Source organism: Schistocerca piceifrons, chromosome 2 (assembly GCF_021461385.2).
Source record: "Schistocerca piceifrons isolate TAMUIC-IGC-003096 chromosome 2, iqSchPice1.1, whole genome shotgun sequence".
NCBI classification, from domain to species: domain Eukaryota; kingdom Metazoa; phylum Arthropoda; class Insecta; order Orthoptera; family Acrididae; genus Schistocerca; species Schistocerca piceifrons.
The window spans coordinates 175,542,532-175,686,710 of NC_060139.1; positions in this window are offsets into that span (position 1 = coordinate 175,542,532).

Consider the following 144,179-nt stretch of genomic DNA (forward strand, 5'->3'; position numbering starts at 1 on the left):
TGTGGCGACCAGCCTGTATGTGGTTTTTAGGCGGTTTTCAACATCCTGCTAGGTGAATACCTGGCTGGTCCCCACGTCCCGACTCAGTTTCACGACTCGCAGACATTTGAAAGACATTCACACTATTTCACGATTTACACGAGACACAGACAGCTGCGGTAAACTAATTCCGTCCCAGCGGGTATGGGGTGGCGGCAGGAAGGGCATCCGGCCACCCCTTAAAATTCACCATGCCAAATCCGTACTTAACCCTGCCAACCCTGCGTACGGTGCGGGATAAAGGCAGTAGCACAAGAAGAAGAAGTCTTTTTCAGAGTTTCTTGATAACGTAATATTAACAGAAAACAGATCATTACAAAACCATCCAAAATGAGACTACACCATGAAAAGAAACAAGTCTCCCTCCGGACAGGCCTTGAGGCTCAACAATACCGACCGGCCGCCGTGCCATCCTCAACCCTTAGGCGTCACCAGATGAGGGTATGGTGGAGGTGCATGTGGTCAGCACACCGCTCTCCCAGCCGTTGTCAGTTTTCGTGACGAGTGCCGCTACTTCTCAGTCAAATAGGTCTTCAGTTGGCCTCACTAGGGGTGAGTACACCCCACAGCACTCGGCAGACCCGGACGGTGACTCATCCAAATGTTAGCCAAGCCCACTTAGCTTTTGTGATCTGATGGGAACCAGAGTTACCACTGCAGCAAGGCCGTTGGTGCACCGTCGAAACAGTTCTAAAGTGCACGACAGTCTGCACCAGGAGTCTGGAAACTTCTTAACGATCGTTGGTTGTGATAGTGGGAATTAGAAATGTTTGGCTGCAGAATACTATCAAAACTGTAATTAATATCTATCCTTATAAAGTTCTGTTGTGAATGAGTTAAGTTTACATAGCAATCTGCACGATTTCAGCTATATCGATGGTCTGAGAGTGACATCGAAAAATTAGGGTCCTAAATTTTTCACTTGGTTCATTATCTCCGAATATATAAACTCACAGAACAAAAGCTATTATGTATACGAAAATTTTCATATGTACACTGAAAAGCCGTTGCGTATTGTTGCGACTGGTATTCGATGCGAACTTTAAGAACCAATTTTAATTTGGCCACCCTATGCTAAATGCTACGTTGCACGACGAAAACTGCGGAATATACCAGAGCGTAACTGGGTTATAGCAATTTTAGTTTCTTATGAAAAGTGTTAGACGCGTCATTGCCCAAGGAAAACAGTTTTCCCATTGTCGATGAAATATCCTCTACTAGGAATCAATACAAGAGGGTATTGGTACTTTACTTTCCGTGGTCGGTCAAGAAAGTTCAAATTCTCTTCCTCCAAAATTCAGCAGCTTTAATGACTTTGTCACTGCTCAGAAATAGATCTTCCGCTGTGAAAACTAACTTCATCGGTGGGCAGATGAGCAAATCTTCTGCGTTTTTTCACATACACTGGTCATCTTCAGAGTAGCTCCAATAAACTATGTTTACTTTGCGATTTGCGACTCTTGTTCTTAATCTATTCAGTACTCTCCCTGCACTATACTGTAGTTGCTGCCCTTGTGTGTTTTCCTTTTGAAATGCAGGTTTATATTTTGCGGAGAGTCCAACCACAAAGGTAGGCGGCGTGTTTCAGGCGGGCATTCTAGCGATACTGTCCTTTGGATAAAGCTCTTCCTTGACTCAGGACGAGTTGTAATCGTTTGGAGGTTATACAGTAAGTACCGTGAGTCGATTTACTGCTCTCTTCCTCTCTACTTCGTTGACTACTTTGCGTCTGGTATTTGGTCGCCGCAAGCGGGCAAATTTTATGGTCAGGTTTAGGTCTCAGGTGTTCGGCGACAATCCTGATATTCTCATTTAAATCGACGACTAGTTGTTAGGAGCGACTAGACGCCTTCGATACTGGGTAAACATCAGAGAGTTGTGATAAATACTGTTAAAATAACTGTTTCTAATATTAATGAGAAAGTACCAGAGGATGAGAGGAGCAGACAAGCGTCGGACAAAAATTTGGGAACGCCTAACGAAATTCATGCTTGAACGTTTATGCAGGTTCTGCTGTTGTATTTGACCAAGAACGGCACTCTTGCAATGTCCTCAGTACGTTACAAGTGTCCATCGTGGGAAGAACACTGTTCTGCGTAGTTGTGAATGCCTTACGTCGAAGCTAAGTGAATTCGAACGTGGGCAAATTGTTGGTGCTCGTAGGCAACGTACCAAAAGTGTTTGGTATTTCGTGAGGCACTATTTTGAAGATTTATAATATATTCAGAGAAAGCAGGAAAACATCATCCGCTTAGTCACAACGCTGATGAAACTGTTGAGTGATTGTGACAGACGGTCATTCGAGAAGAATGTAATGAAAAATAAGATTACATCTTCAAAAGTCACTGCAGAATGGAATGTCGCACTTACGAAGTCTGCCAGCACCAAAACAATACGAAGGGAGCTCCATAAGCAGGATACTGCACAGCGAGTTGGAGTTCCAAAACCACTCACCAGCGATGCTAATGCTCATAACAGTAAAACTTGGTATCGAAGGCATAAAATCTGGATTATGGAGCAATGGAAGAAAGTCTTGTTGCACACATTCTCCAACTTCTGGACGAGTTTACACCCCAAGAGTGAAAAATGGCGGGGTGTTCGTTGATGATTTGGGGGCCACAAGATTAACTGGGAAGGTCAGGTCACTGTCAAGGATTATGAGACCACTATGGCTGATCAGGTACATCGTTTTTCCTCCAATGTTGATACTGTGTTGTGAGGGCCACTTGTAATGTTATGTGTGCCTCACAGCTTTTTTTTTTCTTTAACTAATTTGTGCATGATTTTATTCTCAGAAGCTCAGTAATGTATGTAAATGTGATTAAAAAAGTACTTGAAGTGAAGTGAAGCGCAGCTGGACAGCAAGAAACTCCTTAGCGCGCAATCCCCGCAACGATAGTATTTGAGAATCTTTGAGTATGGACTCAAAAAAAAAAAAAAAAAGAAAAGACAATTGATTTTATTAAAAAAAAGACTGTTAATCTGTATCTTGTGGAAGGAGGACGTGTTGCTAGGCCGTCGCTCAGAACGTATTGTTACATTTAATGAAAATTGATATTTTAGTGATAAAATCGAGTGAAGTATGTGTAAGAGTTGCCAAACATTTATGTATACAAATTTTCTGGAAGTGAAGAATAGAAATACCTTGTTTTTGTAAAAGGAGGTGAACTTCATTGTCGTCGCCGTCTATTAATTGACAGAATTGTAAGTGTACGAAGTTCACTAAAATACAGGAAAAGAAATGCATTCTCTATAGTTTTCATTCAATAAGTAACAACCTTTCATAATTTCTTAATTACAGTAATTGGCTAATGTTCTTGTACAATAGTATGGTGCTGAACTCCACTGACCAACTTTGATGTAGCAGGAAGAGTAGTTTGAAGGAAGTTTGTGTGTCAAGCAATCTCCTTTTCTCACGAAGAGCAGATTGCGGTTTGATCTTACTTACTTACAACAGTGATCCCTTAGGTATGAAAAGCTATGAAAACTTGGACTCAAAGCTATCCGTAACAGGGCCAAGTACTAACAGAGTCGTATTTTAAACCTCAAAGAACAATAACTTCCTCCAAATTGCAATACGTCAACAACTGGTGCAGAAGCTGATCACTCAAGGAGGCAGCAACCAAAATTCAGGTACCAGTTTCGACTTAAAGTAAAAATATCAATCAAAAATCAATCTCTCTCTCTCCAAACACATATACAAATATTGATTTTATTATTATAAAAAAAGTCATTTAGCTCACATCGTCCTGGACTGGTTTCTGGAGCGCGAGAATGAAATGTCTCATCTTCTTCGCCCACCACGGCCACTAGATCGCAGTGTTATTGAACCTCTGTCGTGTACTTTGGAGAGAAGGGTGTGTGATCTTTCTTCACCTCCGTCATCGTTACCTGAACTTGCCGGTATTTTGCAGGAAAAATTGTATAAGATTCCCTTGGAAGCCACGTATGACCTACTTTTAGCCATTGCGAGACGACTGGAAGCTATTTTGGTCATCATAATATGTTGTATTTTTGGTGTTTCCTCATTTTCGTCCACCCCTGTACATAACCAAGGAAATACGAGAAAATATGTATTGGCTGTAGTATTAATGACACAGATTTTTGCTCGGAAGACTATCGCTACTGGGTGGAAAACGTTATTGAACCACGCGGTTTTTAATTATTTTGCAATACATTTTAAGGCAAAATATGGCGTTGTCTTTGGAAGTAATTCGATTAGGTTATCGTATTTACAAAAAAGAATGCCGTGTACCTTTTAAGGTGGATGACATCGGAAGTTCACTGAGGCTTCTTGCGGATGATGCTGTAGTATATCGAGAGGTTGTAACAATGGAAAATTCTACTGAAATGCAGGAGGACCTGCAGCGAATTGACGCATGGTGCAGGGAATGGCAATTGAATCTCAATGTAGACAAGTGTAATGTGCTGCGAATACATAGAAAGAAAGATCCCATATCATTTAGCTACAATATAGCAGGTCAGCAACTGAAAGCAGTTATTTCCATAAATTATCTGGGAGTAGGCATTAGGAGGGATTTAAAATGGAATGGCCGTATAAAATTAATCATCGGTAAAGCAGATGCCAGACAGAGATTCATTGGGAGAATCCTAATGAAATGCAGTCCGAAAACAAAGGAAGTAGGTTACAGTACACTTGTTCGCCCACTGCTTGAATACTGCTCACCGGTGTGGGATCCGTACCAGATAGGGTTGGTAGAAGAGATAGAGAAGATCCAACGGAGAGCAGCGCGCTTCGTTACAGGATCATTTAGTAATCCCGAGGGCGTTACGGAGATGATAGATAAATTCCAGTGGAAGACTCTGCAAGAGAGACGCTCAGTAGCTCGGTACGGGCTTTTGTTGAAGTTTCGAAAACATGCCTTCATCGAGGAGTCAAGCAGTATATTGCTCCCTCCTACGTATATCTGGCGAAGAAACCATAGGATAAAATCAGAGAGATTTGAGCCTACACAGAGGCAAACCGACAATCTTTCTTTCCACGAACAATACGAGACTGGAATAGAAGGGAGAACCGATAGAGGTATTCAAGGTACCCTCCGCCACACACCTTCAGGTGGCTTGGAGTATGGATATAGATGTAGATTTAAGGTACTTAAAAGCCCTATTAGTGTTCCACTCTTTTCTAGCGTTTATTCTGTCGTGCTGATTTGGCACATTAATTTTGACTTTGCGGCCGGACTCACTTTCTGTCGCCACAGATGTCGGTTAACACAAGGAAGAGAAGTAGCGTGGCCCACCAATGAATAGTGTAAACTGAGTTCTGTGAGTTGTATGCTATCTTTGCATCGCATTTTCTATGGCAGAGGCTGGAGACGATATAACACCGCAACTCTGTGGATGATCACACATTTTCCACGGGTTTTACTAAGTTTGTTTTATTAGTTGTGCTGAATATTATTCTTGTAAATATGTTGTCAAGTTGCAAATGCTATTTGTTATTTAAGAAAGAAAATACGCATGGGATGTTAACATTTTGTAAGTAGACACGCTGGCCTAGTCAGGGAAAAGCCATTGTCAAAGAGTATAATAAATTGTGAATGTATTATGGCTGGGCGTGCGAGCACGCCAAGAAAGATGGGAGTCGCGAGGAGATTGTTCTTGTCATTGATTATGTGTATTCGCCGGTGTGGCTATGCAAAAGTGCGGAGAAAAAGTCTGTTCCCGAAGTGCAGTGAAAACTGAAATGTTCCTTTTGGCGAATATTTAATGTGGGCGAGCTATATGTATGACATTTATTGGGCGCAGTACAAATGCACCAAGAGTAATTCACATAACATTGTTTTTGGCTGTGGTATGGCAAGAAGCTCAACCTGTGCCCTATTTTACAGCTAAATGAAGCCGCTCGACAAACCAACGGCATCATAAAGTGAAGTAAGATCTGGACGTTTTATAACTAGAAGCGTAACAGCCTCACCAGCGTAGTTGGAAATTTATTCCTTAAATAACATTGTTTTCGTGGATATTGTCACGTAAATAATTATCCTAAGTCGTTATCCAAGTAGTATCCATCCTATCCCTCTGTACGAACCGAGGTAACCAGAAAATGAACCGAAAATGAAGTGAACGTTAATTTATTAGATTATCAAAGCATATTTTTTTCTACTTTTGGACAATCACGTAATAATTAAATCTTTGGCTGTAGTATGAACAATGTCAGAAACGGAATGATGTAAAAACGAGTATTAATTGATTTGCTAAAAACAGAGTAACTTTCATAATAAAAAATTGGTACTAAAACTTTGCGTAACTTGGACACTGAATTTCACTGACAAAGCACAGATTCTAATTTATAGCTCATGGCATAACTTAAAACTTTTATTACAAAAAAAAATATCAGAGTAACTGCTAGGTAAATGACAGTCCTTACCAATGAGTAAATTCAAACAATCTTTCTGCTTGCTACATTTACGACAGTCAGTATTACGATGAGTTACGCAACAATAAGTTTCTGTACACAGCAAGTAAAGAATCGTACAGCAAGTAAAGAAGTACTAGAAAGTATGCGTTAGGTACTGTTCCTGCGTCATGACGCCAATAACTATTCTTACGTAAGATTACTTACGAGTATAAAGCTAATTTTCAATTTAATTATTCTTGTTTAGGTGAGGAACTGGAGACCGTTGGTTATTTTCATTAATGACTTACTTTGAAAACCTTTTTTTTCAAATTTTCCACTAACTACTGTTAATTAAAAATTATTTTACGTAATAAAAATATATAAAGCTAACTGATCTTTGTTTCTGATAGTCATTGCTAAAGTAATGAGCAGTGACGATTCGGTTATAACTCCATCTATTTCTCTCGGTTTTGTATTACTATTCGGAGTAGATGCCTTTTCCCCACAGATTAGCGACTTTAGGTGCACGGTCATATAGAAAAGCCTAATTAGCAGGAGAGGTAGGAGGGTAGCATTTGCCTAAACAAGACTGGATAACCGCCTTAACAAAACACTCAGTCTTTCGAGTGTAACAAACCAACAATCGTTAATTAACCTCGCACTTTCGATCAACGTTTGGCCCATCTCTTTGCAACGTCAGGTAATGCGATACACGTTAAGCAGGTTAAAAATGAAAAAAAAAGCAAGTAGATGATGTGATACAACGTATAGTTGTCTGATAACGAACTCACGACGAATGATAAGTTTACTTTATTAACAAAAAGTATTTCATGTCAATATGAAACATCTTTGTATATGGTGCTACATCACGAAGAGGCAGATGCAGGCTGAGCATAAAATCTCTCCACTACCACAAAAATTTATTTCTATGAAACTATGGTAGATTCAGCTGTGTGATTTGTCGGTAGCTCAACTGATGAACTTTTTTTATGGATTCACTTCCATTTATACTCCGTTTGTTTCTCTTAGAAAGTCTAGACGGTACTCAGTCTCTGTCCATGGATTTGCCAACGAGTCTTTCGTCACTGCCTCTATGACATCTCGCATTCTGTCATAAGAGTAAGCACACCCAGACTGGTTAACGGAACATTTTATCCTTAACGTAACGCATCAGAGAAAGCTAAGACGGGTTATGCCTGGACGGTGTGGTGGCCATGATGTTAGAATGTCTGTCGTTCCATCTGTCTGGAAATATTTAATGCAAGACACGGTGAACAAATAAACCCTCAGTGTGGCGGTGCTTCATCTTGTTGAAACACTACCCACGGCAAAAATTCCCGTAACTGCTGTGTCATAGAATATTTAGAAATGTTTCCATAAAAACTTCATCAGTTTCATTTGCAAAACTGTGTATGCATAAAAACCTTAGGGTTTAGCTGTAATTCGCAGAAAACTGGGTAGCATAGTTTCTTAGAAATAACATTTCTTATTCATGGGAAGACTTTATGCTCATCTTTCATTACGAGAGAAATAAATGACTTCGTGAATAACAACATTTCTAGGTTCTGTTCCTCTGAACTAATGTCCTCCTTTTGCCTTAATAGTGATACAGCTTCTGCTTCAAACGACTGATGAGAGCCGAGCGGTCTAAGGCGCTGCAGTCATGGATGTGCGGCTGATCCCGGCGGAGGTTCGAGTCCCTCTTGGGCATGGGTGTGTGTGTTTGACGTTAGGATAATTTAGGTTAAGTAGCGTGTAAGCTTAGGGACTGATGACCTTAGCAGTTAAGTCCGATGAGATTTCACACACGTTTTTTGACTGATGAGAGAGTTTTAGTACTACAACGAAAGGTGCACGTTATTCAACTCACAAACTCACACGGGAACCTCCCCATCGCACCCCCCTCAGATTTAGTTATAAGTTGGCACAGTGGATAGGCCTTGAAAAAGTGAACACAGATCAATCGAGAAAACAGGAAGACGTTGTGTGGAACTATGAAAAAAATTAGTAAAATATACAAACTGAGTAGTCCACGCGCAAGATAGGCAACATCAAGGAAGATGTGAAATAAGGAACGCCGTGGTCCCGTGGTTAGCGTGCTTAGCTGCAGAACAAGAGGTCCTTGGTTGAAATCTTCCCTCGGCTGAAAACTTTACTTTCTTTGTTTTCGCAAAGTTATGATCTGTCCGTTCGTTCATTGACGTCTCTGTTCACTGCAATAAGTTTAGTGTCCGTGTTTTGCGACCTCACCGCAAAACCGTGCGATTAGTAGACGAAAGGACGTGCCTCTCCAATGGGAACCGAAAACATTTGATCCCAAGGTCATAGGTCAACCGATTCCTCCACAGGAAAACACGTCTGATATATTCTATACGACACTGGTGACGGCACGTGCGTCACATGACAGGAATATGTTGTCGACCCACCTAACGTGTACATGGGTAAAAAGATTCTTCTACCTTGCCCGATTTAGGTTTTTCTTGTGGATGTGATAATCACTAGCAAAAAAGTGATGAAAACATAAGAGTTTGTCACATAAACTGAAAATAAGGAATTAAACTTTTCACTCGAGGGAAGACTTGAACCTAAGACCTCTCGTTCCGTAGCTGCTCTCGCTAACCACAGGACCACGGCGCTCCTAGACTCCCATTGTCCTTGATGTTGCCTATCTTCGCATGCACTACTCAGTTTGTATATTTTACTAATTTTTTTCATAGTTCCACACAACTTCTTCCTGTTTTCTCGATTAATCTGTGTTCAGTTTTTCAAGGCCTATCCACTGTGCCAACTTATAACTAAATCTGAGGGGGGTGCGATGGGGAGGTTCCCTTGTCATTGCAAAAAGATGATCATTAAAATATTCAGTGACAAATCCTCGTAACCGTTGGTCAATAGTGTTCGCGTAACACTGTAGCGCTTAAATAATAGCGCAGGCATTTTCCGTTTCTGAAATGGGACTGTGGTTTAATATGCTACGTATATGACATTCTTAATTAAACAATTAGAGACCCATTACTCTCCAAAATTGTTCTCGGTAAAGAAATCACTTCTGTTGTGTGTGCATCAAGTTGAGCACCTCATTTTTTTGTTAATCTGATGTGAAGTTCGTTACACTAGTAAGAAACTGTATCGTGCGGGCAGCGTATCACTCAACTCACTGGACGGTCAGACTAACGAGCGTTGTCAGGTACTGCACGCTACTAGATACGTCGTTTCTTCTGAATGGAGCTAACCGCCACCTGCGTTCCTCATTTATTTGTGAATGGAACGGGTCTCTGTAAAACACAATACTCACAGTTTCATGAATGTCACAGAAATTATGCAGGTATATTTGGCGATTATTTGAGAGAGTTATCGTAATGCCTCAAGTCCTTGGGCCAGAATGAGGTTAATAACAAAATATCGCTAAATTCCTAGTTCTAATAATTAGACATACTTTATTTAGAGCGAAATGAACTATACATCACATTGTTGAAAACTTGCGCATGGGTTCCGAAAGTATCTGACAAGGAAATGGTCCAATCTGACACGTCAATACCCATCCTGAAAGTTTTTACAGTGGAAGAATTGGACAGAAGAAATGCATTGTCAAAATTTTAGCCGTAAAGACTCACTGCGAGTATTTTTTAAAAATTGTTGAAGGTAATCGGTTTTGTAGCACGAAGAACCGTTTATGACAGCGGTTTGTACAGCCCCTCATTGCTTAACGCACGATCAGCCGTGAGAAGAGAGCATAGCGCCGCGTAATGGTAATATCCAGAATGATACAAGCGAAACTGAAGATCCATGGTGGATCAGTCCCGTCTCTTATTAACTTATGCGTTATGAATCTATCTATTGCTATCGATACTGTATCTTTAAATTTGAGCCATCCATAATTAGCTTGGAAGGAATGGAGACTCCATCTTAGGAAGGCATCAAGCGAATTTTTATCTGTTGCTTTAAACAGATATATTTTGCGTTTATTTTTAGTGGTTTCGGTTGATATGGTTTTGGGCCTCGCTACAATGACCCTGTGTTCCCTAATCCCTGTATCCGTCATGACGCTCTCTATTAGATCAGGATTATTTTTGGCCAAGAGGTCAAGTGTGTTTTCGCAACCATTTACAATTCGTGTGGGCTCATGAACTAATTGTTTAAAGTAATTCTCAGAGAAAGCATTTAGTACAATTTCGGAATATGTTTTCTGTCTACCACCGGCTTTGAACTTGTATTTTCGCCAAAAAATCGAGGGTAGACTGCAGTCTCCACCAATTATAACTGTATGAGTGGGTTACTTATTTGTAATGAGATTCAAGTTTTCTTTGAACCGTTCAGCTATTATATCATCTGAGTCGGGGAGTCGGTAGAAGGAGCCAATTTTTATTTTGGTACGGCTGCTGAATATAACCTCTACCCATGGTAATTCGCAGGAACTATCTATCTCAACTTCACTACAAGATAAACTACTACCAACAGACACAAACACACCACCACCTACTTTATTTAATCTATCCTTTCTGAACACGGTTTGCGACTCTGTAAAAATTTCGGCAGAATTTATCTCCATCTTTATCCAGCTTTCTGTTCCTATAACGATTTAAGCTTCAGTTCTTTCTATCAGCGCTTGAAGCTCTGGAACTTTTCCAACACAGCTACGACAATTTACAATACAATACCGACTGTTGCTTGGTCGATTCTCGTCGTTTCTTTGTCCTGTACCCTTTGTGACTGAAACCCTTCTTGTGTTTTCCCGAGACTGTGTAACCTAAAAAACCTCCCAGTCCACGTCACACAGCCCGTGCTACCCGTGTAGCCGCCTCCTGTGTGTAGTGTACACCTGACCTATTTAGCGGAACCCGAAACCCCACCACCCTATGGCATAAGTCGAAGAATCTGCAGCCTACACAGTCGTAGAACAGTCTGAGCCTCTGATTCAGACCCTCCACTCGGCTCTGTGCCAAAGGTCCGCAATCGGTCCTGTCGACGATGCTGCAGATAGTGAGCTCTGCCTTCATCTCGGTAGCAAGACTGGCAGTCTTCACCAACTCAGATAGCTGCCAGAAACCAGAGGGGATCTCTTGCGATCCCTAGCGACACACGTCATTAGTGCTGAAATGAGCCACCACCTGCAGTTGGCTGCACTCTGTACCCTTCATGGCATCCGGAAGGACCCTTTTCACATCGTGGATGACTCCCCCCGGTATGCACACGGAGTGCCTCGTGGCGCTGGTTTCTGAACTTCTGGTATCGGCTGCGTTATATAGCAAATTGTTAAACTCACAAATAAGCTTAAGGCGTGAGTCACGTATACCAATACGAGGTATTGGTAATTCATTGGGATTTTGTTGTAGCAGACAGATAGGCATCAGTTATATGATAAATATTTATATCGAAAGTTCCAAAAAACTAACTCATCTCATGTCTTGAAAGCGAAAACCACTAACACACCACACCTGACTTGTCAACCATAAGTTCCAAACTGAAGATACATGTCTACCACACTAAAGTTCGAAAAACACTAGATTTGGATATTTGGATGTTTGCCCCGTGTGCACCTTTGCCCCCGCCTACACCATATGTTAGAAAGGCTGGGGATAATTTCTCAAAGAGAAACTAAATACGAAATATTGAACCTCACGAAGAAAACCTTTCAAGTAATAATGTAAGCATAAATGGACGAATAATCTCAAGTGGTTTCGTGTAGTGGCTGAAAGTGTCTGTTATGTTACAGTATCAACTTTTATTATGTAGAATTCAGGCTATGACGAACAAATCATTTTTGACCCGAAGCAGTCGAATAAATTGACTGGTTGCAATCGATGTCGGGTTTCTGAAAAGAACGGCGAGCTGAACGGAATTGTATAGCTACGAATACAAATGTACAGCAAACTAGGTCGCTCTAACTTCTTGGCCACACGCAGGCAAACGTGGCGGAAAAAAGGACGCGTGTGTCTTTGGTGGTAGAGCTAATCGCAAACATGGCGGCCGCGGGGCGTGTGGGAAGTAATTTGTGTTTCAAAGGCGGACACGTGGCGGCGCCGGGCGCTCTGCGCTGTTGACAGAGGCAACAGCAGCCGCCTTCATTACCGTCGTGCCCCACCGCGCGCCTCCCTCCACCAGTACACCGACACCCTCAGCACACGCTGACGTCGCCCTCGTCAAGAAGTCCGCTTCCCTCGTTACGAATCACCGCTGCTTTATAGTAAATGTGTGTGGTGTCTACGTAGAACATCGCAATCTGTCCAGCGGCGTATCTAGGCAAAAGAAGCTGAGGCACGTGCCGTGGATAATATTTCTGTATGGGGTGCAGTTTAGCAAATGTCGACGACGAGGCGATATTCGAGATCAGCCAAGTTATTTATCGTTGTGAAAAATGGGTTGCATTGAAGGATGAATATGTAGAGAAAAATACAGTTTCGTGGCCGCTGATAGAGTTTTTTGAAATTATAATTAAAAAGTTATCATAGTTCCACGTATTTGATAACGCAACTGTGCAGCTACCTCCACCTACCGAAGGCGTTCGAAAGGTTTAATCTTCTATTTCATCTAGACATTTACACTGAGGAGACGAAAGTCATGGCATACCTCCTAATATCGTGTCGGACATCCCTTTGCAAGTAGTCTGCAGAAATATTGAGCCATGCTGCCTCTATAGCCGTTCATAGTAGCGAAACTGTTGCCGGTGTAGGATGTTGTGCAATTACAGCCCTCTCTACTATCGCCCATAAATTTTTGATGGGATTCATGTCGGGTGATTTGGGTGGCCAAATAATTCACTCGAACTGATCACAGAATGTTTTTCAAACCAATCGCGTATAATTGTAGCCTAGTAAAACGGCTCATTGCCATCCATAAAAATTTCACCCATAAATGGCTGTAAATGGTCTCCAGGTAGCCTAACATAGCGATTTGGAGTCAATAATCGATTCAGTTTGACCAGAGGTCCCAGCCCATTACATGTAAACACTGCGCACACCATTATGGAGAGACCACCAGCTGACACAGTGCCTTGTTAATAACCTGCTTCGTAGGGTCTGCGCCACCCTACAATCAGTTCTTACCAGCTAAAATCTGGATTCATCTGACTAGGCCACAGTTTCACAATCGGCTATGGGCCAACCGATAGGGTCGCATGCCGAGGAGAGACGTTACAGGCCATGTCGTGCTGTTAGCAAAGATTAGATTAGATTATATTAGTACTTGTGCCATAGATTATGAATACGACACTTCGTAATGATGTGGAACGTACCAGGTTAATAAATGGTGTCTATACAAGATATTACATTACACAACATATTGCATGACGATTTTGTGTGTGTGTGTGGGGGGGGGGGGGAGGGGGAGGGGGAGAATTACCCACTTACTATATCTAAAAATTCATCTAATGAGTAGAAGGAGTTGCCATTCACAACTTCTTTTAATTTCCTTTTAAACGCTCTATGGCTATCTGTCAGACTTTTGATGCTATTAGGTAAGTGACCAAAGACTTTTTGGCAGCATGATTTACCCCCTTCTGATCCAAAGTTAGATTTAACCTTGAGTTGTGAAGATCATCCTTTTTCCTCGTGTTGTAGCCACGTACACTGCTATTACTTTTGAATTCGTTCGGATTGTTAATAACAAATTTCATAAGTGAATATATATATTGTGAGGCTACAGTGAAGATCCATAGCTCTTTAAATAAGTATCTGCAGGATGATCTTGGATGAGCTCCAGTAATTATTCTGATTACACGCTTTTGTGAAATGAACACTCTTTCACTCTGCAGTCGGTCATCCGCTGCCATTTCCCATTAACTCCGATTTCGCCGCACTGTACTGACAGATACGTACGTCGTAGCCCCGCATTCATTTCTGTGGTTATTTCATACAGTTTTGCTTGTCTGTTAGCATTGACAACTCTTCTCAAACGCCGCTGCTCGATGCTCTCGGTCATTAAGTGAAGGCCGTCGGCCACTGCATTGTATTTTGATGATAGGTAATGCCTGAAATGTGGCATTTACGGCACACTCTTGACACTGTGGATATCGAAATATTGAGTTCCCTATCGGTTTCCGAAATAGTATGTCCATGCATGTAGATCCAAGCACCATTCCACGTTCCTTTTTTGCCTTATGTACGCTGTACTACCGGCATCTCTATATGTGCATGTCGCTGTCCCACGGTTTTTGTCACGTCAGTGTAATTCACGCAGCATATTTATGAGCCCTCTAAGGCTCTTATCAATTTATTTACTGAGTCGCCATCACAGTTTCCTTTCAGTTCCGCACCCACGTATTCCCACGTCAGTTTCTGGCATCATTGGGAAAAGGTCTGCGGTACCGTCGGACACCCCGCTGCAGGGACTGCTGTGCTCGTCCCGCATTCCTCGCGCAGACGACGGCAGACGGCGGGCGTGTGGTGTGTGTTAGCTCGCGCCTGGCGTGTGTAGCGGGCTGGCCTATCTGACGTCGCGACCCGAGCCTAGCCGCGTCCCAATCCGGCGGGTCTGCTGTGCTGTGCTGTGTGCTGCGGGCCGCGGGCTGAATGAAATCGCGCCTTATCTCCGGCTGTCACGGACAGCCGCCGCCGCCGCCCGGACACAAACACTCGCCAGCGGCGCATACCGCCGCAGAGGCGCTCCGCCCGCTGCATTCTCTGCACGCGACCTGCCAAGCCGTTTCGTTTAGTCTCGTCTCCTTTCCCGGAGTCCCCCTCTGTCAGATCTGCAGCTTTCTGTCACTGACAAGCATGTCCCGATATTAGTTACGCATAAGAAAATATTCCAATGAACCTCAGAACTGCGAAGAATACTTTGCCGTACGCGGCAGTACATTCCAGTAACTTCGGAAAGATAATTGGAAATAAGCAATACCAAACGATATGCTAATATACAGGGGCGAATAAAAATACGGAAACATCAAAAACACATTAACATGCTTAATACGATGTATGAAAATTGTTGGCATTCAAAATAGCTTCCAGTAGTTTCGTAATTGATGAGATGAAATGATTTTATGTGATGGCTCTCGATCTTCCACCATAAGCGAGTCCATCAACATGAGGTAGCAACTATCAGGTAGCCAAGGAGGTGGAAACGTGGGTTCTACTAAGCCAAGACTGCATGGTAGCTACAACAGGAAAACACAATTAATAGCAGGAGTACAAAATAAGAAAGTATTTGTTACTTAACTTCGTTGTAGTCCATGATCTGTTAGTTGAGAATTATAGAAGACGCGACTAGACTAAGCGTCTGTAGAATGACATAATTTACAAGTCAAATCTTGCAGTGACGAATTAATCTCTCGTCGTCTCTAATGTCGAAACTGGTAAATTTGAAGACTAACTTGGAACTGGCCACAAACACTTGAAGGCACCAATGACTGAGCTCCAGACGATGACTGACTAACATCGGCGCTGGCTGACCATTGAGTGCGGCTACGAACTGTAGACTAGCACAACTGCACTACACTCCTGCTACACATGAAGTGGCATAGCGGCGCCTCGCGGAGAGCATAAGTACTGCGACTGGCTGTGTACTCTTTGGCTAGCACAGCCGTTCGTCTGTCCCATATGTGGAGAGAATCGCATCCGGCGGATCGATCTCTCAGGTGGCGATGTGGTCGTATGACTGACGACATCACAGTATGGCATTTACTGGACGGGATATCCCCTTCAGGGTTCGGCTGCCGTATTGCAAGTCTTTTTAGGAGACCCCAGTTCGGCGACTTGAGTGTCAAAGATGATGGACGCACAACACCCAGACCCTGCCGGGAATCGAACTCAGATCCCCTTGCGTGGTAGGCAGTAACGCTACCGCTGCGCTATGTAGGCGGATTTCGTAATTGATAAATGCAGATGATGGAAGTGGTTAGCAGTTACGGACCCATCTCTCCAAAATAGACCATAAGGGCTCAATAATATTGAGATCTATTGAGTAATGTCAATTATGACGACACGACCGTAAGGACAAAACAACAACCAGTCCACGAGCGAATAAAATATCGAACCCGGGCCCCTTCGCTTGCCAATGCGCCACGGTGACCTACCGAGACGGATGGCTCGATGTTCGAAACACTATGAAACAAGACTCATTCGACTTGATGTTTTTTTTTACATTGTTCCATGGTCTTAGTTTATGGCTTCGGTTCACGTTCTCCAGTTATGGACATTTCATGACTGACGAGTGGTTTTGGAATTCCAGCTCGTGACGTAATTCCCTGCTTTTGGAGCTTCCTTCGTGTTGTTTCGATGCTGACATTCAATTCTGCAGTGATTTTGGTAGCTACCGTCCTCGTCGCAAAAAGTGGTTCAAATGGCTCTGAGCACTATGGGACTCAACATCTGAGGTCATCAGTTCCCCTAGAACTTGGAACTACTTAAACCTAAGGACATCACACATATCCATGCCCGAGGCAGGATTCGAACCCGCGACCGTAGCGGTCGCGCGGTTCCAGACTGCAGCGCCTAGAACCGCGCGACCACTCTGGCCGGCTTGTCGTCGCTGTCCTCTTCAGTGTTAGTGTGTCACGATCACTCAGCACGCGCTATTAATCAACACACATTTTCGTCCACGGTGGAACTTAGCGGATGACGTTTTTCCGGTTTCCCTGTATGCTGTATAAATCTTCTGTCTGTGCCTCTTGAAACACCACACACTTTGGCTACTTTGGTTACGGAGGCACCCACTACACTAGCACCGACGATTTTACCACGTTCGAATGCTCTGTGCTCCGACAATATGCACAGACAAATACACAGAACACTGTTCCGATCACGACTGACAACGTACTAAATATAGTTTTTCACCAAACAGCCGTATGTTTCAGAGGTTGTCATTTTATTTAAACGGCCAGTTTTGGCATATAATTAATGCCATCTACCAGCCCTTACGCACTCCAGGCACAAAGAATCAGATACATGAATAACAGGAGCTATCAATACCTACATTCCGTGAACTTTTTGTCGGGTGTCTACTTCGAAGACTTGACCGTTGGTAGTGCTGGCATACTCGTCCACCAGCTAGGGTACTCAAAGGTGTGTACCCGCTGGATTCCTCGCCGACTATCGTAAGACCATAAAGAGCAACGAAGGACCGTATGTGCGGAATTTCTTGAGCGTTACGAGGCTAATCGCGACAATTTTTGTCGAACACAGTAACAGACGATGAACCATAGGTTCATCTCTTCGAACCGGAAACAAAACGGCAGTCTATGAAGTGACGCCACACCACCTCTCTTTCGAAGAAAAATTCAAAGCCGCACCTTCAGTCGGTAAAGTTGTGCATCGATCTCTGGGACTCTGAAGGGGTTATTCTATTTAATGTCCTCCCATGGTGCAACGATCAGCTCTGAAGTGTACTGTGCTTTTTTCTTGCACTTGCAACCTAAGTCCTCAAGTATTTGCTGGATGTATTGAAATCTCCGTTTCCCTCTACGTTTTTTACCGTTAACAGCTCCCTCTACTACCATGGAAGCTATTCCCTGCTGTCTCCGCTGATGTCCTACCAACCTCTTCTTTCTTCTTGAGTATTTTCCATAAATTCATTACCTCGCTGGTTCTCCTAAGAATTTCCTCAGTCTTTACGTTACTAGGCCACCTAATTTTCATCTTCTGTAGCACCACCTCTGAAATGCTTCGACCCTTTTCTTACCCGGTACCCCACAGTCCATGTTTCACTGCTATACAATGCTTTGCTCCAAACGTATAATCTCAGAGGTTTCTTCCTTAAATTAAGACCGATGTCTTATAGACTTCTTTACTCAGGAATGTTACCCTCGCCTGTACTAGCATGATTTTCATTTCTTCTTTGCTTCTTCCCTCATGTGTTATTTTGCTTCCAAGGTAGCAAAGCTCCTTCACTTCATTTACCTATTGTCGCCAGCTTTTATGTTCGGCTTCAATTCGTATTCTGCACTCACTAAACTGCTCATTTCACTTAACAGCTCCTGTAATTCTTCTTCAGTTTCACTGAGCATAGCAATACCATCAGCGGGTATTACCATATGTGTCCTGCCCCCCAGAATTTTAATCCCAGTCTTGACTTTTTCTTATTTCAGTTATTGTTTCTTCGATATACAGATTGAACAGTGGTGGGAAAAGACTGCATCCTTATCTTGCCCTATTTTGAGTCCTAGTACTTCGTTCTTGGTCTTCCATTCTTATTATTCGCCCTTGGGTTTTGTACATAATGTATATTACCCTTAAAAATGTTTTTGGATGGGGTCCGGCTTTAGCAAAACACAGTTTTGTTTTATTTCCCAAACATGTTTCATAGCAGTTGCAGCATCATCAGTGGACTTTTGTTTTATGGCTTTTTACCACATGGTGTGGTTTCCCTGAGGTATTATGTTTTTATAGTGTCTGTTTTCTTTCACAGTTTCCTCAGGAAAACCACACCATTTGGTTAAAAGCCATAAAATAAACGCCCATTAATGATGCTGCATGAAACTTTTTTGGGATACGAAACAAAATTGGGGTAGCGGACCCTATTCAAAACTATATGTTTTGTCAAAGCAAACACGCCAAAAGAGTTTCAATCTCAAGATGATCACATTACTCTTCTTTTCTTACAGTTTCTACGTATGTTTCTCGGAATTTCGAACATCTTGCACAATTTTACATTGTCGAATACTTTTTCTAGTTCAACAAATTCTATGAATGTTTCTTGATTTTACGTAAATCTTGCTTCCATTATCAGACCCAACGTCATAAATGCCTTCTGTATGCCGCTACCTTTCGTAAATCAAAACTGATCGTCATCTTACAGATCCTCAACATTGATTTCTGTTGTCCTGTATATTATTCTTGTCAGCAGCTTTGGGTGCATGAGATGTTAAGCTGAAACTACGATACTCTCCACACTTATCTACTCTTGCGGTCTTCTGGACAGTGTGGATGATATCTTTCCAAAAGTCTGATGCGCAACATATACTGCTGACTTCAACCAAGTTCAATGGCAACTTATACTTCACACAAAGATACCGTAATTTCTGTCTGTTGGAGTATCTGGGATATGGCAGACAAACCACCTTCAACTGTTTCGTCTAATGACTTCAGAAGTTCCGAAGAAAGTCGAGGGCCTGGTATTGGCAAGTAAATACGAAATAGCAATGCCTGTGTTATAGAGCATATTCACACCCCTGGATAACTTGCTGGGTCCCCTCGCCTTGACAGATTCGTTACCTCGGCAGGAGATGTAAGTAGCATGCTTCTCAATACGAGCACCACAGCATTGCTCGACGATTGTCGCGTCTACGCCTTTTTCGGCCCTTAATGGAAAAACGTCCTTTGCTGCCGAGTGGTGATCTTTGTGGGGAAGCCGAGGAGGTTGGCGGAGCAGCAGGCCTGGTGGTCTTGTATCAGTGGCCGAACGGGAAGATTCGCCTTACGGAATAGGAACTGACTTCGCCAAGTGGCTACCGTGTGAAAACACCGAGAGTTCCATAGTGCTGTAAGGGAACAGGTGCGGCATAGTGAGGTGTCAGTGCTAACCTGCCACATTAGCTGTGCCTGCGCTTTCAACGCGACGTTAGTCATCATCTGTCCTGGAACACGTGTGTAGCGCTGTGGGCTGTGGATGTAGTGGAAGAAGATATTCTTAACGAAACCTTTGAGCATCTGTCAGATAGTAAATAAATTATCTGGAGGGAACATGTATGAGAAGAGATGTAGTTCATTCAACAACTCACTGAATGCAAGTGGAGCTTTCTGCATTGTTCACTATCTATGTGAATGCTAAATGAAAGACTATGAAATCGGCTGTACCTTCTTCTCGTCACTTAATCTTGCGACTGTGCTGAAGCTACTAGGGAAGAAGATTATACTATTTTGGGGCTGGCTCTGGTCAGCGATGTTTCGTGACATGCAATTTGGTTTTAGTTTTATGAGCTGTGTCTAAGGAACTCTGTGTACACGAGTTCTGATACTACCATTTAGCTGACCTGTCAGGGTGGTCCGTGGTTTGGTTCCCGACTGATTGTACCCTATAGTGCATGTATTGGCTTACAACAAAGCTTTCAGGTGATGATATGATGGATGACTACATTTTGGTTAAGACTGCCGTAGGGTAATTTGTCTAGTCCATTTCCAGGGGCTGTTCCGAGTTTAAAAATAATAAAGAAAGGTATATCACATTTTACGGCAGGTAACATATACATTGGGCTTCACTTGCAGGCGCAACCTTTATGTCAGTGTATGGCGTTTGTGAGTTATGCATTGGCCATTTGTAGGCTGTTATGTTACAATGAAAAACAGACCGCATTTGAATCGGGGCAAGATACGGAAATTACAATACTTGAACATAATATCCTCTGAAGAATAGGCAAGACAATTTTTCTTTTTTCTTTTTTAGCAGCACATTTAAGGTAAATTAATTTTTATCAGCAGGTGTGATAGACAGCCAACCAGTTTCAATAAATGATAGTTTTCACATAACCTTTACTATGGTTTCGGCGGATTTAAACCCGTCTTCCCCAGAAGGACAACAAACTTTACATTAGTAAAGCCCTTGATTCTGGGGGCCTTAGCTTTTACATATGGACCTACAGACAGTTGCCAACACTTGTCATGTGGAGGTAGCTTTACTTACTGATTGCTAATGTGAAGAAGACGGGCTTAGAACCGTCGAAGCCAGCGCCAGAGAGTATCAGCTGCTGATATAACGGCGAGGAAAGCTGTAGACCACGTACTAAGAAGCGTCTATTGAGCGAAAGCTGAAGAGTACAGGATACATCCAGAATACTACACACTACATACTGATGCTGTTCCTTCGAAATCAGGGACACATACACTTTTAGCGGAAAAAATTTCCCCATAAATTCCGGCAGGGATTGGGGGGGGGGGGGGGGGTTGAGTCTGACGCCAGGTCCAGTCACATCCCAGATGTATTCGAACAGATTCGGACCAGGAGAAGTGGGGTGCCAGCATACCAATTGGAAATCGCCAATGTGAACCTCGAACTTCTCCATCGCACTCCTGGCCTTGTCACATGGCGCATGATCTTGTAGAAAAATCCCATGCCGTCGGGAAACTTGGTCGTCATGAAGGGGTGTACTTGTCTGAAACCAGTGTAAGATACTCCATGGCCCTCGCGGTTCCTTGTACGAACTCCACTGGACCCACGGATGCTCACGTGAATGTTCCCCAAAGCATAATGGAGCCGCCAACAGCTTTTCACCGTCCCGCATTGTCAAGGAGCTGTTCCACTGGAAGACGACGGATCTGTGCCCTCCCATCGGCGTGATAAAGAAGGTATCGGGATTCATGAGACCACACAACGCTCTACCACTGCGCCAGGGTCCAGTGGCGATGGTCACGTGCCGATTTCAATTGTAGCTGTAGTTGTCGTGGTGTTAACATTGACACATGCATGGGTCGTCGACTGCGGAGACCCATCGTGGGGTATTCGGTGCACCGTGTGTTGAGATGCACTTGTACTCTTCCCAGCATTAAAGTCTGAGGTTACTACCGCCACAGTTCGCTGTCTGTCCTGTGATTACCAGTTTGCCCAGCTTACGACGTCCAACATCTGTAAAGAGGGGTGGTCGCCCAACCGCACTACGCCTGAACGTGGTTTCACCTTGGTTTCGCCACGTGTTGAAGGCACTCACCACAGCACCCCTCGAAGGCCCAACAAGTCGTGTAGTTTTCGAAATGCTCGTTCCCTACTCCGGGCCATCCCAATCTGCCCTGGTCAAACAGAGAAAGGTCGCGCACCATCCCCATTCTAAACACAGGCAGCAAGCGTGTGTCTAACTGAGAGATTCCACGCCAGGTGCTATCGTCTGGACGGGTTCTTATCGACAGTCGGCCGATGTTCATAATGTCCTGGCTGATCATTTTAATCCTCGTGTTTTTCGACGCGCCTAGAGATACCTGTCGGCATCCCTGTCCGACTCAATCAACCGATCTGCCCCTCGTTAGGCGTGTGTGGTGCATGATAGAACTGCATCTGGTCGGATCTGTATAATCACAACATTTCTTGACTAATTCCGACAACAGGTGGAAGTAGTGTGGTATATTATCTCCTACAGAAGACATATGTTAGTGGGGTCTCTTCTCCTGACAGCGGAACGGACGTTTACGGAGCTGTTATCTTGTTACTATTTGATCAACTTCCAGACACGTTACGCCGTAACTTTTCGAAGGCTCTTTCCGATGCTGCAGAAAAAAAAATATACAAAAGGTGTGCCCAAATGAATAGGTGATATGTGAAGAAATTTTAATAACAGCATTATAATTACAGTTCATGAGGAACAGTGCAATTGTACATAACTGCATTAACACTTGTACATCAATCTCAGAAATAGGATTCAATGCAGAACTGGGTTTCCCAAAGATCCAGTTTTCCACGGTGTCCTGCACTTCCTTGTCACGTGTTGACCTCTGATGGTTCAAATGGCTCTGAGCACTATGGGACTCAACATCTGAGGTCATCAGTCCCCTAGAACTCAGAACTACTTAAACCTAACTAACCTAAGGACATCACACACATCCATGCTCGAGGCAGGATTCGAACCTGCGACCGTAGCAGTCACGCGGTTCCGGACTGAGCGCCTAGAACCGCTAGACCACCGCGGCCGTCTGTTGACCTCTGACCTTTCAGAGACTTGTAAACGGTCGAAGGTACGTGAGTCACGTGGGAAGGATGGGAGTAGGTTCCAGAACCTCCCATCGAAATTTCTGAAGAAGCTCGAGGTTCTTCTACACCTCATGTGGCCTAGCGTTGTCCTGGAGAAGAAAGCTTACCGTTGATTGCCTGTTTCAGCCTCGGCAGTGAGATGCAGTAACTCAGCGTTTACTACAGCACACCATGGTAACTAGTCAGTCGTTCTTCGTCAAAACAGAGACGGGGCGGGCATGGGTGTGTGTGTGTGTGTGTGTGTGTGTGTGTGTGATGTCATTAGAATAGCTAAGTTTAAGTAGTTCAATGTTCTAGGGGACTGATTACCTCAGAAGTTAAGTCCCATAGCGCTCAGAGCCATTTGAACCATTTGAACAGAGACTGGGCATCACTTTACGGCTTTTCGGGAAAGAGCGGATTTTTGTATGGACGAGTCTGATTGTCGCTATTTCATCCTGAACCATTTGGAGGGAGGTCGCAGTCCTGACACCGTATTTCATCACATGCCACTATCTGGAAGTCCTTACTTTGCTGCGCGTATCTCAATAGATGGGTCAGGCAAACACCCATTCCCTTTTGTAATTCTCTGAAAGATACTGGGGCACCATCTGTGCACACAACAAAGCCTCCCGTGGATTATGGGACACACAAGTTCCTTAGCTTATCGACAATTCAAGAGCAATGTCACGAGTGTTCCGACAGTTCGTCGGTATGCACTGCTCCCCAGCGGAAATCGTGGCACTCATGGCGACGAAGTGCGCCTGCCCACGGCGTGGTATGTCCTCTATGTTTAGATTTCCGCCTCATAATGCTCACATAAATGGAGTATTGCACACCATAAGAGACACTGCTATTCCTTACATCTCCCGCTTTGAATCTGTGAAGCATGCACCCCCTCTGCGCGAAGAAATTGGACAATCACTCTATGTGCTGGTCGGGAGGAACCCATTATGCAGAAAACTGTGGAAACAACTCTTCAGAAATGAGAAAATTTCTGCGAAGGCATTAACTTCACTTGTGCAGCTGGGAATTCCACCGCGCCATATTTCGGCTATCTCTCTGGGATTACATACGACGCCACTACAGTGAAGTCCCCTATTCAGTTGGGCTCATCTTACGGTTCCATTAGAAGACGGTGTCAAAATTCTGTAGCTATTACCGTTTCAAGTTAAGCTATAACATCGAAAACCGTTCATCGATGTATTTACCCGTTCTAGAAAAATGTAAGTTAATCCAGATGAATAAAAAAACTACCCTATGATGTTCAGATACAGTAATAGTGCTGTACTGCTTGAGTCACATAAAGTAGCTAGGTGTAACGTTGAAAAGCAGTATGAAATGGGATGAGCTTACAAGATAGGTAAAAAGTGTAGCTCACCTACAGGGTATTTCAGAGTTCATGTTACACGCTTATCGAGTTTGTGTAGGGTACTTAGTAGATCAAATTTTACATGGAAACCGATGTCCGGAAATGTCATCCAACGACGCTAGAGAGTGTTAAATTACAGGTGACAGCGCTTGTGTATGTATGTATATAGAGCTTGATTCCCTGATGATGTCATAAACTTTCTAGGATAATGGAGACGCGTAAATGTATCAATTTGAAGTAAGGGTTTCTGTACAGGAAACGAACGAGTCGAAAGTTACAAGCGAAAATAGTAGTGATACCTCTGACATTGGAATACATATACCTGTACCGTTATTGCAAAGAATGTAGGGTATGCAACTTTGAGAGATGGTAGTATGGACCAAGACAAGAAAAAAATTGCAGTAAACACGGGCTGTAAAATTCGTACCTGAGGAGCTCTGAGCACTTGTTCATCTTCGCTACTTTGAAACACGTCTCCTATACTGAACAAGTGCTCATACCTTACGATAGATAATTCAACTTACATCATCCGCCCCGAGTGTAGATGATGTAAGGTGCACTGCCTACCAATATGTTAGAGGAAAACTTGTATCAATGTCCGGTGTGTTAAATCTATTTTGATATAGGGGGTACCTGTGGTCTTATTGCATGGCTTGAGATCAATGTAGGCGACAATTAAAATCATTTGCAGTCTATTGGCTTGGTTGGGTTGTTTGGGGAAAGAGATCAAACAGCGAGGTCATCGTTCTCATCGGATTAGGGAAGGATGGGGAAGGAAGTCGGCCGTGCCCTTTCAAAGAAACCATCCCGACATTTGCCTGGAGCGATTTAGGGAAGTCACTCTATTTGCTGTGTTATGTATGACAGTGTCAGGGGATCCCTTAGAAGGAAGTGAGTACCCATGTTCCAGAGTTTACAAATGAGGTACACAGCTAGCAGTTGCCATTTGTGAACGTTGTATTCAAACAAACACATGAAACGTGACATCTTGATGTTTGTGTTGCTGCAGACATCAGTGCCTCCGCATGTGTCATCCAAAGGCTGTGGACACGCCACAGGGAGACAAGTCAGTACACAAGACAAGTTGGACAAGGTCGCCGACGTATTACAATCCCACGTAAAGACTGAGAACTGCCCTCCTCAGCGCTGCATACGGATACCACCAGAGCACTACAAGCCTGTCTCAGAAGCGCCACTGCTGTGTCGGATCAGACGTTCGGGTTACTAGAACGGACCTTCCGACGCAGACGTCCTTTTCGAGTATCCCTCTTGACGTGACACCATCTTGCAGCTCCGGCTCGCCTTGAGTTCACCATTTCCCGCCTCAATAGGCAACTTCGTCCCTGGCGAAACGAGTCCAGACATTCTTTGACTCAAGGTGATGGTTGTGTTCGTGTAAGGACACACATGGTGACCGGAACTTGCCAAATGTTGTCCAAGAAATCGACAGGTTTCCAAGGTTTTGTAGTGTTGTCCGGCCGGGGTGGCCGAGCGGTTCTAAGCGCTACAGTCTGGAACCGAGTGACCGCTACGGTCGCAGGTTCGAATCCTGCCTCTGGCATGGATGTGTGTGATGTCGTTAGGTTTAAGTAGTTCTAAGTTCTAGGGGTCTGATGACCTCAGAAGTTAAGTCCCATAGTGCTCAGAGCCATTTTTTGTAGTGTTGTGGGGAGTCTTCAGTGTTAACAGCTGTACAGATCTTGTCGTTGTCCATGTTCGCTTTTCCGCCAGGCAGTACACTGAAATAATCCTGTTGGACCGTGCTGCGATTACTGCATATGGTTGCGGGCCTGAATTCCTTCTAATGCTAGGGCCTATGTGGGGGGACATCAGCAGGGATCTCTTGCAAAGCCTGGATATTTAAGTAATGGCGTAGCTGGTGGTGTGTCCTGACCTAAACCCCATCATGCATTTCTGGGATCTACTTGACAGATGTGTTTATGGTCGTCCTATTCCATCAGTCTCTTCATGAACTCTCACTGGCTCCCATTGAACAATGGGAACGGATGCCACAGGGTGACCTCCGTAGACTTAAACGAAGCATGCCGCGTGGGTTGTTTGGGGAAGGAGACCAGACAGTGAGGTCATCGGTCTAATCGGATTAGGGAAGGACGGGGAAGGAAGTCGGCCGTGCCCTTTCAAAGGAACCACCCCGGCATTTGCCTGGAGCAATTTATGGAAATCACGGAAAACCTAAATCAGGATGGTCGGACGCGGAATTGAAGCTCAGAAGTCCAATGAAAAACAACCAGCATGACGGGATGAGTGATTGTTTCAACTTTGATTCAGACACCTATCTGATATTTTAGTTCTTTTTATGTAAACGAGCGAGGATGTAATGAAGTTTTGTTGTGTATTTGGGAAAGGTAAAGCTGTAATTTGGTAACATAACGAGTTCTCAGTTATTAGTCAAATGAGTGTGGCAGACGCCGAAAGTAATGTTCCCCTAATTCTTTTGTGGTGTGTGTTTTCTGGACCAGTTTTATTTTGAGGTGGCCGTAGCTGCCTCACCCTTTGTAGCAAAGTTACTGCGAAGGAAATGATGACGCTTATTAGGACAGCAGTGAGAGGCGTCTGTTTTAGGTCCCACGAGGCACCCTGTCGTGGCACGGGGTGAGGGGTCGGCGGCACGTGTTGCTCGTGTGCGTGAGGCCGTGTGCGGCCCGCAAAACGGTTATTGGCCCCAGGGTGGGCGCCGGCCGTTACGCCGCCGACCTCGTGGGTCCCCCAGTTGACGCGTGGCACTGCAATGGGTGGCCAGCCGGGCACCGAATGGCTGCCATCTCCTCTGGCCGCGGTGCGGCGCGCTTTCAGCACGAACGCGAGCGACGTACTCACTGCCTAGTCACAGTTCCAAATAGCGCCTCACCACGAACAGCCTCGTAAACTCGCGTCCACTTAGCTTAGGGTGTAAAACCTATTGGGCCGTTCGCATCCATCAATCTACACTCTGTCACCGTAGTGGACATTCTACACTACAACTTCTCTGATAGTATTGTGTAAGCGCTAACTTTAAATATGGAAATACGACGCTATCCACAAAGTACATTACGTTTTGGAATTAAAAATAAATAAAGTATTGAAAATTTTTTTTATTATATACAGATGAAAGCCACACTTAAATACATAGTTGCCATTTAAATTAAGGCACATATCGAGCTTGGAAATTCCTTCGTCGTAAAATTCGGCCGCCTGCGCCTTCAACCACGTGGTTACCTATTCTTGAAGCTGTGCGTCGTCATCAAAACGCTGCATAGCCAACCGCTTCTTCATTGCTGGGAATAAGTGGAAGTCGCTCGGTGCTATGTCGGGACTGTACGGCGGATGAGGAAACAACTCCCACTTAAAAGATTTGAGAACTTCAGGAGTGGCATTAGCCGTGTGGGCCCTGGCGTTGTCGTGAATCAGTAATATCTTTGAGCCCTACTTTCCCCTGCGCTTGTTTTGTATTGCTCTTCTGAGGTTATGCAGAGTTTGGCAATACCTTTGAGAGTTTATTGTAGTGCCTCTTTCCAGGAAATCCACAAAAATCACACCTTTTCTGTCCCAAAAGACAGTCGCCATCACCTTCCTTGCCGACATTGTCTGCATGCATTTCTTGGGTTTTTGGGGGGAATTTGTGTGCCCCCACTGCATTGACTGCAATTTTGTGCCGCAGTTCACATGCTTAACCCATGTTTCGTCACCATTAACGACGCGATCGAGTAATGAGTCGCCATCTTTCTCGTAAGCGTCCAAAAACGTCAACGCTGCAGCCATTCGCTGATTTTTGTGAATCTCTGTCAAGATTTTTGGTATTCGTCTTGCACAAAACTTGTGGTAACCAAGCTTTTAGGTAATGATTTCGTGCAACAAACTTCGTGAAATTTGTGGAAAACTCATAGAGAGTTCCGTTATTGTGAAATTACGGTTTTCACGGACCGCGGCATCGACTTTTTCGACAAGTTCGGCAGTCACTATGCTGGGTCTTCCACTTCGCTCTTCGTCGTGAACGATAGTTCGGCCATTTTTAAATTTTATGACCCATTGACGCACTCCACCTTCAGTGATTATGTTGTCCCCATACACTTCACAAAGCTGCCGATAGATTTCTATCGGTGTACAGTTTTTTGCAGTCAGAAACTTTATTACAGCACGCACTTCACACTTCGCGGCATTTTCAATTAACGCTGACCATTTCAAACTGTCACAGTAACTCAACGGAGTACAGCACGAACCTCTCACTAGCACGGCAGGATGCCGACTGAGCGGCGGAATGCCATGACACCAAGATGGCCGCGCTAGCCCCGTCCCTAACGGACACAAACGAAAGCGTAATGTGCTTTGTGGATAGCCCTCGTACATTTTGTACGGGTTTCTCCAGGCAAATACAGTTTACACGTAGTGCCAGTTTTTGTTGTTGTGGCCCTTAGTTCAAATACCATTTTGCCACAGCTCTACACTCTGCCATCTACAGCATCTTCAACCGGCCGCGGTGGCCGAGCGGTTCTAGGCGCTTCAGTCTGGAACCGCGCGACTGCTACGGTCGCAGGTTCGAATCCTGCCTCGTGTAACAACATAGATTAAGGGTCGACCTGCGACAGCAATCGCACAACTTGCGTACGGGCCGCTAGACGCCGCCGCGAGCGCTGAGAGTGCATTGCGATCGCAGGCGCGCATGTTGCGTACGGGCCGCTAGGTGCCGCCACGAGCGCAACCGTATATACAGTAAGTGCCGACGGAGTTCGGCCAGCTCTCATTTTGTTGGCATCTCATTTTTGCCTATTCTCTTATTTGCTTAGTTGCTTAGCTCTTATTCGTTTATGGCTCATGTTATTGTGCTCTCTTTCAGCCATTCTGATTGTTTTGATTTTAACCCAAATGAGAAGTGCGCATTTTGGCATTTCACTTTTGCATATTTCTCATTTTGCTAATAATATGCTCCTTAGCTTTTTACACTTGAATTGATTAACATAGTCTCATGAACTGTTTGTTCATTTCAGCCTGTTTGATGTTCTTTAACTACTGTAATAATTATCAGAAGCATTTTTCCCTTAAACATGTGTAAAGTATTCTCGATGTAGGATTTGTTCTGTGACACAGGTGTAAGGTTTTGAATATAAATTATATACGAAACTGTGCTTTAAAAGGAATTTATTTTTTCAGTTTGTACTTCATCAGACGACAATTTTGTGATATGAGGGAGAAAATTGAGGGGCGAACCCATGGAAATAGTCTTAAGTGATCCCATTTAAAAATAAAAATTTGTGTGACACTAAAAGACATGACACTGTAGGCACCGAAAATTTATATACATATATAATTATACGTCACACTCGGACATGGATGTGTGTGATGTCCTTAGGTTTAAGTAGCCCTCCTCTGTGAGCGGGGTCATTTGTGTGTTTTCCAACGGGAATTCACATTTTTTACTTGCATACTTCGATTCTACGACAAAAAATATGTGCAGTTTATTCAAACCATTGTTTCAGATTCGTAATAGATGGCGCTGTGACGACATATATCAAGCGCGTCTGTTTTTGCAATTAAGACCCGATGCATTTGATTCTACATTTCATTTACGATGTAAATGTAAACATTTGTGTTCAAATGGTTGATGTTCAAACGTTACTTGAATGTTGCAAATGCTATCGTACAGCACAAACAACATGGTTAGACACTGATATTTCTGATAAGTAAGATACTTGTCTTGTAACTTAGCTTTCTGTTCCCCGTCGGGTTGAATGTGGTGGCCGAAATGCTTGATTTTGGCGGCCGCCCTTAAGCCCCGCCATCAGTGTGACCGATTTCGGTGTGTTTCCATCCAACCACCATAACTTTCGCATTGGCCCTACACGACAGCCGGCGGAATACAAACCACAGCCATTGTAATAATGTAAAATGTCTACGAATGCCATGACACTCGCCGAAATCAGGCACGCCAATGGTGTGAAACAAGGGGACTGATCAAGCATCCCGAGTCGTTGTTCATGGAGCACGCTAAACATAGTACAGTACTGTACAATCAACTTGGCAATGTTAAAGAAAATTTCACAACCTTCGGAACATAAAAATTACGTTTACATTGTAAAGGAAGTGTGGAATCGATTGCTTCGGTTTTTATTTGCAAAAGCAGTCGCACTAGGTATTCGTCGATTACAGCGCCATCTACCACGAATGGAAGTCAATGGTCTGTGCGCACCGTAGGTATTTTTTGGCGCAGAATCAGAATATGGAACAAAAATGGTTATTACTCTTTGAAAATACAAAACTGACCCTACACACGTGGGAGGGGTGGTGAGGAAGTGACCAGACAGATGTACATTTACACTGCTGTCATCGTCAGCGTGTGGACGACCTGTAGCATTATGAACACGGAATACACTCTAAACGGCCAAGATCGCTAAGATGATTTATTCACATAAATGACCGATTTAGGCAATTCTCTGTTGACATTTTCGGATCTGGAAAAGATGGGATCGAAAATGCTTAGGATACAGCAACTAACATAACAGCACTCATAAAATGCACGTAACAACAAGATATGTATGTTTACATAATCTCCACCTTTAGTACAGTAAGTGATGCCATACATTGTACGTCCATGTTGGTATCGTAAGCTATACTAGAAGTCGGCATGTTAGTTTTAAAATTACAGCCATAAAACACAGATATTATTGCGCCGATTACAATTGCTCACATTCATCACCACGTTACAACTGACAGATCCGAGCATCAACATACTTAGTGATACATAAGTACATCAGATGGCGAAGTGTTGGTACAAATCGATAGTATCATCTCAGATTAAGGCATGGATCCACTATTAGATATAATTTAGTCAGTCTTAAGAAGTACATGTCCTCTTTACTAATATTAGCTTTTCATCTAGAACACTTTTGTACGATGTGTCGGTTTGGAGATATTCCGTTGTCTCAAGTTAAAACAAACACCCTATATACATACTTTGTTTGGTAGTAAATTTGTGAACTTTTCTCAGGACTGGCATAACATTTTGTGCATGCTCCATACAGAATATTTCAAATGTGTTTAAATCTACTCAAACGCGATCATTGAAATCCACCCCATTTGCGATATTAAGGTTAGTGCATTCGTACTTCTTTTACAAAAGGTGATTCAGAGTAGAATCATCTAATTAACTGGGAGAGTAAATCTCATAACCTAAATTAATATTCAGTAACCCAACTGCACCAATGAAAACAAAATTGAGCTGTGATTTTTCACACCTTGAAACGCTACACTGATGTGACAAAAGTCATGCGATAATTTCTACACTATTGGGCATTAAAATTGCTACACCAAGAAGAAATGCAGATGATAAACGGGTATTCATTGGACAAATATATTATACTAGAACTCACATGTGATTGCATTTTCACGCAGTTTGGGTGCATAGATCCTGAGAAATAAGTACCCAGAACAACCACCTCTGGCCGTAATAACGGGCTTGATACGCCTGGTCATTGAGTCAAACAGAATTTGGGTGGCTGTACAGGTACAGCTGCCCATGCAGCTTCAACACTATACCACAGTTCATCAAGAGTAGTGACTGGCGTATTGTGACGAGCCCGTTGCTCGGCCACCATTGACCAGACGTTTTCAATCTGTGAGACATCTGGAGAATGTGCTGGCCAGGGCAGCAGTCGAACATTTTCTGTATCGAGAAAGGCCTGTACAGCACCTGCAACATGCGGTCGTGCATTATCCGGCTGAAACGTGGGGTTTCGCAGGGATCGAATGAAGGGTAGAGACACGGGTCGTAACACATCTGAAATGTAACGTCCACTGTTCAAAGTGACGTCAATCCGAACAACAGGTGACCGAGACGTCCAACCAATGGCACCCCATACCATCACGCTGGGTGATAGTCCAGTATGGCGATGACAGATACGTACATGCTCCCAACGTGCGTTCACCGCGATGTCGCCAAACACGGACGCGACCATCATGATGCTGTAAACAGAACCTGGATTCATCCGAAAAAATGACGTTTTGCCACTCGTGCACCCAGGTTCGTCGTTGAGTACACCATCGCAGGCGCTCCTGTCTGTTCAAATGGTTCAAATGGCTCTGAGCACTATGGGACTCAACTGCTGTGGTCATCAGTCCCCTAGAACTTAGAACTGCTTAAACCTAACTAACCTAAGGACATCACACACATCCATGCCCGAGGCAGGATTCGAACCTGCGACCGCAGCGCTCCTGTCTGTGATGCAGCGTCAAGGGTAACCGCAGTCATGGTCTCCAAGCTGATAGTCCATGCTGATGCAAACGTCGTCGAAGTGTTCGTGCAGACGATTGTGGTCTTGAAAACGTCCCCATCTGTTGACTCAGGGATCGAGACGTGGCTGCACGATCCGTTAAAGCCATGCGGAAGAGATGCCTGTCATCTCGACTGCTAGTGATACGAGGCCGTTGGGATCCATCATGGCGTTCCGTGTTACCCTCCTCAACCTACCGATTCCATATTCTGCTAACAGTCATTGGATCTCGACCAACGCGAGCAACAATGTCGCGATACGATAAACCGCAATCGCGATAGGCTATAATCCGACCTTTATCAAAGTCGGAAACGTGATGGTACGCATTTCTTCTCCTTACACGATGCATCATAACAACGTTTCACCAGGCAACGCCGGTCAACTACTGTTTGTGTATGAGAAATCGGTTGGAAACTTTCCTCATGGCATGTCGCCACCGGTGCCAACCTTGTGTGAATGTTCTGAAAAGCTAATCATTTGCATATCACAGCATCTTCTTCCTGCCTGTTAAATTTTGCGTCTGTAGCACGTCATCTTCGTGGTGTAGCAATTTTAATGGCGCTAATACTGCGTCGGAGCTCATTTTCCAGGCGTAGAGCAACAACTCGACGTTGCGTGGACTTAACAAGTCACTGGAAGTTCCCTGCAGACATACTGAGCCATGCTGCCTCTTAGCCGTACAGATTTGCGTAATAGTTGTCGGTGCAGGATTTTGTTTCATGGGATTCATGTCGGGCGTTCTGGTTGGCCATATCACTCGCTCGAATTGTCCAGAATATCCTTCAAACCAGTCACGAACAATTGTGCCCTGGTAACATAACAATGTTGTGCGGGAATCAGAAGTCTATCAATGGCTGTACCTGGCCTCCGAGTAGCCGTATACGACAGTTTCCCGTCAAAGATCAGTTCAGATGGTCCCGAGGACCCAGTCCATTCCACGTTAACAAGCCCACACTAGTATAGACTCACCAGCAACTGAAATAAGTACTCATCGACCAGTCCAACCGATATCGTCACGAACCCAAGAGAGGCACTGCAGGCGATGTCGTGCTATTAGTAGAAGCAGTCGCGTCGGTAGTCTGCTGCCTTAGACCATTAACACCGCATTTCGCCGCCACTGTCCTAACGGATACATTCCTCTCGTTTCTGAAGTTAGTTCACGCAGCGTTGCTTGTCTGTTAGCACTGACAACTCTAAGCAGACGCTGCAGCTCTCAGTCGTTATGTGAAAGCTGACTTCCACTGCTTTGTCCCTGGTAAGTAATGCCTGAAATTTTGTATTCTCGGCGCAACCATGAGACTGTGGATCTCGGAATACTGAATTCCCTAACGATTTTCGAAATGGGATGTTCTATGGTTCTACCTCCAACTACCATTCCGCGTTAAGAGTCTGTTAATTCCTGTCGTGCGGCCACAATAGCATTGGAAACCTTTTCGCATGAATCACTTGAGTACAAATGGCGGCTCTGTAAACGCACTGTCCTTTTATTCCTACCACCATCTGTGATGAAACTTGATTGATTACCATTTGGTCAGTTAAACTGAGACTCCAATGCTGAGTAATTCTCGAAATGTGCACCAAGTTGAAATATAAGACCCCACCCTCGCGCCCCTCTCTCCGTGCTCCTCGTCGGTTACCTAGTCTATCCATCTAATCTCCAGTATACTCCGGTACTACCACAAATGATTCTCTATGTAAGTCCACCTTTATGCAGATTGTTGCATGACCTCGACTGTTCAATATAAAATGTCTAATCAAAACACCTTCAGCCTTCTAAATTTCCAGCTGTTGATTTATTTGAGCAACCAGTTTCAGCGCTACATTTCGTCCTCTTCTGGCCCTTTGACCAACGTGTAGGAAAAATCCCATGTCTGGTCCAATCAAAATAGGGGCCACCATTCAGTGAGTAGTATCCGTAGACTTCTTAACACAGCGAATGCTTCGATCATCACTTGTCGACAACTGGAAATTTAGATGCTGAAGGTGTTTTGATTCGATATTTTACAAATGATTATACTCTCATCTTGTTTGAGCTATTTATCGTCCGTGTTCCACGACGAAGCTGAATGCGTCTCTGCTCCGTAAGTAGCGTATTTTGATTTTACTGTTTAACTGCTTGCCCAGTCTTCCGTTCACGTGTCGAGCGTGTTTGAATGTCACAGCTTCAGTTGTTGGTTTTCCTCTCTGAATTTTTCTAGTAAATTGTGCTTTTCCTGTGAATAAAACGGAGTGTATTAGTGAGGCTTACGCCTACACTGGCTCACTTAAAAAGACTCCGGAAAGTTTTTATGGACAGTTTCCGACAGTGGCGCAACTAGGTTAACTGGCGCCCAGGGGCAAAGTTCAGCTTTGCTCAAGTGCTACTCCCGCCCCCCACCCTCCCTTCCCCCAATTATTCTCAGCCGGCAACGTCACACAAGAGGCAGTCGCGGAGCCGAAAGGCCGCGCCTGTAGCTGAAGCGGTTTGTCTGATAGACGGTAATTTAGTTTAATCTCTGCTTTTCACATAATTCTGTGAAGAAGTGAATCGTACCTGTGTATTTTATTGTGTAGACTAGTGTTTAATTGCTTTCAGCGTAAATTTCTGTGCATTAGCTTTGTGTAATCCGACTTTCTGGAGTAGTATAGACTAGAGGTAGCGTATCACCAGATCTTGGATTGCAACCAGCGACTTCTTAAGTTAGTATGACATTAGATAAAAACTGGTTAAACATGTATAGAAAATGGGCCTGTTGTGTATGGTTGCAGGGGGAATTTTCCACTGTCCATAAACAGCTGGAAGCTGCGTATCCAAGTTCGACAGGCTTCAGGCTGTTTCCCTGCGCTGCATTTGGAACACCTGTGACGAATGCTTTGGCACCTCTGAAGCCTATAGCGCTGCCTAGGATCCCTGATGCCATTGCACCTTCCGATGTACATGACGTTGTCGGCCAACATCGGCCTGACAGTGATTGGTGAATAACGGGAATCTCTGGGCGGAAGAGGAAAGTGCGTACCAACAGCATGGATGCCCCTTACGCCTCAAAAACGACCAGCACGGGATATCTTGCCTGTCGGCACTGTGGTCAATCTTCTTGAGAGGTTTGGACAACGCAGATATTGGGACGAGCTGTCATTGGGAGCTACAACGATGGAGCCCCCCTGGGAAAAAAAGCCAGTCTCCACTCTGTTTACGGAAGTATCTCCTCCGAGATTTGGATGAGGTTACACCAGCAGCGATGGAGCGACTGTGCACACCCGGATGCAAATCGTGGCTCACGTCGGCACGAATGACGCCTGTCATCTGGATTCGGAGGCCATCCTCAGTTCGTATGGTGGCTGGCTGATCTCGTGACGACACAGTTAGCCTCGCCCGCGGAATGCAAGCAAAGCTGTCGTTTTGCAGCATCGTTCCCAGGACCGTTCGTGGTTCTGTGGTTTCATGTCGAGTGGAAGGCTTAAACCAGACGCTCAGACGATCCAGTGACAATCTTGGTGCGAATTTCTTAACCGGCGCTATCAGATGAAATTATGTTGGACACCCCACCCCGTCAACAAGTTTCTGAGTCCAGATCGGTTATCATTCGTCATAGCAGATCGCAGAAAGAAAATCTTAATATAGTATTAGTTAAATGCAGGGGCATCTGTCGCTTATAAACGGCAAATACGCCCACATAGTAATAAGGACAGAAAGCTGAAACCAAATGTCAATAGAAATGAAATTCTTAGCTTCGATTGGAATGTATATCGCAAAGGTAGGCTGGACGCTGGTGACGGAGTCGTGTTTATAGAAATAAAAAAAAAAAAGGTTAACGTGTAGTGAGATCAGTATAGACTTAGAATGTGAAATAATATGGGTGAAGATAAGTGTTACGGGGCGATCAAACATGGTTATCGGATGCTTCTGTGGAACCACTGCCTCACCAGCAACACTGGTGGAACATTTGAGGGGAAACTTGGAGAATATTTCGCGTAAATTTCCTTGCCATGTTACAATTTTAGGTGGAGATTTTAAATTACCAGCTATAGACTAGAAGACGCAAGTGACTGGGAACGATAGTAGGGACAGAGAATCGAATGAAATAATTGTTCTAAGTGTTTTATCCGAAAATTACCTTCAGCAGTAAATCAGAGAATCTACACAACATCTTAGACCTGCTGGTGACTAACAGACCCGAAATTTTCGACACTGCGTGGAAAAGGTGATCAGGGATCATAAGGTCGGTACCGCACAAATTAATACGGCTGTATAGGAATACAACGAACGGTAGATGTATTTGTATTTAGCAAGACCGACAAGAGGCAGATTACGGACTTTTCGTTTTTGTTAGGAACTGAAAACAGGAGGAATCAAGACGCACATGAAACCTCTTTTATCTAGACGGATTACTAGTTTCGGCTAACAATATAGCCATATTCAGATTATAAAACATTACTGATATGTGACGGTGCCATTACGGCCTCACATATCGTTAAAATCTTTCTGAAAATGACAACATCTATACATGACATTATTAAAACAGCTTTTCATTGTTCGTGGCCAGTATCATTGAACGATGGTCACGAAACAAAGCGTCACGCCATTACAGCTTACTAACTAATACACAGTACAGTGTTTACATCATTTCGTAACAGACATCATCATATATATTTTATGATCTGAAGATGGCTCGATTGCTACCCGAAACTACTAATCCATTCAAATAAAAAAAATTTCATGGGCGATCTTGACAAAAAAAGAAAAAAAGAAAAAAAGAAATTACAAGAAATCGCGTGTCTCCTGGTTGACAACGTCAGATTACCTGACGACTGGATACGTAACTGTCAACTGCAGCATCGACGATGTTGAGAGTCAATGGACGAATTTCAAGAGCATCGTACAATTCGCTTTAGACATGTAAGTGCCGAATAAAATTTTGTGAGATGGAAAAGACCTACTGTTCGACTATCATGTAGGAGAGCTGCTTCGAAGGCATAGAGAGCTCCATTGCAAATTTAAACGTAACAAAAGCCTCACAGACAAACAATAGCTAAACCCCAAATTCAGCGTAAGGAGGACTGTGCGTGAAGTGTTTAGCGAATTTAAAAGCAAGGTTCTATCTACCAACTTGGTAGAAAATTCTAAGAATTTTTGATCATATGTTAAATCAGTAAATGAATTTCAGCCTTCTGACCAGACACACTGAGACCATAATGGCGTCGAAACAGAGGGTGACAGGGAGAAGGTCAAAATACTAAATGTCTTTTTCTAAAACTTTTTCACAGATAAAAATTGCACTGTAGTTCCTTCTTTACATCGTTGCACGAACGACAGAATAACAATTATCGAAATATGTGACCAAGGGATAGAGAAGCAACCGAAATCGCTCAACAGAAGAATGGCCACTAGACCTGAAGGAACACCAATTTGATTCTACTCAGAGTATGCGAAAGAATTTGCCCCACTTCCAGCAGCAGTGAATCGTAGCTCTCTAGAGGAGCTTAGCGTTCTTAACGACTGGAAATAGGCACATTCCATTCCAAATTTCAAGACGGATCGTGGAACAGACACAGATGTCGGCCTATTGTATAATTTTGGGCCTTGTTTGGTACTCACTTATTATGGCACTTCTGGAGACCGAAAATCTCTGCAGGAATTAACACGAATTTCGAAAACAACGTTTGTATAAAACCCAGCATACTTTGTTCGTCCACGAGACCCAGAAAGCAGTGGGTACAGGATCCCAGGAAGATACCGTGTTCTTTGACTGCCGGAAGACATACAGCTCTACATTGACACTTAATGAACAAAATACGGGCCTACAGAATACCAGGTGAACAGTTATTAGATCGATTACTGGTGCTACAATGGGAGGTTATCAATATTTGAGTTTGAACGTGGTGTTATAGTCGGCGCTCGAGCGATGGGACATAGCATTTCCAAGGTAGCGATGGAGGGAGGGTTTTCCTGTACGGCCATTTCACAAGTGTACTGTGAATATCAGGAGACCGGCAAGACATCAGATCTCCGACTGCGGCCGGAATAGGATCCTGCAACGACGTGACAGAAGTGCAACCCTTCCGGACATTGCTGGAGATTTCAATGCTGGGCCATCAGCATGTGTCATCGTGCGAACCATTCAAAGAAATATCATCGATGTGGACTATCGGAGCCGAATGCCCACTCGTGTGCCCTTGATGATTGCAAGACACAAAGCCTTACGCCTCGCCTGGGCCCGTCAACACCGACCATGGACTGTTGATGACTGGAGACATGTTGCCTAGTCGGACGAGTCTCGTTCCAAATTGCATCGAGTGGATGGGTATGGAGACAACCTCATGAATCCATGGACCCTGCATGTCAGCAGGGGACTGTTCAAGCTGGTGGATGCTCTCTAATGGTGTGGGCCGTGTGCAGTTGGCGTGATATGAGACCTCTGAGTCCAGATACGACTCTGGCAGGTGACAGGTACGTCATCCTGTCTGGTCAACTGCGCACATTCATGTTTATTGTGCATTCCGACGGACTTGGGCAATTCCAGCAGGAAAATGCGACATCCCACATATCCAGAATTGCTACAGAGTGGATCCGGGAACACTTTCCTGAGTTTAAACACTTCCGCTGGACGTCAGACTCGCCAGACATGAACGTTATGGTGCATTTGTGGAAAGCCTTGAAATGTGCTGTTCAGAAGAGATCGCCACCCCCTCGTGCTATTACGGATTTATGGACACAGCTGCGGGATTCATGGTGTCAATTCCGTCCGGCACTACTTCAGACATTAGTCAAGTCCATGCCACGTAGTGTTGCAGAACTTTTGCGTGCTCGTGGGGGCCCTACACGATATTAGGCACGTGCACCAGTTTCTTTGGCTCTTCAGTGTAAAATTAGTCGGAGGCTGTATTGTGCATAACCCGAGCTTCTAAAAGATACCTAAGTATACGTGGTTTTCTAGAAAAGTACTCGTTCCCTGAAGTGTAAAAGAAGTTGTGAAACTTACAATAGCAGGGCAGGAAGCTATGCAAGTATCTTCTGAAGTACCGTATATTCATTAGACTAAATGTTGGTATCATCATGTGCTGCAGTCTGATAAAAATGCGAATAGTGAGAAGAAAATTGGCAGTGGTCGTTGGGACTAGCATAGTAATTGTTCTGATTGTGGCATTGAGTTCTTATCTGTTCTTGATAGTAATGACCTTATTGAGGAAGCCAGGAGTACTTGAGAAGCGCCAAGTTCTCGCTCACTGCGATGTCAAAATTCGTTTAAGCACAACGGTGGAAGATCGCGCGACGTGTTCCGAGGCAGATGGCGAACGCTGGACGTTAAAACTCAGACAGACAGAGAGAGAGAGAGAGAGAGAGAGAGAGAGAGAGTGTGTGTGTGTGTGTGTGTGTGTGTGTGTGTGTGTGAGAGTGAGAGAGAGAGAGAGAGAGAGAGAGAGAGAGAGAGAGAGAGCGGGGTAAGGATTATCGTTAAGTAAAACGCCAATACATCACTCATGGTGTTTCTTTTGAACATTTTATTAGGATCTTTACTAACAACTAAAGAACATTTAAAAAAAACACTGGCTCTTTACAGTAACACTGAGCTACAGTAGATGTTCCAACTGCAGTTTATATGCAACCTGCTGCAAACAGTTGTGTAAAATCTTGGTTAATTTCAGTGCGTGTATCTATCGATGCCACAGCCGCGGGGGGAACACAGGCCATCAGAACAGGGCTGCATTTCTCGAAAGAACAAATTTGATGCGGTTTATATACCGACATCGTAACACCATAGCGCTAATGCTGTACGGATTTCTTTTGCCTTTTGCTTTAGTGTAATGTTATAACATTGAGTTTCTTGTAAATGTGTTTGAATCAATAACACAAAATTGTATACTACTTTCTTTGTTTAAAAATTGGATGTCGTGGTTTGATTCTATGCAATGTAGTATGTCTGTCATTTAAATTCTTTGGGCCATTTGGAGGGAACAAAACTTACTGTATATAATTGTAATTTCTGTGTGAATAATTTTGGTAGAAATGTTAATATGTGCAGATGTTCTGTTTTATTTAATGTATTTGGTTACTGTTATGTAAACTGCTGATCCTCGCTTAGGGTTCTTAGTTATTCTGTATATAAGAGGTAGTGTGGTTCCCCTCGGGAACGGAACGGTGTAGCGCGCGCAAATTGTGGTTGGCGTACGTAGAAAAGGTGGAACAACAGTCAGTCGGGGACGTGCTACCAAACTGTGCACTGCCCATGTTAAAGTTGTGTATTGTGCTGGTTCCAAGAGAGGCTTTTACTGCCGCTTACCAATCCCTCGGACGGATGGATAAATAAATAGCTGGAATTCTGTAATTGGTATCTATCATCGCCACCAAGAAGGGACAAAGTCCAGCAAAGCTGGCTGCAAATCCATCTACCAACATGCAGTTGCCACTACATTGCGCAATCACTGTAAAGGAGTACTATAATAATGTACAGTGAAGGATCAGCTTATTGGATGCTTTGGTGTGCACAAATATAAGGTAACTTATAAATGAATTTATGTACCTACTTTGAATTTTTCCTTATCACAACACCTCTCAGGTTCCTCTCCATTTGAACTATGATTACCGAGTGTCCTAGTTTGTGGAAAAAATGAAAGCCTCCCAGTGATGGAAATAGTCCAATTTATAGTTTTGTGGAGTTTCAAAGTCACCTATTTAATCATTTACTTGCAAGTAGAAGACAGTGGTAATAAAGACAATTTGCTGTTTCTTTTAAAGATTAAAAATTCTTAAACCTGAGGCTTATAAAGTTTTGCTTAGTTAATGATCATAGTGATTCCTGTAGTAAATTTTAAAAGGTGAGTCAGTTTCTTGTAAATTTGTCAACATAGTGTCTCACTGCAGTAAAAGTCGTGAATTGCAGTTGTGGAAAGTTGGATGCTTGCTAAGCACTTGATTCTTTTGGGTACTGAAAGTACATAATCATAGTGTAATAAGATCCACAGGTTATTCTTTACCACTATTTATGAAAACAATAATAATTTTAAATAGAATAGTATTTAGTTGAGAGATATTTAACCTGTGACCAGTTCATAATTTTTCAGTGAACTGTATTTATAATTTTATGTCAGCTAGGAAAATATTTGAACAAAAATACTGAACCTATGTCCGATTAATGATTCTGCAGTGAATATTAATAGTAATTTTATAAAGACCATTTAGTTTGAATAAGCCCTGAAAGTAATAGTGTGTTTCGTTATCTGTTATATTTATGCAAATAGCTTGTTCTGCTCTGTTAGCTTCCTGTCTTAACCGTGAACATATACAAGTGTCAGAGTTCGTTGCACTCACGTGTGGCAAAATATAGGTTGTGTTTGTCCGTTAAGGTTACTCATTCTTAATTTCTTGAACTAGAATGTCAATCATCCTCTTGCCTAATTAGGCTGGCGACCGTTTTCCTTGTTCTTTGTACAGTATAGCTAGTCAAAAATATTGTTTGTTACTGTTTAAATATTTACGTAGTTCTGACTTTCACTTCCGATAAGCCACCTCCGTTAGGTACATCACGGTCAGCGTAACAAAATTTCTCTCAGAGGGTAACACTGCTCTGTTGCTTTATACCATAATTGCTTTAACAAGATAGTTTTATTTCACTACTTGCCTTCAACTTTAAGGTTATGGTATAGCAGTAGCAGACGGTAGTGTTATAATATCTATTACGCATTGTGCTCTTTTCATACGAGGACGTGCATGCTGAAAAGTAATGCCTCCAAATTTTTACGTGAAAACTCTTAAACCTTTTTCAAATAAAACAAGCATTATTAACATTCTTCAACTTATTCTTCATGTCTACATATTTGCAGCTCTCTGTCGCTAGAGGGCTCAGAATTGTAGCGTGTAACATGGCAGTGTTAACGCAACTATGTCAGTGCGTGAAAATAGTGTGCTGTAATCAAGTTCCGAATTCAAGGAGTTCGTCCCCGCATGGAGCACCCTCTCTTTCAGCATGATAATACCAGATCACACAAGAGCGGAGCGGCATCTGCAACCATCCGGAGCCTTTGGTTCACTGTCATCAGTCACCCTTCCTCCAAACAGTCCCGACCTGGCCTCTCCGATTTTCACCTGTTTCCAAGACGTAAATAACACCTTCAAGGCCCTCATTATGATAGTGATGAATCATTGCAAACAGAGGTGAGTTTGTGGCTCCGTCAACAAACACTGACGGTATCAACAAACTGGTCTCTCTTTGGAAAAAAATGTATTTATTGGCAGAATGACTATGTTGAGAAATAAATATGTATGCATGAAGAATAAAAATGTAGAATGTTACTAACGTTTATTTTATTTAAAATACTTTAACAGTTTTCCACATAAACAATTCGGAGGTATTATTTTTCAGCATGCCCTCGTATTACTCCTTTCAACTGGCGGCAGCATGAAGGTATAGTGAGACGTAAATGTAGATGAATGACTGCGTTATTAAGAGTGAATGCTTTTACTGTCAGCCTTCATTAGCAACGTCTAAAATATACGTATAAAATAGAGGTTTTTTTACATGCTTGCATGTGTCTCTCTTCCCCATTGACTCACTGGAAAGTTCAATATAAGCTTGATGTGTAACACGCTTTGAGTGGCATGTTAAATTTCATTTCCAAATTCAGACGTAAGCCCGGAATTATTTTTGTATGCTTTAGAGTTATGGACCAACGAGATAAACTGAACAGAGAGAGAGAGAGAGAGAGAGAGAGAGAGAGAGAGATGGTAGCAACACGATTAGTGTATGTCATCTGCTGACAGAAGTATCAACTTCTCACGGAAAAATGCAAAACAATAAAATTTTTTCTGGCAGCGCCTACCTGCTGCCAGAGTTAAAAACTTACCGACAGATCAATACTGCACTGCAAATTTTCGGATTCATACCCAGTATTATTCATAGACTACAATTGCTCTGTACAAACATCTACTTTTGTTATATCTTTTTGGCTGCTGTTGTTACGTTTTCCTGGAAGTGTTATTCCGTACCACTTCACACTCTTTTGACGTTTTACGTAAAATATTAATGATATTTTTATGTGAATCATGTTCCACATCGTTTACTCCAGATAATTTGATGGCTGTGCAGCTCCGTTACTGCGCTTAACTGCTTATGGAGTAGCCTAGATTATACACAAAGTAATAGTTAGTAGATGATGTGACGAAGCTTATCTTTCATTAAAAAATATAAGAAAAATGCAGAGCCACCATAAAATTTAATGAATTTCAACAGAAAACTGATTTACAGTTTTTGTAGAATAACTGATTAACTAACGAATTAAAGAAGGACAGGCTGGTCCCGGCGCAGGTTCGAGTCCTCCTTCGGGCATGGGTGTGTGTGTTTGTCTTTAGGATAATTTAGTTAAGTAGTGTGTAAGGTTAGGGACTGATGACCTTAGCATTTAAGTCCCATAAGATTTCACACACATTTGAACATTTGAACAAAGAAGGACGCCAGAAAAGTTGTGATTTCATGAAGCATCCTGTGTGTCGAATATTATAGTTGCTCTGTAGGGCTCGCTGTCCAGCACTGGTCATTACCAAGCATCACAACACTTTCATGAACGTAAAGTAGTGCTCCTTGTTTACAGAAAGGTATTACATAACAAAGCTGAAGATGTAGTCTTACATTGATGGCATATTTGCACTGAAACAGTTCTGAAGAAACGGAACCTAAGTAGAATCGCAAATAATAACTTCAACTGAAACCATATTTTGCCGGCTGAAGTGGCCGTGCGGTTAAAGGCGCTGCAGTCTGGAACCGCAAGACCGCTACGGTCGCAGGTTCGAATCCTGCCTCGGGCATGGATGTTTGTGATGTCCTTAGGTTAGTTAGGTTTAACTAGTTCTAAGTTCTAGGGGACTAATGACCTCAGCAGTTGAGTCCCATAGTGCTCAGAGCCATTTGAACCATATTTTACATGTGCTCAGGTAAACCAGAAAAAGTCATGGGGCTGTGAACTGGATGTAACCCAAATGATTTGTTGCAATGTGAGGAGATGGCTGTAGCATAATCCCTTCATTTTATTTCTCTAGTTCCTTAAGCCATCTTGGAAGATTCTGCAGTATCTTAAATAGACTAAGTACTGTTAGGTTGTGCTCAGATAGCCTGTAGGGCGGTAAGAGACATGATTTCTTGTGGTGTGCGTACTGTAAGACCTTCGGTACACACACCATCAGATTATTTGACTTGTCGCTCTAACGAAGTAGGCGAGTGTCAGCAATATGTCTCATGGTCTTATCGTGGCGTGTTCATCTTCTGCCGTTAGGTCAGATGATAGAAATGCCACTTGCACGCTTAGAGTAGCAGATTGACGGTGACCAACTTTAAAGGGAACTTGATTAATTTTCACACACATTTATTAAAGTAATAAAAATAATAGAAATTACCTAACTTGATTCTGGATGCTATTTACAATTGACAATCTGAAGTTGCTTTGGTCTTGGTACGTTAATCTCATTCTCACATATCTCTGATACTTGACAAAGTGTTTATACATTTCTCTGCATGGCTATGTACAGGAATATGGTAATCGTATAAGGCGCAGACTGAAACTTGACTATAGACTGGTACAAACAAATGCAGACTAATGCAGACTGGTGCAGACAAATGCAGACTAATGCAGACTGACTAATCAGAGGTCTGTACACTCGTTATAATACCTCGAGCGTTCAGGTATCACTGCGTGAGTGTGATCCACGAGGAGAAAAGGTTCTACGTTAGCAGCAATCTCATTGGCTGCGTTACATATTAATATGCGGGTCGGGCGGAAGCAGAATTTAGTCCGTCTCTGTGGCAGCGCCATCTCGTAGTGCGGGGACGGACGAGCGCTGCGGCTGTGCTGTTGTGCTTAGCGGGGTGCGCTCTAGTGGGAAAGTTGTGTACGCGCTGACTACGCAGAACTATGTACACAACAAATAGTATGAAGTAGTCAAAAATTAAATGTGATGTGTGGCCCTCATCTACCTACCCTCAGACTCAGAGTTGAAATATTAAAAGTTTTGGCTGGTTTCGTTGTCTAGGGGCTAGGATACGTAGTTGCGCATTACAAGCAAAATACTGCTGAGTCTACAGTATACAATATGAATATACACATGAATGGAATGGTCGAAGGTTCCTATCACTCGGCAATTGCGAGTTTTGAATGTAACGTAGAAATTTATAAACGAAAGGTACTATTTTTAACGACTTTAAATGATGAGTACGATAGCAGACGTACCTTTAAGAATGCCGTTTATTACTGCAAATGCTTACTGGTGTCGATGGTCGAGCAATGAAATATAAGTGGAATAACAGGGAAACAATAGATTCCTACTTCACATAATTAGTTGTGAACAACAACATAGCTCGCGAGATATTCACTTCTAAACGCATACTACGTCTTCACTGCAGAAGCCACGGAAATCTGACGAGTGCACAAGTCGGTACTACGAAATATTTCTATCTCCCGCGACCACGCGAAGAAAACCCCACCCTCCAAGTAGTTCCCGCGACCCACAGTCGCTTCTATTCACAATGACGACGTTTCAAGAATTATTCCTAAGAATCTCTACTTTCATGCTGAAATTTTTTGACGGTCATCATCAACTCGAAATTAGAAAAGCGAATTATATAAAAAGCAAAATCTTTCGTGGCCTGATAAATTTATGAGCCAAAACACGGCTGCCACTGTCCGTCCTGGGACAGTACCGCTTGGAGGCGCTGTGGGTACCTGGCATGGCGACGAAAGTATAAGAACGGGGTAGAGACCACTGAAGGGTAATTTTAGCGACGATACGAGCCACAAATGAGGAAAACTCACTTTCGGCAAAGGAACGATTGTTTTGGCCCGGCTCCAGCGAACACGTTCTCGGAAACGGCAAAACTAGTCGGCTGTCCTCGTGCTCTTGTTGTGAGAATCTACGGACACTAATTGAAGGACGGTAGAATCGTGATTAGGCGACAAGATGTTCGATGTCCGCACCTTATCACAGAACTACAGGCTACAATGCTGATGCAGGCACCGTTCAGCAAGTACTCTTGAACAGGGCGTTTGCAGAAGATGACCTGTAAGTGTTTCTCGTGTTCATCCAGTGACATCATCAATCACGATTGCAGGCGGCACGAGATGATCGACTTGTCATAAAGCCATTATGTCCTCTCATGTGGGAAGTTGGACCACAAATGTTGAGAATGGTCCTGATATTAGCATTGGGACACAGTGGACGTTCGACCTGGTCCCACATATGCTCTATTGGAGATATGATCTGGAGATCTTGCTGGCTGTAGGAGTACCTCAACATCACCTGGACAGTTAATAGTCACGTGCCATGTCTGGACGAGCATTGTCCAGTTGCCACGATACTGCCACGTGAGAGGTAACACGTGAGGACGAAGAATATACCGTTGTGCTGTTGGAATTCCTTCGGTCACTATGAGCTGTTAGCTGTAGCCGTACCTGATGGATCCCCTTACCTTGGCGCCAAGAGTAACAGCACTGAAACTTCCTGGCAGATTAAAACTGTGTGCCCGACAGAGACTCGAACTCGGGACCTTTGCCTTTCGCGGGCAAGTGCTCTACCATCAGAGCTATCCAAGCACGACCCACGACTCGTCCTCGTAGCTTCAAATCTGCCAGTATCTAGTCTCCTACCTGCCAGGAAGTTTCATATCAGCGCACACTCCGCTGCAGAGTGATATATTCATTCTAGTAACATCACTGCATGCTCAAAAAATTGGAAGATTGAGTCCTCTCCCAGGTCTCCGCCAAAATCGCCGACGATGTTCATGGCTCTGAGCACTATGGGACTTAGCATCTATGGTCATCAGTCCCCTAGAACTTAGAACTACTTAAACCGAACTAACCTAAGGACATCACACAACACCCGGTCATCACGAGGCAGAGAAAATCTCTGACCCCGCCGGGAATCGAGCCGACGATGTTCATCCGGAGTAGTGGTAGAACTGTGATTCATCGCAGAACACAATGAGACGTCACTCATCAGCAGTGTATGCTTCCCAGTCACGGCACCACTCCAAACGCAGCCATCTACGTCATGTTCTGGTGTAAACGGTAGCCTACGCATGGGACGGTAAATTCCCTCGTCTGATCGTTGCATATCTCCGACGAGTGGTTTGGGATGATTGTTGTTTTTGTATGATACGATGGACTGCTTGCGCAACTATATAGTTCATATGATCCAAAAGTAAGTGAGACGGAGATATAAACAACACTGTAATTTGTAAATATCAGTACAGTTGCTGACTGAGAAATGAAAAAAATCGTCAGATTTTAACATGCGCTCATTGCTCCTCGAATTGATTTGGAGAGAGAAATATACAGCGAAGCGCCACAGAAACTGGGATAGGCATGCGTATTCAAATACAGAGACATGTAAACAGGCAGAATAAGACACTGTGGTCGGCAACGCCTATATAAGACAACAAGTGTCTGGCGCAGTTGTTAGATCGGCTACTGCTGCTACAATTGCAGGTTATCAAGATTTAAATTTAAACGTGCTATTATAGTCGGCGCACGAGAGATGGGACACAGCATCTCCGAGGTAGCGATGAAGTGAGGATTTTCCCATACGATCATTTCACGGATGTACCGTGAATATCAAGAATCCGGTAAAATCATCGCTGCGGCCGGGTATAGATCCTGCAAGAACGCGACCAACGACGACTGAAGAGAATCGTTCAACTTCACAGAAGTGCAACAGCCGGCCGAAGTGGCCGTGCGGTTAAAGGCGCTGCAGTCTGGAACCGCGAGACCGCTCCGGTCGCAGGTTCGAATCCTGCCTCGGGCATGGATGTTTGTGATGTCCTTAAGTTAGTTAGGTTTAACTAGTTTTAAGTTCTAGGGGACTAATGACCTCAGCAGTTGAGTCCCATAGTGCTCAGAGCCATTTGAACCATTTGAAGTGCAACACTTCCGCCTACTGCTGGAGATCTCAATGCTGGGCCGTCAACAAGTGTCAGCGTGCGAACCATTCAACGAAACATGATCAATATGGGCTTTCGGAGCCGAAGGCCCACTCGTGTACCCTTGATGACTGCACGACACAAAGCTTTACGCCTCGCCTGGGCCCGTCAACACCAACATTCGATTGTTGATGACTGGAGAATGTTGCCTGATCGGACGAGTCTCGTTTCAAATTGTATTGAGCGGATGGACGTGTACGGGTATGGAGACAAACTCATGAATCCGTGAACCCTGCACGACAGCAGGGGACTGTTCAATCTGGTGGAAGATCTGTAATGGTCTGGGGCGTGTGCATTTGGAGTGATATGGGACCTCTGTTAAGTCTAGATACAACCGACAGGTGACACGTACGTAAGCATCCTCTCTGATTACCTGCATCCATTCATGTCCTTCGTGCATTCTGACAATTCCAGCAGGACGATGCGACACCCCATACGTCCAGAATTGCAGCATAGTGCCTCCAGGAACATTTTTCTGAGTTTAAACACTTCAGCTGGCCACCAAACTTCCAAAATATGGCCATTATTGAGCATATTTGGGAAGCTTTGCAACGTGCTGTACAGAAGGGATCTCCACCCCACGTACCCTTACGGATTTATGAACAGCCCTGCAGGATTCATGGCGTCAATTCCCTCCAGCACTACTTCAAACATTAGTCGAGTCCGTGCCATCGTGCTGCGGCACTTATCAGTGCTCGCGGTGGTCCTACACGATATTAGACAGGTGTACCAGTTTCTTTGAATCGTCAGTGTAATATTATACTGTGTGATGTGTTTACAGTTTACACTTCCAGGATCTCCCTCCCTCGCCACTCTGTTTCTCTATTCTCTCTTTCGCTATCGTTTTCTGACAGAATGCAACTTCTATGTTATTGTAATCTAATCTTAATAAGCCATACTGTCATTCCTTTACAATTAAGTTAATTTACTCCAGCTGTTTTTTCTTTTTTCATACGGGGAACTAGGTGACTACAACCACATATTTGAACTTATAACAGTGTTCACATTTATAGTGAGGTCAGTTCATTATTGAAACTGCTGTTCATGATGATTTAATTATTGTAGAAACCATAATGTGGCAAGGCTTAGCTTACCGATGCGGCATAAGGCACAATGAGATCCGCCTGTTGGCACACACTTTAATTATTGATGGAACATGTGAACTGTGCGTAATTACTGGCATATGTCAGAGCCGGAAATCACTGTATCACAGGAGAATGAGCAGCGTGTGCAACTCAAACGACAGGGTCTCTCATTACCGGTGTTGATCGCAGGCGGCTGAAGATATAATTACTGCGACGGCTGTAGGGAACTAACGAACCTTATCGCGCTCGTTCCCGAACGTTATTAAAAATTATCTATGTTAAGTAAATTCTTGCGCAGCTGCTGCCCAGCCACAGCTTAATGCGTTTTTTAACCTCTGGTATTAATATTCCCATGCATGTAATCAACTACTGGAATGCTTACGATTACACTCTGCATGTTTATAGTGCCTTGTGAAGGTGATGCGAAATAATTGTGAACAAACTTTTCGTTAACACGCTTCGGAAAATCAGTATATTACATAAGCAGAAGAAATACGTTTTTAACCGGTTTGGTTTAGAGTATGCAGAGCATGATGAACTCGATGTTGTGCTGTAAACGTTTCTAAATATTGAAAATTTAACGTCATAAATTTTAAAATCGTGATAGAGCACTAACGCTGTCGTCTTGCTAAAAGACTCTTGCACAAAGCGCTGTGTCTTTCAGCAGGATGTGACTCTCCTGTAACAAACTAGAGACATAATTTCGATTATTATGACATGTCCTCCTCGTAGTGTGTAGTATGTAAAAATCAAGAATGGTTTTATTTTGAGATAAAAATAACTTCTTTATATAAACTAAGTCTGGTGATCGAATATTGATGGTACAGCCATCACAGCTGTTGCGAAGAAAGTGGCCGCCTCTAACACCGTCGATCTTATTCCCTAATGTCTTAAACCATGCTCCACGATCTTGTTTTTCTTTTTTTTTGTTTTACTTCTGATTCTAAAGTGGACATCCTCATTTTTTTATCTTATAAGTTTTCAACATCGTTCTGAAAAACGAAACGTTAAATACTTCCATTATCCACTTTTCCAGTCTTCTCACATATGTCTCGTAAAATGACTGTGATTGTGGAAAACAGAAATTCCACAGCCTTTCCGACAGCCGCTTTCTTTGTGCATCATGCTCGCATGAAAAAGATACGGGGAGACGACTGGTGTACGAAGAGCTTTACGCTGCACAACATAAAGGGCCTGTGGATTGACTACACATGCAGCTGACGCATGATAGCGAAGTCTTGAGAGTACCATAGGCACATATAAAAATATGACTCAAACTAAGTTTTATGTACAGAAATCATCAGTTTCATTTTAGGTCTACCAACTGGTGTAGAACAATAAACTGTTAGTCGAATTTAAAGACTGGCAGTCGTCAACTGATCGCAATAGACGCATGACGGTAGATACTTGGTTTCACATGTTACTTACAGTTTAGTGACTTCATAAGCAATAGAAGTAGTGTTAGCCACTGTGAGGGAGACACGGCGCTCCTGTTACCAAGGGAAGAGAACAATATGTCAGTCATTTTACTGATTCTTGACGTGACGGGAATATGTAAGAGAGACACAGTTACGACCATGTGGTTCAAATGGCTCTGAGCACTATGTGACTTCTGAGGTCATTAGTCGCCTAGAACTTAGAACTAATTAAACCTAACTAACCTAAGGACATCACACACATCCATGCCCGAGGCAGGATTCGAACCTGCGACCGTAGCGGTCGCTCGGCTCCAGACTGTAGCGCCTAGAACCGCAAGGCCACTCCGGCCGGCTACGACCAGTCTTTGGTGTTCCATCAATAGAACTCTCCATCAACGTTGCTACGCAGGCACGGAGAGTTTGACCTGCGGGGTGTCGAGAATGTACTCACAGTCTATAAAACTGCAGCTGTTAGAATCAATCACCGTAGTCAGTGTCGAGTTGGATGCAGGAATTGCTGTCAACGATAGCGTATTATAACGGAGGATACAGAGGTCATAGTGTAGCAAATCATTCGCCAAATGAAAACCAGAACACAGTAGACGAAGGGCTGCCATGTAATATACACTGAAGCGACAAAGAAACTGGTATAGGCCTGCGTATTCAAACACAGAGGTATGTAAACATGCAGAATAGTGCACTGCGGTCGGCAACGCGTATGTAAGTCAACAAGTGCCTGACGCAGTTATTAGATCTGTTACTGCTGCTACAATGACAGGGTTTTAAGATTTAAGTGAGTTTTAAAGAGGTGTTATAGTCAGTGCACGAGCTACGGAACACAGCATCTTCGAGGAGATGATGAAGTGGGGTTTTTCCCGTACGACCATTTCACGACTGTACCGTGAATATCAGGAATCCGGTAAAACATTACATTTCAGACAACGCTGCGGCCGGGAAAAGATCCTACAAGAATGGGACAAACGACGACTGAAGATAATCGTTCAACGTGACAGAAGCGCAACCATTCCGCAGATTACTGCAGATTTTAACGCTGGGCCATCAACAAGTGTCAGCGTGCGAACCATTCAACGAAACTTGATCAATATGGGCTTTCGGAGACGAAGGCCCACTGGTGTTCCCTTTATGACGGCACGACACAAAGCTTTACGCCTCGCCTGGGACCGTGAACACCGACATTCGATTCTTGATGACTGGAGAATGTTGCCTGATAGGACGAGTCTCGTTTCGAATTTATCGAGTGGATGGTAATGTACGGGTATGGAGACAACCTCATGAATCCATGGACCCTGCATGTCAGCAGGGAACTGTTCAATCTGGTGGAGGCTCTGTAATGGTGTGGGGCGTGGAGTGATGTGGGAGCCCTTATGCTTCCAAGTACGACTTTGACAGGTGACACGTACGTAAGCATCCTGTCTGATCACCTGCATCCATTCATGCGCAGTGTACATTTCGACGGACTTGAGCAATTCCAATAGGACAATGCGACACCCCACATGTCCAGAATTGCTGCTCTTCTGAGTTTAAACAATTCCGCTGTGCTCCAAACTCCCCAGACATGAACATTATTGAACGTAACTGGGATGCCTTGCAAGGTGCTTTTCATTAGAGATCTCCACCCCCTCGTACTCTTACGAATTTATGGACAGCCCTGCAGGATTCATGGTGTCAGCTCCCGCCAGCACTACTTCAGACATTCGTGTCCATGCCACGTCGTGTTTCGGTACTTCTGCGTGCTCGCACGATATTAGGCACGTGTACCAGTTTCTTTGGCTCTTCAGTGTAGAACCACCACTGCGGTACACATACATCTTTGTAGCGTTGGACATTGGAAGCGTGGTAAAAGGCTGATTGGTTTGATCAGTCACGACAGAGGCGTTTTTGCGGGGTGCGGGAATGCAGACGGTTCTGTAGGGGGTGTCCAAGATTGCCATGTTCTGCGAAGCGAGTTGGGGGGCTTATAAACTAGGCCTGACGCTTTTGCATGCATACACTCATTTTACCGCTGAAATAGCGAGTAAACAAAAGTGGTTCTCACACAGTTCTTGAGACTGTGATATCAAAGATCTTAGTTTGATACACTTTTTCGTCCAGAGGGCTTTATTAACAGAGCTTGTCAGTTACAAAGCTGGTTCTTCGATATGGTTCTGCTATGAAGCTTTTAGTGCTATTATTGTTTTGTGGTAAGTACACATTTGAGACTGTAAAATAGAAAAAAAGCTAGCCTTTATTAACGAAGGAACCGTGATCGTAAATAAATGAGACTGTGGGTGAATGAAATATCCCTGATTAAAAAAATTAAACAAAAATAATAAACAGTTTTCCGAAAAATGTTTAGCAGAATATTGTATATGTATTGATGTAACTATATTAAATTATAGTTCCATTCAATATCACATTCTTTAGTCAGTTGCGTGTGCTCACAAAAAAGACACGGCTGTTAAGTCTGATAAATCATGTAATACAATAATATGTTGTTTGATGAAGCACTGTCCCGAGAACCGTTTTACATTTGTTATTAGCAGAGAAATCTGGCGTTGCCCAGGTATTTATTTATAGCTGTGAGTCCGCAAACCTATCACTCAGCGCCTGGCGTTGTGCTTAATGTTAATGGCCTCATATCTCCCGAACTACCCATGTGGGTACTGTCTGCAACATGTGTTACGAATGGAGTTAGCAACGAAGCAATAAATTTAAAGTTGATGCACCATGCGGCAGTTCTTCACACGTGTCATTGTTTATTATATCATACCTCCTGAACCACGTGTCTCGCAGTGACATAATTTTGCAGTTACATTCAGTGTTATATGCGCATAGTGACTGCCAAATGTGTCGAGAACACAGCTGGTAATAAAGAGGTAATAAATTATAACGTCATTCTTAAGCTGTACCTTTAATGCACGAACAGAGGAAAACTAGTAAGCGATAAACTTTTTCCCTTTCATCATTTTCTATGGGTTTCCAGGAAAAAAAAGATCGTTAAGTTTTGAAATTATGTGCAAAGTTTACTGCAAGCTGTTGAGTGCTCTCATTCTCAAATACTGATTGAATAAAGCCTGGGAATTCGCTCGTCGTGGGCTACGCTTCTTTTTCACTCCCACCCATTACCCCTTTGATATGTAGGTGGTCTTACACCTGCAGCAATTGACGCTTACTAAATTTGTTTCGTGTCTGTACAGTGGTTTAGGAGGCGATGTGGAACTCTCTCTCTCTCTCTCTTACACACACACACACACACACACACACACACACACACTTTTATAATATGTATGAGTTTATGTTACGCCAGTTACTAAAAACTCATGTCAGATCAAAAGACCAGAGTGAATTTTCTTTTGCCTATTCTGGAACTATCTACTGCAATGTAGTTTATTTTATTGTCTACATGTTTCGAATAGCATAATCGGAGTTAGTGTTGGTATTATTGTTTCACCCTAAATTGCCATCATTATGCGTCTGACCCGACCCGAGTACTGACATTTTTCTATTATCGTGCCTGTCTCGATGTGAATGAGTGTTTTAACCAGCAAGATGTAGTCTATTATATTTCAGTGATTGAAAAACGTTTACAATGCCACTGAGGATTAGTCTGATTCTAAGGAACCACAGGACCTGCTCAAATTCCTCTGATTTCTATTGCCTTTTTTCCGTTTCTGTGTTTTTTGTATTTATAGGGTACTGTCTCAGAAGAGGTCAAGCATTCGTCGTACTGTTGACAGATTCTTGGAGTCAGCACTGGAATGTGTATTACTAAGATAAGAAGTATAAAGGTCCTTTCGAAAGACAAGGTAAATTATCTTCTTGAAGAAACAATTCCACTTGCTAAAGACACATGTGATAATACGGACATGCCTGTGTGAAGAAAGTAGTCTGTCAGCACGAAAAAAATTATGCCTGGAGAAAAGGCTGCAAGTAAGACGCTGACTTTGCGCCAGAAACTGCGGATGTTAATATCCGAGTGCAACGACTGATTTCTGCAAGAAATCCATTCACGCTGCAAAAACACGGCACCGATATCAGACAGTTTTGCTGTTTTAGAGCCCAGAAATCTGATCAAAAGCTCAGAAATGGAACTTCCCATGGCAGTAAAGTGTTTAGTTGACAGCTGTGCTGAAATTTCTGAAGATAGTATTCTCGCAGACGTACCACACCTATGGAGATTTCTACAACTACCAAAGTTCCAAAGAAGTGTCTCTTGGCGGACATCATTTAAGATTCTTACATTTAGTAGTTGAAAAGAAATTTTCTGATTCTGTTCCCAACATAGATTTGGCGTTAAAATTTTTCTTTGTGTGCTTTGGTAGCGTCATGTTAGAAGAGTTTTTCAAAACACAAACTATGTAATAACTGCTTTAGGTCCACTATGGAGCGTGCACAAGTCTCGCCAAGCGACAAATTTGTCAGTCGAAAATAGTGTAGTCAAAGGTATCAATTTTTATGAAGAAATTTCAAAATTTCCAGCAGAAAAAGTTAGGAGGAAGAGATTTTAAGGTACATTACTAAGTCGCCTATCAGTAAGTAGATCTTTGGTTATTTCCACTACTTCATTAATAATAAATTACACTATTTAATTTATAAAAATGTCTTTTGCTTATTCGTTTCCGTTCATAAAAACTGTGTGTAATTATAATTTGGTTACTAACGAGATGTATCAAAAATAGCTTCCCTCCAAAAACTTATTTGCTGTTTCTGGAGGATTAGTGGGGGAGCGGGTTTACAAGTTTAAACTCGCACCGGGTGCCAAACTACCTGGCCGTGCCTCTGAGTCACGGTTCGGTGCTACTGCAGGTTCGAATCCTGCCTCGGGCATGGATGTGTTTCATGTCCTTAGGTTAGTTAGGTTTAAGTAGTTCTAAGTTCTAGGGGACTGATGAACACAGATGTTAAGTCCCATAGCGCTCAGAACCATTTGAACCATTTCACGGTTCGGGTTCGCAGAGTACGAAGACTCCATAAACTAAATGAGGTAATGCATCCCACTTGTCATCTGGGAAATGTTCACACAGATGTATTTTCGAGCATGTGTATGTGGTGAGCGTGGGGAGGGGGACGGATGTTTAGGGTAGGTGGATGTAGAGCCGCCGATGCATCTACCATCGTTTTTCATTGCAGGAACCTATTGATGACGAGCATACTTTGGTTCGCTTACAGCACCTCCACAACGGTATTATTCGATGATACGTCTCTCCTCAATAGTCAAAATGGTTTGAACGGTACTACTGAAGCATGAGCGTAGTTGTATAGTTACGCATATCACCTTAACTCAGTTGTACAGGGAACATACGTAACGAGGTTGTTGTTGTTGTTGTTGTGGTCTTCAGTCCTGAGACTGGTTTGATGCAGCTCTCCATGCTACTCTATCCTGTGCAAGCTGCTTCATTTCCCAGTACCTACTGCAACCTACATCCTTCTGAATCTGCTTAGTGTATTCATCTCTTGGTCTCCCTCTACGATTTTTGCCCTCCACGCTGCCCTCCAATACTAAATTGGTGATCCCTTGATGCCTCAGAACATGTCGTACCAACCGATCCCTTCTTCTGGTCAAGTTGTGCCACAAACTTCTCTTCTCCCCAATCCTATTCAATACTTCCTCATTAGTTATGTGATCTACCCATCTAATCTTCAGCATTCTTCTGTAGCACCACATTTCGAAAGCTTCTATTCTCTTCTTGTCCAAACTATTTATCGTCCATACAAATACTTTCAGAAATGACTTCCTGACACTTAAATCTATACTCGATGTTAACAAATTTCTCTTCTTCAGAAACGCTTTCCTTGCCATTGCCAGTCTACATTTTATATCATCTCTACTTCGACCATCATCAGTTATTTTGCTCCCCAAATAGCAAAACTCCTTTACTACTTTAAGTGTCTCATTTCCTAATCTAATTCCCTCAGCATCACCCGACTTAATTCGACTACATTCCGTTATCCTTGTTTTGCTTTTGTTGATGTTCATCTTATATCCTCCTTTCAAGACACTGTCCATTCCATTCAACTGCTCTTCCAAGTCCTTTGCTGTCTCTGACAGAATTACAATGTCATCGGCGAACCTCAAAGTTTTTATTTCTTCTCCATGAATTTTAATACCTACTCCGAATTTTTCTTTTGTTTCCTTTACTGCTTGCTCAATATACAGATTGAACAACATCGGGGAGAGGCTACAACCCTGTCTTACTGCCTTCCCAACCACTGCTTCCCTTTCATGTCCCTCGACTCTTATAACTGCCATCTGGTTTCTGTACAAATTGTAAATAGCCTTTCGCTCCCTGTATTTTACCCCTGCCACCTTTAGAATTTGAAAGAGAGTATTCCAGTCAACATTGTCAAAAGCTTTCTCTAAGTCTACAAATGCTAGAAACGTAGGTTTGCCTTTCCTTAATCTTTCTTCTAAGATAAGTCGTAAAGTCAGTATTGCCTCACGTGTTCCAGTGTTTCTACGGAATCCAAACTGATCTTCCCCGAGGTTGGCTTCTACTAGTTTTTCCTTTCGTTTGTAAAGAATTCGTGTTAGTATTTTGCAGCTGTGACTTATTAAACCGATAGTTCGGTAATTTTCACATCTGTCAACACCTGCTTTCTTTGGGATTGGAATTATTATATTCTTCTTGAAGTCTGATGGTATTTCGCCTGTTTCATACATCTTGCTCACCACATGGTAGAGTTTTGTCAGGACTGGGTCTCCCAAGGTCGTCAGTAGTTCCAATGGAATGTTGACTACTCCGGGGGCCTTGTTTCGACTCAGGTCTTTCAGTGCTCTGTCAAACTCTTCACGCAGTGTCATATCTCCCATTTCATCTTCATCTACATCCTCTTCCATTTCCATAATATTGTCCTCAAGTACATCGCCCTTGTATAGACCCTCTATATACTCCTTCCATCTTTGTGCTTTCCCTTCTTTGCTTAGAACTGGGTTTCCATCTGAGCTCTTGATATTCATACAAGTCGTTCTCTTATCTCCAAAGGTGTCTTTAATTTTCCTGTAGGCAGTATCTATCTTACCCCTAGTGAGACAGGCCTCTACATTCTTACATTTGTCCTCTAGCCATCCCTGCTTAGCCATTTTGCACTTTCTGTCGATCTCATTTTTGAGACGTTTGTATTCCTTTTTGCCTGCTTCATTTACTGCATTTTTATATTTTTTCCTTTCATCAATTAAATTCAATATTTCTTCTGTTACCCAAGGATTTCTACTAGCCCTCGTCTTTTTACCTACTTGATCCTCTGCTGCCTTCGCTACTTCATCCCTCAAAGCCACCCATTCTTCATCTACTGTATTTCTTTCCCCCATTCCTGTCAATTGTTCCCTTATACTCTCCCTGAAACTCTGTACAACCTCTGGTTCTTTCAGTTTATCCAGGTCCCATCTCCTTAAATTCCCACCTTTTTGCAGTTTCTTCAGTTTTAATCTACAGGTCATAATCAATAGATTGTGGTCAGAGTCCACATCTGCCCCTGGAAATGTCTTACAATTTAAAACCTGGTTCCTAAATCTCTGTCTTACCATTATATAATCTATCTGATACCTTTTAGTATCTCCAGGGTTCTTCCATGTATACAACCTTCTTTCATGATTCTTAAACCAAGTGTTAGCTATGATTATGTTGTGCTCTGTGCAAATTTCTACCAGGCGGCTTCCTCTTTCATTTCTTAACCCCAATCCATATTCACCTACTATATTTCCTTCTCTCCCTTTTCCTACACTCGAATTCCAGTCACCCATGACTATTAAATTTTCGTCTCCCTTCACTATCTGAATAATTTCTTTTATTTCATTATACATTTCTTCAATTTCTTCGTCATCTGCAGAGCTAGTTGGCATATAAACTTGTACTACTGTAGTAGGTGTGGGCTTCGTATCTATCTTGGCCACAATAATGCGATCACTATGCTGTTTGTAGTAGCTTACCCGCATTCCTATTTTCCTATTCATTATTAAACCTACTCCTGCATTACCCCTATTTGATTTTGTGTTTATAACCCTGTAGTCACCTGACCAGAAGTCTTGTTCCTCCTGCCACCTAACTTCACTAATTCCCACTATATCTAACTTCAACCTATCCATTTCCCTTTTTAAATTTTCTAACCTACCTGCCCGATTAAGGGATCTGACATTCCACGCTCCGATCCGTAGAACGCCAGTTTTCTTTCTCCTGATAACGACATCCTCTTGAGTAGTCCCCGCCCGGAGATCCGAATGGGGGACTATTTTACCTCCGGAATATTTTACCCAAGAGGACGCCATCATCATTTAATCATACAGTAAAGCTGCATGCCCTCGGGAAAAATTACGGCTGTAGTTTCTCCTTGCTTTCAGCCGTTCGCAGTACCAGCACAGCAAGGCCGTTTTGGTTATTGTTACAAGGCCAGATCAGTCAATCATCCAGACTGTTGCCCTTGCAACTACTGAAAAGGCTGCTGCCCCTCTTCAGGAACCACACGTTTGTCTGGCCTCTCAACAGATACCCCTCCATTGTGGTTGCACCTACGGTACGGCTATCTGTATCGCTGAGGCACGCAAGCCTCCCCACCAACGGCAAGGTCCATGGTTCATGGGGGGGGCGTAACGAGGTAGGTCGAGATATTTGCATCTCTGACCCAGCGCCGACCGATTTCTCTGCATTGATGGCACCCCAATCAGAGTTACAACTGGTTCAAATGGCTCTGAGCACTATGGGACTTAACTTCTGAGGTCATCAGTCCCCTAGAACTTAGAACTACTTAAACCTAACCAACCTAAGGACATCGCACACATCCATGCCCCAGGCAGGATTCGAACCTGCGACCGTAGCGGACGCGCGGTTTCAGACTGTAGCGCCCAGAACCGCTCGGCCACTCCGGCGGGCAATCAGAGTTATAGCTCATCGTTGTTGGAAGTGGCAGCTACAAGCTACTGCGTGAGAATCGATAGAAAGTATTTAGCTAACATTATTTTCCCTTACAGCCATTCTGTACACTTTCGTGAATCATAAGGCATTGTCCACTACACGTTACAAGATCCAATTTATTGAAGATTTATCTTCGAGAAACGTAGCTAGCGAACCCGCAGAAAGTTATGATACTGTGTGCACAGGAGTGTGTAAAGAGCAGTGTATCGAAAGACGAGACTGAATAATTGTTTAACTAAGCCATAAAAGAGCAATTCTGTGGCAGCAAACCGAGAATAAACACAATATGAGTTCAATATAGGCTGAAAGCGTGTCACATACTGATACAAATATTACTCTTTCCTCTGAGAACTTCCCAGAGAAACGTTTCATTTTTCGGCTTTCGTAGAGTTTTTATATACTTGATACTATTGTTGTTTGGAATAGAAACAAATTCCTCTGTGTTGCCAACATCTCTACCACCCCGTTTTTCCGTAAGATACTACACAGGATGACTATGTTTTGTAGAGGCAACTTAGTGAGAACAGTGGTACAATTATCCCGCGCAGGTCTTGAGTGTTTGACGCCGGTGTCAGCACACGGGTCGTAATTGGTAGTGCCAGCCCGGGGCGAGCAATTAAAATTACTTGGCAGCCTGCGGCGACGGCGGCTGTCCGCGCGACGTAACTAGGTGTCAGCCACCGAGGCGGCAGTTCCCTGCGTGTGGAGAATAGGTCTAGCTACACGACGGTGCCCACACTGATCCTCTCCTAGTCCATAACTCAAAGATGTTTTTTATGGGGATGACCTGCGTTTATCTCACAGAGTAACGAAATTTTTTATTCACACTAAAGCATTACAGGATATCTTTGTTATGGCTTGTTGGTTGATCATTGCAGACACACCGGATAAAATATTGGTCATCCTCGAGAGAAACCACACTAACATCGTTTAACACCGCCTATAGCCTTGATAATGCCTCGTTTCGCCGAGGAAGAGTGTCCAAAAATTTATTCTGGCATTTTCTGTATTTATTTCTTACAGTTTGACTGCGCCATCTTGTGATTCTATGCATCTACACTACTGGCCATTAAAATTGCTACACCAATAAGAAATGCAGATGATAAACGGATATTCATTGGACAAATATACCAGAACTGACATGTGATTACAGTTTCACGCAATTTGGGTGCATAGATCCTGAGAAATCAATACCCAGAATAACCACCTCTCGCCGTAATAACGGCCTTGATACGCCTGGGCATTGAGTCAAACAGAGCTTCGATGGCATCTTCAACACAACACCACAGTTCATCAAGAGTAGTGACTGGCGTATTGTGACGAGCCAGTTGCTCGGCCACCATTCACCAATCGTTTTCAATTGGTGAGAGATCTGGAGAATGTGCTGGTCAGGGCAGCAGTCGAACGTTTTCTGTATCCAGAAAGGCCCGTAAAAGACCTGCAACATGTGGTTGTGCATTATCCTGCTGAAATGTAGGGTTCCGCAGGGATCGAATGAAGGGTAGAGCCACGGGTCGTAACACATCTGAAATGTAACGTCCACTGTTCAAAGTACCGTCAACGCGAACAAGAGGTGGCCCAGACGTGTAACCAGTGGCACCGCATACCATCACGCCGGGTGATACGCCAGCATGGCGATGACGAATACACGCTTCCAATGTGCGTTCACCGCGATGTCACCAAACACGGATGCGACCATCAGGATGCTGTAAACAAACCCTGGATTCATCCGAAAAAATGACGTTTTTCCATTCGTGCACCCAAGTTCGTCGTTGAGTACACCATCGCAGACGCTCCTGTCTGTGATGCAGCGTCAAGGATAACCGCAGCCATGGTCTCCGTGCTGATAGTCCATGCTGCTGCAAACTTCGTCAAACTGTTCGTGCAGATGGTTGTTGTCTTGCAAACGAAACGTCCCCATCTGTTGACTCAGGGATCGAGACGTGGCTGCACGATCCGTTACAGCCATGCGTATAAGATGGCTGTCATCTCGACTGCTAGTGATACGAGGCCGTTGGGATCCAGCACGACGTTCCGTATTACCCTCCTGAACCCACCGATTCCCTGTTCTCCTAACAGTCATTAGATCTCGACCAACGCGAGCAGCATGTCACGATACGATAAACCGCAATCGCGATAGGCTACAATCCGACCTTTATCATATTCGGAAACGTGATGGTACGCATTTCTCCTCCTGACACGAGGCATCACAACAACGTTTTGCCATGCAACGGCGGTCAACTGCTGTTTGTGTAATAGAAATCGGTTGGAAACTTTCCTCATGTCACTACGTTGTAGGTGTCGCCACCGGTTCCAACCTTGTGTGAATGCTCTGAAAAGCTAATAATTTACATATCACAGCATCTTCTTCCTGTCGGTTAAATTTCGCGTCTGTAGCACGTCATCGTCATGGTGTAGCAATTTTAATGGCTAGTAGTGTACAATGTTTCCAGCGAAGGAGTCCTTGATGTCAAAATTAAATATCTCGAAAAATAACATCGATAAACGAGTGCAACAAAGGATGTGTTTATTGTGAAAGCTGTACTAATTTTATACAGGAAATATACAGAGGATTGAAATAGTTTGAACAGCTGCTAACGAATGGCCCTTATGCTGTGCACCTCGTAAAGTGTCAGCATCCAATACACTGAAAAAAGAAGAAACGTAAACAAAGAACGAGTTGTGCACTTAAATAAAAGTCGTTTGACGTGTTTCTACACCTGAAGGATGATGTCTATTCAAATTTCGAGTCTGTCGAGTGCGCGAATGGCACTAACGGCGCTAGTAGCGCTAATACGAGGATGCAAAGCAGTTTTGTTTTAAATACACCCTAGAACGGTCGTAAACTTTGGATACCTTTGAGGCTGGGCATGCTTAGTTGACATATGCTACGAATGGCTGTAAGGTGACAAAGAAGCCATTATCAACACCTCACTGAGTTTGAACGCGGTCGTAAAATATTGCTACGAAACGCCGGACTTTGGAAGCGGGCACCACAGTGTCACAACGAGCTGTTACAAATCGATTTCTTCAAGGAAAGCTCCGAGCCAGATGCCATGTAGCGTGCTTTCCACTGACCCCAGCCCCCCGCCTTTTGCGACCAGTGGTGTCAAGCGAAAGCTTCTTGGAGGGTAGGGTGGACTTCTGTTGTGTTTTCTGATGAAAGATGATTCTGCCTCGGTGCGAGTTATGGCCGTGCGTTGGTTAGAAAGGCAGGCGACCAACCTGTATGCGTGCTGGACAAATTGGACTTACAGCTTAAGTTATGGCCTGGGATACGATATCGTACGACATTAGTGGTTATCTCACGCACCCTGACTGCAAAATTACTCGCTAATCTGGTGATTCGACCCTGTTGTACTGCCTTTCGTAAGCAGCAATCCAGGCGGCGCTTTCCAGCAGGATAACTCTTACCCATATACCACTGTTGTAGCCCAACATGCTCTACAGAGTGTCGACTTGTTGTCTTGACCTGATCCATCACCAGATCGAGCACGTACGGGACATCATCGGTCAACTCCAGCGTCATCCACAAACACCATTAACCGTCCCTGTGTTGACCGACCAAGTGGAACAGACATGAAAATCCATCTCACAAACTGACGTTCGGCACCTGCACAACACAATGCAAGCACGTTAGCATACTTATATTCAACATTCTCACTGTTACGTAGGTTATTAATGTACCAGCATTTCGCATTTGCAGTGCACTATCTCGCGCTTATATTAACCTGCGTGCTTGCAATGTTGATCACTTAAAAATATTAATTAGAAAAAAGGTTTCCCGAAATTTCATTAGTCTATTTTTTGGAATTGCGATATTTTTCAGTCAGTGTGTAACACGTTCTCTGCAAGCATTCTTTGCAATCACATCACAATCTTTTCGAACTGACTACCATTCGCATTACCAAGTGTAGTGCATCAGTGTATTTGGTCTGTAAACTCAAATTACACCGAACGAGTCAATGAACTTTGCTTGTAATTTTTGAGCTGCTTGTCTCTCGCTGCGAGAGGGAATATTTTTTGCTTGAGGAGCCGATAAGCTCCCATAAATACAAGTCAGAGGGAAACGCCCAGAGGCATTCTTGTCGTTGTTAGACTTGCAGCATTGTTATGTTAAAAAAGTACCCAGAAACGCAGCGTTGACTTGCATGCTGGATTTTAAAGAGAGCATTCGATATGTTAGCGTTACAATGGTAATCAACAATCTTGGAACTACTTATTTAGCAGCTTTTTTCTTTTGGTCTCTTATCTACATAGAAGAACAGACCTAATGTTGGACATGAATTGGCATAAATGTAGCACAGAATATTTTAACATATTTCAAATATGCTAGTAATAACTAAGCATTGTGCTGTTTAAGGGGAAGTATCTACACAGAATATCTATGTAATAATAATAATAATAATAATAATAATAATAATAATAATAACTAAAAATACGAAGAGCCTTCATACTACGATTTCACCATCTGAAGCAAAGATACCTGTTCATCCGGAATCCAGAATACACACGCTGTCGGTCTGTTACACTATGCCACATTGGTGATCATAAATTTTGTAACATAATTCTGGGCTATACTACAATACAACACCATACTACACAACACAACACTACACTACACTACTGTGCTTGGTGTCAGAACCAGGCTGGATTTCTCATTCGTCTGGATGGCTAGTCCCCAGCGCACTGAGGTGCAACCCAGGGTTCACTGGGGCTGCGCTGCTGTGCCACCTAAGGTGTTGATATTGGGAGCTGGCTGTCAGGGTCTCAGGAAGTCCTTCCTGTTCTTCTCCGAGGATCATCTACTCACTGCTTACCGTATCTACATCTACATCTACATCCATACTCCGCAAGCCACCTGACGGTGTGTGGCGGAGGGTACCCTGAGTACCTCTATCGGTTCTCCCTTCTATTCCATATTGTTCGTGGAAAGAAGGATTGTCGGTATGCTTCTGTGTGGGCTCTAATCTCTCTGATTTTATCCTCATGGTCTCTTCGTGAGATATACGTAGGAGGGAGCAATATACTGCTTGACTCTTCGGTGAAGGTATGTTCTCGAAACTTCAGCAAAAGCCCGTACCGAGCTACTGAGCGTCGCTCTTGCAGAATCTTCCACTGGAATTTATCTATCATGTCCGTAACGCCCTCGGGATTACTAAATGATCCTGTGACGAAGCGCGTTGCTCTCCGTTGGATCTTCTCTATCTCTTCTATTAACCCTATCTGCTACGGATCCCACACCGGTGAGCAGTATTCAAGCAGTGGGCGAACAAGTATACTGTAACCAACTTCCTTTGTTTTCGAACTGCATTTCCTTAGGATTCTTCCAATGAATCTCAATCTGGCATCTTCTTTACCGACGATTAATTTTATACGATCATTCCATTTTAAATCACTCCTAATGCCTACTCCCAGATAATTTACGGTTGCTGACCTGCTATATTGTAGCTAAATGATGAAGGATCTTTCTTTCTATGCATTCGCAGCACATTACACTTGTCTACATTGAGACTCAATTGCCATTCCTGCACCATGCGTCAACTCGTTGCAGATCCTCCTGCATTTCAGTACAATTTTCCATTGATACAACCTCTATATATACCACAGCGTTATCCGCAAAAAGCCTCAGTGAACTTCCGATATTATCCACAAGATCATTTATATATATTGTGAATAGCAACGGTCCTACGACACTCCCCTGCGGCACACCTGAAATCACTATTACTTTGGAGGATTGCAGCTCATAAACTGATATTTTAGCAGTGAGCAAGTTTAGCTTATGCTACAGTTCCTCATTTCTTATTATATCATAGACCGCTGCATTTCCAGATGCTTTCCTGCCCTGGTTTGCAGCATCTTGTGTAATGGCACATTCACAGATGATGTGATCCGGGGGGCCGATTGCTCCATTCTCACAAGTGTCTGTGATGCACTGTCGTATTTTTAGTAAGCAGCTCGAACATGGGCCATGTCCCAACAACTAGTGTTCAGCTCCGTTTGTCGGAAGGAAGTATGTCATCCTTGTCCTTCCTTTTATGGTAGGTTCTGCTCCCCGTTTCCAGACTACTTGTCATTCTCTATCATTGCATGCCTTTATTTCCTTATTCTTGGAACTGCTCAAGACTGTTATCTAAGCAGTTCTCTACATGTACGTTTATACAAGTAAAGAATGTTTCCATCAGACGAGTATCACAATTCCCCCCATACCTCTGCCTGCATAGACCTTTCTCATCCTTGGTGCAAGCAAGAGTAGGATCGGTCGTTTACTGTTAATTTGCGTGATTTAAAAATGCGTGACAAAATTAACAATCTCACCATGTGTGTGGATACTGGTGTAACACGGTTGCTTAATGCCCAAAAGGGACACTTTTTCTAAATTTGTAGACGTACAAATGCAGGTTATGGAAATGTAATGATGAATAAAAATTGTGCATCGCGTTTAATGGCTGATTGACGAATGCTTATAACGAAGAACGATTAAGCTGAACGTTAGTTGTGACTGACGCACTCAAGCCAGGGTTTCATCTACATCTACTAGGGGGTATCAGAAAAAACCGGAATTATTTTTCAAAAGCTATATATTTACAAATTGGTTAGAAAACAATTTTATCCCCTTCAAAATACTCTCCATTACAATGAATACATGTGTCCTGCCGGTGCTTCCATTGTTCGAAACATTTTTCGTAGTCACCTTTAGAAATGGCTAACACCTCCTCCCTAATTTTTTATTTGACTTTTTAGATGTTGGCAAATCTGTGTCTCTCATGCCCCTTTTCATGCGTGGAAATAAGAAAAAGTCGCACGGACCCAAGTAGGGCGAGTAAAGCTCGTGGGGCAGCGGAACCATGCCATTTTTAGCCAAAAACTGTCTAACCGAGATGACAGTTTGTGGAGGCGCATTGTCATGGTGGAAAAACCAGTCTCCTGTCCGCCACAGATCGAGTCTTTTTTGACGAACACTGTTCTGTAGTCTTCTTAAAACGGTGTGTGAGCGCAAGCTCTCGAATTTTTCCAATATTTTCGTCGATACGAGCAGTTGATGGACGTCCAGAACGCATGCTGTCATCAAACAACATGTCGCCATTTTTAAGTCGACCAAACCACTCGCACTCTTCAGTTTTCCCATGGCGTCATCTTGGTAAGTGTTTTCAACAGCCGGGCGCAGTGGCCGTGCGGTTAAAGGCGCTGCAGTCTGAAACCGCGAGACCGCTACGGTCGCAGGTTCGAATCCTGCCTCGGGCATGGATGTTTGTGATGTCCTTAGGTTAGTTAGGTTTAACTAGTTCTAGGGGACTAATGACCTCAGAAGTTGAGTCCCATAGTGCTCAGAGCCATTTGAACCATTTTTTTGTTTTCAACATTAAAACAATTTCAGCAGCACTTTTACCAAGTAGAAAACAAAATTTCCAGCTGCACGTTGTTCGCTTAAACTTGCTATCGTAAAAAACGAAGCAAGAACAAAACGGCGCTATCAAAAACAGTCACTGCAGATGAACAGAACAAGCCAGGTCGACAGCACAGGCGGCTCTGAACTGGCAATGAACTGCGCTATACGTGCCTGGTGGCAGAAATGCGTACCACACACGCTCCGCCCACGGCAATGTTATTCCGGTTATTCGTATATCTACATGACTATTCTGCAGTTCACACTTAAGTTCCTAGCAGAGGGTTCGTCGAATCACTTTCACTCTATATCTCTTACCATTCCACTCTCGAACAGAGCACGGGAGACAATTTGCCTTGCGAACTCTGATTTCTCTTATTCTCCCTATTTAGATGGGTATCAATAAAATATTTTTGGATTCATAGGAGAAAGTTGATTAAAATTTTGAGAAAAGATCTCGCCGCAACTAAAACCGCTTTTCTTTCAATGATTTGCCACCCTAGTTCGTGTATCATACCCACGCCACTCTCTCCCCAACTTCGCGATAATGCAAAAATAACTACCCTTCTTTGATCTCTTTTGATGTCTTCCTTGAATCCTATCTGGTAACGATCCCATACTGCACAGCAGTACTCCACTAGAGGGCGGACAAAAATAGTGTAGACAGTCTCAAAGCCAGACTGATGAACGAATTCAGTGGTGTAGACGTGAAGGACAGAAATGTACAACGCGTACACTACCAGCTCGCAAATCGAGGCCTTTACATGGGAACCAGAAGCTCTAAATTCTCACGAAGAGACCGCTACTTAAGGACACTAATTCAGAGGCCCACAACCTCTCCTCCGTTAGAGCAAACCAGGTTTCCCTTAGACAAATACACAGAATATGTCAACTCAACGCCATTTTACAATGAAATCTACCCATAAATGGAAGGATGTGACTGACGTGGATAAATCCAAAGGAACTGCATATTTACCCAAAGTGTCTGGTATGGTGTATATAGTTCACACATGTGGCACAAATGAAGAAAGGTGCAATGAACACTAACGACTAGAAAGACTTTTACAACCAAGAAAGTGCATACTAGGGATCCTCACACTTCACAGTGGAATGTAATAAACTACGGCGACAAAATGACTCTAATCCGGGTTATATTCTACTCAGTTCGCAGTATTCCACCCTTTTGGGTATTTAGCAAAACCCGGACCAAGGAGTCCCGGTTAAGCAATGCATGGAAATATTACTTGAGGTTGTTAATCCCAAAAGTGCTAGGGAAGATTATAAGAGCCATTTCAGCCTTAACGGTTCTCCCAATAAAGGGGAAGATAGATAACTGCGGCAGACAACGCCGTATATAACCCAAGAGGTCTAGCTATTGTTCCTGGATGAGGAACTGGTCATCTTCAAAGCAGCTAAATTGAATGATGGACGCAAACAGAACCTATCTGAACTGTCTTTTACGTGACGATCATGGTGACACGATACGCTACCGAAATGTGATACTGATACTGTTCCACTAGGTGGAAGTAAAACACCTGGGATGTACAAAAACGTTACACAAGCGGTTATAAATGGTATGCATAAACCTTCCTTGTGAATCAATCTGTCTATTAGAGAAAACTGCATCGAAGTTTCTGATTTTAGCCTTCTCACACAAAAGAAAGGTCCGATGACTTAACTGTGTAATGTGGTCTTAAGCTGGGAGAAATGTATTCATCGTCAGGATGAGTGCGTTGAGAAGTATATATGTGGACATGAAGAATGAAGATGTAGAATGCTAATAACATTTGTTTTATTTAAAGGGCTTTAAGAATTTTCACATAAAAAATTCAGAGGTATTACTTTTCAGCACGTCTAAGAGAGAATGTGGCCATAGGTGAAATCGCATGTGATTGGCTAATCAGATGCGACGCCGTGTCTCGTACGCTTATGTTCACAGTGCTTTCCGGTGTTGGAACACTGTTTTCAGGACCTTTGAAAATGACTGCAATGTGAGTAATTTTCTAATTTACGCTCTAAGAAGAAGAAGCACGAAGTATGTATCCGAATGGTCGTCCTTTTGAGTATTCAATGAACTGTGGATGAAGCCCGACCAACAGGCATTACATGCATCGATAAAAAATGATAGTGCATTGAGAATGACTAGTTTCTAGCTGAAATCTAGACCTGCCAATAAAAATTTCAAAAGGACGACTGATAGCTGAAATTTATTATTTACAAGTCAATATAACAGTCGCTGCGTGCAACAGCCTTCTGAATGGAGGGTAACCTGACAAATGATTACAACTTCAAAAAATTGGATGATTTATTTAAAGATAAGTTTTTGTCTCAGTGGTAGAGGTATAACACCGACTTTGCACACCATTAACGTCCGTCGATACCAAGGCCGTTCAGTAAGTAATGCAACAACTGTTTTCTGAAAGCATGTGGGTTTAATTCAGGATTCCAACACACCATGTTATTTCCTAATGTTTTGGCTACGAAAACCTAGTTTTGAACATAATCTCCGTTCAGCGCAACGGCATTACGCCACCTTACCGGGACGACCTGTCTGCCCACATCCACTCCACTGGTCGACGTCGGAGCCAACGTCTTGCTGCAGCAGTAACATTCTCATCACCCACGTACTGCTTCCCGCGGAGTGTATCCTTCATTGGGCCGAACAGAAGAAAGTCTGAAGGTGCGAAATCCGAGCTATAGGGTTGATGAGGAAGAACTGTCCAATGAAGATTTATGAGCTCCTTTCGGGTGCACAGATTCGTGTGAGGCGCGGCGACGAACAGATTGAAGACGTTTCTTCAATTTCCTGAGGGTAGCACAACGAGGATCGTTCAGTAAGTAATGCCCCACATTTTTTTCTCACAACATGTTTATTGTTAAGAATCAGAATTTGGGGACAGACAACATGTCTTGCCCATGTCCTATTTGTCTACATAGCCTCCATCACGTTCTATGGCTGTACGCCAACGTCGTGGAAGAGCATGTATTCCCTGCTGGTAAAAGCTCTTGTCCTGCAGGCGTAGCCATATTTTCACCGCATGACTGACACTCTCGTCATCTTCAAAGTGTTTTCCCCGTAGAGAACCTTTAAGCGGCCTAAAGAGATGGAACTCCGAGGGTGCCAGGTCTGGACTGTAGGGTGGATGGGTCAATGAACCCATCGTGAGCATTTCTTTGAATATCCGAGAGTCTCGATCATTTCAGACGCACTTCCAATGCTGACCGACAACTGTAGAGCCAATTGTCGAGATGTGATGCGCCAGTCGGTACGAATAATGGCATCCGAACGATTCAGCATGTCTGGAGTAGTGTCTGTGACAGGACGTCCCGAGAGTGGCTGATCATGGAACTCAGTTGCTGCATGTCCTGAGGCTGTAACTTTCTTTACCCATCGCCCAGCTGTACTCCTATCAATTGCAGCATCGTTATGCACCGCACACAAACGTTTATGGCCGTTCGCCACGGTTTCTTTTTCTGCACATAAGAATTCAGTAACAGCACGCTGCTTGTAACGTCAGTCGTATGTAGACGTCATTTTGACGCTGTACTACGGCTCTGCCATCTGCCAGAATGGTTCGAAATTTCACCGGCGCACAGAACAGACATCAAATGTGAAGCGCCACAAAGGATGTTTGTCTATGTATATTAATGGCTTTAAAAAAATGGGGAATTACTATTGAATGACCCTCGTAATACTCTTCAGAGTTGATTGTTGCACCGTGAGGGAGGATATCAACCAAAGTAATCTCCTCAGAGTCCCAGAAGAGCGTCACTATGACTTAACAGGCTGAGGCGCGGCCTTGAACTACTTCTCCGGAAGAGAAATAGTGTGGCACCACTCCATGGATTGCCGTTTTGTTTCCGGTTCGAATTAATAAACCCGTGTTACGTGGTCTCTGACGATGTTCAAGAACGCGCAAGCGATTCCGCACAAATGATCCCTCGTTGTTCTTTATGGTCTTCTGTTAGTTGGTGAGGAAGCTAGCGGGCACACACCTTTGACTAACTCAACTGTTGTTGAGTGTGTCAGCGCTAGCAGCAAACGTCCAGTTGAGCAGAGAGTTTTTTGATTGTGATCTGTCGATTATTTCGAATGAGACTGTCTGCACGTTCTGCAGGAGTCACAGCTGCATGCGGCCGGCCATATCGGACTGATTTACGCGAACTTGTTGCAATGATAAACACCTCGCCCAGCTACTCACGTGCTTTAGTTCACTGGCAGGTCTTCATAAAATGGAAATGAACGTTTGGCGTCATTGGCCGGGAGGCCCCTTACGGGGCAGGTCCGGCCGCCTTGCCGGCCGGTGCGGCCGTGCGGTTCTAGGCGCTCCAGTCTGGAACCGCGTGACCGCTACGGTCGCAGGTTCGAATCCTGCCTCGGGCATGGATGTGTGTGATGTCCTTAGGTTAGTTAGGTTTAAGTAGCTCTAAGTTCTAGGGGACTGATGACCACAGATGTTAAGTCCCATAGTGCTCAGAGCCATTTGAACCAACGCCGCCTTGGTGCAGGTCTTATTACATTCGACGCCACGATGAGCAACCCGCGCGCCTGATGGGGATGAAATGATGATGAAGACAACACAACACCCAGTCTCTGAGCGGAGAAAATCCCCGACCCAGCCGGGAATAGAACCCAGGCCTCTTAGGACGGCAGCTATCGGGGCGGACAGGTCTCCGTAGCGATTCTGAAACCGCCTATGAATCTCTGCTATGCTCTGGTTTTGCGCCAAAAGGAACTCAATGAGAGTTATCTGCTTGGAAAGCGTCACCTTTACAGACGCCACTTGAAAGATACGTATAATGCCGTTACCTGTCGGAGCTTTGTGAAAGTATAGGGACTAAAGCGGGAATATTCAACAATATCCCACAACAAATTCCACTTTTTTTCAACCTGCTTTGTTCGTGGAAACAAAAGTGTTGCAGTATTTATTGAACGCCCTCGTACATTTCGTCCAGTTTGAACGAAACGCGGCCGTCTAGCGTCATTGGTCACTCTCCCTCTGTATACAGATTCCGTACGTTAGCTTTGGGAGGTATGCGCTTTCTTTGGCCGTTGGTACTTTTTGAACTGCAGCACGATACGCTAGTGCGGCCAATGGACGTTGGTTTAGGAAACTGTGTGGAGGCTTTCGGGTATAGGGCAGCAGTATGGACGAGGGACGCTTAGTCGCGATAAAGACATGAAAAAAGTAACTGCAATTAGTTAACAGAGGAAAGGCGATATGCTATCGTGACTGATTTACACAGAATGCATCTTACATTGATTTTATACACGGGGAAAATTGTCGCTGGTAATGGACTTATGTGTATGAAAGATAAGATCTCGATTTCAGTAGCGTACTTGTAAGAACTAAAAATCACGATGATTGATATTGATGGTCATTTTAAAAAGGAATACGATCAACAGAAGTAAGCTCTACTGCTAGTTAAACAGTCCGACTGCCGAAAATTAATTAAATGCTGTTATCAGTTTGCTGTAACACAGCTTAACCCTCTTACTTTTAGCTGTTTGAAATACCAACATAGCAAGCCCATGATGACTAATATTTAAACGCCAGATCAGTCACTTGTCCAGACTGCAACTATTTAAAAAACTATTGTTATCTGAGATGGTCGAATTTGAGATATGCGATCTGCAATTGTTTAGAGATTCAGAAAAAAATTCTCTTTTTTCCAAGATCGAACTTATTATTTTTATTAATTACTGGTTTCGTCCAAACGTTATATCAAATAATCTTCACATGTGCAGAGTGAGGTAACAATTAACAGCATTAGGTCTGAGACGTAGCGCCGGCTGCTGTGGCCGAGCGGTTCTAGGCGCTACAGTCCGTAACCGCGCTGCTGCTACGGTCGCAGGTTCGAATCCTGCCTCGGGCATGGATGTGTGTGATGTCTTTAGGTTAGTTAGGTTTAAGTAGTTCTAAGTCTAGGAGACTGATGACCTCCGATGTTAAGTCCCATAGTGCTTAGAGCCATTCGAACCATTTTTTTCCGAGATGTAGCATCAGAAGACAATACACAATTTTCTCTGAGTTATATGAGACTGTCGTATCCACCGTGCAATTATTGTATTCTATAGACTCCAAATGGAAGTGTGAACATCACAGTTTACAACTTACTAATAAAAACTGCAATGTTGACGCTTCGCGTGTAGCATCTATGTAATATAATATCTGCACAGTGGATATGACAGCATATAATTGAGTGAAAATTATGTGTTGTTTACCTGATGCTGCGTTTTCTTTTATTTCTTTTTATTTTACAGGGTTCCGACCCGACGGTCCTTACACTCAACTAAATAACATTGCTACGTCTCTAGCTTGTTAATTTTAATCTCAATCTGCATGTGTGGAGATTATTTGTGTAATCCTATTACACAGTGGATGCGACGATCTCATAGCCTTGAGTGATTTTACATCAATCTTTCCTCGAGCTGCATAATAAGACTAGCAATGCAGCTTGGACGAAATTTATGACGATGTGTCCTACCAGTTGGTGATGTACACGCTTTTTCTATCCTGTGATATGAAGATGACTGAAAATTTCAGCCGAATCTAATAATCAATAACAACAATAAATTGCGATCTTGACCAATAAAGGATTTTTGGATCTTTCCTAATAACTGTACGTTGCTGGACCTCTTCAGAAAGCGCATGTTACCTGGTCTCTCCATAGATATCCCTCCGATATGGTTACACCTACGATGCAGCTATCTGTATCGCTGAGGACTAACCGTCTCGGCATGGCCAGGTTCATTATGGGTGGGTAATGGTAACTAGTATGTCGCCGAATATATCTGGAGATTCATTCCTTTCCGCCAGCCGGAGTGGCCAAGTGGCTCTAGGCGCTACAGTATGGAACTGCGAGACCGCTACGGTCGCAGGTTCGAATCCTGCCTCGGGCATGGATGTGTGTGATGTCCTTAGGTTAGCTATGGGGCTGATGACCACAGCAGTTAAGTCCCATACTGCTCAGAGCCATTTGAACCAGCCATTCCTCTCCTATACATGAAATTCGTCGATGACAAGAAACTAGAGACAAAATTTTTAAACAAACTGTTGTAAGTTCCACTTTTAGCCTGACTGCAACAGAACACTGCGTTTCAGTGTCAGTATACGAGAGGAGAGGAGAGCGGCGTATCGACGTTCACGCAGCTGGCGCAGCCACTGCCGTCAGCGCTGACGATAAATCAGCGACGCCCGATGCCAGGAAATTCCCGTACCTGCCGCCATCTGTGGGACATGCCGCCCAATAGAATGCGCCACCTGGGTGCAGCACTAAAAACCGCCATTAACTGTTTCCGTTTCGTAGCGACGTTCGCTACTGCTATTGCACGTCGGCGCTTGCCCGTGTGCGCCACACACTACCTCTGCCATACACAGATTTTTATTTTTAATTTTTCAATTTTTTTTAACTTCCTCTATCGTAGAATTGCGAATAGGGCCTTCGACAGAAGGTATTATTCGTTCTGTGTTGCGGCTTCAATGTATGTTAGCTCTCTGTGTATCACAAATAACTAGTGTTTACTATTGTTACAAGGGGTTGTAAAAAGTTCGGCTGACGAAACCCTGAAACAAAGAAAATGCAAGGCGGAAGTTAAATCTTAATACACCTTGGAAATAATCTCCACACTGAGGTGATAAAAGTCATGGGATAACGATATGCACATACACAAGTGGCGGTAGCATCGCATGCACTAGTATAAAAGAGCAGTACGTTGGCGGAGCTGCCATTTCTAAACATACGAGGGTCACTTCAAAAGAAATGCACACTTTTTTTTAAAAATCCATCTTATATTCTGAGTCTTTCAGTTTCCCAAAAAGATGATAGTCACATGGAGCCAGGTCAGGACTGTAAGACGGGTGTTTCAGTGTTGTCCATCCGAGTTTTGTGATCGGTTCCATGGTTTTTTGACTGACATGTGGCCGTGCATTGTCGTGCAACGGCAAAACATCCTGCTTTTGCCGATGTGGTCGAATACGACTCAGTCGAACTTGAAGTTTCTTCAGTGTCGTCACAAATGCATCTGTCAGCAGTCAGCAATTCGTTAACTCTCTGCACATTGTCTGGAGTGTGTGCAGTTCGAGGCCTGCCGCCGCGAGCACAATCCTCAATATTGCCGTGCCCGCTTTCATCACGTAACCTGCTTGCCCATCGCCTAACTGTACTACGATCGACAGCAGCATCTCCATACACCTTTTTCACCCTCTTGTGGATGTTTCCCATTGTTTTCACAGCGCAGAAATTCTATGACAGCACGTTCCTTCTAACGAACGTCAAGTGTAGCAGCCATCTTGGAGACATTTTGTGACAGCGACACTCACGGGAACAGGTTGAACTACGTTTGAAAACAAGCGGGAAGAATGTATCTACACTCTGTAAAACTTCCACACATGCAGATTGAAAACTGTACTTTTACAAAAATAGTGTGCATTTCTTTTGGAGTGACCCTCGTATGATTCATTTGGAAAGGTTTCCGACAAGATTATGGCTGCACGACCGAAATTAACAGGTTTTGAACGCGGAATGGTAGTTGGAGCTAGATGCATGGGACATTCCATTTCAGAAGTTGTTAGGGGATTCAATATACCGACATCCACAGTGTCAAGAGCTTGCCGAGAGTACCACATTTCACAGTGGACCAAGGACTCCGCAGTGCCCGACGGTCTTCACTATACGACCGAGAGCAGCGCCGTTTGAGCAGAGTTGTCAGTGCTAACAGACAACTTACACTGCGTGAAACAACTGCAGAAATCAACATGAGATGTACGACGAACGTATCTTTGAGGACCGTGCGGCGAAATATGGCGCTAATGGGTTACGGTGTTACGGCAGCAGACGACCGGCCCGAGTGTCTTTGCTACACAACGTCGCTGGCAGCGTCTCTCCTGGGCTCGTGACCATATCGGTTGGACGCTAGACGACTGGAAAACAGTGGCCTGATCAGGTGAGTCCCGATTGCAGTTGGTAAGAGCTGATGATAGGTTCGGCTCGTGACCATATCGGTTGGACGCTAGACGACTGGAGAACAGTGGCCTGATCAGGTGAGTCCTGATTGCAGTTGGTAAGAGCTGATGATAGGTTCGGCTCGTGACCATATCGGTTGGACGCTAGACGACTGGAAAACAGTGACCTGATCAGGTGAGTCTCGATTGCAGTTGGTAAGAGCTGATGATAGGTTCGGCTCGTGACCATATCGGTTGGACGCTAGACGACTGGAAAACAGTGGCCTGATCAGATGAGTCCCGATTACAGTTGGTAAGAGCTGATGATAGGTTCGGCTCGTGACCATATCGGTTGGACGCTAGACGACTGGAAAACAGTGGCCTGATCAGGTGAGTCCCGATTGCAGTTGGTAAGAGCTGATGATAGGTTCGGCTCGTGACCATATCGGTTGGACGCTAGACGACTGGAAAACAGTGGCCTGATCAGATGAGTCCCGATTACAGTTGGTAAGAGCTGATGATAGGTTCGGCTCGTGACCATATCGGTTGGACGCTAGACGATTGGAAAACAGTGGCCTGATCAGGTGAGTCTCGATTGCAGTTGGTAAGAGCTGATGATAGGTTCGGCTCGTGACCATATCGGTTGGACGCTAGACGACTGGAAAACAGTGGCCTGATCAGGTGAGTCTCGATTGCAGTTGGTAAGAGCTGATGATAGGTTCGGCTCGTGACCATATCGGTTGGACGCTAGACGACTGGAAAACAGTGGCCTGATCAGGTGAGTCCCGATTGCAGTTGGTAAGAGCTGATGATAGGTTCGGCTCGTGACCATATCGGTTGGACGCTAGACGACTGGAAAACAGTGGCCTGATCAGATGAGTCCTGATTACAGTTGGTAAGAGCTGATGATAGGTTCGGCTCGTGACCATATCGGTTGGACGCTAGACGACTGGAAAACAGTGACCTGATCAGGTGAGTCTCGATTGCAGTTGGTAAGAGCTGATGATAGGTTCGGCTCGTGACCATATCGGTTGGACGCTAGACGACTGGAAAACAGTGGCCTGATCAGGTGAGTCCCGATTGCAGTTGGTAAGAGCTGATGATAGGTTCGGCTCGTGACCATATCGGTTGGACGCTAGACGACTGGAAAACAGTGGCCTGATCAGATGAGTCCCGATTACAGTTGGTAAGAGCTGATGATAGGTTCGGCTCGTGACCATATCGGTTGGACGCTAGACGATTGGAAAACAGTGGCCTGATCAGGTGAGTCCCGATTGCAGTTGGTAAGAGCTGATGATAGGTTCGGCTCGTGACCATATCGGTTGGACGCTAGACGACTGGAAAACAGTGGCCTGATCAGATGAGTCCCGATTACAGTTGGTAAGAGCTGATGATAGGTTCGGCTCGTGACCATATCGGTTGGACGCTAGACGACTGGAAAACAGTGGCCTGATCAGGTGAGCCCCGATTGCAGTTGGTAAGAGCTGATGATAGGTTCGGCTCGTGACCATATCGGTTGGACGCTAGACGACTGGAAAACAGTGGCCTGATCAGATGAGTCCCGATTACAGTTGGTAAGAGCTGATGATAGGTTCGGCTCGTGACCATATCGGTTGGACGCTAGACGACTGGAAAACAGTGGCCTGATCAGGTGAGCCCCGATTGCAGTTGGTAAGAGCTGATGATAGGTTCGGCTCGTGACCATATCGGTTGGACGCTAGACGACTGGAAAACAGTGGCCTGATCAGGTGAGCCCCGATTGCAGTTGGTAAGAGCTGATGATAGGTTCGGCTCGTGACCATATCGGTTGGACGCTAGACGACTGGAAAACAGTGGCCTGATCAGATGAGTCCCGATTACAGTTGGTAAGAGCTGATGATAGGTTCGGCTCGTGACCATATCGGTTGGACGCTAGACGACTGGAAAACAGTGGCCTGATCAGGTGAGCCCCGATTGCAGTTGGTAAGAGCTGATGATAGGTTCGGCTCGTGACCATATCGGTTGGACGCTAGACGACTGGAAAACAGTGGCCTGATCAGATGAGTCCCGATTACAGTTGGTAAGAGCTGATGATAGTTTCGTATGTGGGTCAGACCCCACGAAGCTATGGACCCACTGGCACTGTGCAAAGTGCTGGTGGCTCCACAATTGTGTTGGCTCTGTTTACACGGAATGGACGGGGTCCTCCGGTTCAACTAAACCATTCACTGAATGAAAACGGTTAAGTTCGGCATTTTGGAGACTTTGCAGCAATTCTTGGAGTTCATGTTCTCAAACGACGATGGAATTTTAATGGATGACAGTGCATCATGTCACCAGGCCACAAGTGTTCGCGATTCGTTTGAAGAACATTGTGGACAATATGAGCGAATGATGTGTCTACCGTCGAACATCTGTGTGATACAATCGAGAGTTCATGCACGGCATCTTGTAACGGCATCACTTTCGCAATTATGGACGGGTGTGGAGCCAGCGTGGCTTGATATTTCAGCAAGCGATTTCCAACGACTTGTTAAGTCCATGCCGCGTCGAGTTGTTGCACTATATTTGGCAAAACGAGGTCTGACAAGATATTTGGGGGGGGGGGGGGGGAAGGGTATACCATGAGTTTTGTCATCTCAGTGTACGTAAATTGCGACTATGAGGGTTCCCTTCGTTATTCTTGATAGATCTGGGAGCATGGGGTGTCCCACCCAAACCTCATTTCCACCCCCTTTGAAGACGGTATGAAAGTGTCTCAACAAATTTATCATAAGTAATGCGCTGTGCCTGGAAATAACTTTTTCCCCCGGCGTAGACCGAGATTAGATCCTCCGCTTATTCACATCTTTATAACTTATAGTGTTAATACTGTTGTAAGTGAGAGCATTAAAATTGTTGTTGTCAGTTTCGTCAATTTCCCGTCCCTTGGCTTCAGTCTACATATACTACTACTACTAATTCTACTAGTAGTAGTGTCAGTAATTTCCTTTCTTGTTCCACTCGCAGTAAGAGCGGGGTGAAAGCTACTGTCTCTATGTCTAATTTGTCCTGTTTCATCTTCTTGACCCTTGCATGAAATGTACGTTGGTGGCAATAGTATCGTTCCACCTCTAGCTTCAAACGACGCTTCTCTAAATTTTCCCGACAGTGTCCCTCGAAAAGAACTCCACCTCCCCTCCAGGAATTCCGCTTGAGTTCCCAAAGACAGAGACAATAGTCTGCTCTGTGTCGATATTTGCCACATTTTCTCGACATTGTCTACGTCTACATTTCTTATTGTCCACCCGCTGGTGGCAAATCCTGAAACCAGTATTACGTGAATAGAAATACACTTCCGTCCCCTTGGTAACGCTCAGGTACAGGCGGCGAAGAAGAGGTTAGAGCGAGCGAACAGCTGTAGTTTCATACAAAGGTTACGTACTGTGAAACTAATTATCAAGTGTACTGAGTCCCGCAGGTAATGGAACTGATCAGATTAGAAGTCACATCATAAAAGCAGTCACATCATAAAAGCAGTCACAAGACTGCAACTGCTGGAAGGCAAAGTTTCCAAACAAATAAACGCGGTCGCCATGGGCTGGAGTTGCCACAGGCGACCCAGAGCTGTGCTTTGCGCGCCCACAGGGAGGGCCTGCGTAACAGGATTTCCGCGTTGCTCGTTACCGCTGTATCCCAGCAGCCAGGCACTCGCCACACGGCCGCTGCTTCTGCCTACCTGTTCACCAGGTACGTACGCCACGCAGAGGGTCTGACCACTGACTGTCTCCTGAAGGGATTTATGGACATCTATGCGCTTATAAATCCCAGTCTGAATACATCAGCAGCATTTCACCACAGTATTTACTTGGCTGCAGATAAACTGAAGTTTGCAATAACACCAAAGGCAGACGTGGCAATGAGAGTCATTTCTATAAGGTTAAACACTTTTCAGTTCGTGCAAATATTTACTTCTGTTACGTATTTTATACAGATTTTTACTGCTATTTTCTACTCTGTGGGATCTCAGTCATCTGACAAACTGACATGAAAACTGGAAGTAAGTTTCGCATCTGATATAGCAAGTCTGATCGTTCGACTTTCGTTCCAAACTCTACTTGTTGTGCTGACGAATAATTTGGTTCCACTACTTCATTCTGAAAAATATGGAAACCACAGGACAGTTGCTTAATCCACTATCTTTTAAATTGTACCCGATCGGTTTAGAAACATTTAAAGTGCCGTTATCTGGAGTAAAACTGTAATAAAAAAATATTCGGTTACACAAGAATGGGAGGGGATCCTCAAGTCTGGAACATGACATAAGAAAGTATGCGACAAAAAATTCTACACTGAAACAAAAGCGAACAGGATTTTACTTACAAATAAAATCACACAATTATCTCAGGTCATCCTCATCCCAATGTTGTCACCGAATCAAAGGTCTCTTATCAAAAGAGTAAAAGGAACGTAAGAAAAATTCGAAAAAAATGTACTGGAACAAACTCAAATGTTATGAAGTCTTCATTCCAATCCTCTTGATACAATTATTGAACGAACACACCTGTATCATAAAAATATTTTAGTTAATTATGACATTACGAAGGCAGATTAAGGTGTTCATGTAATGCAGTACTTTTTCCTGTTTTTTAAACGTACAGATCCTCTTTCCTCTTAATGTTGTGACGGTTCAGTCTCCTTCCTGCTGTTAATCCCCGCTTTTCTAATTGAAACAATTCACCAATCTTCCGCTTGTTTCGTTCCGCGCCTGCGCCTGGGTCGTGTCCGGCATCAGTATTCGCCGCTAGTATTTACCATAACATAGTTTTCCTGTTTGAGTTCCCGGTCGCGCCGCACGTGGGAACGGTTGTTATGGAATTTTTGTAATTAATTTCAAGCAGTTTGTAATTTCTCCCCCCCCCCTCAATTTATAGCATTTTACATGTTTCATTACTTTGGTAACTTTTGGTGTCCGCTCTTGATGTGATTTTCTTTTACGTTGAGTTTACCCTTTTGGCATGGAACCCATGGTTCCATGACAACATTGGGGTGAGGACGACCTCAGATGATTAAGTGGCTTTATCTGTAAATAACGTCCTGTTCCCTTTTAATTTGTTTTAGTTTAGTCATGGTATTGCAATTTGCACATATACAGATGGCGGTAGTATCGCATAAACAACGTATGAAATGGCACTGTGTCGCCTCTGGTGATACAGGTGAAAAGGGTTCCGTCACGATTATGGCCGCACGACAGGAACTGACAGACTCTGAACGTGAAATGACAGTTAGAGCTAGACGTATGGCACATTCCATTTCGGAAGTAGTTAGGGAAATTAGTATTCCGCAATCTACAGTGTCAAGAGCGTGCCGATGATAACACATTTCCAAGTTTAAGACATTGCTTCTCACCACGGACAACGAAGTAGCCGACGGCCTCCACTTAACGACCTAGAGGAGTGGCGCTTGCGTAGAGTTTTGAGTGTTAACAGACAAGTAACATTGCTTGAAATAACCACAGAAATAAATCTGGGATGTACGATGAACGTATCCGTCAGGACAGTGGGACGAAATAAGGCGTTAATGGGCTATGGCTGCAGACAACCGATGTGAGTGCCTTTGCTAACAGTACGACGTCGCTGGCAGGGCCTGTCCTGGTCTCGTGACTATATCTGTAGGACCCTAGATGACTGGAAAACGGTGGCCTGCTCAGATTAGTCCCGGTTCCAGTTGGTAAGAGCTGATGGTTGGGTTCGAGTGTGGTGCAGATCTCACGAAGCCATGAACCCACTCTGGAATTACCCCTAGCAGATTTAGAGAAATGCTGTATTATACGTAAAGGATCAAGTCTAGAATTAAAATTCGAGGTGAAAGAATACCAGTAATAACACACGCTGATGACATTACTGTCCTCAGTGAAACTGAAGAAGAATTACAGGATCCCCTGAATGGAATAAACAGTCTTACGAACACAGAATATGGACTGAGAGTAAAGCGAAAAAGAGGAAAGTAATGAGAAGTAGTAGAAATGAGAATAGAGAGGAAATTGACATCAGGATTGGTGGTCATGAAAAACATGAAGTTAAGTAATTCTGCTACCTAGGCAGCAAAAATCCCAGAACAGACGGAGCAAGGAGGACATAAAAATTTAAACGTTTATTTGACACTACAATAGTGAAGCCTACTCACAGTATATAATTTTTTTTCTTTAAAAAGAAAGGGTTGCATTACCGGTTTCTTTATAAAGAAAAAATTTATATACTGTAACTATGGTTTCACTATTGTAGTGTCAAATAAACTAAAATTATATTTTAGTCACTCTCCTTATGACAATCACATCAGAACATAAAGGACATAAAAAGCAGAGTCGCACTAGCAAAAAGTGCATTCCTGGCCAAGAGCACACTAGTATCAAACACAACAGGCCTTAATTTGAGGAAAACGTTTCTGAGAATGCACGTTTGCAGTACAGCATTGTATGGTAGTGAAACAAGAACTGTGGGGAAACCGACTCAGAAGAGAGTCGAAGAATTTGATGTGTGGTGCTGCAGAAGAGCGTTGAAAATATGGTGGACTGATAGGGTAACGAAAGAGGAGGTTCTCCAGAAAATCGACGAGGAAAGGATCGTATTGGAAACACCGACAAGAATAAGGAATCGGATGGTAGGACATTTTTTAAGACATCACGGAATAACTTCCAATAACTTCCATGGTGCTAGACGGGGCTGTAGAAGGTAATAACAGTAAAGGAAAACAGGGATTGTAATACATGGAGCAAATAATTGAGGGCGAAGGCTGTAAGTGCTACTCTGAGATTAAGAGGTTGACGCAAGAGAGGAATTCGTGGCGGGTCGTATTAAACCAGTCAGAAGACTGATGACTCAAAAAATAAAAATAAAAAATAAAAAAAGGAAAAAGATGGAGTCCAGAATGAATATACACTCCGCAGCGGTGCGTGTGCCGTTCTGTAACTGCTGGTGACTCCATAATGGTGTGGGCTGTTTTTACAAGGAATGCACTGGTTTTTCGGTCCAGCGGAAACAATGAATGAATGTAAATGGTTAGTTTCTGCTACTTGGAGACTACTTACAGCTATTCATGGACTTCACGTGCCCAAACAATGACGCGATATCACGGGCGACAACTGCTCGCGACTGGTATGAACAACATTCTGCACAATACGAGCGCCCGCCTTGTATCCCATCGAACATTTATTGGACACAATCCAGAGGTCAGTTCGTGCACAAAATCCTGCGCCGCCAACATTTCAGTAAATTATGGACGGCTTTATATCTGCAGAGGACTACCAGAAAATTGTTGAGTGCATGCGAGGTCGAGTTTCTGCACTATGCCAGGCAAAAGGAGGTCCGACACGCTGTAGAAGGTATCCCGGAACTTCTGTCATGCCAGAGAATGCAAAGCTTCATCGAATTTTCGCTGTGGTCTCCGTTTGCTGATCGATCGGATCTTACTTTCCGAGTAGCCCTCGTGCTGCTTCTTACCAAAAAAACGGGCTGAGGCATATACATCTACATTTATACCCCGCAAGCCACCAAACGGTGTGTGGCGGAGGGCACTTTACGTGCCACTGTCATTACCTCCCTTTCCTGTTCCAGTCGCGTATGGTTCCCTGGAAGAACGACTGCCGGAAAGCCTCCGTGCGCGCTCGAATCTCTCCAATTTTACATTCGTGATCTCCTCGGGAGGTATAAGTAGCGGGAAGCAATATATTCGATACCTCATCCAGAAACGCACCCTCTCGAAACCTGGACAGCAAGCTACACCGCGATGCAGAGCGCCGCTCTTGCAGAGTCTGCCACTTGAGTTTGCTAAACATCTCCGTAACGCTATCACGCTTACCAAATAACCCTGTGAAGAAACGCGCCGCTCTTCTTTGGATCGTGTCCATTTCCTCTGTCAACCCCATCTGGTACGGATCCACACTGATGAGCAATACACAAGTATAGGTCGAACGAGTGTTTAGTAAGCCACCTCCTTTGTTGATGGACTACATTTTCTAAGGACTCTCCCAATGAATCTCAACCTGGCACCCGCCTTCAACAATTAATTTTATATGATCATTCCACTTCAAATCGCTCCGTACGCATACTCCTAGATATTTTACAGAAGTAACTGCTACCAGTGTGTTTTCCGCTATCATATAATCATACAATAAAGGATCCTTCTTTCTATGTATTCGCAATACATTACATTTGTCTATGTTAAGGGTCAGTAGCCACTCCCTGCACCAAGTGCCTATCCGCTCCAGATCTTCCTGCATTTCGCTGCAATTTTCCAATGCTGCACAGGCGTTGCTCTACCTCTACGGTTCTCACTTAGTCGTAAATTCTTCACATGGCACGCACGTCACGGTCGCCGAGTCGACTCTTGCGGGAGGTAAGTGTGACAAGAGGTGTGGTAGCGAATTAACGCGGCCAGCTGCGCGCTGGTCCAGGCTGCCAGGCTGCCAGGCTGCCGGCAGGCAAACACTTGTCGGGCCGAGCGTCAATATTGGCTCAGAGCGGCGCCGAGGCGAGGCGTGGAGGCGGCAAGACGGGCGGGGGCGGCCCACAAGGAAGCCAGCGCCCCTGATTGCCGGCTGGGCGCGCGTAAACACTGCCTGCCACCAGGTGCTGGCGCCGGATTAATTTCCTCCGCTGCGCAGGGCGCCGCGCCAAACGAATGTCCGCCTGCTCCAGCTATCACTTGCCTTCTGTCGATACCACGCGGTGTCCGCCGCGCAATTTTTCTTTAATGGCAGTTAACACCGTACGAGTGGGCACCCCGAGTGCAAAGGGTAATTAGTTCTCATTAATCATTTTTCGTCTACGTCTGATATAACATTTCTCTACATCTACGAGGGGTACTCGTGAAGCATTAGCTGCCGCCTATGAAAATGAAGTTACGTAATTAATTTTTTGTTTTGTTATTCTTCAAGAATCAAGTTTGCCAAGATTGCCAGCAATTATTTCTATTGCTATGACCGGGCATAATAATAGAAATAATTGCTAGCGATCCTGGTAAACTTGATTCTTCAAGAGGCCGGCCAGAGTGGCCGAGCGGTTCTAGGCGCTACAGTGTGGAACCGCGCGACCGCTACGGTCGCAGGTTCGAATCCTGCCTCGGGCATGGATGTGTGTGTGTCCTTAGGTTAGTTAGGTTTAAGCAGTTCTAAGTTCTAGAAGACTGATGACCTCAGAAGTTAAGTCACATAGTGCTCAGAGCCATTTGAACCATTCTTCAAGAACATAACTTTCAGATTGCCCCAATGGACTGACGTGAAATCAAAAGTGTATAATTTTTTGATTCTTTGGAGGTTCACGTCCACTGTCCTGTTACAAAGTTTCGAAGTTTCGATTCCTAGCCCGACACACCTTTCTGATGTGCCAGGAAGTTACAGAAAGGCACACACTCCGCTGCCTGGAGTCTTTTTTTTTTTTTTTTTTTCTTTTGAGTCATCAGTCTTCTGACTCGTTTGATGCGACCCGCCACGATTTCCTCTCTTGCGTCAACCTCTTCATCTCAAAGTAGCACTTACAACATACGCCCTCAATTATTTGCTCCATGTATTCCAACCTCAGTTTCCCTTTACTGTTATTGCCTTCTACAGCTCCCTCTAGCACCATGGAAGTTATTCCTTGATGTCTATTCGGGAGGACGACGGTTCAATCCCGCGTCCGGCCATCCTGATTTAGGTTTTCCGTGATTTCCCTAAATCACTCCAGGCAAATGCCGGGATGGTTCCTCTGAAAGGGCACGGCCGACTTCCTTCCCAATTCTTCCCTAATCCGATGAGACCGATGACCTCGCTGTCTGGTCTCCTTCCCCGAAAACCACCACCACCACCTTGATGTCTTAAAAGACGTCCTACCACCCGGTTCCTTATTCTTGTCAGTGTTTCCAATAAGATCCTTTCCTCGTCGATTTTCTGGAGAACATCCTCTTTGCTTACCCCATCAGTCCACCATATATTCAACGTTCTTCTGCAGCACCACACCTCAAATGCTCAGACTCTCTTCTGTGTCGGTTTCCCCACAGTCCTTTCTCTAACGTACAATGCTGTACTCCACACGTGCGTTCTCGGAAACCTTTTCCTCAAATTAAGGCCTTTATTTGATACTAGTATTCTCTTGGCCAGGAATACACTTTTTACTAGTGTTAATCTGCTCTTTATGTCCTTTATGTTCTGACGTGATTGTCAAAAGGAGCGTGACTAAAATATAATTTAAGTTTATTTGACACTACAATAGTGAAACCATAGTCACAGTATATAAATTTTTTCTTTAAAAAGAAACCGGTAATGCAACCCTTTCTTTTTAAAGAAAAAAAATTATATACTGTGAGTATGGCTTCACTATTATAGTGTCAAATAAGCGTTTAAGTTTTTATGTCGTTTTTGCTCCGTCTGTTCTGGGAATTCCTTAACTTCATCTACTTTACGATCAGCAATACTGATGTCAATTTTCTCTCTATTCTCATTTCTACTACATCTCATTACTTTCGTCTCTTTTCGCTTTACTCTCAGTCCATATTCTGCGTTCGTAAGACTGTTCATTCCATTCAGGAGATCCTGTAATTATTCTTCGCTTTCACTGAGGACAGTTATGTCATCAGCGTGTCTTATCACTGGTATTCTTTCACCTCGAATTTTAATTCGAGTCTTGAACCTTTACGTATAATACAGCATTTCTCTAAATCTGCCAGAGGTAATTGTAAATTTCTAGCTGTTACAGTTCTACATATTCTGTCGTTCAGCTGGCACTTTGTTTTGGCTTATACAACTGAACGAACTGGACCAAAAACATGTTCTCGAAAACCAAACACATTAACACGTGGCAACTGTAAAGGGTCACTTTGTAACAAAAACGACGTTGTACTGTTGTACATATAAATAACATTTTTTCTTCTGATTTTTCGATAAACTTGTGTAATTGATGTTCTGATTTCATTTCTTTTTTGTTTCATGCCATCGTGTTAAGAAAACTGTAAACAAGTTTCAATGTGAATATTAATGTTTATGTTAAATGTCAAGTAATATTGTAATAGAATTGAAATTTAACAAATTTTGAAACTGTTGTAAGATTTTTTAAATTGTAACTGTGCGTCTGGTCCATACGTAGGCAATGTGTTAGGATATGTAGAATGCAAAACCTCGGGTGAATACCCGGTCTCTCAGGGAACGGTAAAAGGTGGATGGCAGGCGAGCGCGGGAAAATGCGCACGGGCACTGCACGGCACAACGGGCTCAGCAGTAGTAGTTGGAGTTTGGCACTGGTTTGAGCAACACCTTCCGGAGCGAGGAGGCTCTCCTGGAAGACGTAGCTTCACTGAGCCTCGGGTATGCCGTTCCAACGGCCACACAGCATGGCAAAATTCTATAGGGACTAAATGGAAAAGTATTGCGACGCTAAGAAGAATTAAAGTGCCGATTCGTCAAGGGCCACAGCTGTGGTTGGTTGTATGTGTGCTCTGTGCCTCGTCATATCGCTGCCCGCCAACCGCCGCATCGATACTAGCAGATTGAAACTTTTAGTACTGTATTCGTATGGATCAGAGAGTGAACTGTGCAATAATAACCTAAATTTTACCAGAATGTTCCCATCATTTAATTATCCTCACAACTAACCTAGACAGGGTCCTTTCCAAATGTTGTGCAATCCGAGTGTCCCAAAATGAAAATTAAAATTTGTGTTAATAATAATAGAATGGTGTTTAAAGAAATGTTTTGTTAATGAACCAGTAAATTAATAACGAAGGTCTAACGAAGTTGAAAGATAACTTTAGTATTATTTCGAGACAGATTTAAAGGCATTTAAATGAGCAGTAAATAAGCTGGAAATCTTGAACGCATAATAAATTCAGTATTAATTTTTTTTAATACAGTTAAAGTCAATATAAAAGTCAAAATTTATCAGTGTTTTATCTTTATCAAAATTGACATTTTGTGTGTGGCACGAAAGTGCTATTTCTAGGGTAACCTATGCCTGATTTTAATCAGATTAATAGACAGTATAAAGTTTTGTAGTATACATTATAGTGTAGTGTTATGTATTCATGGTTTTCTATATCAGTACAGAACGTGAAACTATCAGTTCAATAGATTTTTTGGTTCTAAAGTTCTACTATACTATGCAGTGTTACTACTTTTTGTTTTGCATGAATATATACCAACTTGTACAGGGAAGAAACTCAGTTAATGCCTAATTAGGCTGGCGACCGTATTATTAACTAATTGGTAGCATCTCCACAGTTGCTTTTGGTCCATCCTGACGTGTAATTGCATTTCGAACTTGCTTGACGGATCATTGTTATTACAGAGTGGGTGTAAGTCTGATTTGCCACCATTCAGGTGCACGCGGTCGATATCTATGCGAAAATCCTTTCTCATAAGGTGAACACCGCTCACTTACCATAGTACAGGCTTTAACGAGTACTGTGTGTGTCAGCGGAGGTTATAACTTCGAAACTCTTCCCAGAATTTATGTTAACAGATATCGACTAGACTGAGCAAGGGCATGTTTTGATTGTCGGTTTACTCGCCGGCCTGATCGGTCAGTTCATCACTCCAAAATACACTTGACTGCTAACAACTCTTAATTAGCCAGAGTTTTAAGTGAATTAATATAACAACTACTGATATAACAACTACTGCTTTTTTAAGGCAATGAGCTAGTAACCAATTATATTGCGCGAGAGTCTTGACAGTGAAAACATCTGCTTATATGGACGGTTTTTCACGAAGAGCTTGGGACGGCTCCTCACTCTCTAACTATGTGAAGTTGTTCTGACAATACCTGTCCTAGTTCTGCGGCGATCGTTCAAAGGGAATTCGTGTGCTTGTATAGTTCGAATGCATAGCAGAGTAGAGGCATCCTTAAGCAGCTAGCTGCCTTGTCTCGGCAGTGCATTGGAGGGATTTGCTTTCCACGCCAAGCGCGTAGGATCGTTTCTCGCCAGCCAGAGGCGTTTGGAAACTGCAACTTCTGTATAGCAGTGCGGTTCCTTATTTTTGTATGCAATAAAACTAAATTACTGGGACACTAGCAAATCTGTTGTGTCTACAAGTCGGATGGTAAATTTCCGACTCATTCTCACCGCAGCATCCAACGTTGCCAGTTAATTGACCAAACAGGCGTCACCTCTCAATTTTCACCAGAATTAACACCTAGGGACTTTCTCCGCGGGAAAAATTACAGGAAGAGGCCGACAAGGAAACACGGACGACTCATAAAGACGTGAAATGCCGTATATCATGGGCCTATACTGAGATAAGTGTAGATGAAATCCAACGTGAAGTATTTTATGTCCGGAATCACTTCAAAGTGCCACGGACCTGTAGGTGCAATGCCATTGTGAACCAAACACAAACAGTTACGAAGGACAACAGCAACAACAGCTTGTTATCTTGTGCAGGCCATCACTCGGATCAGTTTCTCCAGCCACTCAGCCAGTATTTTTGTTTTAGAAATACCCCTGGGCTCAGACTGTTCATTCCCCGCTAAAGCTCTTCTACAAGATGGGGCGAGCCCAGAAGGATAGCTACATGGACGCCCTCAGAACTTCCAGCTCTCTTTTATGAAATCAGAGCCCCCCGTGCATTAAAACCTCTACCAGCAATACATTCCCGCGGACATCGACGGCGGGGGTGGGGGATGGGGGGCGTAATACACCTGCATTACATATAACAGGCTAGTGCAGCGGATAACTGAAGCGCGGATATGTTGGGCACACACACACTTTACGCAGGACAACAGCAATGACTGCTTCTTGTTACGGGCAATTCTGTCAACTGCTGCGTCCAGAGGTGGCCGCTTCACAAACTGGTGGTGCTCACCTATTGCTCGTCTTATTGTGTGCAGGCAGAAGTATATTCTCTTCTCTGTTCAAAGCTGCAATCAATGAATTTTATATATCAGAAATGTATTAAGTTATTTAAGGAATAATGCATTCAAGTAGCAATGAACTATATTCTATTTCTACTAACAAGATACAAACATAAGTGTTTTCTCATGTAAAGCTAAAATTCATGTATTCCATGTACGAAGTGCTCAATCAGCATTTTATCTGTATAATCTGTGTAAACATACATTAGCACAAACCATTTTAGATGAGAATACCTCGAGCTTGCACCGAGACCTTCTCAACTGAAATAGGTAGACATCGGTGTTTATTAACCAACATGCTACTTAAGACTGTATTAGACATCCAAATACAGCATATCACTTCCCTCTACACACTACAAATTACTTTCACCAAGATCATTGTGTTACATTTTCTTTTTTTTCTTTATCTTTGACATTTGCACCATATAAACTATATTCTCATCAATTAGGTAGTAACAAATTATATGAAACCATTTTAACTATTGTTAAGCATTCAATTCGGCTTAACCTCAGAGAAATATTCGTATATTATGTTCTTTATATTATTTAAAAAAGCATTAACAACTGTATACCAATAAGACTGTAACAATGACAAGTCCTCGCTACTAGATTCAGAAGCATCCGATCCACCTTGCATTTCAAGGCGGTGGGCTAATCTGTATTGTTATTGAAATAAATGTTCTTTTCTTGGTTGCCGAAGGACCAATACCGTAGAGATCTATCGGAGGACGCAGACTGTATATGGGATAGTTTGTCTGTCGATATGTGGAATGGTTCGCCAAGAGGTGTTTCAGCTGTCATCATAACGGACGTTACGCCATTTCGGAGACACTCGAGCGCCCGCCCTCCCTGCACAATTTCACACCTTCGATCCCTTAAAAAAGGGCCTCGAAGGATCTGAAGAACGAAATGCGCAGCAGGCAGCTGTGGACCCCTTCACGCATCAGGGCACGGTGTTTTACCAATAGAGTGTCTTGAAACTCACGGCCATATTGCCTGATTGCCATACCGATTGAGGATTTTATGGACTTCGAACGGAAACTTTTTATTGCCCCTTATACTAGTAATAGTAGTACTAAGAACAGTAGTCGTCATTTATCCGAATGATGAATTGCAGGAAATGTTGTGATAACCTGGGCGTTCCTTTTGTCCTGGACCTAGAGAGACTACAATCAGTGGTACCAGACTGTGGATATAATGATTCCCGCTAGTTTCTTTCTTGAACAAAATCATTCCTTGAATAGCGGCATGCCATATCATAAAACGTTGTAAATGAAAATGCCCTTCATCCATCATACTTTGGGAGCCGGATGATTCGTCAGATTAGGTTCTTTTATGCTGGAAGTCTCTCTCAAGTCTCGTTAACTGACCGGTGTCTCACAGTTCGTTGTTGATTTCTGTTTTTCAACGTGTTGGTGGGATTACTTAAAACTGAAAGTACTCGTCCAGTGTTTCATGGGCCACACACCGTCAACGTAAATCGTCTTTCATATTCTCACTATAAACAAAATGAGGTTCAGAGTACAGTTTTGCATTCGATATAGCCGTCGGTTGACGATGACAGCAAAACATGGAGAACAGTCACCGCCTCAGCCAGTGACAGCAGTGACGTCAGAATTTCTCTATAACGCATTGCTTTGTGAAATAAGTTGCCTAGGTATTTAGTCAGATATTGATAAGATTTTAAAATAGTGTAAAGAATGGCAGCATACTTTAATTTCAAAACAATAAATTTTGCGCTTCATAAAAAGAATAAATGTGGTTTCTTATAACTACAATACGATGAGTCCCAATTGGAATCTGTCAACTCCTACAAATACCTGCACGTAGCAGTTCGTAAAGGTATGAAATAAAATGATCGCATAGTCTAGTCACAAGTAAAATAGAGCGCAGATTTCCGTTCATTGGCACCAGGTGGCCCACGCAACCTGTCCTCTGTAGTTATATGTTCCCTGCATGTGTTAGTGCAAGAAGGGTTGCCTCGTCACTGCTGTCCAAAGGGGAAGTGCATGTACTACACTACTGGCCATTAAAATTGCTACACCAAGAAGAAATGCAGATGATAAATTGGACAAATATACTAGAACTGACATTTGATTACATTTTCAAGCAGTTTGGGTGGATAGATCCTGAGAAATCAGTATGCAGAACAACCAACTCTGGGCGTTATAACGGCCTTTATATGCCTGGTCAATGAGTCGAACAGAGCTCGGATGGCGTGTACAGGTACAGCTGCCCATGCAGCTTCAACACGATACCACAGCTCATCAACAGTAGTGACTGGCGTATTGTGACGAGTCAGTTGCTCGGCCACCATTGACCAGACGTTTTCAATTGGTAAGAAGTCTGGAGAATGTGCTGACCAGGCAAGCAGTCTAACATTTTCTGTATCCAGAAAGGCCCGTACAGGACCTGCAACATGCGGTCGTGCATTATCTGCGGTCGTGCATTATCCTGCTGAAATGTAGGGTTTCGCAGGGATCGAATGATGGGTAGAGCCACGGGTCGTAACACATCTGAAATGTAGCGTCCACTGTTCAAAGTGCCGTCAATGCTAACAAGAGGTGGCCCAGAAGTGTAACCAATGGCACCCCATACCATCACGCCGGGTGATACGCTAGTATGGCGATGACGAATACACGCTTCCAATGAGTGTTCACCGCGATGTCGCCATACACGGATGCGACCATCATGATGCTGTAAACAGAACCTGGATTCATCCGAAAAAATGACGTTTAGCCATTCGTGCACCCAGGTTCGTCGTTGAGTAGACCATCGCAGGCGCTCCTGTCTCTGATGCAGCGTCAAGGGTAACCGCAGCCATGGTCTCCGACCTAATAATCCATGCTGCTGCAAACGTCGTCAAACTGTTCTTGCAGATGGTTGTAATAAGGTTGTTATTATTAATATTATGAAAGTTATTAGATCTCGCCCATTGCTATCTACTTCTCATCTTAATTAGGACAAGGAAGACCTGCAGCGGACCTGGGGCTATCAAGGTCTTCGGTAGAAACGATTCTAGAGGAACGACAATGGCATCCTTTTAAGTTGCACGTACACCAAAAAGTTCGGGTATCGTTCTGCAGACGTCTTGTGAATAAAGTAGCGTAAATCCGGATTTCATCACACAGATGTTATGGGGAGATGAATGCTATTTCACAAATGACGCCACTGTCAATAGGTACAATCTACCTTTCTGAGCTCCTACAACTGCTCGCTGGTAACGACGACATCGCATGCGAGCGCATTGGGGTGTTAACGTATGGTGCGACGTTGTATGATACCACACAATTGGACCAGTTTATTTGGCTCCCAAAGGAACTGGTCACCTGTATTTGCAGTTCCTACAGAATCAGCTGAAGTTTGGGCATCTCCTAGAAGACATCCCACTTAGTGGTGATACACTTGTTTCAGCACGTGGGTGCACCACCCCATTGCTAAAGAGGTGTTATGGAATATCTCAACAATCTGTACCCCGAACGGTGGGTAGATCGTGATGTTTGCCTCCTATTCCCAGCGAGCCAGCCTGATTTAAAACCCTTGGATTTTTTATTACGGGTTTATATCAAAGTCACGGTTTACAAATCGGAACCGTAAAATCCAGATGTGCTAAAAGAACGAAAACGTCATGCTTGCGCTTCAGTACCTGCAAAAATGTGAAGAGGTGTTACACTAATACCGAGAAGCGCTTACATCAATGCAACCAACAAGGCGGACATTCATTTGAACATTTGATTTCGAATAGTGCCATCATAAAGATCTGTCAGTCTATAACACATGTTTAAACAAACATCATTTATGGTGTTCATTATGTTCATTGCTCTGTATTGCAATCAAAGATACGATAGTATTTATACAATAGTGCCAATTGTGAAGCTCGAATTCGTGCATTATGCGTTGTTAATAAATTGGCTGACATATATTGATATGCCTTGAAACAGATAATTAATATGCTTTGGTCCTTGTGCGTATTGCATTGGTCAGGGACAATGGTTCTTCAACAGAGACCCAAGAATCGAACCCGCCACTGCTCCTACAGCAAGCAAGTTTTCTAGCGACGAGCTATAGGACCAGTTTCAACTGTAAGTGTTAGTTTCAATGCGCTGGTCATTTAGCACGGTATTCTGTATGTTGGTGTGGAGGCGCCTAAACTGTTGTGGTTAGGCAAATCTTTCGGTGTCTGCGGCATCCGGGATTAACTAACGTCAACGGAGGACAGCGTGTTCGGCCCACCTGGTGTAATACTGCTCGAATATTGCTGAACTGTGTGGAACTCAGAAAACATAGAAGCAATATCGTACACTGAATATGTATAAAGAAGGGCAAAACGAATCATCACAGATTGTTTCACCCGCAGGAGAGCGTCACCGAGATAATGAAGAACATGACCTGGCAGCCGCCTGAAGATAGAAGCCAACCATACAGCGAAAGCCTACTTGCAGTGACCCAGCATTAAATGAGGAATCTAAGAATATACACCGAAGAACCAAAGAAAATGGCACACCTGGCTAATATCGTCTAGAGCTCCCGGGAGCGCGCAGAAGTGCCGTGATCCTACCCGACGTGGTGTGGACTCTACTAATGTCTGAAGTAATGCTGGGGGAAACCGACAACATGAATCGTGCAGGGCTGTCCATAAATCCGTAAGAGTACGAGAGGGTGGAGACCTTTTCTGAACAGAACATTGCAAGACATCCCAGATATACTGAATAATGTTCATGTCTGGGGAGTTCGGTGGCCAGCGGAAGTGTGTAAACTCAGAAGAGTGTTTCCGGAGCCAGTCTGTAGCAATTCTGGACGTATGGGGCGTCGCACTGTCCTGCTGAAATTACCCAAGTCCGTTGGAGTACACAATGGTTATGAATGGATGCAGGTGATCACACAGGATGCTTACGTAAGTATCACCTGTCAGAGTCGTATATAGACGTATCAGAGGTCCCATATCACTCCAAATGCACATGCCCCACAACATTACAAAGCCTTCACAAGCTTAAATAGTCCCCTGCTAATAAGCAGATTCCATGAATTTATGAAGTTGTCTCCATACCCGTACATCTTCATCTGCTCGATTCGATTTGAAATAAGATTCGTCCGACCAGGCAACATGTCTCCAGTCATCAACAATCGAATGTCGGTATTGACGAGCCAAGGCGAGGCGTAAAGCTTTGTGTCGTGCAGTCATCAAGGGTACACGAGTGGGCCCTCGGCTCTGAAAGCGCATATCGACGATGTTTCGTTGAATGGATCGCACACTGGCACTTGTTGATGGCCCAGCATTGAAATCTGCAGCAATCTGTGGATTTGTTGCACTTCTGTCACGTTGAACGATTCTCTTCAGTCGTTTTTGGTCCCGTTCTTGCAAGATCTTTTTCCGGAGATCTGATGTTTTACCGGATTCCTGATATTCGCAACACACTCATGAAATGATCGTACGGGAAAATCCCCACTTCACCGCTACCTCGGAGAGTGTGTCCCATCGTTCGTGCCTCGACAATAACACCACGTTCAAACTCATTTAAATATTAATAGCCTGCCATTGCAACAGCAGTAACCGACATAATAACCGCGCCAGACATTTGTTTTCGTATAGAGGCGTTGCCGACCGCAGCGCGGTATTCTGCCTTTTTACATATTTCTCTATTTGAATACGCATGCCTATATCAGTTTCTTTGGCGCTTCAGCGTATTACAACTCTCTATGTGCTGATCCTGCAGTGGTACCACGGAGACAAGGCTGTACTTATTACAGTGCGCACATACGCATTCAAGCAATCATTCGCCCCACAGTCCATACGTGAATGGAGCAGAAAGAAGCTCTAATAACTAGGGCAATCGGTAGTTCCCTAGTACCCATTGCCATTCACTTCACGGTGGTTTTTCCGATATATATGTAGATGTAGACATTGTATCATGTAAACGAATCAGTGTTGGAAACCATTATTACTTTTTTTGTCGCTGTATCGCCTCACTACAATCTGAAACAGCTGTATAGGAATCGATCGTCCACATAAAATTATACATATTTAATTTTATTCTTATTTCATAAGTACTTCCAGTGTTTCAGAAGATAACTACGTGAAAAGTACGATGCATACAGAAAACAGACACACATCAGTGGATGGTGCGTCCCTTCAAGTTTTTGACTCACATCACCGATGCTCATTATACGTGCCGTTTGTGATGCGGCAAGCGTTACTACGATCAAACAGCTGTCATAAATTTTCCAACATTTATGAACGCATTAATTACTCTTCCTGCTAGATTAAGTGGCATTGGAGTCAAGGACGTACGATGAGAGTCGTGATAGAAAGCACTTCCAACCCAACGCTGAGGTCGCTTGACAATGAGTTAATCACAAATGTGTGGAAGAAACTGTGGTGGAGCACCATGTGAAATCTCCACTGTTTTGTAAAAGTGACATAACCTATTACTGACACATGTCCAGGTACACGAAACCATTGATAATTTTCTCCGCAAAGAAAAATGGATTTTAAACTTTTGAAAAGGTCAGTGGACAAAAAATGTTAACTTTACGAGATTCACAAATATATTCCAGAATCTCGTGCGAGTATTCTAGGCCCCAAACACGCATGTTCTGAGGAGTCAACTTTCGAGGCATATGAAACGCGGCTTCGTTACTGAAAATCAACTTCTGTGAAAAACCATCTCTCTCTGGCGCTGCAAATCGTTGGAAAATTATGAACGAAGTTCACTGTCCCGAGCAGTGAGCACATGTAACAGCTGCAGCCGGTGTGGTTTCCCACGTAGAAGTTTGCATAGAATACGCCAGGCAGTTGGTTGCGGCACCTGCATTTCTCTGCTCGCAAGTGTTGTTCACTTCTTCGGGCTCCTGACGCATGACTTCCGATCTCGCCCCGCCTTCCCTGCTGGCCTCTTTTGCTCACACCACGTAATCACATAGCCAGCCAGTCTCCTGGGATGTACTACGGACAGTCTTTTATCATGTGACGATATGACGTACGTTCACAGAAACGTTAAATGATTTTGTGATATCTGCACGAAGACTTTTGTGGATCAAGCACACCTGAAGATGATAACTAGTAGCCGTAACCAGTACAGTGAATATTTTTTTACGCATCCAAACGATCGTCTAAATTACTACACAACCTTAGACTGTTTACCAGTTGGAGCCTTTACCTGGTAGTTGATACGAAAACACTGCTAAATCGTCTCAGCGGGCCCACATTTAGCGAATTCAGCGACGCAAAACGCACACATCGCTCTTTTATACGCCATGCCCGCTCCTTACTGGTGAGCTCCGCAACAACTCCTCGGAGCGTATTATGAACAGGAACTTGGAGTGATTCCACGTCCATTGGTATGTGTCATTTTTCCGTGTGAAAAAAGAGAAAAGTAATCTGTCTATCGGGCGCTGTTTTTTATTTCAAAATTTTGACAGACCGATCGACAGGCAGCTTCGTTTTATTTTTTGTATAAATACGGATAGTGGATAACTCGTTTTAACGATTATGTTAACTTTTGATAATTTTTCTGTATGTCTTTCGGTTTTGCGCATTCGTCTTCCGAATATCCAAAGTTATTTACATAATCCGAAATAAAACAATCATCTGACTGACGTATAACACTCTCTTGTAACACCAGGGGAGAAGATTTTATTTGACTTCGCCCCATCCATTCCTCATAATCCATATGATGCGGTCTTGGCCACAAATAAAATACTGTTCCAAAGCAGATAATACCAGGTCATCTCACCAGTACTATGATTTATTGAAACCTCTTGTGACACCAAACTACTGTGTCAAGTGTCCCCATCCGACCCAAGAAAAAGCACCTCACGAATGGTGGGCAATACAGCTCGAATATAGTTTACCATGGAGTTTGTTACACGAGAACCCTAGACACGGTTTTAAAACTTCCTCGTATTCTCCAACGGCAAGCAGGAAGGAGCGAAGTGTATCAATTACGCTAAAAAGCAGAATTGTGCTCAAAAGGATGATATTAAAATATGTGAATGTGGCTGGTCCGTTTAGACAAGAACCTAACATGTCACAATAGTGTATGTCTCTCCGTTGTTAAGCGCAGCTGCAACTTTTGAGACTGTAATTGTGAGTATGGATATTAGAGGACATTTTCTGTTGCAAGTGTGCAAAAATGGAGTAACAAAAAATGAAAGAAATGGAAGATAGTAAGAATGTAGTGCTAAGGATGCTGCTCTGGGAACGTAGAAAAACTAACTGACAAGAAAACTCAAAGTTACGACGACTTCCTTCGCGAGTTATTTTACAATGATTTGTAACACAATGCTGGAAGTTACCATTATCCTAAACGCCACAGAAACCTCGTCCGTACCTGATGCTATGTAAACACTTCTAAAAAGAGAACAATAAATACTGCACTTCCTTTTATTAAGCCAAACGAATTTTCAAGAGTGACGACAACAAAAAGTAGAGCTACAGATGCTTACAAATGTTGGGTCGAGTAACCTACGGCACTCATAATATACTTTGCTCTCTTTCTCTGATATTCGTAATACTACAGGGAGCAGACCGTTAATAAACAGTCAATTATGTGTGATGGTGCCCTCAAGTTATTGTGTCTGGGCTAAGAATCTCATTACTCCCTTCTAGAACACGGATAAACAGAAATATACGAATGTTTTGTAATAAAGTCTCTTACAAACTGCACTTGGAATATGCGAAGCGCGGTTCTACTCACCGAAACATTCAGTTATCCGAGAAACGGAGTGAAACTAAATTATACGCGGAGGACGGGAATATTTTCATGCTGATAGAAACTCGCTTACGTCATAGTACTCCAGTCCCTCCAAGTTTCAGTATTTTATGAGATGAAATAGAAAAGCCGTAAAAAACTGTTGCTTCTATAAAGAGTAATATTTATGGCTACAGCTATGGTACCTGTATAGATGGACTCTCTGTGAAGATAATGCTTTCATATAAAGATGTATTATACTAGCCAATTACCCAGGTAGTTGAGCTGCGCAAATATGGAAACACACCTTTAAAAATACGTACATTTTCTGCAGTATACTGTACGTTATATATTCCGGAACAGATTATTAATAAGACATTGTAATAGTTACGAAGAAAGAGTAATTAAAAACTATTAAATGACTACGAAATTTCAAAGCATGAGATTAGCTTTTTCATCTACTTCTTTTTCTTCTTCTTGTTATTATTGTTATTATAATTATAATTATTATTATTACTACTATTATTGTTTCATTCTCTGCGAGATGCGAACAGAGAGGATTATTGTACAAATCTCAGTTCTTATCAGTCAGATACACCCGAATTGCAGTTAGCGCAAATAGAATCCGAAAGGAATACGAGAAAGCGATTTTCCGCAGTTTACTTTACAACAGATATGTGACATGGGAAGTTCGACATTCTCTTCTATTCTAATACACGTCAGGTCAAGCTACCCGAACTGCTGTAGGAAATATCTTGCCATGTATCCGCTTATACCTTGTGCATATTTGTTGGATTTGTGGTTTGACTGCAGGAACATAACCTCTCGATTACAACAGGTACACAAAAATTATAAAGTAAAATAAAGTAAACATGTATGCGAGTATTTTATTTTATGAACAATTTTCATTTTCTACTAAGACAAACACTAACCTAACATGTACTTCGAGTTCATTATCTAACAATATAACTGAAGCAAATTCGATTCAAAAATAAGAAGACTAACATTTGTTGCGGAATGTTATACGAACATGCTCCACAACTGTTCTGAAAGCGTGTTCCATTCCTTCACTTATAGAATGTTTTAACATTTCCATTGTTATGCAAGCAGTATGCGATCAAAAGCCCAATGAGGTGCACGATCGTACGATCATTCTCAATAAAATATAGCGCTCATTTGATATAAAGCACTAAATTTTTTCAAGAGATTTAAATGCTTTTGGCTGTTCAATTGGATGAACAGAGCAGAAGTAAAACGACAAAATCCGTTCTCCGCAGCCACAATATGCTCCATTACTCTAATAAAACTAATAACTACAGTGTTATAGCCAATATGTTGAATGAAGAACGAGTGACAGTAACTAATGTGTCTCAAATACACGGTTTCGTTGCTTGTTCCGACTGATCTTCTTTCGAGATATGATCCAGCGTCATGATATCATTGGAGACTTCAAATGGCTCTGAGCACTATGGGACTTAACATCTATGGTCATCAGTCCCCTAGAACTTAGAACTACTTAAACCTAACTAACCTAAGGACAGCACACAACACCCAGCCATCACGAGGCAGAGAAAATCCCTGACCCCGCCGGGAATCGAACCCGGGAACCCGGGCGTGGGAAGCGAGAACGCTACCGCACGATCACGAGATGCGGGCTTGGAGACTTCTTTCAGACGATATTTCTTAACTATTTGTGGTTTTTAAAAACGTTGTGTGGAATGTTATTTGTTTATTAAACAGCACAGTTTGCTCAGATACGGATAAGAAGAAACAAAACAGTTTACTGGCCAGTGGAAGCATCGGGCGCAGAAATATCTGATTCCAGTCTAAGATAATATCAAACGATTGTAAGCGTTCTTTCGTAGCGAGGCGGAGTTTCGACGGGCAATTTGGTGTTGACTGAAGGGTTATACAGTCGAGTGCACGTGTTTTTATAGTCAGAGAGCCGTTGAAGTCGAATGTAGGCAGTTAGATTTCAGAGAAGTGGCGATATGTAGGACAGAAATGAATATAAAATAGGTGATACAGGCAGACAAGGGCTAAGGCAGGACAAACATGATGAAAGGAAGAATATTAAACAGTATTATGTGGGAGACATTGTGGCATATATTTCTGACAGGAATCATTTGTTGTTTAAGAGCAGCGAAATGGTTGAATTTAGAAGTGCACTGACGGTCTTACACTTACGCTATCAGCGTGAGCAATGTAACCTAATTATTTTTTGGCTTGACTCGGCGTGTTGTTCTGGGGTCGATTGTGCTCCGACCCTTTGAACCCCAAATATTAAATATAATAAGTAAAATGACTGTTAAATATGAAAAATAACTGCACAAAATCCCATAGGCTAATAATGTGGGCGAAACCTAGTTCTGTGAAATTTTAACTTGTGCAATCACAATAATTTTCCAGTCCAACTTCAGCATGTCGGCATACAGTCCGCTCACCAACTCGGTACTGCCTGAAGATCGCTCCTGAATGGTCACATGAAAAAACCGCTCACCAAACGATCCAGCCCGTCGTTCCACTGGCCCTTGAAATCTGTCCGTGCCATTACAACTACTAGATCCACGTTAGTTACTTAAATCAAGATACTATGTAATCGTAAAGATAATTACATGCACAGGACGTTACAGAATGACGTTTCAAAAATTTCTTCGAAAAATTGCCTCCAATATTCAGGTGCGTCTTGTATTTGCAATTAATATAAAAATGGCCAATGTTCTGTTTTTTTTCTGAACATGGTAATACCGATAGACGAAAATAATTTAAGCCACATTTGTTACTCAATGTGTGTTATGTAAATTGGAGAATTTTTTCTTCGGTATATAGGCAGACTCTGACGACCCACAACATTAATGCCATGATCTTGTAACGCATGAGCTCGAGAAGTTTTAGAGAGCTAGTGTAATTAAACGAACCGAGATTGGAGTCACTGAGAGGATATAGTGAGCTGCAGGCACAACGCAGAATACACCAAAACTCCAGAAAACAGAGGCTGAGCTGAATTCAGAATTTCGTAAGATTGGTAAGCATGAACTGTCGATGCCATCATCGCGCCGAGGGGACATGAAGATAGTTAATTGCACAGTTTTAACATTCACAGAAAGTTAGTTGCACCCATTATGCACTTTTGTGAATCTGTTGGTTTTCGCACTTGTTTTTCCAGGGAACATTCTTCAAATGACTGAACATTTACAGTCTTTAGTCGTATACGAAATATGCTTTCATGTTCAAAACACCTGTCGCAAGACTGTAGCTCATAAGTATAACCTTTTGTCCACTTATTAAATGTTTACAGTCTTTACTCAGTGGGTAAATCATTTTAATTGATGTCTTATGATAGTAAATAAAATTGTTGTAGTGATCGTTAGTTTCCATTGAAAGTTAGATGAGCTCTTCATTAACATATCCTTGTGAGGTATAATGTCCATATTTTCTTCCTTAACTGACCCACCTCTATTAACTTTCATTCAATAAGACACTATCTGTTGCATGACATCGTTTCTCTTAAATCTGCATGATTTTGTGAGCAGCGTCCCAACCCTTAGGTCACCGGGGTAAGTGTATGCTAAACAGCTCAACGAAACCTCACATGACCTATTTTCAGAATTTTATAGAGTGTATTCCAGACAACGTTTTCAAAAGGTATCTCTAAATCTACAAATTCTGTAAATGTGGGTTTGCCGTTTATCTCTCTATCTGGTGAGACACGTCATATGGTCAGTATTGCTTCTTGTGATCCTGTATACTCCCGGAACCAAAACTGATGTTCCAAGAAGTCTGTAATATTTATAGCCATTAGCACCTGCCTTCCTTAACACTCGAATTGTTACTTTTATGATTTGTCACACGTAAAATGTAAGAATTGAAATATATTTCCATTCAAAATGAACACTTTTCTTTTGTTATACAACTTCTTCTTTGCTGTGACTGTGGCTCGGAGCGCAGCTACAATAATGTACATAGACAAAACCACCCTAACACTTGTGCTGGAATAGACTGTTGTTGGTAATACAAATCGAAGCATTGTTCAATGGAAACTCTTTCTCGTGACACTGTTCAAGAATACGTAAGGACTTACAGATTAGCTCGAAGAGTCTAACTGGTTGTCTCTCTGTTGTCGCCAGACACAGTACTACTCTCGTAGCTTGCTGTGGACTCTGTGTTGACTGGGACCTAGCCTGGAGTAGAACTGACCTCTTGTCCGTGTGGCTCGGTGAATCTCTGTGGGCGTGTCTTGCTACCTCCGTCTCATTGGTGTGGCCAGCGATGCTCCAATGTCAAAGAGCATTTTTGTGGTACCGATAGCAGGCGCAGCGCTACGCCTATCGACTACGTCATAATTACATTCTTCTTGAAATCCGAGGCTGTTTCACCTGCTTCATATAATTTTCATAGCTGGTGGAATAGTCTTGTCGGCAGTATTTTCTGCAAAGGCTATCAATATGTTTGATGGAAGGTCCTACACCACAGTTATTTTCTTGAAGTCTGAGGCCTGAGGTTATCTTGCCTGCTTCGTGTAACTTTCATAGCCGATGGAACAGTCGTTTCTCGGTATTATCTCCCAAAGTTATCAATAATTTTGAGGGAAGATCTGCTCCAGATGCATATACATTAACACGAGACAAGCCCATTTTTTATAAAAGGAGTGGAAGTCTGGTGGTTGACATTCTGCCGATGACAGAGACAGTAAGCACAGTCTCGTAATTCAAAAGAATAGGGAAGGAAATCGGTAGTGAGACGCCAGCTTAACCCGCAGTACAGGACAGGTAGTTTAAATTGTGGAAAGGGGCCAAAATAAGGGGCTGTCAGTTACACTCGAACATACAACTTTATTATTTGATCAAATATTACAAAAGCCCAAAAAATTTTTTTAAAACACACAGCTTTAATCTTTGGGACTTAATACCGGCTGAACGCCACTTCAATTTAAAATGGCTGAAGGCCAGTAACTTAAAACCCAAGCATAATCAGAAATTTAAAAGGCAAGTCTTATCTTACAACAGTTTTTTAGTTAGGCTGAAGGCCCAAAGAATCAGACACTTCTAGAGCAAACAAGTTAAATTCAAATCAGCTGAAGGCCTAACACTTAAAACTCCATAACATAATTTTTTTAAATACCAAAGGCCTTACGTGAAACAGTTCTTTAATTTAGGCTGAACGCCTTCAGAGCAAAACAACTCAAACTCAAAATCGGCTGAAGGCCCAACACTTAAAATTCAACAACTTTAAAACCTTTAAAATGCCAAAGGTCTTACGTGAAAAAGTTCTTTAAATTAGGCTGAAGGATTAAAGAATTTTACGCCTTAAGGGCAAAACAACCTTAATTTACAATAAAAAAAGGGCAGTACACCCTCGTATGTTCGAGGGTCGGCCTGGAATTCAAACACCAACGCTCGCTTTGGTGAGACAGGCAGTCGGGCCAACCATTCACGATCCGACGGCAACCCAACCGACCGACAGTCAACGGAGCCACCGACAAGATAACTTCCACTTCACCCGACCAGGGCACAACAGGGAGTTCAACGGAAGGACGTAGAAGATATTGGCGCCCACAACCAATCATACATGGACCTGTCAAACTACAAACCGTGCTGGACAGCAACAACACGATGAGGAAACTACACTGCCTGAAATTTACTTTAACGTCCAGGGCAGGTGACGGGAACGTTAACGGCCACAAGGCAGAAAATTCCGCTGGTGCACTTCAATTCAAATAACCAAATACAGTTAAGCTCCAAATACAGTGAAGCGAGAATTTTCCAACTTGAAAACCACGTTGTTGCTCGCGGGAATATCCCAGCAGCAGACAACGAAATCCAAACAATTTAATGTGAACCGTCTTCACCTGCTGGTAGATTAAATCAAAACCCAACTTTCGTGTCCAGGGTCAGTGAGCCACGGACCTCGTAGCAATGGGAACAGCCCCACACACTCCGACACCGCGTAGAGAACGCCAGAGGTCCCGGCCAAACTACGGCCCGCATAGAATTCCTCGCTGCTACAAGCCAACCGACCGACTGCTCAGGCCCGGAAACTGTGAAAGGACCAAGTATACGTCGGCCGATGAGACTACCAACCGAACGACCAACCAACGGCCGTCCCACTCCAACCTCCCTCCGTCGGACAGTTCATGTGTGTCGCCAACGGTCGGCGAGCACTAGCTGTCGGCACCTCACCGGCGCTCCGTCCCCAACTTCACTGCTGCTGCTACATCCCAACTGCACTGCTGGTCCGTCCGAACTGACTGCAAGACACACGACGACCCGGAAATACCATCGGTCGCTCCAGAGATGGTACGACAGCGCACTTATCGATACGCATTGCTGCTGCCGCTCACGGGAAAGTAAGGCAGTAAGTTAGTGACGCCAGTAAAATGGAATAAGGAAACGAGGGGGCAGTACCGTAATAGAAGACGATGAACAATAAATGGGATAAACGCGAGCCGTGCGCTGCTCAGGTAGCTACCTTGTCTAAGGAACCATCACAGCTTTCACCAGAAATTGTTTAACGGAACTGTTTTTTCGAGATCATCGCTTCCGGACTGCTCTAATATCTTTCCAGCGAACAACGGATTTCAGTGATCCACCCTTGCACTATTTACTCTATTCTCTTTTCAAATGTGCACGAGGCATTTTGTCGGTAGGGGCTGGGTGAGGGACGGCTGGTGAACCGCCTGCCTCATCTCTGCCGGCTGGCTCCGCGCGGTCCGCTAGGGCTCTCGTTTCCCGGACGGCCGCCTTTGAAATATTATTCCGGCGCGCTTCATAAAGACTCCATTGTCTCTGCCGGTTTTAGCGCCACTGCAAAGAGTTGCTGCACCATTGGCGCGTTAGGCTAAAACAGTGGCAAAAAGGAAAACAGCAGAGGAGAAGAAAGAGTCTCTGAAGGGGGGGGGGGGGGGGGGGGGCTGCGTATCGGCTTCGTTACCGTGGAACCGAGAACCAAGTAATTTTCCTACAGGTGGCTCTCGGCGGTGAATTCTGACCGGGCTGTTATATCATGGAGGAACACAGACTATCACACACTGGCAGACTCACTCTGTGTGTCTGGCCCACTTACAAATTGCTGTACCAACTACAGTGCTTAATATTTTAATAATTCAGCCTAAATCCAATCAGCCTTTACAACTCTACTGACTTCCGTTCTAGTAATTCGCCCCGAATCCAACAACCCTCGCTCGCACTACATTCAAACATGTTCGCCAGAACGTAAAATGCAATTTGTTCAGTTACGAACTCAACAAAAAGGTGTCCAACACTATTGCAGCATCAGATAAAATTGTTTGATTATCAAAACATGAATAGGTGGACGAGAAAGTTTATATGTATGTATTACAAGCACATATTATTCTACTATGTGAATTACTTTTTCTGAGTGAATCGAAGTGAAGAGTAATCTAATGTCTGGATATAAAAATTTACATTATAACTATAGTTTTGTTTTAAAGCCACTTGCACGTGTGAAGGCCATTTTGCTGTTTTATTTTCGTTTTCATTTACAAGACTGGCTTGATGCACCAATCGATGTTAGTTTATCTGTAGGGATCTTCATCTCTGCATAGGTATGTTTTTAGTTTTTAGTACAACAGCCAGGAATCAAGTTGTCTGTGTAAATAGAAGGCTTTGGATGAACATCATATATCTTCTTTCATACGAAACTGCCACAAGCATTTTCGTGTTTCCTGACTACCCTTTTAATTTCAATATCCATGTCACATTTCATGATCATTTTTACTGCTCTAAATTTTGCAAGCAATTAGCAAACCTATTCTTTCCCCTCGAGCCTTATTTAGTGTTGTGTGCTGTCTCTGAAATACACAACAAATACATCAAAAGTGATGTTTACGTAAGAGACTATCAATCAGTAAAAAAGTAAAGGGTCAGTGAGACATTGCTGTATTTAACCGCTTTAATGAAAAAACGTGTTATAACTAAAAATAAACAGAATACGAATATGGGAGTAAATTATTTTTTTGAAATGTTGTTAATCAGCGATTACAATGCAATATTTGAATTTAGTTATGAAATCATATTTATTACGTTCACAAATAATTGGCACATTAGGTCAGTCATAGCACAGCATTTTCCATTTATACTTGTTCTTCATGGAATAATTTTAATTTATTACTTTTCGACATTACTTATTTTCACGATGTGTCACTTCACACATTTTAGAAATACGGTCACGTATTTCCCTTTAATTTTGCTACTCCCCCCCCCTCCCCCCACCCCATGAATCATTTGTTGCTATTTGCTAGCATCTTACGATTTATGGCTATTTATTATTGTTCGATTCATACGTTAACTGATACTGTTTGTTTATATTCTGAGATTGCACCTATAGAGCGTTCTCTACATCATTTCGTGGCTGCTTTTATGGCAACCGTCCAACATCAGCGCCCACCATTTCCGTAGTAACCAACTACTTCGTGCATCTGTGGAAGGTCGTCTGCCGGACGTCACCTTACGATACGCATAGCCATCTCGTTGGAGCTCCCACTGCTGTTACATCTTTGGAACGGCGTCCACCATCAGCATGTACGAAAATACATTATGATAAATGGCTCTAAGCACTATGGGACTTAACATCTGAGGTCATCAGTCCCCTAGACTTGGAACTACTTAAACCTGACTAACCTATGGACATCACACACAGCCATGCCCAAGGCTGGATTGGAATCTGCGACCGTAGCAGCAGCGCGGTTCCGGGCCGTAGCGCCTAGAACCGCTCGGCCACAGTGGCCGGCGATATGATGATAAAACGGAAGAAATTAATTCGAAGTTAATACATAAAAATAATTAAAGTCGAATTAACAAAGATTCGAAGTGGATAGAGAATGATAGAAAAGGATATATAAAATGAAGAAGTCAACACGATGACTAAAACGACGTGACAAAGGAATAAAAATATTGATCATAATTGCTTCGAAAATGGTTTAAAAATAAACAAATCTCAAAGCACTTAAGAATATTAGAACTCACAAGCTTTTGCATGTAAGAACTGTACCGAACTCTAATTGAACAATTACACTATACAAACTTTCTGTATAACATTCCTTGTTTAGAGGTATACAGCGACACGCGAAATTTCGATGTTAATTTTTACCTTCTCCTCGTTGAATACTGGCAAGCGATGGCCTACCAGGGTGAATGGCTGCAGGACTTGATACCTGGAAGTAATCTACATCACCATACACATGATTTCAGAAAGTCAATTCCACTGCGAGTGATATCTCCTTGTTAGCGACAAAAAATTACAAATCGCATCAATATGATTATAAACTACAAAATGAAAATATAATAATAACGATGATTTAACTTATAAGGTGTACAGGTTTCACTTAGAAAATCTTACTGATGTGCGAGGAATGTTGGTGGCGTGTCCCACGGCCTATTAGAACGATACCTTCAGACAATCGCTTTACATAATCTTCGAGAAAATATGGAAAAAGCGCCTTAGAATGACTGGATAAATACATACCCCTTCTTCAAGAACAACGTTTCGAGCTTATTAGGGCAATTTAGCGATACAGAAATATAATGATATAAGCAAGAAAAAATGGTTCAAATGGGTCTGAGCACTAAGGGACTTAACATCTGAGGTCATCAGTCCCCCTAGAACTTAGAACTACTTAAACCTAACCAACCCAAGGACATCGCACACATCTATGCTCGAGGCAGGATTCGAACCTGTGACCGTAGCGGGCGCGCGGTTCCAGGTTGAAGCGCCTAGAACTGCTCATCCACACCTGCCGGCTACAAGCAAGAGAATACGAACTCAGCAGTATTGTCTAGCTATTTCATTACTTGCTATAAACTATATTCTGTACCCACAAGCAGACTTAATTTTTTGTTTACTCGGCAGAGATGTAATTACCAGAAAAAATGCCTTCAGCTTGTGAATCAGTATCTGCAATGTGATACTAACAGCTTTCAACTATGCTACACACTTGATTAGAAAAAAAATAATAAAAAGTTTTGAAACCTCCCTAGCGACGTAAAGATCTGTGTTATGTGTCCCGAATGGATGTAGCTGTTCGCTTCAAGCAATTTCATTACATCCGTCACAAATAGCTTAAGCGAGCAGATCTAAACATACTCGATTCATTATGTGAAGGCATGTCTGGTATTCAAGAATTACCGAGATTTGCGATCCGAATCTCTCGCATTGGGGCTTTCTTGTTGAAGTGAGCTGGACAATAACATTACTTGATACACGGTGGAATAAATGTATGCAAAGCAGACATGTCTTCCTTTAATGATGCTATCTACGAACATTACAGTAATCGTCATGTGGACATTCTGAACACAAGCTCCATCTACAAAATTTCGAACGTCCTTGAGGAATATTGTTCAAGTATTTTTGATATAAGAGTGAAAACTAATAAGAGCTTTATGATACATTCTGTTTCTTTAGACAGTTATCTTTGTTTCCATGAAAATGCATTCACAATAGTGAAAAAGCCTGTGGTGTTCAATTTCTAAGACTAGTATACTTTTATAACGGTATCGCTGTGGGAACAATGTTATGTGCCTTTTCCATTGAACTTTGTGAACCCAACTGCAGTTGGCAGACAGCTGCCACACACACACTTCATAGATCTTGTTATGAAAATCTGATGTAATATCTTGTTTACATCCACTCACAGGCGATGCAGCTGTAATTGATGAGGATCGTTTTTACACATGTGTGGCAATATAGGCACTGTAACATATGTGATAATGATTAACGTTGTCTATTTACATAACCAGCTAATATTTTTTATTTTATTGCGATTTACCTCTAAGAATACGACGATAGATTGATCTGAAGATAGCTCGTCAGTGAGCAAAAACAATAATCAATAAAGAAAATTGCGATCTTGACACGGTATTTTTATTCCCACTTCTTTTTACGGTAACATAGAAAAATAAAATGATGGTATGGCACTGATGACCGGGAGTCCCCACCTGGGGAAGTTCGGCCGCTGAGTTGCAGTTCTTTTCAATTGACGCCACATCGGGCGACTTGCGTGTCGATGATGATGAAATGATGATGAGGGCAACTTTACACCCAGTCCCTGGAGGAGAAAATCTCCGACCGGAACGGGAATTGAACCTGGGTCCGATGCATAGCAATGAAACGTGCTGACCACTTAGCTAAAGAGGCGGATACATACAAAGGTAAATGGAGGTAACATTCTAATTTAATAGCAAATGCTCTGTAGCAAGTCACCGAATAACACGGTCACCTTCAATGAACACACTCAGAGAATATCCCTTTACAAAGTCCAAAATTTTGTCGGATTTCGGAGCCACCCCGATTTTTGCACCAAGATAACGCTTTGTGGTAAGAATATTGAGAAATCTATGTAGAACGAAAGCTACAGTATTGTACTATTATCGCCCCATCCAGATCCCGAATTTTCTCGTTATGTGTGTATTAGATTAGATTAGATTAGATTAATTATTTATTCCATAGACGCATAAAAGGGGGAATCCTCCTGGATGTGGAACATGTCATATAAACACATTACAAAAATTTAATTAGAAAAACTTGAGTTTCATTGATTTTAATGATCCTCAGTCAATAAACAGTAATATTATGTACATGAATTAAATTTAAACTTCTAATATTTACAGGTTTAATACTTACATCTGCTTTCATTAAATCCATCATTCAGATGTTTGCTAGTTTCTTGGCTATTACAACCAAGTATTGTCAAAAATTAAATTATTCATTTCAGTGATCCTCAGTTAAGAACAGTCAGATTATGTACAAGATTTAAAATTAAACTTCCACTATTTACAGACTTAAGACTTACATCTGCTTTCCAAGCATCCATCATTCACACAGTAGGTAGTTACTTGGCTGTTACAACCAAGAATTAAAGTATAATAAATTTTCATTAAAATGGTCTACTGCACTTGTTGAGAAACTCATGGATGGAACAGAAGGAGTTGGCCACCGAACATTCTTTTAAATTATGTTTAAATTGTGCCTTGTCTGAAACTAAACTCTTAATGGTTGCTGGTAACTTATTGAAAATATGCGTTGCTGAATACTGGACTCCTTTCTGGGCAAGAGTAAGTGACTTTAAGTCTTTATGTATATTGTTCTTATTCCTAGTATTGATACTGTGTACTAAACAGTCAGTTGGAAAAAGAGATGTATTATTTACAACAAACTTCATTAAGGAATAAATGTACTGAGAAGCTGTGGTTAAAATGTGCAATTCTTTGAATAGGTTTCGACATGATGTTCTTGGATTTACACTACTCATTACTCTTATCATACGCTTCTGTACTCTAAAAATTTTTTCTCTGTTTGTGGAGTTACCCCACAATATGATACCATATGACATAATGGAGTGAAAATAAGCAAAATATGCCAGTATTTTTTTATATTTATATCTCCAATGTCTGACATAATTCGCATTGCAAACACAGACTTGTTTAGGCGCTTTAGCAGTTCGTTAGTATGTTACTCGGGGAAACATCATAAAGCGCAGCTGTGTATGTTATGACGAAGAGGACAGAAGGCATTCTGATCGTTGTGTCCGAACAGCGACAAATCGTTACAAACAGGTCACTGCCGCGGCAGCAGTGGCGGGGATTCGCGTAACCGCCGCCCGCTCGCCGAAGAGATTCCGTCAATGGAATTACTGACGTCCACCCATCTCCGTTAATTAGTTTCACTGTGTATCGATTCGCCGCGAGAGGCGGTGGCGGTCAGCTGGCTGGCCGGCCGTCAGGCTGTCTCTGGTGCGTGTGTGTTGCTGCCGCGGCCGACGCCAGATCGGGACGCGCTCAACGTCGATACTCGCCGGAGTACGCAATTTTCCGCATAGCACCGCCACCCACGGCAGTTATTAAACCCTTAGCTCATATCGTGCGCTCCTGCTTCAGAATCTGGCGCCTACCCTGGCAAACTAAAAAGAGGAGAAGAACTACACCCGATTCAGTAATTTTCCGATTAAACTGGAAGTGGGTTGTATCGACATTGCTTCTTTTAGTTCTACTCATGGATGGTAGCGAATACCTGGACCTCGCTTCCATACACGGCAGGCGGGTAGCAATGGGTAATGGATATCATGTGTCACGATACCCCTTTCCCCTGAAACGTTCTTCCGGTGGTATTGTTAATATGTTTACATGTGTATTTCCAGATTTATCAGCTAACAAACGAAGCTTAAAGTAGCATAAAAACCGTCTCAAAAATAGGCCGTTGCGACGTTATATGTTGTGTGTGGTAATAGTGTTGTCACTGGATGTGCTATTGCATCCAGCTGATCGATATCTGCTTTGTACTGTCTAAAGCACTACCTTTATTCAAAGAATCATTTAAAAATATGTACAGAGATGGTTAAAAAAGAAGGCTAAAGGATGTGTGCCTCGTCTGTAACGACCAGATTGGTATCACTTGATTCTTCGAATCTATAATTCGTTATTAATATATTGCAAGTATCTCTCAAGTAAAAGCATTTTTAAAATATTATTTCATTAATTGGTTAGCGTCCTTTATTTGCAGGCATATATGATGCTCATATTTTTATACACCCCCCACTAACCAAAATTAACTTAGTTACTAACCGCGCACAGGCAGGGTGACGACTCCAGCGAGCGACCAAATGGTGTAAATTGCCCTGAAGATGACCCCATCGCGGGTTGAAACCGGTTGGCGACAAAATAAATATGCGATTGTGACTGTCATTTTGAATAATTGATTATAAGTAAACCAATCGCTGTTACCTCCACACAACTATGTTGTCTAAAAATTCAAAATTAACTTGTTGTTCAACAGGTGGCCGATTTCAATAGGGGTTGCGATTATCACTGTTCAGTGACGAAAGCGTATGACGCAGTATCCTACTGTGGGTTGTTAACGAAGGTACGAGCGTATGGAATAAGTTCACAGATATGAGAGTAGCTCGAATACTTCTTAAATAATAGAACCCAATATGTTGTCCTCGACAGCGAGTGTGCATCAGGGGCAAGCGGATTTGAAGCTGACTGCCGAACAATTCGGCTTCCGCTAACATACACTCCTGGAAATGGAAAAAAGAACACACTGACATCGGTGTGTCAGACCCACCATACTTGCTCCGGACACTGCGAGAGGGCTGTACAAGCAATGATCACACGCACGGCACAGCGGACACACCAGGAACCGCGGTGTTGGCCGTCGAATGGCGCTAGCTGCGCAGCATTTGTGCACCGCCGCCGTCAGTGTCAGCCAGTTTGCCGTGGCATACGGAGCTCCATCGCAGTCTTTAACACTGGTAGCATGCCGCGACAGTGTGGACGTGAACCGTATGTGCAGTTGACGGACTTTGAGCGAGGGCGTATAGTGGGCATGCGGGAGGCCGGGTGGACGTACCGCCGAATTGCTCAACACGTGGGGCGTGAGGTCTCCACAGTACATCGATGTTGTCGCCAGTGGTCGGCGGAAGGTGCACGTGCCCGTCGACCTGGGACCGGACCGCAGCGACGCACGGATGCACGCCAAGACCGTAGGATCCTACGCAGTGCCGTAGGGGACCGCACCGCCACTTCCCAGCAAATTAGAGACACTGTTGCTCCTGGGGTATCGGCGAGGACCATTCGCAACCGTCTCCATGAAGCTGGGCTACGGTCCCGCACACCGTTAGGCCGTCTTCCGCTCACGCCCCAACATCGTGCAGCCCGCCTCCAGTAGTGTCGCGACAGGCGTGAATGGAGGGACGAATGGAGACGTGTCGTCTTCAGCGATGAGAGTCTCTTCTGCCTTGGTGCCAATGATGGTCGTATGCGTGTTTGGCGCCGTGCAGGTGAGCGCCACAATCAGGACTGCATACGACCGAGGCACACAGGGCCAACACCCGGCATCATGGTGTGGGGAGCGATCTCCTACACTGGCCGTACACCACTGGTGATCGTCGAGGGGACACTGAATAGTGCACGGTACATCCAAACCGTCATTGAACCCATCGTTCTACCATTCCTAGACCGGCAAGGGAACTTGCTGTTCCAACAGGACAATGCACGTCCGCATGTATCTCGTGCCACCCAACGTGCTCTAGAAGGTGTAAGTCAACTACCCTGGCCAGCAAGATCTCCGGATCTGTCCCCCATTGAGCATGTTTGGGACTGGATGAAGCGTCGTCTCACGCGGTCTGCACGTCCAGCACGAACGCTGGTCCAACTGAGGCGCCAGGTGGAAATGGCATGGCAAGCCGTTCCACAGGACTACATCCAGCATCTCTACGATCGTCTCCATGGGAGAATAGCAGCCTGCATTGCTGCGAAAGGTGGATATACACTGTACTAGTGCCGACATTGTGCATGCTCTGTTGCCTGTGTCTATGTGCCTGTGGTTCTGTCAGTGTGATCATGTGAAGTATCTGACCCCAGGAATGTGTCAATAAAGTTTCCCCTTCCTGGGACAATGAATTCACGGTGTTCTTATTTCAATTTCCAGGAGTGTACATCGCGCGTAAGGACCACGAAGATAAGATAAAAGAAATTAGGGCTCATACGGAGGCGTACAGACAGTCGTTTTTCCCTCGCTCTATTTGCATGTCTAACAGGAGTGGAAATGACAAGTACAGGGTACCCTCCACCACGCACCTTACGATGGCTTGAGGAGTATGGATGTAGATGTAGAAATGGCTCTGAGCACTATGGTACTTAACTTCTGAGGTCATCAGTCCCCTAGAACTTAGAATTACTTAAACCTAACTGACCTAAGGACATCACACACATTCATGCCCGAGGCAGGATTCGAACCTGCGACCGTAGCGGTCGCGCGGTTCCAGACTGTAGTGACAAGAACCGCTCGGCCACCCCGGCCGGCTTGGATGTAGATCTGTGCATGTTGGCTCTTTCGTTGAACATTTTTCATCAAAGAAAGAACCTGTCTCCTTAAAGACGAAGCCCAATAATTTAAGTTTCTTTCTTTTCTTACACTTTCGAGGTGTGGGAATTGTATCAACGTTTAACTATCAAAAGATTCAATGAAGAATGCCGAGAGGTACTCACATCGCGTTGGCCTGAAAATTCAGTGATAGGAAAAAAAGGAGTTAGTTGGTTCTATTTATTATTATGAGAATACATCCGATTACTGTTGGAATGTGCTTCGATGTCGCGGCAAAATGTGTATGCGAAGGTTTTGAATTATTCGCATCTTTAAATGTTGCATGACTGGAACACTTTTCCTTTGATGTATTTTACACCAACTTGAAGGCATGTATGTCTTCAGGTTCACCTGGGTGCCCTGTCACATAACAGATACACTGAGCACTCCGTATACAGAAAGTGCAACAACATCAGCCAACACCAGCAGGGACTAATAAAACACAAAGGTCTCCCCAGGGTTCCCAACCTGAAAAATGGAAAGGCCAAGTCCAAACAAGACAATAAGCACGTCCCGTCTACAACACATTACTGATTTGGCGTTAGTAAGTTGCTAGGCCACGGATTGGTCCTGCATAGGAAAAACCAACGCCAATGGAGTAAGGTAAAAATCTCAGCTATCTCGTGCACAAATGTACTCAAACTTATCCGCCAACTTACGAATGTCACTGAGGAAGGTTTGCCTGTCCGCTGTTCACGAAGCGCCAGGAAGAAGTTTATATACCTCCAGACTGGTACGCACAACAAATGTTTGTGCCAAGCACTCAGGGACCGATGCCTGACTCCAAGCTGCTTCAGCTTCTAACTTCATAACTTCACTTTATAGTATCTGCGGCTTCGAAGAAGTAAGTGATCTTTCCAGAAGGCTTGGTGGGACACAGACCCGCTTTACCTGTATGTCTTCAATGTAGGAACTCCTTTTTATAGCAAACAGCACACACAAAGTTTACATATGGGGCTGTGATCCGGTGAACCTATGTTTTGGTGGACTTCAGTACTTTCTAGGCAAGCATGGACCGTTCCCTCAAGCCTCTCTGGCAGTCGACGTTCCTAGCCTGCCGCCAGCCCGTCAGCGGAATTAACCATCGCTGCATTTCACTCACCCACCTTTCAAACTGCCACCAAATTTCGGTGGCCACTTTCCACATTGGCATCGACCCTCAGGCCAGTTTTCGTAGCAATCACAGCATCTGACACTACTCTGTTCCATTACACAGGAAATTGTAGAAAATAAAAAGCTATGCTTAACGAAAATACTTTTAATGTTCTTTCCCACATGGATGTACTTGTGTCCTGACACCTTTAGAGGATATTACAGATAGGCAAAGGCACTCATTCCACTGCAACGGTATTGCTGCCGACGACAAGTCCAACGCAGTTCGAGAATCCACAGGCACGCAGGAAGTTGAATAAGCTAAGGCAGGAAGGAAATCCCTTCTGCAAAGAAAAAGTAACAGAAAGAATGATTTCCCGAACTTAGGCGGAAGCGACTTAAGGAACATCATTTCACTCATTTAACTCTCTGCTAACTAACTAACTCAATTAACGCCATGCTCTGCAGACCTATGTAAATTCTAATGCTGTGAAAGTTGCAGTGTTTGTTGCTATTATACATAAATCAACTGCAAGACACATGTAGACTTGGAATTTTCTTAGGAATTCTTTCTCAGACGTTGTATTTCTGAGTTGTAATATTTTGCAAGTTATACGAAGGCGATAGGCACATATGTGAACAAACTGTTACCATGTTAATATATTTTACTAACATTATTGTAACACTCGTAGTATACATCTGCATCTTGTTAAATGTGGAGGAGATGACAAGTTAGAGTTTGGGAAGAAAGAAACTGTAAGACACCGCTCAACTGAAGTATGGAACGCGAATCCCAATGTCGCTAAGCACTGTTTAAAGTTCGATGCTTCAACTCAACACCATCATGCGACGATGAACACAAGAGTGCTAAATACGCTGAAGAGCCCACTGCTGGTGGATGTACTGTCAAAACTCTATTGAAAGTAAATGGTGATGAATGTAATAATTACCCTATCCAGCACAAGGAGTATTACTACGTCAAAGTAAACTACACTATGGCTAAATGCACCTAACAAAATTTGAAGTACAATATTTACACTATACTAACATAATAAACTGCAATATCAAACATGAACATCATAAAAATAATAAAATTTAACATTTCAATTATTTATCGGAGAAAACTGTAGGTTTATAGCGCGACAGTGTAGTAATAGGTGTAAGAACATTTTATTGCTGAAGGTGCTCATGGAGAAACCATTAAATCAGTTATATCGAGTGAACCCGAACTCCAACGATAGAATTTTGGAGGCTGTTTAGCGATATTTTTTGAAATTATGGTATAAACGATACGTGGTCTTCTTTTATCAATGTTTAGTTATTACTGTGGTAGGATGTAGGCCTACAGCAAAACCACATAAACTCAAAAGATTAACAGAAACGAAGAAGGATTGAAATTAGACAAGTTTTGGGTCTTAGTGCCAAATCAACTGAATAGCGCTAACTCTTCCGCAGTAAAATCGCCATAACGCCCGTCGGCGTGATTCTGCAGTTTCAAGGAGCAGCGTGATGGCGTTACGGTGTCTTCGCGTATAAACAGTTCAGCTCGCTGAATCCGCTTATCTCTTAAAATACTAACCCTGTCATTCTAGCGACTGAAGGTGTCTGCAACGTCTAGAGGCGAAACGCTAAACACAAAAATGTATCTTAGAACACGGCCTGAGGCCCATTAAGCAAAAATCAACAAGAATGTAAATTCAGGCAGTCATGGACTGTGCGGCCGGTCCCGGCGGAGGTTCGAGTCCTCTCTCGGGCACGGGTGTGTATGTTTGCCCTTAGGATAATTTAGATTAAGTAGTGTGTAAGCTTAGGGACTGATAACCTTAGCAGTTAAGTCCCATAAGTAGTGTGTAAGCATAAGGACTGATAACCTCAGCAGTTAAGTCCCATAAGATTTCACACACATTTGAAAATTTTTGTAAATTCAGGCCGTGGAAGCCGGCGATGTGTGGTAGAATTATTTTTGTCGGTCAAAACGTCAATATGGGCATGGAGGGACTCCACTTCTTTTATAAAAGAATAATCCCTACTACTTTACTTGCCCAGCCAGAGAATACTACCTGCAGAATTATGTCTGATTAAGTTGCAGCCAAGCGGCCAGTGTCAGTGGTGCACGCCGTCGGACTGGGCCATTGGAGATATTCCGCTGCAGGCAGATTGAATGTCGCGACCGCAGGAGACTGCCAGTGGCAGATGCCATCAGTTGTACTGCGGTTAAGTGCATAAGTCCATTGAAATTGCCGTGCTATCGGCTCGGGACTTGCCAAGCAAAGTGCTGAAGGAGGTCACGATACCAGAGCAGACATCAGGGTGGGTACAGATGTTTACAAACAGTCATGTTTATCTTCGCTCAGTACGCAAATGGAATGACAGAAAATCGTTAGTGGCTCAGGTATGCACTGTAGATAGGCCTACAGGGTATATTTACAATCAGATGTAGATGCAGATGTAGAGATATTGAAGAGCAGTTGCGCATGTCAATCTTTTAATGTTAACGACGTAAAACAGTAAGATCTCATCGTATGTTGCCTAACTAGAAAAAGGAACAAGTGTGCTATTCCCGCACCGTTTGCTCTGGATCTTGGTGGAGCCTGAAACTAATTTTTGTTGATGCAGGAACAAGAACGCGTATTTTTGTTGTGCCGATCGCCGCGGAGACTGGAATTGCGCTTACGATTCTTCCGTGATGCACTATGCTCTTATTTCATTTTTATGGTCACTAGCGCCGGCAAGAAAAAAAAAACTTTCTGCATTTCTACGACAGTGCGAAATGAAGACACCGAGAGAAATGTGTTTCCTGTATATTCGGCGAACGACTCAATGCAAATGACAAAAGACAAAATATGTGATCGTTATGTCATTATGTAGCTTATGTCACGATGTGTAGTGATAGACGGCGTTCAGTGAAAGAGTTAAACAAGAAAACTTCTTTTTTAATGCTGGTGGCGTTTCTAATGGCTAAGGTTGGAGTTATTTAATTGCTGTTGTTCCAGTTTTTAAATGGCAGCCATAACATAGAGCTTGTATCAGAGTCTTTGTTTGAGCGGTGGAAAGTAAATTTTTGACGCCCCTTAACGTTTTCTCCTGTGTGATTTTAGAATATTATGTTATATATTTGAGAACGAAGCTAACTCAAATATAAACTTAGGTGAGTAACATTAACCCTCCATGGTTAGTTATTATGTCACAGCAAATTTTTGAGTTACCAGTCACATGAGGTACAGTGAAACGTTTCAGTATATCCCTGAAGAAAAAACATGGGTTGAGGAACGTATACTCCATACAAGATTATTGACATTGATATATTTTTATCAGATGTGTTAAATGATTCGTCATAGTGAAAGGACAGACAACAAAATAATTGAGAGAGGAATGTCGTAAGGCAGCTAAAATAAAAGGAGTGAAGTGTGCAACACTCTTCAGATACGTGCATAAAACCCAAATTCGTACTCATGAATTTGAGTTGAGGCCCAATAGTGAGTGTAGGAGAACTTTTCTGATCAGTAAGAGACGACGTTACCAGTTTAGTATTACAAGTTTTAAAAATATTTTATCGCTTCTCAACTGAACAATGTAGGAAGCTAGCATATGAACTGGTGATCATAAACCGCTCATCCTGTCCTTAGAATGAGCAGAAAATTGCAGTGGTTGAATGTTTTAGGAGTTTTAGGACAAGGAATACAAGGCTATACATTCCAAGAATTAACAGCGTTTTTTTATAATGTGCAATAATGTTGGTACTTGATCTTGGGTAAATTTTGGAATGATAAGACTTTTACAGTTAAAAGAATAATTGTTTCATTGTTCCCTATTAACTGTTTCAGTTTGCCCACTTACGGGGCAATACATACTTAAGGTCACATCAAAACTACATATAGTGGAAATAATTTGTACACCCTAACAACCGCGTCCTGTGAGCGATACTAACTATTTAATTAAATTGTGTTCTGACATAATATTACAATAATTAGAAATTGGTTTGTAGATAAATGTATATTTTTCGTTTTCCTTACATAATGTGCAGCAGTGATTGTAGATCTGCAACGACATACTGCTGTATCTGCTAAAAGAAAACACGGACTGTCTCACAGACAAATACGTGAAAGGAATGTGAATATCAAACAACTCTGAGAATATCACTGTATTATCTTTGAACTCTGAGATCAGACAGTCCGTTTGCTTCAGTTACTTGTAACACTTCTTCAACTATTGTAGTCCTGTCTTCCTCAGTTGCGTGTCATATTACGATATATTGATAATTTTTACTTTATGGACCGTCTGACCGCAGCTGAATGAAACACAATTTTAGTGCCATAAACTTGTGTTTCATTCAGTTGCTGTCAGACGGTCCATAAAGTAAAAATTATCAATATACCGTAACTTGTAACACTTGTTTGGCATTAATTCTATATCACGTAGGTAAGAATTTTTAGTTATATGTCAAACTATTTCAAACTTTTTGATGTTTTGTCATATTTTATTGTGATTTGTTTGTATATTGTTTATACATCTGAGTTGGATCAACGATTAAAGAACAATAGGTAAGGTAAGAACGTAGTGACATTTTCACACCAGATGAATAATTGTAGTGAAATTTGATTTAAAGAGGTTCCTAGAAGCGAAGTAGGGTCAAGGCAGATGAAATGAAATAAATGTAAGAGACGAAAATTACAAGATTACCCCGAGCTACACACATTGTGAAATTCTTAAGCGTAGTGTGAACCTCTGCTTCGATTGTGAAACAGGATACTCCCGTCGTTCAGATTCAAGTTTTGTCGGAGACGAGGGAGCTAAACGCCAGCTGTATTCAGGGGCGGTTTATGAAATTTTACGCATGTGTGAAGACAAGTCACCACATCCTGCTTAACAGGTTTACTCAATTCCTCATGCACTTCATTTCCTCGATAGTAGCTCCAGCCCTGATACGACCGTCGAGTACATTCGGATAGCGTTACTTCGTTCGCAGACGTGGAAAGTGATACACGAAGGGCGAGCCCGTATCAGAAGCTCGCTTAAATCGCGCCTGGCCGACTGGACTCAATTTCCGGTTACGAAGAAGAATAGTGCTGGGAACATGTAGCCCAGCACGCCAACCATCCCCGGAAACGCAGAAAAATGTGGCGTCCTTCCTTCAAAGAGGAAGGAGGCGGGGGAGTGGGGAGGGGAGGGCCGTGAAGTGGGAGGGGGGGGGGGGAGGGGTAGAGGAGCGTAAGGCTAAGGCCCGAAGGACTGTGCGCCTACGTGCTGGACCACACCGGAACCTTGGATAGCTAAAAGTCAACAATCTACTCCTCACCAATGATAAATATTTAAAACTGTCGTGTCTGCCTGTTTGTCTATTTGAACACGCTTCTGCAAAAGCACTAGCTGAACTTTAATGGCGTTTTCACAGGTCACGTCAGCATAGCTTGGGGCACCGTATAAGCTTTATTTCATCAAAATCTGATCACGGAGAAAAAAGACATGGTGATTTAAAATTTTATCGAAAACTGTAGTATCTGTCCATCTGTTTGAACACGCTAGTCTCCAAAAGTACAGTTCGCTTAAAATTTCTCGATTGTCGACACTACCCGCATTGGAGCTGTCTTCCTCCAATAAGAGCGCTCAGCGCCACGTCAGACCAGTTCACCATTGCCAAACTGCCACAACAATTAGTCCACTTATAATTACTTGTCCGTCTTTCTTTCTTGACATGGTTGGATCCCGAATCCTAGGACTGGCCCTCTAATTTCGTATTTCATCACGAATGACAATAACACCAAAAACAGCGCACGCACGTACACACACACACACACACACACACACACACACACACACACACACGTGATTCTATCGAAATACACACGTTTCATACAGATAACTAAGCAAACACTTCTGGATCCTTCCACGCAAGACGCGATTCAGCGTCATTTACACAGCTATTATAGTCAGAAAGAACGCGTTACATTAGAAAAGCTTCGCATGACATTACATAAAGCCGAATTTTTGAAGGAGAGCGTTGTGACTGTGACAACATAATTATAAATACAAAAACTTCAAACAATGTAATGGCATAGCGTAGCGGTCAGCGTATTAATCTGACGTATAGAAAGTCAAATGTTCAAATCTCGTTAAACGGAGCGAAATTTTTTTCTTTTCTAAATCTAATCAAAAGATTTTGATCATTTTCATTCAGTTAATTAAATTAGTAGTAGTTTTTTTCATTTCTGATTCTTTGCTACGTCATTTTCACTATCGTATTGACTTTATTTGCTCTCATATTTCTTTCTATAATTCTTTTTTCGTTTGGTATGCTCTTGTGTCATCGACAATCTGCAACCAAACGCCAAGCAGGACTGCTCGACGGTTGGTAATGCGGCATCCCGTGCAGTCATTTTGACGATTGTTTCAGGTAACCAGTGAGAGCGAGAGTTTAAAATTTGCTTTTACCGCTAAAACTGAAATTTTGCTGCGGAAGATGGCCATGAAAAAATATATTATGTCATATTTCTATCTTGAATTTGCTCGTAGAGGTTAGCTTCTGTCACGAGGCTGTGGTTAGGTTAGGACACGAGTTTAAATTCAAGATTACGAAACCCGTCGTCTGCTCCAGTTCAGTCACTGGTCACTTAAAATAGGCTCCCCCCGTTGCAGGTTCGAGTCCTCCCGCGGTAGATGAAGTAGTGCGTAAGCCTAGGGACCGATGACCTTAGCAGTTTGGTCCCATAAGACCTTACCACAAATTTCCAATTTTCCAACGCTGCTCCGCGTTACTCATTAACAGCATTGGTGAAGTGCTCCCCCCCTCCCTTCTCCCTCCCCCTCCCCCCTTGTTTGTGTGTCCTCTATAACCGAGAGGTAGCTGGCAGTGGATGTGACAGCACTGTAGCGGTAAGTGACGGACGTCTGCTACCAAGTAGTTTTAATCGTACTATGCTAGCGGGTTTTGGCAGATGATTTGAACTTTGCTTGGGGAACAGTATGAGCTTTATTTCATCAAAATCGGCTCACGTCATTTGAAGTTTTATCTAAAAGTGTCATATCTGTCTAAACACGCTGATCTCTTTCAAGGGGTTCTACAGGTAACTTGAGCATGCAGTAGCTTCGGGCACCACTTGGGCTATATTTAATTAAAAACGGAGCACAGGAAATTGGGACCATAATTGAAAATTTTATTCATACTAATACTACAAATGCGAAAGTGACTGCCTGTTACGTTTTCATGACTAACCTGCTGAATCGATTTAAAAAAAATATATATATATTGTTATGGAGGTGGCTTGAACCATGAGTTAGGGAAAATATTCACACTTTGAAAAAGCTACTTACTTTTTGACTTTCGATCTTTATCATATATACGAAATGCCTTTTTTGGTTGATATATGCTATGTGATAGGACTTAGAGTAATGAATACAATGCTTATACTGTACGTTATTCACTGTATTTGATCTGTACTTCGTCACTGTTTGTTGCAAAATGTACACGATTCACAATGTATCCCTACTTCAATAGCACAATGCATACATGTGCACTCCTGCCGATGCCTGTCTGTATGCACTGCTCTGTAGCGATGCTACGCGTGCTGACGCATCATGAATTGAGGCAGCTTGGGAGGGGGACAGCGAGGTGCACATCATGAGCTGAGCCTACCTGAACAGGTAGGTACGTGAGTGTAGCTGATATTATTGCATGTACTTTAGCTTGCTTACTCAACATCACTCATCAGAACAAAACTACTGATGGACATTCGCAGATGCGGGTAGCAGTTAGTTCATAAATAAGGCTGCGGTTCATTCAGCGGCTGTATCGTTCTCTCCCACTGGCTGTCCGTCCACTTTTATGGTCTCTGACTGGCTTGCATTAGAGAACAGAGACTCTATGATGGTCTGACCCGAAGGAATGGCTAGGCAGTCTCAGGCTGAACATGCATGGAGAGCGGCGGTCATACTGTGTGCATATGTTCTAAATAGTACTGATTCTCATTTGTTTATTTCAATTGTGAGTGATTTTTGTTGAAAGTGGCGGTGACGTGAGTGGTATGATACACATCCCAAAAGAATAAATTTCGTTATAAATAAGAAAATATTGGTATCGGTAAAAATGTTTGTGTACTCATTGCCAGTAGGCAAGCAGACTATTAATTATTTGTAGCTATCCTAATTGCAGACAAGGAGAGTACTACCAGAGGACCTATGACCACGCGGTATCTTCTGTATAAAGGGCACGTCTGTAGGTTGAGCGGAAATAACATTCGAAACATTTGAGTAAAGTATGAATGCCGCTCGGAATTAGCCGAGCAGTCCAGGGCGTTGCAGTCATAGACTATGCGGCTGGTCCCGGCGGAGGTTCGAGTCCTCCCTCGGGCATGGGTATGTGTGTTTGTCCTTAAGATAATTTAGGTTAAGTAGCGTGTAAGTTTAGGGACTGATGACCTTAGCAGTTAAGTCCCATAAGATTTCACACACATTTGAACAATTTTGAAAGTATGAATGTCCACCTGCCACACCCACGTAAAATATTTGGCTATTGCAGCAAGCCAACATCATTAAGCTTTCTGCAGTGATGAGCACACAGATGTAGCAGTATCGTGGTTAATTCTCTTTGAGGACTGAAACAGTGTGTCATAATCACAAGCAACTCCTTCAAGCTACATTCTGATGGGAGAGGGGCATTTTTAACGCTCTATAACTGCTGCATTAGAAAATTAAAGAAAGTGTGCTGATGCAACAGCTCCATCATAGACAACCGCTCGCTAGAAGAATGAACCATACACAAAGACTGGAAAGTTGCACAGGTCACACCAATATTCAAGAAAGGCAATAGGAATAAGTCACTAAATTACAGGCTCATATCATTAACGTCGATATTTAACAGGATTTTGGAACATATATTGTGTTCGAACACTGTGAATTACCTCGAAGAGAGTGGTGTATTGACACACAGTCAACACCGACTTAGAAAACATCATTCTTGTGAAACACAACTATCTCATTACACACACGAAGTGGTGAGTGCAATTGACAAGAGATTTAACATTGATTCCGTATTTTTAGATTTACAAATGGCCTTTAAACTGTACCACACAAGCGGCTTGTAGTAAAATTGCGTCTCAGACATGTGAATGAATTCGTGATTTCACGTCAGAGAGGCCACAGTTCGTAGTGATGGACGGAAAGTCATGGAGTAAAACATAAGTGATTTCTGTCGTTCTCCAAGGTAATGTTATAGGCCCTGTGCTGTTCCTTATCTATGTAAACGATTTAGGAGACAATCTAAGCAGTCGTCTTAAGTTGTTTGCAGATGATGCTGTCGTTTATCGTCTAGTAAACTCATCAGAAGATCAAAACAAATTTGCAAAACGGTTTAGAAAAGATATGTGAACGGTGCGAAAATTGGCAATTGATCCTAAATAATGGAAAGTGTGAGGTCATTCACATGAGTGCTAAAAGGAATCTGTTAAACTTCGGTTGCACGATAAACCAGTTTAATCTAATGGCCGTAGATTCAACTAAATACCTAGAAATTAAAATTACGAACAATAAAAGACATATAAAATGTTGTGTGGAAGGCAAACCAAAGACTGAGTTTTATTGGCAGAATACGTAGAAAATGTAACAGATCTACTAAAGAGATTGCCCACACTACGCTTGTCCGACCGCTTTTGCAGTACTGTTGCGCGGTGTATGATCCTTACCACATAGGATTAATGGAGTTCATCGAGAAAGTTCAAAGAAGAGCAGAACGTTTTGTAGAATCACGAAATAGGGAAGAGAGGGTCACGGACATGATATAGGATTTGAAGTATGGACTTCACTAAAACAAAGGCGTTTTTCGTTGCCCGTGGAATCTTCTCACGAAATTTCAATCTCCTCCGTTGCGAAAATATTTTGTGGACGCCGACGCCGACGTCGACCAGCATAGGGAGAAACGATCATCATAGTAAAATAAGAGAAATTTTTTCCGCGCGCTGTTCGAGATTGGAATAATAGGGAACTATTCTGAAGGTAGTTCGACGAACCCTCTGCCAGCACTTAAGTGTGATTTTCAGAGTATCCTTGTAAATGTAGTTGTAGATGTAGAATTAGAATGGTACACAAGCTGTTTTTTCGTATTCTTAGTAAATATCAAAGTCGTAGTATACAAAAAATAGCACAGAACTATTTATAAATGCCCATGAATTCCTCAGTGTCACAAAAATAAATGTCAATATGAGAAAAATTTCATAGTCGATAAGTTAATCATAACAGTTGGCATCAGGTGTCTTGTAAGCAGCGACTACTACAATGAATGTCTTACAGGAAAATGACAGTGTTCTGTAATATTACTAATAGCATTTTTTGGTTAACGTATATAGTACACTCTGTACAAATAATGGATATCAATGTATTTTTCCACTCAGAATATATTTTAATACCAATTATTGTAAAAAAATACAGAAAACATGGTTCTCCTGTTCGTTTATCCTTTTCACTATTTTTATCGGGAACGTAAGTCTTGTTCGACCTATTATATGAATTATTCATTGAGAATATTGTTTCACAAAAGCAATTGTAACGAATTCCTGAAATATGCATCATTTTTATCTCCAGGTAATCCCAGCGCGCCATTAGCTGTTGACCCTAGTGGTCTGAAGAACGTATCGACTGGTATCTCGCACAGGTGATAGGCTCCTACAGTCCTGATATTCAACACCGTTGATGCTTTCAGAGAGGAGCACAGTATGCGCCAGTTCACACACTGTATAATGACACGATTAACACAGCGATCTATTGTACAACGAAGGAAGCGGATTTTCATGAGGTCTCTGAGGATACCATGTACACCAAAATAGCTTTGGCAAATGGACTGGGAAAAGCGCCCGTTACTAACACAAGTGGAACTAGTCTGCGATCGTACTGCATGGAGCAGAAGGATTTAGTTGGTCCTCCACGGAGGTCACGTGATGTTCTATTTGAGCCTGCAAGACATAGGACAGAGTGACTTAGGCGTCTCTTGAGTTCACTGATATCTTTGGGGAATAGCGGATGCGATTAAGGCACCAAAGTCCTAAAAGCTCCGTGTATGGTGAATATGTGGGTGGGCCAAAAGCTGCCTAACGACGACTGTCTGTTCATGAGCATTTCACAACATACAATCAGAATAGTACTACTTAGATATGTAATTTGTTGGTCACGGTTATGACAACAAATATCGTTAAGCAGCAATAGTCTAATGTTTGTGGAATCTGCCTCTGTAGTATTAAGGTAGACTTGATGTTTACCAACTATTCAAAAATACTGCTTGAGTGCCTTTCTAATTAGTGTTAAATAAGCTCTTCAAGATATCTGCTTCTTTAATTTTTTGATATAGGCGTTATATGGTGTTAAAAAGGCCCCTATCCATTTAGAATGTAGCTTGAAGGAGTTGTCTGTGATTAGGACCCACTGTTTCAGGCCACAGAGGGAATTAACCTTGAAACTGCAACATCTCTATTCTCATTACTGCGGAAAACTTGATGATGTGAGCTGGCTGTAACAGCCAAACAATTTACCTGGGTGTGGCAGGTGGACATTGCGAAGTGCTGTTTAGCAGATTTATCATTTAATATTTGGCATAGAGTTCAGTGATTTTTTTTTTAATCTTTACATTGATCCCCCCAGCGTCCAAAGAGCAATGCATGCTGCTCAGGCATAGAAAAATGCGACGTGAAGTGTTCGGAAATCTAGAAAGAACAAAACTCTATCGTTCTAGATCCCTTCTGAAGATGCGTTAGAATAAGAAAACGGCGTAACGCATCTGGGAAAAAAAAAATAAGTTGCAGCAAGAAAAGGCTGTTTTATTTACAAAACAAGTATATATGATTTCTTTTCACACACCGCCAACTGTGGAGAAAATGATCTACTGTAGTTGTCCAAGAAAATGTGTTTTAAATCTAGGTAATAATAAATAATCAACTATGAAACTCTTTTCTTCCTTCAGCTGCGTGAGCATGAACGATGTTGACGCGGAATTCTTTGGGGCTCACAATTCCGCATTACACTGTTAACATCTGACACACAAAACTAACAGCTTCATCGGTATATTGATAAAAGATCCTTATGAGTTTTTCTTTATGCACATTGCATTCATTTCTTGAATTCGTGCACGCTCCTAGTCCAGGCGGTTCATCTTAAACAGAATAATAGGTGCAGGTCTGTATGATACCCAGATTCCCTCTTTGCCTTTGAGAAAGAGACTTTCATCCCCCGTCTCTGTGTTAGCAGTGTCAGAATGACTGAGGTCTGGTCCGCAATGAGAGGCGCCACTCGTTCGCCGGGTCTGACGGCGACAAGTGTCTGACAGAAGAGGAGGAGGAGGGAGGGGAGGGAGGGGTGGTTGTGGTTTTTGCAGGGACGCCGCTAAGTGGCCACTCCCAGAAGCAACCTGTTGCTGGCAGAGGGCTGCACAAGACCTGTTGCTACGCCATTCACGTCTGGCACCCTATAGCTAGGCCATCTCCAATGCGGCGTACAAACCGTCCTTCTGTATCATTGGCTCCCGACCTGAGGATAATACACACAGCAGTGTAGAATGAAATTTTCTAAGGGGTACAAACAAAAGTATTCGATTGTGTTTCAGTAGCAAAATTAAATTAATGTTTCAAGTTAATTACTACTATTCCCACTTCGTAAGATCGTAATAGTGTTTGCACACGTCGCCGGTAAATACATTTTTTCAAAAACTAGCATTAACATGTGACATAATTTGGGGGAAGCTACAGCTTGTGAACCGAATGTATTAACATCCTCTTCGCACGGTCCACTAACTACACACACCAATTTTCTCTCCTGAACCAACCGTTTCATCTCAAAGTAGCTCATGCAGCCTAAATAGCAATTTATTTTCGGGATGTATTCCAATCTCTGTCTTCCTCTACTGTTTTTACTCTCTACTGCTCCCTCTAGTGCATCTTAACACACGTTCTGTCATCCTGTCCCTCCCTCTTGCCAGTTTTTTCTACGTATTCCTATTCTCGTCGATTCTGCGCAGAACCACCTCATTCCTTACCTTACCAGTCCACATAATTTTCAACATTCTTCTGTAGCACCACTTCTCAAATGCTTCGATTCTCTTCTACACAAATTGTTTCACTAGCATAAAATGCTGTGCTCCAATCGTACATTCTCTGAAATTTCTACCTCAGATTGATACTAGCAGAATTATATTGCACTTATGACGGTAAAATTGAGACATATATAACACATACGCTTAAATATCTAATGAAAATGCCTTCTCCAGGCATATGGACCAGGGATAGCTTAATTATTAATCGAACTAGTTGACAGCACGAAAGTAACTATGAAGTAATTATTAAATTGCCTGTAAAGTATTATTATTTTTATTATCATTATTATTTTCGATTATTCCCATTTAAGAGAGCGTTTGAACTTGAATTCCTTTACGATGATTGTTATTATTATTATTATTATTATTATTATTATTATTGGTAGCATTGGTGGAGTCTTTCAATTTCTGCTAATTCATAAGTAGGCAATCAAGTAACTTAGAAACAGTAAGCATAATGCACATATTTTAATTTGGTTGCTTTTAGATAGGGATGCAGAGTGTGAGTGAAGCAAGTGTCACTAGGGCAGGATGGTGCATAGGAAACATGTTTTCTAACAAGTGTTCACCCTTAGTGTCGATAGTCAGATTTCTTTTCTGAGAAGAATATCTAGGTAGCTCTCGGGATACAGTGAAAACTGGCTCATTTCCGTAATGTAATAACATATCTACGAAAACAAAACACCATTTATCTTTCATAATTTTAAAAATAAAAGTGTCGAAAGAAATTCTTTCTTATTCTAATGTTCAATTAGGTGTTAATGTTTCTCGTGCGGGGACAAAGCAAGACGGAGGTACTAACTAACGCCTGATTGCATTCAGGTGTTATGATCTCAGGAAGGTTGCGAACCACCGTTCTATAAAGAATTAAACAATACTGCGGTACAGAAGAGACTCTACTGAACGTTATTATGACAATGTATTAAAGATAGGGTCTTTACAAATGAAAATCAATCTATTTTGGATGTTCTACAGTACTAATTTATTTAGTTAACTGGTGCTCCACTGACAGCACCACCATCAGACAATAACTATTATTGTCCGAGAGGATGCATGACCGGTGAAAAGCACCGAAAACTGTGCCACAGATCGACAATGAGGTGCAAGAACAGAATAGAGGTCATCTTTGACAATGCAGTGTTGTAACATACCTACAAATGTTGAAGTTAAATGGTAAACATTCCAAAAAACGTTTTATTCGTCGTTTACTATTTTATGGTACCTTTTGTGGTACCTTCCCTCCACATTTACTTAATGTTTCGCTTTCAACATATTCAGTTACTCAAATGGTTCAAATGGCTCTGAGCACTATGCGACTTAACTTCTGAGGTCATCAGTCGCCTGGAACTTGGAACTAATTAAACCTAACTAACCTAAGGGCATCACACACAATCCTGCCCGAGGCAGGATTCGAACCTGCGACCGTAGCGGTCGCTCGGTTCCAGACTGTAGCGCCTAGAACCGCTCGGCCACTCCGGCAGGCACTAACTGTCTGCCTCACAGGCACTATAGCGTACAGTGATAAGAACAGGCTGGCTTAGAGTGTATCGGATGATCGGAACATCTTACATGGAAAGCCCCTGGATATTTTATGGTTGTTGTGTGGTGGTACATTGGGCGTGCGGATGTTTTCCTTAAAAGCGAGAGCCATATTGATTTAGTTATTTAGACGCCGTTAGCGTGATGATTTTGTGTGCACCGTTGTACATAATTTGTTAAATTATGCTATGAGCGTGTCTGATTTCGTTTATGCCATTTTACCGAAAATTATTCTGCTTTTTTCCACGTTGGAAGTGATCTGTCACGTTATACAGAAAACTGTATCGAGTAATTGGCGTAGGTAATCCTGCAGATGGTTGGCAGTAGCCTCGGTTTAGTAGCTAGTCGATGCAAGTGGTGTAGATCTAGATTTCAGCCAAACGCTAATATAAATAGCATTAATTAGGTCAGAGGGATCTCTTCTATTGGCTGCTCTGCAGTTAATTGTAAAAGATAATTTATTTTAACTTTTCTGACGGTCTCCACCATTGTTGTAACTATTATTGTTGTTGGCCCTTTACTATTTGCTGGGCGAAGTCAGTTTCGATTGTGTTTTCATTGTTTATAGGTAGCGGTATCTTATGTTGTTATTCTCTTGCTGAGTGCTTCCCTCAAAAACTGCAGTGGACTGCAAATTACGTTTTGTTGTCATTTCCATATAGTCAAGATCACTATTTCATGTTCAATAAATCCTCTTTAAAACTGAGCCCGCACCTGCAGAAAGCCCACCAGTCCGAACCCCATTCCACCCAAAATGGATGCTGCAACTCATTACGATCAGAATTGTTATGTGATATAGCAGATTATTGGTTTCTGCCTTTATGGACATCATCAACTTTGTTGCACAGGTGGCTAGCTCAACATTATTTTAATTTCGAAGCAACTATACACAGCAACGAAGTAGTATTACATTCTAACCAAGCCGAGAGGTTCCGAAGGTGTTCCCTGACGTTGGAAACCGGTAATCAGCTACGAATATTACGTCGCTACTCTGAGCTACTACTTACTACCAGTTATGAAATCTTTCTTTTCCACTGTTGTACATGGTCAACATTGCGTCAATCGTTCGGAGCTATCTACAAGTTATAACATTCTTGAAGAACCAAGTTTGCTAAAATCTCTAGCGATTCTTTTTTATTACTATGGCCGGTTTCCGCAGTTCTACACTATCATCATCGGATCTGAAAGTTAAAAACAAACATCCCAGGTGAAGGTGGCTCAAGCATGTACGATTTCATGTAGCCACAGTATACATTAATTCAACGTTAGAATGTACCCTGCAACATTATTAGATGTACATGCTTGTTACAACACTGAAAATCACATAGTGATGTTGCACCAAATTGTAATAACGTGTGAAAAATACAGTTACATGAACCTGATATCATGGAGTGATTTTGTACAGTCCACGGCTATGATCTATATTTGTCTTGCATGTACGAAGGTTATTCGGAAAGTAAGGAACGATCGGACGCGAAATGGAAAATACAGTGAACATCTGATGAAATATAGCACAGATGCGTTGGGCACTGTGTCTAGTACGCCCGTCGATCGCATCATGTCGATCTTTTCAGTTATGAGCTCACAGTGAGAACGTAAGGATTGGCTAGAAATTAGCGTTTCCCGCCAAGTACGAGAGCCTGACTAAAGATTTCGCCTGAAGCTATGCAATCCACATAACATAACCGTCATGCGGTTCGCTCTACTCGACAATTCTTGGCCGCACTCTGCAGGGGCAATGAAGATGCTCCTGGGGAAGTATTTGATCAACCACAATACAGCTTGTAATTGGCTACCCCTGGACTTCATCTCTGCTCAAATGAACCACTGGCTATGAAGACAATATTTTGACACAGACAACGAGCTACAGTCCAGAGTAGAAAATTGTCAAAAAGCACTGGCGGCTGACTTCTATAACGAGGGAATTGAAAAGTTGGTACACCGCTACGACAGATGTCTAAGTCTGAGCGGCGACTGTGTTGAGAAGTGGCTGGAAGGTGTAGCTAACCGTTGCAAATAAAACAGTATTGATTTTCACTGTGGTTTCCATTTCGCGTCCTATCGTTCCTTACTTTACAAATAGCTCTCGTAGTTCCTTGATGAACTTTTCCTCTCAAGACGTTTGATATGGCTCTGTGTTGATGAATAGTCAGAACTATGTTTATTCCTATCCTTATTTTACTAAAAATGACAGTTTATTGTAAGTTTACATGTAATGGATGACAATGCATATCTCATTGCAAATGTTACTTATTTAAATAAATGAAAATGTATGCTTTTAAAAATATAATGTTATTTTATATCTGCGATTTAAAATTGTACGTAAATTGTCATAAATTTTTTCAGTGAGACTGGAGAGAAGACGTAATAGCAGTGCGGCACATATTTCGAAATTCGTCTAGTATCGGATACTACCATCTAAAGAACTATATACTTACTTATCTGTGAAAATATTATACTATCTAAGTCGCCATTGTACTTTGGAAATATTCTGCATGTAAATAGGGGTGTTTCGCGTGTTCCACAAAAGATTCCTCTGAGAAAGAAGTGGAACTTTTGCGAAAGACACCCAAGAATTGCGACTACAAAAGAAAACGTCCAGAAAGTTTACGGTATTCTTAGACGATTGACAATTAAAAACGTATGAAACAAGTGACGACGTAGGCATACCTAGAGGAAGAGTACGTTATTTTCTCCACACTTCATACGTTAACAAGAACCATTTTGTTGGGATTTCGTCGTGCTGATTGCTGAATTTGGAGAGCTGTTTTCTGTTATTTGTTTATTCCCATTACCGTCTTTTCGCCGGCGTTGCTATGACCGCTGCTTTATCCTACCTTCCACCTCACTCGAATCCTGTAATCTTATATTGTGTGTAGACTGATGACTTATTTCTTTTCTCATGGTAATGTGGAACTAACTACTCCACTATACCTATTTTGTTCTGTATCATGTATTAAAGGGCAACGTTATTCGCTCGTTATATTAATTTGTCTCAGTTTTGTTCATTTCATTACAGATACACTTTATTTTTCGTTTTGTTTCGTCGGTGAATACATATCACCTGTTAAATATTTTCCACGCTCTTTGAAGATCATCTGTTTCGCCTTTGTACGTGTTTGCCAACTTAACTCAAAACGTCGAAAGACGGCACCCAGTAGTTATATTCAATCAAGAATTTTAACTTTTTTTTGACTTAACAATTAATAAGTTTCTCACTTCTCTGAACCATTAAGTGTTAATCATTTTTGAGGTCTCAAGTAAAAATATTAGGTACTGTTTTTTACTGTTTTTATGTCCTAATTAGGACATCTTTTCCTATCTCCTACTCGTTCATCTGTCTTATCAGCATTAATTCTAAAGTTCATTTTTCATGCTCCTTTCTCATTACTCCAATAACATAATCTGCAGATTTGATATGATTAGCTGTTACAGCTCAAGATTAAATAAATGCATTCGTGGCGTATGTAATCTGTGGTCACTCGGATAACATATAACGATGAATGCGTTCTCGTTTTCTATGTTAGTATCTATCATCCTTTCATCACTGAACACGAATGAGTTATTACATTTAAGGATCCTAATTGGCGGAAATATTTCAGCAATCCGCCGATACAATTTTGGTAACAGCGAAACCTTTCACTGAATACAATAAGCTGCCATATAAACTAAGCGAGTATCGTACACAGACACAACGATTAAACCCTTTGATAATTAGCTGTGCTAAAGCGATTCTACCACGAGAGTAGCACCTGTACGAAGTCCACAGACTGTTCAAGTAATTACCTCATTTACGTGAGGCACCTGACATGAAAATTTATAATCTTGCATTGTACTGTAATGTTTGTCATTTGGCGTTAATACAATAGGGATTGTGTGTTCCATCTCCATTATGATTTGACTAATGACCAGCGGCACACATTCTTTATGAGAGCACGTGCTATTCAGAACCGCTTGCGTCATTCATCACGTCCGGGAAACGTGACGTCACGCAAATTTATGGCGCAGTGCGTATCGTTGATTGATGAGGGACACTTTAACACCTATCGCCGTCGAAGTAATTAGCCATTCCCAAAGAGAAGAATGTAAAGAATGGTTCTATCTACCTGTTTTTGGTGATATGAAGGATAGTCAGAATATATCACAACAGGAGTCGCTACGAGCAACGGTTGCTGGTTGAAAGCAGATGTATTGGGTTGAGATTTCTTGCCGCAGAATTGTCTGCGAAAATTGTAACATTTTTATTTAATCATCAGAAATGAATGGAATTTTGCTCTTCATTCTTAATGAGAACAGGAATAATCTAACGGCGTATTACAGTCCTAGAATGCAGTACGACAAAATATTTTTACATTAACAGATTTCAGGGAGGTTGGCAATTGTCATGTATGCTGTGAAAAGCGGGCCACGCCAATAAGAAACTGACTTCCATGAAGGAGACACTGCAGAAGTAATTTCATCTTTCTTAAAGTGCTTGGAAACATGTAACAAGCAGCTACAATTGTAGCTGTGCTGCTCTTTTGGCCGTCGAATGGTTTGATGCAACTCTTGTGTAAATCTCTTCATCTTTGCATAACTACTGCAGTCTGGATCCATTTGAACTTGCTCAATGAAGTCAATTTTTCGTCTCCCTCTGTAATTTTTACCCCCACACTTCTTATCATCAAAATGTTATTCGTTGATCCTTTAGAATCTCTTCTATCAATCAATCTGTTACTCTAGTTGTGCCATAAATTTCTTTTCTCAACAGTTCTGTCCATTAACTCTTCATTACTTGTACGATCTACCCATCAAATCTTAAGCATTCTTCTTTGGGACCGTATTTCAATAGCTTCTAGTCTTGTAACTTCTATACTAGCCATAGTTCACATTTTACTTTCTTACAAGACTAGACTCCAGACAAATGTACTCGTATCGCTGAAACCAGAGCGCGGTACCGGTTGCAGCGTAGGAGCAACAAAAATTCGACTGTTCGTGAAGAAATAACAAGCATCCCATCAGTTACAGAGAATGATTTCAAAGTTCATAAAAGCTTATTTCTCAGAAGGATATTAGTGACAGTATGACGTGTACACCCATTAATTCTCAGTGATGACCACCATGTTGTGCATGCCTTTCGGCTGTTTTTTAAGGTACCTTTGCTACATCAAGTAACCGAGTTGTCATTAATTAGCTTTTGAAGAAGAAATTTTTATGAACGTTGAAACCGTGGTAAACGAGTTTAAATAAACTTTACATTGTTCAATTTATTGGTGGCTTATTATTTCTTCACGAAGATTTCACCCTAGAATTGCTACTCCAGTCATGTTCAAAATTTTAGAACATCTGATTTTCAATATTTCGCTTAGTTATCGACTGCATTTAAAACTTTTTATGTTATCATTAAGACGTACAATCCGACGTTAGAAGTTTAACACAATCGGACAAGTGCTACATGATGTGTGTGTCTGCACAGCATGGAATTCAACTTTTATACAACGACACAAGCTAAGCACAATAGGCTCTGAGGTGGTAGGACTGGACCAAGTGACACATCAGGCAATCACCATCGACAGTTGCACTGAACATTTATTTGGCGCATTTAAACGAGACAAATACCAAATAAAACCATCAACATATTTTTAAAATTGGATGTTTGTGAAGTCCTTAGGTTAGCTAGGTTTAAGTAGGTCTAAGTTCTAGGGGACTGATGACCTCGGATGTTAAGCCCCATAGTACTCAGAGCCATCTGAACCATTTAGGTGAGTACAATTTACTTCAAAATTTAGACATTTATAAACCATGGCAATTATGGCCATTTACGCATTTAGTGAAATGAGTTAAAAATTATTTACTGGAAAACTATAATCAACCTAAAGAACAATTTACTAAAATTTAACGAGGAAATGTAATCTTCCGATACTGCAGTGATTGGTATTACCAAAGTAATTCAGAGTACAGGCAACAACAAATGAGCTGCAACAGAGTGACATCTGCCTTAAGTAACTAGAAACACAATAATTCATTACAGCACATCATCTGTAGAATTAACCAACCTATTAATGATCATCGGCTAAGCAGTACAAATCTATTATCTTATGTGCGTAAGGACAATTTTAGCCACACTTAAACTTGTGATTAAATCAGAATTAATTACAATATCCAAATAGTGTCATTGAAGGAATTCTTGTACTTTCATTAATAGAATGAGTTTCAAACTACTTAAACACACAATAAGAACTGTCCTCTCAGTAACTTTTAAGAATTTAAGAAATCATTTAGAATTAGACACGTGTCTCTCAGACACACTATCACTTCAGATAGAAACGTAACAGTAATGTTATTGCAATTCGCAGCAAAATATATCCAGGGAAAATTTTATCCATGTATACTGACCTTACGACTTATCTTAGAAGAAAGATTAAGGAAAGGCAAACCTACGTTTCTAGCATTTGTAGGCTTAGAGAAAGCTTTTGACAATGTTGACTGGAATACTCTCTTTCAAATTCTAAAGGTGGCAGGGGTAAAATACAGGGAGCGAAAGGCTATTTACAACTTGTACAGAAACCAGATGGCAGTTACAAGAGTCGAGGGGCATGCAAGGGAAGCAGTGGTTGTCAAGGGAGTAAGACAGGGTTGTAGTCTCTCCCCGATGTTATTCAATCAAATCAAGCAGTAAAGGAAACGAAAGAAAGCTTCGGAGTAGGTATTAAAATCCATGGAGAAGAAATAAAATGAGCAAGCAGTAAAGGAAACAAAAGAAAACTTCGGAGTAGGTATTAAAATCCATGGAGAAGAAATAAAAACTTTGAGGTTCACCGATGACATTGTAATTCTATCAGAGACAGCTAAGGACTTGGAAGAGCAGTTGAACGGAATGGACAGTGTCTTGAAAGGAGGATATAAGATGAACATCAACAAAAGCAAAACGAGGGTAGTAGAATGTAGTCGAATTAAGTCAGGTGATGCTGAGGGAATTAGATTAGGAAATGAGACACTTAAAGTAGTAAAGGAGTTTTGCTATTTGGGGAGCAAAATAACTGATGATGGTCGAAGTAGAGAAGATATAAAATGTAGACTGGCAATGGCAAGGAAAGCGTTTATGAAGAAGAGAAATTTGTTAACATCGAGTTTAGATTTAAGTGTCAGGAAGTCATTTCTAAAAGTATTTGTATGGAGTGTAGCCATGAATGGAAGTGAAACATGGACGATAAATAGTTTGGACAAGAAGAGAATAGAAGCTTTCGAAATGTGGTGCTACAGAAGAATGCTGAAGATGAGATGGGTAGACCACATAACTAATGAGGAGGTATTGAATAGAATTGGGGAGAAGAGGAGTTTGTGGCACAACTTGACAAGAAGAAGGGACCGGTTGGTAGGGCATATTCTGAGGCATCAAGGGATCACAAATTTAGCATTGGAGGGCAGCGTGGAGGGTAAAAATCGTAGAGGAAGACCAAGAGATCAATACACTAAGCAGTTTCAGAAGAATGTAGGTTGCAGTAAGTACTGGGAGATGAAGAAGCTTGCACAGGATAGAGTAGTATGGAGAGCTGCATCAAACCAGTCTCAGGACTGAAGACCACAACAACAACACATCTATAGCAGTTCGCAGCTTAACTCCGTCGTGTGATATAAATACAATAACAAGGCGGCACTTAGACAAGTACCACCCAAACTGGTTTCAATGGTGGTTAACACTGACAGCAGCAATCTACAAACAGAATGTATCAGCACTCCAGACCCTAGTAAACGTCAATCATCACATTACATACAGCTCTCACTAGAACCTTGCGTACTAAGCAAGTTGAAATTAACACATTCGAGGACAGACTCAGTAGGAGTAGCAACGGGCGGAAAAAAAAAGTCAACAGCACTGAACCTAGTAGTCGATTCCGGCCACAATTTACAGCACAAGGAAGGCCTTTACCCTCTTGCTTGTTAGCCGCCGCAGATCCCGGTGGCAGGAGACATGCAGGAAGCGAAATACACCTGCTTCTCAGTAACGTGACTGCTTCCACATCGGCGATACTTGCTACGGCGCCGTCACCCGGATAAACATCCTTTTAGATGTGCTCTTTCTGCTGCCTTGTACGGCGCCTGTACATTCCGCCCGACTTACAAAACGACGTTACTGCTAGGCGTCCCAAAGTAAAAAAAAGTCTTTCCTACTTGCTAGAGCTCCCGATCGGCCCGGTAGGTGGCGCCACCGCGCGCTCTGCGCACACCGCCGGAAAGATGACCCATACCGGCGGCGGGAATATCGCTGATCGAGACACACGGCTCACTACAGTTTGAAACTGTGTGTTTTGTCTTTGGGGCACCCTAACTGACGGCATTCAAATGCCCGGTTTTCATTCACCCAGTACTTGGGAAAACATTTAGTGACGTCAGAATTTACACGACATTTCAAACCTTTAGGAAACTTTTTGTAATTGATACCACTCACAAAATGATGAAAGAAATAAACCTTCCAATACTTTACGTTAATTGTTTTTTGGTGTTGCGATAAATGGATCAAAACAAGAAAAATAAATTGGATGGATCATGTGGAAAGGATGGACCGCCTAAAACTAGTTACAATTTCTAAAGATGAACGAGTGTGTGTGTGTGTGTGTGTGTGTGTGTGTATGTGTGTGTGTGTGTGTTGGGGCTTACGGGCGCTCAACGTCGAGGTCATCAGCGCACTGACACACATCAAAAGAAACAAATGTGGACAGACTTAGCAAAACCTAAGTACATACGGAAAGAAAGCAGGAAAAGAAGGAAAATGCTACACAAGAAAGTAAAACGTAAGGAAAACGAAAACGTAGCATCAAGAATGTCACAGGAAATTATCATTGGCTGGCCACGTACATAAAATATGGGCGAGTTTGTCACACAGTGAGCAAATTAAGACCCTCTCCCTAAAATCTTTGTAAAAACATTTGACAGGTCACAGAACTTTAAAAATTTAACCACATTCGTTCGCGTGTTTCCTAAAAGAGATGGCAGATCCGCCGGCAAGTCAGTCGCGGCTAAAGATGGACGATCATAAATGGAACAACTATCTGAACGACCACCCAAGAGATGGGACAGCAGTTGGTCCAGTAAATCTATGGAGTGAGGCGGATAAACAGTGGCAACCCCAGTCAGTGGAAAGAGAAGAAGGAGGATAACTGTCGAAGAAGTACTGAATGAAAATTCGACTTTAGTCGACTGGCAGGACATGTATTCTGAAGTATGATGAAATCGTCTACTTCGTAACGAGCTACGTGTGTGGGTATGTGGAAAAGGGGGGGGGGAGGGAGGGAACAAAGGATGTGAGTTCCAGTAGAGATGAAGATAACAAAGATAACAGCGGAAGATAGACAGTAATGCCAAGTTCCACCAAATCATAGCGCCGAACTGAATGACAAGCTGCTGTTGTATATAGTGGCACAATGAAGTACTGTCGTACATACCATTACACATACATTAAAAAAAGGTGATGCTATGTCACTGTTATATTTATTTATATATACAGTAGTCAAGACAACTTTCTTCTCGTACAATTGATTTCAAACAACGTAAGTACACTACTGGCCATTAAAACTGCTACACCAAGAAGAAATGCAGATGATAAATGGGAATTCATTGGACAAATATATTATACTAGAACTGAGATGTGATTACATTTTCACGCAATGTGGGTGCATAGATCCTGAGAAATCAGTACCTAGAACAACCAACTCTGGCCGTAATAACGGCCTTGATACTCCTGGGCATTAAGTCAAACAGAGTTTGGACGGCGTGTACAGGTACACTGCCCATGCAGCTTCAACACGATACCACAGTTCATCAAGAGTAGTGACTTGCGTATTGTGACGAGCCAGTTGCTCGGCCACTATTGACCAGACGTTTTCAGTTGGTGAGAGACCCGGAGAATGTGCTGGCCAGGTCAGCAGACGAACATTTTCTGTGTCGAGAAAGGTCCGTACAGGACCTGCAACATGCCGACGTGCGTTATACTACTGAAATGTAGGGTTTCGCAGGGATCGAATGATGGGTAGAGCCACGGCTCGTAACACATCTGAAATGTAACGTGCACTGTTCAAAGTGCCGTCAATGCGAGGAAGAGGTGACCGAGACGTGTAACCAATGGCACCCCATACCATCACGCCGGGTGATACGCCAGTATGGCGATGACGAATACACGCTTCCAATGTGCGTTCACCGCGATGTCGCCAAACACGGATGCGACCATCATGATGCTGTAAACAGAACCTAGATTCATCCGAAAAAATGACGTTTTGCCATTCGTGCACCCAGGTTCGTCGTTGAGTACACTATCGCAGGCGCTCCTGTTTGTGATGCAGCGTCAAGGGTAGCCACAGCCATGGTCTCCGAGCTGATAGTTCATGCTGCTGCAAACGTCGTGGAACTGTTGGTGCAGCTGGTTGTTGTCTTGCAAACGTCCCCATCTGTTGACTCAGGGATCGAGACGTGGCTGCACGATCCGTTACAGCCATGCGGATAAGATGCCTGTCATCTCGACTGCTAGTGATACGAGGCCGTTGGGATCCAGCACGGCGTTCCGTATTACCCTCCTGAACCCACCGATTCCATATTCTGCTAACGGTCATTGGATCTCGACCAACGCGAGTAGCAATGTCGCGATACGATAAACCGCAATCGCGATAGGCTACAATCAGACCTTTATCAAAGTCGGAAACGAGGTGGTACGCATTTCTCCTCCTTATTCGAGGCATCACAACAACGTTTCACCAGGCAACGCCGGTCAACTGCTGTTAATGCGTGAGAAATCGGTTGGAAACTTTCCTCATGTCAGCACGTTGTAGGTGTCGCCACCGGCGCCAACCTTGCGTGAATGAAAAGCTAATCATTTGCATATCACAGCATCTTCTTCCTGTCGGTTAAATTTCGAGTTTGTAGCACGTAATCTTCGTGGTGTAGCAATTTTAATGGCCAGTACTATATTAGTTTACCATAATACACGTATCTCAGTTCTGGTAGCCCGTGTGCATACCGTTGGCACTGATGACAGTTTGTATGCAGCACAGAGTGAACCAAGTTGCGAGTAATATGTGGTAAGATCTTCGACCATTCCTCTAACAAAACGTCTCAAACTCTCGCTTCCCTGTAGAACAACTTTTTCGAAATTTCATATCCACGTGTGCCCAAACAAGCTCTATCAGGCTTAGATCGAGGCTCTGTTGTGAACAGCCTTCTTGGATCATTCCATAATAACTTCCGAGTTCTCAGAGCCTATGGTTAGAGTAGTTGTCTTGTTGAAAGTAAAAGACATCATCAAGACTCAGTTCCTGTGCATTGCTACGTAAATGGCTTTGCAGTACGTCAATACATTTAATTTTATCCAAGACACCTTCAATAACTGTCAAGTCACCGACACCAGAATCGTCCATGCAGCTCCAAACCAATACGCTGCGTCCCCCACGTGTTACTGTGGGTAGGACACGTCGTGTCTGTAGGATTCGTTGTGTCTGGAGCTCTGTATTTGGTTTGCGCCACACTTTTCCGTCACATCCAAACAAGTTCACCTTAGAGTCTTTAGAACATTGCACTGTATTCCAAAATTCAGTTGATTTAGTGACATAATCTTTGGCGTACTGCAAGCGTTTTCTTCGGTTAACTTTCGAAATAAATGGCCTCTTTGTGGGAGATCTGCCGCGAAAATCAGCTGCGCTCAAAACATTCCTAATAGTCTGAGCACTAATCTGTTTGTTGGACGTTGACTGGATGTCCGATACAAACGAGCATGCACTCTTAAAGGGCTGTTGTGGTACAGAAAGGACTATACGTAGACGCTGACTGCATGTAAGAACACTTACATGTCCGGATCTACTGTAGCAGTCTTTTGAAACATTAATGATTGTCCACACAGTTGTATAATTAACAGATATCTGTTGCGGAACGACATGGAAAACTTCTTCTCCTTCGGGCTGATCGTGACAAGTGAATATCCGTTACAATGACTGCTAGGCAAGCGACTGATCTACTTGTCAACTCCGTCTGTACAAATCTGTCACGTGCGGTTTTGTCCGTCAAGCTCAATAACAAACGTCACACAGCGTGCCAGTACATTTTTTGAGCAGGAGAAAACCGTCATTTAATTGATTACATATGTTCCCGAAACTTCCTGGCAGATTAAAACTGTGCCGGACCGAGACTCGAACTCGGGACCTTTGGCTTCACAGGAGAGCTTCTGTGTAGTTTGGAAGGTAGGAGACGACGTACTGGCGGAATTAAAGCTGAGAGGATGGGGCGTGAGTCGTGCTTGGGTAGCTCAGTTGGTAGAGTATTTTCCCGCGAAAGGCAAAGGTCCCGAGTTCGAGTCTCGGTCGGGCACACAGTTTTAATCTGCCAGGAAGTTTCATATCAGCGCACGCTCCACTGTAGAGTGAAAATTTCATTCTAGGTACATGTGTTTCTGTAGTGTTAGGAAAATATATTACTATACAAATTACTTCTCTTACTGAGTCAGAGTTAATGGTATACATATGACGTTCCTAGAATTTTATGAATGAAACACACACAAATGTGGTGTAATATTGCACGGTATTTATTTGTTACACGAACCGGTTTCCGGCTACTACGGCATCATCAGGTACAAAGAATAATATGTGGTGTGATTTTTTTTTTTTTTTTGCATCAAAGATCCTAAACAAGCGCATGTACAGAGTATCTCCATTTCCAGAAATTAAAAATGTTAATATTAGAATTAGGAATAAAAGAAGAGGTTTTATTTCAGTGTAAATGTGATATAAGATTAACTAAGATACAATATGTGACACATTAACTAATGAAATATGGACAATTACAACAGTTGTACGTAGAAGAAAATAATTGAACAATAAACTTTAGTGACATATTTCAAAGATCAAAGCTGATCAAAATAACATTGTCTTTAACAGGTACCAAATTACTATCAGATAAGATATAAAGTGATATTAAGAAGGTGAGTGAAGCACCTGTGATTACACAAAGCGAAAATTTTTTAACACAGTGAAAGAAATTAAAGTAACTGAAGTAAAGGAGATGGGATATGTGAGTAACACGGATAATTTACAGCATGGCCTGGATGGGATTATGAGCAGTATCTGCAGTTAGAATTGCTGAGTGGGCGAACTGTGACTCGTCATTCAATATTAAGCTTGAGTTGATGGTCATGGGTTCATTAATTTCCATTGTTTCAAGATAGTTCATATTTCTTCCTTTATGGATGTGATGTAATACTTGATAATCCACCTTGTGACTATGGCCTTCTTTAAGCAGGTGGCTTGCGAAGCAGAGTCTCCTTTTCTAAGTTTCCAACTTCTGTGGTGTTCTTTCGAGCAGATACATATCGCCATGTCCGACAGGCCTATATAAAATTTGCCACAGTGACAAGTAATTTTATGTATTTCACTCTTTTCCAAGGCTGGAGTGCTGTCTTTGCCATTGGTCAAAAAGTATCCCATAGTGTTGTGCACATAAAAGATTGTTTTACGTTCCCGGATTTAAATTTTCTGGCTACAACCAAGTATGGAGTTGTTCACCATTTATTACATTCTCCCTTCTATTCCAGTCTCGTTTTGTTGGTGGAAAGAAAGATTGTCGGTATGCCTCTGTGTGGGCTCTAATCTCTCTGATTTTATCCTCATCGTCTCTTCGCGAGATATACATAGGAGGGAGCAATATACTGCTTGACTCCTCGGTGAAGGTATGTTCTCGAAACTTCAATAAAAGCCCGTACCGTGCTACTGAGCGTCTCTCCTGCAGAGTCTTCCACTGGAGTTTATCATCTCCGTAACGCTTTCGCGATTACTAGAT